Genomic DNA, 130,879 nt, shown 5'->3' on the forward strand with positions numbered 1-130,879 from the left:
TAAAGGTGGTATTAGAGTGTTGGATGTTTTTCAAGATAAAGACAATGCTGAATAATACTTCCCACCCACTCCACGAAGTGCTTACCAGTCACAGGAACACATTCAGTGATAGACTGACATTACACCCTCCAAAAAACTCCTCCATCCTCCAAGCTACTGGAATCCCTCCAGTAGCTTGTTGAACATTAATATATATGATAATGTATCTGACAGTTGAATTTAGAAGACATGTTCTTGCACAATAGTTCACATCCATTGAGGATCAGATAGTTTAAAGTGTCCAGTTTTATAAATATCTCTAAAATTTCATGGGGAATGTGAAGCCGTCTCAGACATCAGAATCCACCAGATTTTAGGGAACATATTTTTATTTCCAAAACAAAAAACGATGATCTTTCTAATTCTTTCACTGTCTAAATTTTGTTCTTTATGTTTATGTTGGTTTCATGGTTGGATACCTGCCTGTAAATCACATGTACAGATTGTTAACTCAAGCAAGCATCCCCGGATACCAAAGAGTTAACTGACTCACTTAAACGTCAAACCTTTGAAAAGTCAGCTGCTTTCTTTTGGATGAAGGTTTTTACTCAAAAAGTATAAAACAGCGTGGTATAGAAACACCTTTAACCTCCAAAGTCATCAATCAGATGTATAAAATCATACCTTTTATATTTTAGAGGACAGAGAAGAAATTTTTTATTTGATCGGCGTCTCGAGTGTGTGTTGGCTCCATGATGTATTATGCACCACCACAGCTGACTACCATCACCTTTGTGAACATGTAAACAGCTCGAACTAGCAGAGTTACAAGGAAGTATGTAAAGTAAAACAGTTGCGTGGAGTGGTCTGAGCAGGGTTGTAACCAGACCTGCAGGTACCACAAACGCAGTTGCACCTCATATAAATATCTGTTTAATGCATACAAAACTGCAAGGAGATCACTTTAGTTTAGGTCACATAAAACCAGGACAAACAGATTCAGGGATAGCTTCTTTCCCAGAGCTATCACCACAGTAAATAAGCACAAAACAATTAAACCTGCTTAACTATACTTGCCATTGTCACTATACTATGCTGCTATTCATACTATCATTATATTATGCTGCTATCCTGTATATATTGTACTTATTTATTGTCTGAGTACTACAGTTGTTTTATTGTACTTTTTATATTTTACATTTATATTTATTTTGCATTTTGCACCAAGGGAGTGGCACTCCAATTTCGTTGTACTTTGTACAATGACAATAAAGGCTATTCTATTCTAGTTAAACCCTGAACCCTAAAGACACAGCACATGTGCGATTGCAGGACTTTAAATGACTCCTTCGTCCTGTATTCCTTTTACGTTTCAATCATTGCATGGTAACAAATATATTAATTTTAAGTTTGTAAGTTTATTAAAAATGTTTCCTCAAAATTCTTCCACCCTTCAGCATCTTTATGAGCAATGACAGGAAATGTGTTGCTGGAGTTTTAAACTTTTAAATCACCACATGCAATTTTTGGATATATTTCTACCATTTTAAGGTAAATTTATTCATTTTCACAGATCATATCACGGTGTTTTGTAGCTGTTTCGAAATGGTAACAAAGCACCGACACTGAAACATAGAAATCATACTGGTGCTGCGGCTTACATGGCAGATGATGTTTCTTAATATAGTCTGCAGATCTTCAAGCCCCTGCAGCAGTGACTTTGCGTTGGTTGCCGTTTTGCCCCTCTACTTCTGAAATCAACCCTGTGTCCTCTGTGGCTATTAACCGCCGGTGTGATCGCGTCAGTACAGGAAATCTTGAAAACCAGAAGCTCATTAGCAGAACCACCTCCCACTGAAAATGTGATTATAAGCCAGCGCACCTGCTTCCATTTTCTTCAACCACTTAGCCTGAGACTTCCTGACTGTAAGCCCTACATAAGAAAGAGTAAATGAATGAATACATACTTAATTAGAAAATGGGGGGGGGGGGGAGAAATCCCTTTTTTTCTCCGATGGATATACTGGGCATGTTGCTATTTTTCATCTGCTGCACTTACTCGTAGCGGACAACAGCATATGTGTAATCAAAATATGAACGTCAAAATATGACATTGTTGCAGATTTTAGGGGGACAAATACTTGTGAAACATTCAAAGGGCTCGATATTTCACGTGTCGCAAAATTTTGTGCGCATTTTTTGCCTTTATTCAGTTGAGAAGCGGATCAGACAGGAAATGTGTAGAGGCTTCAACTGCAATAAATCTACACACTTCACAGGGTGAGCCAGAGCAACACATGCCTGAATGAAAACAGACACAAAACTGGGCTGGATAAAAGAAAAGACGCAAAGTGAAGGTCGGCGTCAAGAATGTTGATTGTCAGGTGGAAATTGGCTGGATAAACATCCAGAATTTAATAAAGAGTAAAGCAAGAGAAAAAGGAGACGTTTCAGTTATACATATAAGAAGAGCTCCAGAAAAAAAGCTGCCTATTGATGGAAAAGCTGATGAACTGTTTAAAAAAAAGGCCAAATGTTGATTCGATCTATAGGATTTGTAGCTGTTTTACAATGGGGAAAAAGTGATACTCATTATTTGGATTTATAGTGTACGGTGGGCACTTTTTTTTGGCAAGACAGATATTGCTATTATATGATCGCAGCTTTCATTTAGACACACGCTTTCATCATACATGCTCTGTTTGTTTGCAGCTGCTAAAACTGTTAATCTAACGATGAAAGCATGCCTATTTACCATTAAAAGTGTATGAAGAGCAGTTTAAATGTGACACTGTGTGACCCTCCCTCCTCTTAGAAACACTGACCTAACCGTTTTTTTGTTTTGTTCTTTTAATATTTCTATCTTTCAATACATCAGCCGCGCTACAAAGACTGGCAGTAAGTGACAGCTGGGGTTTTCATGCTTTGGAGCGAGTGTTTAAACAGACAGTGTTTGTAAACATTAATGCAAAACTGTCAAGAAAAAAAGGGTGGGGGGCTAGAGTCGAGCTCTTTCAGTATTTACAGAGATATACTGTACATATTTGCGTGACTTGTGCTTGAATAACAGATCTGGAGCTTTGATGTCTATTAAAACTGGAAGTGCTCAGTCATTTACATTTTTTAAATGTTGGGGGAGAAATTAATCGAAAGCATTTTTTTTCTTACAACCCTAAGTAGTCGATGTCGCTGTCAGATAAACGTGTTTTTAAAAGTACTAAATGGACTCGTCATCACTGTGCCTGCGTGTACAGAACTTACCCTCTTATAATGCATCGATCAGTCTGAAAACTCCCGTCTTCCAGGTTCTGCGTTAATGGCATAAATGGAAAATGTTTTTATTTACAGGAGTGTCACGGCACTGATCAAGAGAATTATTTTTTTTTTATAAACCTCGTTCCCTTGAAGTGCCGCTTGCTTCGGTAAAAGCTTCACAAATGAGGCATAAACTGCAGGTAACAACGGAGACAGGAAATGGCTTGTTAAAGGTTTTCCCATGCACGTCTTCAGCTATTCTCAGAAACACTGGATGCTGTTGTTTCTGACTTCTTCTGGCTCCTTGAAAGCTCTGAAGGTGTGAGGTATGTAGTCTGAAGAGGCCACACCTTTTTTAAAAAAAAAAGTGTGGGTCACTAGATTTTGCAAACCAGCAGCATGTCAGAGCAAGTTTGCTTTTAGGGTCTATATATAGAACAAAGGTGTTTGTGCAGAACAGAAATGATTCGCCCTGGAGTAAAGGTTAACTGTATGACCCCCACAGCATAAGACAGCCACTGGATCGCCTCACTGTAGGATTCACCACATCTTAATATACACTCAAAAGCTGCTTCATTAGGGTTAGGTTGTACCCTCTTTTTCCTTCAGAACCATAAATTCAACATACTAACATAACAGCATCACACAGTTGCTGCAGCTCTGTCAGCTGCACAGCCATGATGCCAATCACAATGCATGGAACGCCATCCTGCTGGAAGCAGGCATCAGAAGATCGGTACACCGTGGTTGTAACAGGATGGATATGGTCAGCAACTATACTCAGACAAGCTGTATATGGTGCTCAATTGGTACTATGGGGCCCAAAGTCTATCAAGAGAATATTCCTCACACTATTACACCACCAACTGAACTACTGATACAAGGCAAACTAGGCCTTCAAATCAAATAGGCATTTTCACCCAGAGAACTGGCGCTAACCATGATATTAACCATCTCCATAAACCTTAGAGATGGTTATGTTGGAAAATCCCTGCAAATCAGCAGATTCTGAAATACTCAGACCAGCATGTTTGGCACCAACAACCTACATTCAAAAGGCACTGACATCGTCTTTCTTCCCTATTCTTGGTTTGAACTTGAGCAGGTCGTCTGGACTATGTCTGCATGTCTAAACGCACTGAGTGGCAACCGTGTGATTATCTGATTAGATATTTGAGTTAACAAGCAGTTGAAGAGGTGTACGACATGGCCTCGCAGTATGTGACCTCACTGTGGGAGTCAAGCATTCAGGTTTTTCGTGTAATCGCTGTCTAAATACTGCATATATGTCTGGAAGAAAAGCAGACTCTGTAATGACTCTAGCGATGCCCAAAGAGCCAGCTGACACTGAAAGTAACTGATGGCCTTAGTTTATCTCTGGCAAATCAGCTTGAAGGATCGGTACACACTAATCGTGAAGTACGATGGATCTGGAAACTTTGTCATCAAGAAAGCAGTCCCCGGTCACCACAGCTTGAAAAATACTTGCACAATTCATCTCTGAGTCTGACAAATAGTTGGCAGTTGCACTGGGATATTTCAAAACTGGATCCATTCCTCCATGTTCCAGACCTGGGGAAGAAAATCCCTTTTTTTCTTGGCAGCAGTAAGTTTTAAACAGTCCTCCCAGCTCAGCTAATGTTGAACCACCTGCACTTTAAGTGAATGAGCTCATATTCCGCTGCCACTTCACAGCAGGTTTAAAAGGCATGTGAATTAAAATCTGAGGGTTATTTTTCTAAACCATGAACTACAGCAGTGTGTTCGCTCCATTCAGCACTTATTTATACAGTAATAACAAACACAGGGGTGTGAACTTGTGGAAACAAAAGAGCTCTAATCATAGAAACAATGAACAAAATTAGTCAGCTGTAATTTGGTTGCACTGAATCCTCTGACTGTTATTCTCCATGCAACTCTTTATCCTCTGTGTTTATAACATTAGATTTAACTAAAAAAATTTGCACAGAGTCTCAGAAAGCCTGGAATTCTACTTCCTGTTATCATATTGTTGCCATCTTTAGAAATTTGCCCATTAAATGTGGCTTATTTTGTAAAATTAAAAACTTCCCTCAGATGGTTTCGTCATGTTTCACTGACCCTTTAATTACAATTTTTAAATTTCACCTTTAATCCAAAAGCCAAAACAGACTGCAATTTGCATATAATTAAGTTCCTGTGTATTAATAATATTATCATAACATAAAATGATCAAATACACCACACTTGTTCTTGTTTAATGGCTGCTGCACAAGCCTTAAAAAAAAATAAGACCAAGAAGACAACAACATGATTTAACGGAGTTAGACATGACATTTTCTTGCTGCATAACAGCTTCACAGCTTCACAAAGCCAAAAAGATGTCACTTGTTGCTGCTAATCTTGAGATTCTCATAAGAGCTAATCAGGGCATCGGAGGCAAAAGGGCAAAACATAAAAACCTTTTTTACTTCAGTGCTGCTAAATTTGCACATCTGTTTCTGTGCTTCTTAGTCCTCCTCCCCACTCTTTCAGTTTGACTTCCATCCATCCATACTTTAACACTACTGTAGGTAACATAAACACACCGAGTCTCTTCTCAGACCACCATAGCGAGAGCAGCGCTGAGTAAATGTGTGTTTTTCTGCGTGAGCGTCTGTCTCAGTGTGTAATACTGCTGGGACATCTTTGGAGAAAAGCACAGTGTGTGTATTGATAGCATCTCTTTTTTTTCTTTTTTTTTTTGCTTTTCTTGGACCGAGAAGCATTTTGCTCTCCAGTCAAAATCTCATTTTGTCACCATTAAAATGAAAAATGTCAGAGGCAGATTGAACCACGCAGAACATGAGCTAGACCTTTTAGTTTAGCCAGGGGTGTTCCAGCTGAGCTCGATGTCAGAGAGAGTTGGTCTGAGTGCTGCAGACCATAGAAAAATCTATTTCAACTGTGTTTTAAAAATGTTAACAATTTTAGGCAGGACGAATATTTCCTTTTCTTTGTGTCTGAAAGTTTTGCAGTTTTATGGATTTCAACTGCTTAAAGCCTCTGAAAGCGTTTTACTGTGAGCAAAGGAGTCTAAGAGCACAATTTTCTTCCATCGTTGTCACGTTTTTCACTGCTCTTCTCATTAGTCTAAAGATACTGGGGAAAGGTGATGACATACTGCACGTTTGAGGAAATTTAAAAGGGAACCTATAATACTCATTTCCAGATCCATATTCTTGTTGTTGGACTCTACTAAAGCAGCTTTGCATGCCTCACAAAACCCTTTTTCGTCTTGCTGGGCTTGGTGCAGCCTCTCAGAAGAGCTTGTGAATGAGGCATGTTGTATAAAGTGCTCTGAGTGCTCAAGTAGATTAGAAAAGTACAATATGGGAACCAATACATTTACCATTTAAGAATATCTGACGTGCAAAAAAGGAAAATATAAAAGATTGAAATTGTTCTTCCTATTTAAGAAAGACCATACTGAAAATCATACTGTACGTGAATCGTGCTTACAAAATAATAAGACGGATGAATGGATGCATGAGTGGATGGATGAGGTCAAGTTCCTCTAGGACACATGCACATGCATTAGCTGCACAATACCTCCGCTCCTTAAACGAGGAAGAAAATAAATTAGTCTTTCCTGCTTTTCCTGCCCTTGCAGGGGGGAAAAAGAAAGAAACTCTGGCTAATACAGAAGACAAAATTTATTAGGTTTTTCAATAAAACCAGTTAAGCATGATTTATCTTTTGTCACTGAATGCATGGATGATCTGATAGTTAGTCACTTTATGAATGCAGACAGGCGTCTGAGGTTTTTATGGACATGTTTATATTTATAGTACATGTCCTTTGGGAAGCAGCCAGGCCATTATGAGCACTGTTTACTGATTTAAAAGAACTGATAAGTTGTTTTCAAACACCAGATTTAAAGTTCAACAGCTTATCAGGACCAACCAGCTACATCCAGACTGGTCTGAGCACAGAGGTAAGACACAGCTAACAAGCTTAGAATGACTGTGAGTGTCTGCTTTGATGTTCTACTTAAACTGATTAATCTCTTTATTGATTAATCAGTGGATTAATTGATTGTTTGTCTGCCGTTCAAAATCAAAAACCTATTGTTAGACCAAGAGGTGTCAATTATGAACTTTAATGTTCCTGGGAGGATCAAAGGTAGGAAGATCTGAACCACTTCAATATTGTAAAGTGGCTCCACGTGTTGAGGAACTCAAGATTTTTGCTTTACTAGGATACAAGTGATAGAAAAGCAGTAAATAATCACAGTTTAAGTTTACAAAGGGAAGAAGTCTGGCATTTTTAATGGAAAAAAATATTATTAATAATTAATTTTACTGTAAAATAGCTCAGTATTGTTACTTTCTGACCATTCATTAGTTTAAATACGAATATGAGTGAGAAATGACACGAAAGGTTCCACTGTGGGATTCATTTTTATGGATTTCACACCAATCTAAAGGAATGGATGCAGTTCCCATTGTTCCTTTGCTGTCCCAGATCTTTTTACTGAAATAAACTTATTCCGATGTGCAACGTCATGGGCAGGAAGGAGGTAACTCTTCAAACAACAAACAAACCCAAAACTGTTTAATCCGTCTCTACCTTTAATGGGTCGGTTCATGTCAGGGCAATGAAAGATTTAAACGGGAAGCTTTCGTTTTCAGTTTTTATACCCGGTTTGCAGCAGGGAGGATATCTCTGGCGCCCCTACCGTCTCCTTAGAGCGCATGCGGCTCCACACAGAGTGAAATCACGATGATCACACGTCCTCTCTCACAGCTCCCACAGACACATAACTGAACGTTTACAAGTCATTTCCTTCGGTGACTATCCAGCCCCTGTTTCTCGGTTTCAGTAAGGAACCGCTCGGTACAGCTTGACTCGCTGACGGCTCCGGCCCTCTTCCAGGCCGGTGTTTTGATTGGATTAGAGTCGGCTAGCCTTTGCCCTCTAACCTCGCTGATGTTTGCTTGCTGCTTCCTGCTCGCTCCGCTCCGCCTGATCGACTGACGAAGCCTGCCGAAGCCGCTCGGCGAAGCGCCCTGCACGGACACAGCAGACCGCTCACAGCCGAGAGGAGAGCCGAGCAGGGGGAGCCGCGAAGCGCACACACGGGCGGGCGGACGCAAAAACCAGGCAGCCATGCGGAGGAAATCAAGGATATTGTTGTGCTTTGCTGTGCTGTGGGTGCTGGGGATAGCCTACTACTTCTACTCGGGGACAGCGTTGAGTCGAAAGGTAGGATTTCCTTTCCTCGACTGCTTTTTTGTTGTCCGTGTGGAGGTTTTCTTCCAGGACAAAGCGAAGATGGAGCGCTGTGGTTCGGCGCTGTTGAGCCTCTTTTCTTCCTTTCTGGGGGCTCGGGGGGGTTGCGGCTGCACGATGCGGAGAGGAATTAGATTTTTTTTTAAAGAAAAAAATGGGGAAAAAGGCCTGCTTGTATCAGTGGCGAGGCATTGATTTGGTTGGAGATGAGTGTGGACAAGGGCAGTGGGTAGCGGGGCTGGCTGGCTCGCTCGCTCCCTGGCTTGTCGGCGTACACAGACCTCCCGCTGTGCCGGGGCTCGGAGCGCGTCTGCACCAGGCAGCCCAGCTTACCACTTCACGGTGCCGGTGCCGGCTGATGTGACAGCGGAATCAAGCATGCGGGGTGGGGGGGGGGGGGGGGGGTTGTAATTAATATAAGGCTGCTGGCCTGGCTCGCAGGGCCGGGGGAGGTGGAGGTACCGGTGGTGGTGGGGGTTAGCCTATAGAGCACGTCAGCACAAGCTGCTGCTGCTCCGATAACTAGGCAGAGATCAGGAAGTGTGCAGATTAACGCCGGGTTAAAGCTCTACGTGCACTGTGCTGTCAGGAGGAGATTTTCTTTTAAAGCGGCGTCTTTAAAACACATTTCTTCTTCTGATTTTAGACTTTGCCCCCAGTGCTTGCCCCCAGTGCTGCCTTGTTAAAACATTTTTACACTGAATTAAGCCGATGCAGCGCGGTCTATCAGCCCTGCGGTGAATCTCCAGAGATTTATCTTTATGTGGCTCATATTCTGTCCACCTCTTGCCTATCAGAGAGGGTTAAATATTAGAGTTTGGAGATGAAAGGAGATATTAAATATTCTGACTTTTCTAGTTTAAAAATCTTAAAAGTTCCTCAAAATTCTCTTTTTCACGTCCTGGTCCAGGAATGCTGTCCGGATAAAGTCACTAGATGCTGTGACAGTCCAAACTTCAGCACGTTAATCAATAATGAAAAATAATAATTAGTGGGAAACAAATATGGGAATTTGCTGCTTTCTCCTTTTCCTAACATATTATAAAATGTTTGAGTTCTTGACTTGGGCAACAGCATAAAGATATCACCTCTCCAACTGGCCAGCTCAGGTCTGGTGTTATGGATCGGAAGATTACTTGAGAAATGACCTGCCAGATTAATCAATAGAGAAGATAATTGGTATTGGTATTAATAGAAGCACCTCTCAATATAAGGCAGTGCAAATGAACCCAAACTGCCTCCTCCAAAATGACCACACAGTTGAACTGGCACACTTCTACACACACTTTGACAAAAACCTGAACATTATAACCTCCATTAGAGCAGCTATTAGACTAGATTTTCTATAATAACCTGAAGACATGTAGCTGTCTGTTCTACCGGACAATAAAGGTGAAACATCACAGCTGGTGGGGTGACTCTGTGCATGTTTAGGAGCCATGGATTTCAGTATCTGGCCCGTATATGCAAGCAGTACATAATCCAGGTTAAATAACCTCCAGGTGTTCATGAAGAGTAAGGCACGGCACAGCTAAACTTACACCTATCTTCTGAGATAGATGTGAGACACTGGGTTTTGCCTTGGGAGAGCACCTAGCGTGTGTGTGTGTACCTGTGTGCTAATGTAAGTCAGTGAATTCTGGTGTGTGTGTGTGTGTGTGTGTGTGTGTGTGTGTGTGTGTGTGTGTGTGTGAGAGTGAGTGAGGTGTGGTCTGCATGGGTGGTTGTGTGCACAGTACACTGCCTTTATTACCTCTCCAGGCTGTGTGTGTGAGTATATGTGTGTGAATGTCCTGTGTGTATCCCACCTTTCTCTTGTCTTGTCCTATCTGTCTCTCTGTGTTTGCTTTGCATCAGTCAACCCTAGCAGCACTTTTACTTTTCCATTAGGCTGATAGCTTTCCTCACTCTGTGTGTGTGTGTGTGTGTGTGTGTTTGTGTGTATTTGAAGTTCCTAGAGGGGTCAAAGTAACACTCCACAATAAGCAACTTTCACTGGCGTTGGGTTGCAGGTGGCATTAATATGGATGATGGCCTCCACCTGGTTGGTGCCTTTACACAGAGGGACATTTAATCTGGTTAAAACAAAAGCGGTGCTTCACAGGTGAAGTGTTGTTTTTCCATCGCATCTCCCCCCCCCCCCCCCCCCCCCCTCTGTCTGAGAAAGCGGATGCATTTAACGATCTCTCTCCCCCGCTTTGCTGTCATGGAATAAACTCCATAATAAATGGACTCGACGCTTCATCAAGACTCTCAAAAAATTGACTAAATTTCATGGATGTGCTTTTTGTAACCAACTGAATAACACATTCATAGATTTTACAGTTACCGGCCGGTGTGCAATAATTCCCCAAATCCACAGTTGGGTTTATTAGTGATTTTCGGGCACCGGTTTCAGTCCATTAATGGAGGAAAAGATGGAAAAATCAATTTTCCGCAGATGTAATCAATTATTTCAACTCGGGGCTCTCCTGATGTCAGCATTTGGCTTCACAAAAATGATACTGTAGAGAATTTATCCAAGTTAAACCTTAATATTGTTCATTAACTCTCTTTTTTTAAGATCAGGCTTAAAACTTTCCTTTTTGATAAAGCGTATAGTTAACGTTAGGTCAGGTGACTCTAAATCTTCCCTTAGTTACGCTGCAATAGGCCTAGGCTGCTGGAGCCTTCCCACAATGCAATGTTTCTTTTTCACTCTGTATGTTTATACACCACTTTGCATTTCCACAGTGTGTCTTTTGTCCTGTTGTCCTCCCCTCACCACCAATTGGTCTCGGCAGATGGCCGCCCCACCTTGGTTCTGCTGGAGGTTTCTCCCTGTCAAAAGGGAGTTCTTCCTCCCCACTGTCCCCAAGTGTTGCTGACGGGGGTGGTAATCGTCTGATGGTTGGGGTTTTCTCTTCGGGGGCAGTTCTATGTGTTAATTACTGTGTGATCATGTTTCATATGCAGTAACAATACATTAAATAGAAAGCTGGGACTCTCTTGCCTTCTGGGTCCTCGCTCTTTGTTGTGGTCATTTTTTTTTTTTTTTAGAGAAACACATTTGTCCCTCAAGTTTTTCCACATCTTTGTACATTGCCTCACATCTATTCTGATTTTTGTGAATGTCCCTTGGAATTTGCTGGTACTGTAAATATCTTTTCTTATATATGAGGGATTAATTGCTGTTCTCTACTAATCAATTCAAAAACTGTGGTGAAGAAGTATCCGGAAATGCACAGGAAGAATCGACAGTTTCTGGTGTGGTGCACGTGAGGTTAAGGCGCAGAGTTTCAGAGGGTTTTGCAGTTACAGTGTACCTATGGTGTAAATTTACCACAGAGCTGTAAATCCCCGGTTAAGGCTACTTTGCAATATGCAGAGGCTTGAGGTGACGTTTGTGGAGATTTGGTGACATTTAAATAAAATGAAATAAAATAAAAATAAAATAGAAGAATTGAACTGGGCTTTACAAATTTATACAAAAAAGTAGTTACATTATATGTACATCAATGGCACTTATCTTTTAGTTTCAAATATCATGCAGTACGCAGCTATCGTGACACCTCTAACTTGACATATCTCTTCAGTATTATAGCTTTAATCAGACTAGCATGCTGTAACCCGGAGCCAGCAGCTTCTCATGGTTAAATAAACAAAAGCTAGATGGACACATTGCTAATTAGCATATGATTTTAATGCATTTACCTAAGGCTATTATTCAGCCTATATTTGCTGAAAGGCTGTTTACACCAATACAAAACAGACCCTGTGTTAAACTGTGTATATAACTACAAAGTAGTGCCCCTGAAGGCTGCAGCTATCAAGCCTTCTCCTCATTTCTCCGCCATGGCCATAAAACACTTGTTCTGGTTGGTGTTTGAGTAGACTCATGCAGGGAGTGGCTAAACCTGTATGTCACCTCTTTGTGACATAAGAAGAGACTAATGGAGGTGGCAGCAAATTGCTAACAAGACCATGGATGTTTTCTTAGCTGTGATTTTGAAATTTGTAACTGCTCTTATTAATCAGGATCACATAATTTTTTTTTTGCATTTGAAGTGTGTTTAAAAACACATAAAATGCTTAATAATTATGATCAGAGAGCTCAAAGTGCTGATTGCAAAGTGTTGCCAATTAACCTGCAATCGCTTTATAAAATGTCACAGTGACTTCCTCGGTACCTGCTGGTGTTTCTTTGGGTCACGTTTTTAATTAAATTGAGATAAGGGCAGCCGGCAGATGTCGATGCAGTGTTGAGTGGTGCAGCGTGAGACTTCAGAGCAACCTTTCTAGCTCACAAAAACACAAGATATTTATATGCATCTCACCACCCCCTCTTATTTGTAACACATACTGCTTGCATCCAACAAGCTACACGTTATTGTGTTATTGGTGCTCACAAGCACCTTGAGGTGAATTCAGCATCCTGCCAGCATGAAGAGTAGGACTCGGACTATCATGGCAGCTAATTCAAATGCCCACTCTTGAATAATCTGAAAGACCACGTCTCTGCCAGAAGAATTAGTTCAGCTGGCTTCTTCAGCTCTATCATGATACTGTGGTGTAGATCAAAGCTCTTGGCAAATAGCATTTCCTCTATTATCAGCTGAAAAGTCCCGTATTTGGAAGAATGTGTCTCTTGTCGGCTCGTGTATGACAGTTTAAAGACTTTCTGAGCACAGCATCAGTGCCTGTAAGCTAATATCACGTTGTTGGAGGCAAAAATTAATGTGGCCATCTCTGACAAATTGTCTGCATTATTTGATAGAGCAAAAAAACAAAAACAAACAAACCCCCCCCCCTGAAATCTTACAGTTCCAATAGAAAAACCTTTGTTCCTGTTGTTTTTTGATCAAAGATATTGTGGTCTATCTTAGGGAACATTGATTTTTCTTTTAATATTCAGCCATTAGCGAGTCTGCTTGTATTGAGCCGAGTTGTTTGAAGGGAGAGAGGGAAATACTCGGTGTCATCACAGCTGATTATTATGTCTGAGGCACAGAGCAGAGGAAAAAAAGGGGGGCGTGCATGTGATTCAGGTGTGCACAAACTCCACTTCTATGCGTATGACGTCTTTGTTTTGCAGTGTGTAATCAACATGTCAGAAAAGTGTCAGCACTGAGGAGCTGACAGGAAGCTGCTACGTGCTACCCTCCCATGAACGTTGTACAACCTCATTTGTACTTCAAAAGTATTATCCTGTTATTTCTGGAAAAGTGTAGTAATTTGTGTTATCAGCCTCCTACAGTTGGAAATGAAAAAGAAATCTGCTTTTTCTGTGATAATAACTGTGAAATCTCTCTTCTCCTAGTTTGTAGCATAGCGGGTACTCTTTCCTTTTCCAATACTCACTACAGTATGTACTAAGGCAGGGAACCTCAGGAGTCTCCTAGCAGCTGGATGTGGTACAAACCCTCATATCTGCGAGTGCATTGTTGCACACAGGAGGATAATGTTGCAAACACGAGCCTGCTGCCTCACCAGGATACCCCATTAAAGTCTTCTCTGTTGGACAGACCTAAGAAGGTTTTTCTTCCTGCCAGCTCTCGAGGAGCCAGCTTCTTACCAAGTCTTGTTTTCCTGCTAATCAGTGGGGTGCGAGCAGAGCTAAATGGCTGATAGAGGAGGGTGGCACCGCACTGCAGGAAAAAGCAGCAAACGCAGGCTTTATTAAGGAAGTTATTATCTGTTGGAGAAAAGCTCCAGACAGACGGTAATTGGATTTATCAAAGAGTTGTTCTTAAGATGAAGTCTGTGACACGCACCTATCGAAACAGTTCAACCTGTGTGTCTTAAATTAGTGACAGAACAGGGGAAAAGCAGAAGAGGGACTGTGTGGGAGCAAATCACAAACACATGCTGTAAACAGTAATGCCAGATTCATTCATCCGCACATCGACACAGTTGCTATGGAGCTCGGTTTTTACCCAAAGGTGCATCGGGCCTTGAGATGTGCAGGTAGCCTTTTGGAAAGAGTTATTCCTCCAGCGAACCTAAATGAATTAGCTCAGCGGGGATTGCGGCTGACTGAAAGTTGCAGTCTCTGCTATCTGCAGCTGTAGGCGTTCAGCCTGTGCCTGTCTGTGCCTGTTTCAAACTTCGGCTTTATCAATGCGTCTGTCTCTCATCGAGGGTAGGCTTTGCTTCACTCGCTCTGAGCGCTTTGTTGTTTTTAAAGCGGGAAACGCTAGAAGAAAAAAATGGAGAAGAGGCAAATCACGCTTTCGGCGAGGGCGAAGATGGCGATGATGTTGGATCGCACTTGTGTTTTGTCTTCATATACAGATGAAAGACGCTGACCTCTGCTCCGCTGCGCACGAGCCCGCACCGTCTGCTGAAGACACAACACTGCATGCACACGTAAACAGACCAGCATCTGTAACATAAGATTTAGGGAAATCTGCGTGCACACACGCTGCGTCCCTCATAATAATGATAACGCGTTGGAGTTCCTGCTGCGTTATATAACTGCAATACAATCATCTAGCTTAAAGACCTGTGGCTTTGAAACCACTTGAGGCAGCTCGATATTTTTATAATGCCAAAATACAATGTAATTTCAGCCAGCGTGCAGATCTGTTATTGCTAACTAACTAAATGCAGTTCCATAGAGCAATCGATAAAAGGCTTAAATTAAGCCGGGAATCCCTGGGTACCGAATGCTTTTCAGATATACGGTTTTTGTTTGAAGTATTGAGCTCTCTTTTTAAATAATGATCACTTCTGACAGGTGCTCAAGTGATTCGGGGTGGAAATAGAAACACCAAAGAAGAAGTTGTGTCACTACTGTTTTTTTGTGGGTTTATTTTCCGAGGGAACAGTCAAATACAAACACTCTTTGAACCAAAGCAGTTTTAATGACGTTAAGCTTACACGTTTAGAGTCTCAGGAGAGAAAGTGTTGCTTTAGCAGAACACATCCACAGATACAAGGATGTGAAAATGTATTTGCCCCCTTCCTGATTTCTTAGTGTTGTTACTTTTTATGTGTATTTGTCACACTTACATGTTTCTGAGCAAACAAATGTCAATAGTGGTCAAAGATAACTTGAGTAAATACAGTGTATTTCAGTGCAGTTTTTAAATGATGATTTCATTTATTAAGGGGAAAAAGCTATCCATACCTACCTGTCCCAAGAGCGTTAGATTCACTCCCTGAGAGCTCATTGATGCATCCGAGAGGTCACAAACAGAACCCAGAATAACATTTAAAGAACTGCAGGCCTCACTCGCCACTGTTATGATCAGAGTTCACCATTGAACAATAAAGAGAGAGAGAGAGAGAGAGAACATAAAGGCTTGTCTTACATTTGCCCAAAAACACTTCAAACAAAATGAAGTTTGGTTGAGATGCTTTGGCGTGACCTTAAGCAGGCCGTTCATTCTCAAACCCTCCAGTGTGGCTGAATTAAAAGAATTCTGCAAAGAAGAGTGGGCCAAAATTCTCCACAGTGATGTAAAAAACTCGTTGCCAGTATTCACAAATGCTTGACTGCAGTCGTTGCTGCCAATGGTAGCACAATCGGTTATTAAGTTTAGGAGGCAATTATTTTTTCACACAGGGCCAGGGAGGTTTGCATATTTTCCCCCCTTAATAGATGAAATCATAATTTTAAAAACTGCATTTTATATTTACTTGGGTTTTCTTCATCTAATATGAAAATTAGTTGGATCTCAAACCTTTGAGCTGTGCAGTACACTCTGGTAGCATCTCACTGTGCTTGTAGGCAAATCTGAGTTTGCATTGCAACACGAGGATCCAGAAACTCTGGATCAACTCAAAAACAAAGATGATTTAGCTCCAGCATAGTTGTAGATAGTTATGCATTGATTGTACGGAGAGCTTTGTGGACTGTTACATGCATACTATATCTGTTTAGTGCCATCTGGGCCACATAAAAATATGTGGAACAACCAGTTTGTAGGCTACTTGGCGATCGTGGCTCAAGAGTTGGGAGTTCGAGCCCCGGCTTGGACAGTCTCGGTCGTCGTGTCCTTGGGCAAGACACTTCACCCGTTGCCTAATGGTGGTGGTCAGTGTCCGGCAGCCTCGCCTCTGTCAGTGCGCCCCAGGGTGGCTGTGGCTACAATGTAGCTTGCCATCACCAGTGTGTGAATGTGTGGATGACTGATTGTGTAAAGCGCTTTGGGGTCCTTAGGGACTAGAAAAGCGCTATACAAATACAGGCCATTTGTAATAGAGTAGAGCAAAGTTATAACACACAAAGAGCTGAGGTGAAACTCGGTGTACAAAAAAATGAAAACCGTCCACAGTAGCTACTCTCTGTGCTGTTCATGATGTTTTTAGGATCTCAGATGTTCTTTCACGCTTCACCCTCTGCTCTCACTGCCTTTCCTGTTCCGGCCCACTCTTCAACCAATCAGCATTTGACCCACGCATCCACACTGAGCTAAGTGCTTCTGGTTCTTTAAAGAACTGAACACAAGCACCCCTGTATTCCTTCACCCTGTGTAGCTAAGTACCTACACAAACAGACACCATGAATCCAGCATAACACATCAAATGTTTCCAGAAACACATTTCGGTGTGACCGTATGACACCACTGTGCGTCCTGAGTTTGAACCTGGGCCATTCTGGGTGGAGTTTGCACGCTCTTCTCAGGAAATCTGGTTTTTCTCTGTCCATTGAAAAAACACATTAGATTAATGTTCCCCATTTTGGAGCAGGAAAAATGTGATTTGAAGTTAAACTTCCCGTTTAAATAAACGGAAAACTACTTTTCTAATGAGGTGGAAAGTTTGTAAATAATAAGGTACTCAATTTGGGCCAGCAATGAAATTTAGGAACAGGCAGCCCTCTTCAAGCATTTGTCCAATCAGGTGAAACTGCCTGTTTGTGTGTGTAGATGATGGAGAGCACTTATAATCATCTGTTGTGATGCTATCTAGTGGCACGCCTGTGAAGTGTTGAATGATGGGAAACATCTTTGTTCAAAAATAGGCGGATACACCTGTCACGGCTGTTTTATCTTGCCTATTTATCCTTAAGTGATAAGTATAAAACATGCCACAGAAAGGCGTGAGCAGCTGGACTTTTAGTTGAGCCTCACTGAACCAGGTCCACTGTCTGTATTATTTTGCCACTTCTTAGAAGCTCCACCACCTGGAGTTACTAGACTGGAGTTTACATTAGCTTCCGCTCGTTAAACACAGTTAAAAAAAAAAAAAACTACGCCTCCCTTAGATAAATACTCAAAGTCTGACAAACACACAAAGCTCCCAACAGCTTTCTTTGGAAACTTCTCATAAACCTTTTGCAGCATTCACCACAGCAACAGTTGCTCTTTCTGTCAAAAAATAAATAAATAAATGCCCACGGCTGTGTTTATATTTATTTCTTACAGTACGCTACATTTACCGTCTGACAGTTTATTTGTGTGTCTGATTTCTGATTGTGTAATTCCACTCAAATATTTCCGAATCATATTGCTGAAGCATTCAGTAAGATTTCAACTTACCGATCGCTGCTGACTGCCAGTTATACATGGAGTCAAGTAAACTGTGGTTTTCATTTCCCAAAAGCCCCGAGCCAGCATAAATTATTATTTGAAGTTGCACATGTGCCGCGTGAGAATGGAAACTCCTGATAGGCGTAGCATTCGTAAAGAACGAGCTTAAATCCTTCCCAAAGGACAAAGAAAAGGGAGTGATTATGGAGAGATGGAAGAAGAAGACTGATGATACAAGTGGAAAAGCAGCTTTTATTTTATCCCACTCAGAAGGGGTTAGTCATGACGTGTAAACTCTGAAAGCCTGACTAAAGACTGCAGGGAACAGCCAGACAGCTGTGGTGATACAAGGAGAAAAAGTGATGGCCATCAAAAAAAGTGAAAAAGCTTTCTTAACAGCACTGCAGTGGCAAAGCAGTTTATATCTGTCGATTTAAAGTGGTTATTCGTCTGTTGGCAGATAGCTTCATTACAACCTGATCTGTGGTATAAGGTCTGTTTTCATCTTTTTGTATTGCCCCCCTCGGTGATTAGTAGGGTCCTGTGGTTCAGCACAACAGCATGTTGCATCTGCGTGTGTGCTCCAAAACTGGATTGTTTTCTCCTTATGATGATTTTCTTTTCGCTGGCAGACAACGAGCTTTTACGGAAAAGTTGAAAGGAATGAAGATATCCATTGTTCGGGGGACCAACTCTGAGACGAGAGCTTTTCAAAGAGCTGGTTTTTATTTGAACATCAAGAGAAAAGAGAGCAGCTCCCCCCCCCCCCTTACCCCCCCTCCTCTTTTATTCAGTATGTCACAGAGAGATTGAAGCTGTGTCACAACATTAAGTTGATGTTTTCAGGACCGCAAGTCTTTAATGTGTAATCTGGTTGTCTGGCTATGCTATCCAAACAGGCCTGATGTGGAGCTCAGACGATCATGCCATTTAGCCTTTGCCCATATTTTTGTGTCAGAGATATTCAAATATATTTTACAGGTATTACATAAATGGAAATGTAACAAAATGAAAAACCCTTTATGGCATTTTAGCTGCTGCACTGGACTGTAATAATGTTTTAATGATGCTCCGTGTTTATATTTTTGCATAAATTTGCAGAGTAAACGATCTGGACTCAGATCATCTGTAAGCTTTCTGATGTTTCTGTTTTAATGTTGCTGCTCTTTAACCCTGTTGAATTAAATGCCTTCCGTTCCTGGATTCAAACTGAGACGCTGCCCGAGCGAAGCGCGCTACCGTTTCTTTTTGATATGTTTAGTTTGACTTCTCAACCTGTAATTGCCTTTTTAAGAGTAAAGAACTTCCGTCTATGATCTTATCCGTAAATTCATTCATGTATGCATCTCTGACATATATAAAAATTGAAGGAAATAGAAGAAAAACTGCGTTCTTATCAGGGACGTGTGTGTCAGGTTTGTAGATTAGATTTTAGTTTTGGGGTTTGGGCTACTTTTATTGTAGCCATCCAGCTCTTCCTCATCTGTAAGCGTTTACAGTAGATGTGTGCGGTTTGAGGTCTGTCACATTTGGGCAACAGGATCCCGATGCTGCCATCGTTCCTCAGCCCCAAATGAGCTGCAGGCAACTTCTTCTTTTTTTTTTCTTTTTCAAATATTTGGGGAACATCTGGAAAACTAATATCACAGTTATTATAACAGTAAATTAATTTTGTTTAAAGACTGCTGACATGGAGATTAAAAATCCAATTTGATGCAAGAAATACTGTCTCCAATTAAGATCAGATGTTTTTTATGCCGTTAATTAATAATGATGCTAAAATGTATTATTGCCCAATGATGCATTGACCTCAGTGAAACACAGAGAAGCGGTGAGAGAGAGTCAGTGGATAGCTGTGGTTTATCGTGACGAGAGGCCTCATGGTGGGGTCAAAAGCGGGACTGACTATGCAGGGCCTCATTGGTGGGTGGGGCCATTGCAGGCCTGGAATGAAAAGTTTGTTTTTATTTACATTTTCTTCTTATTTATTTTTCCAAGTAATTATTGAGAAATAAACCATCTAAATAAATCAGTCCAGCGTCTGAACTTTGATCCCCAAAACTAGTGAAGGCTGTCTGATGGTACTTTCACCCCTTACGAACGATGCACAATGGTTTAGTCTACCTAGATGATGAGTCATGTAAGTGACTTTTAATGTGCATCTCATCATAAAGGGAAGACAGAAAGGCGACTGAGAGAAAGCAAACTGGGATGTCAGCTGCTAACAACTGCTTTCAAAAGCAAGAAGAGAAAACCACAATTGGCAGATTAAGAAGGGTTTAGCTACCATCAGTTGTTAAAGGATGTGAGCCAATGAGGATGTGGCACTTTATCTATCAAAATCAATAGCACAGCTTTACACTGTGACCCTGTTACAAGCATGACTCTTAATATCAGAAAAGTCAGAGAGTGAAGCAGCAAGTCACTCGCCCGATCATGTGACACGAGGTGAGCTGATATTACAGTAAATAAAAGTTAGTCCAAGCAGTCGTTTGTACTAGAAGATTAAAGTGAAATTATAGCAACACTAACATAAAGTTGCTTTAATCTTTTTTGCATATTGGACCAGTGAGGCTGTGGGCATTTTGAGGAAGCCGATGCAGTAAAAATAATGTAGGAAGTCACTTAAATGTCAATAATGATTTGGTTCTAATGAGACAGCCAACACGCCAGCATACCTGTGTACACTATAGCTGTCATTTTCAGGTATTACTAATCTATCTATTCATTTCCTGCTCCTTTCCTTGGGTTGGATTTCCGGAGGCAGCAGTCTTAGTAAGGAAACCCAGATCTCCCTTGCTCTGGGAACCTCCTCCAGCTCTTCCAGGGCGGGGACACTGAAGGATATCAAAGCCAGCCAAGAGATATAATCTCATGTGTGTTCTGGGCCTCTTCCCAGTAGGACAAGCCCAGACTCCATCATTCAGGAGATGCCCAAACCACCTCACCGTGCTCTTTTTGATGTGGAGGAGTAGCGGCTCTACTCTGAGTCTCTCTCCTCATTCTTTAAGTACTACCCCGAGCTCATTACCACAGAGTAAGAAAGTGACACTTTCACTTTCATGCTTGGATCTTTCTTTACGACTACAGATCGGTACGACACCCACATCGCTGCTGATCCTGCACAATTCTGTCTGTCAGTCTCCCGCTCCACTCTCCCCTCAGTCGTGAGCAAGACCTCCATGGAGGTTTCTGCACCTCATCTTAGACTCGGGAGTGCATACTCCACCCTTTTCTACCTGCAAACCATGGCCTCAGAATTTTAGGTGCTAACTGACACTTTACCACCCCAGTGAGAACCTGGAGATCACCATGTGACGGTGCCAAAAAGAACCACATCAAAAGCAGAGATCAGAAGTCATCAAAGAGGACACCAAGAACATTAGACTACAGTATATGATATCTGTAAGTTTTTGGTTCAGTAACATCCCAACAACACTAGAAAAATGGTCTTTTATCATAAACTTAATTCAATTAATGCATTTTAATAAACTCTTAACACATTATTTTCATTTATTATGGAATACACTGATGAGCTGGTTTACCTCTGATGTGCTGTAGCACCAAAAAGCCTGAAACCACATTAGGGTGCTAATGTCAATCCTGTATCCTTCACCCTTGTAGAAGTCTCTTTCTAGCAGTTAGTGAGCAAGAAGATGTGATTGAGTCTGATGGAAGTGAAAAGACGAAGGAAAATGAAGGATCTCCTGAGGGTGACGGGAAAGAAGACTTTTATTCAGTGCACTGTGTGAACACTTTGTTACGAGCTGCTCTAACAAACCTTGCAGGTTGTTGTATACAGATGTCAGCCCAATTATTTCTTCATTAAAAGAAAGAAAGAAAGAAGTGACCGAGACCCGGACGATACCTTGAAGAGCAGAGAGGCTCCTCCTGCGCTGAAACTGATTTTTGAAATGGACCGAGTGTCCAAATAATGTCTGGCCACCTGCCAAAGTGGTGGGTAGAGAGATTTTTTTTATAACAGAGCTTTGTAGGAGGTGTTAATTTCTCACTCTGCATCACATTATGGCCATTTAATAATCAACTGGCATTTGTTTTAGCTGTACTCACTTAAAATATTGTTCTCTTAAAAGTGCTCACGGTGCACTCTGGCCCTCAGATGTTGCATTAATTGATTTTTCTTGTTTTAATCTGCATTTTATTTATGCTTTTACTCTTTTACTGCTGTCTTCAGTTTTAGGGTCTTTACCTTTACACTGTAAAGCACATTGAGAGGCGACTGTGATTTGGTGCTATATGAAAAAAATTGAACTGAAAAGATATGTTTGAATGAATGAGGCTGTCTTTCGTGTTGCACACGAGGAAGGAAATACAGACACGACCGGTTTCCTAACTGTGGATGAGAATAGGGTGCAGCTGCTTGTGCAGCTTGCAGGTAGATTACAGCACTTTGTCAGAAGTGCTGCTGCTGCTGCTTCTCATCACCTCTCCACCCTCGTGGCCCTGTCTGAGAGGCTGAAGTGAACACACTGCTGAACAGAGACGCTTATAAAAAAGGTTCCGCTATAAAGTTCGCTGTGTTATTGGCCAATAGTAGAAGGTTGTAAAGTGTCTTTTTGCAGTATGTTGAAATGGGCTTCAGGAAGCAGAGGTGCTGACTCGGCTCTACCAGCTCCTTCTCACTGCTCTTAACCAGAATAACAGATGTTAACGACTGTCGGAAAGATTTTTCCTGCTGTCCAAAATTAAATTCCTGTATTTACATCATGTTAGAATCGAATACGTTCATACATAAAGAGTCTTAAAGCAGTTTTCGGGCGAAATGACAAGGGTGCGTTAGTAGATGTTTGTTTTTACGATGTATTACGCAATCTGATTTTTATTTTTTCTTTCATAAAATAATATTACCACTCATCCGTAGTCAAGTGTCTGTATCTGAGCTGGATAATCCAGGCTCCCAAAGTAAAACAGTGAAAAGGGAGCTCAAAAGTAGCAAGAATAGGAGTTATCCCTTTAAGTGGTTAAAAATCTGAAGTCTGAAAATCACATCATTTAAAAAATAAAAAGCCCACAGAGACAGCGGTGCTAGTCGGGTGTTTAAAAACAGACCGTACGGCATGCTCCTCTGGTGATGCATACCTTGGTCGGCGGTCCCGTAAAAATAGCTGCATTTAACATAACGCTGAAGTATGCCTCTGTTTTAACACAAACCCTCAATTTTAACACAAACTCTGTCCAAAGTTCATGCCAGCAGAGGTTTATATGTAACAGCTTCTCCCTCTAGTTCTGCTGACTTAGGACTGTGGAACCTGTGCCAATCGTAACTGTGTGTTCATGCGCAGTGATTCATGGTAGGAAATTCTTTGTTGCTGCAAATAAGCTGCTGTATCCGTCAGGTCCAGTCAGGAATATGAGCATTGCTGGAAAACATTGTAGTTGAGTGGCAAACACTAAACCTGAAGAATCCCCCCCCCCCTTTACAAAAGCAGACGCTTCAGCTTGGACTGAATACATTAAACTGTGTGTAATGTGCACAGTAGCATTACTGCCTAGTTCAAGGGTCATACTGTATCAAACAAGGCTAAGTTCGCATTGCTGCATTAATACGGTGCAATGTATAGAATGACACTGTAGTTCTTCAGCTCAGTGTCACACAGTATTCTCCAATCGTTATCTTTTTAATTGTGGTTCTCAGCTGAAGGACACTTTGCGTCATATCATGACATTTGAAGTTTTTAGCTTTAGCTTTTATGCCTTTTTCTTTTTTCCTTTTAATAAATTTTGTCCACCGTGAAGAAATCAGTTTTATCCTCTTTCAACTCTTGGTGCTCATTTTAAACTTGTTGAAATAATGAGCTCTGTACATTTTGTAATCCTGTGAAGCAGAAGCTCAGGCTTCAGACTCGTCTAAACGCTTTCTTTTTCTCCTCCTCTCTCTGCAGCATGGCATATAGAGGTGATATACTTATTAAGTTTTATAATAAGTGTTATATACTTAATAAGTATATCACCTCGGAACCTATTCATGCAGGTCTAATGACCAGTCAGTGACTCCCTGCTAACCTCTGCTCGTTAGGGAAGATTGTGAATTCCCTAAGTAACTGGGAAGTAATTGCTGGTACCCTTTTGCAACCAGTTTCATCCAGTGACAAACCAATGCCGGTCTCCAGCCCTGTGTGGCTGGGGTTGTGGAGTAAATTTCAATTTGATTGCCAGCAACCAATTGTCAACTAATCAGGGAATAAACATTTCTTCTTTGCGACTGGAGGTTTTCAGGGCGGTCACAGACTAGTCTGTGTGACTGAGATATCAGGCAAGAATGCAGGCCCAAAGGAGGATCGCCTTAATGGAGCTAAAATAGCTAGTTTTAGACAGTGGATAAACTCTGGGGCTCTACAAAAGCCCAGTAAAAGATAAATGAAGATTATTTTTAATTGAATTAATCAAACCTGCTCTACTAGAGTCCAGAATTTAAAAATATGATTGAATGTGGGCTTAAGTGATTGAAGTCATTCGCCGAATCCCACTCATGACTTTTTATATATTTATCTTAAAATTTTATGGGTGAAAATGAATTGAAACCAACCTGCCAAGCTAATTAATTTCAGCCATCAACAATGGATTTACTGTAAATCCTCCACAGTTGTCACGGAGGACTGAGGTGGCTAAAGGAGAGCCAGTAATCAGCAGATTGGTGGTTCAGTCCCTGTCTGCACCAGCTTCCGTGCCGAAGTGTCACTGAGAACTCCAAACTTCCCCCATGTATCGCTCTGTGTCACAGACAGTGTATGAATGTGTGTGTAAATGTGTCAGTGTGGATTGCAGCGTGAAGCTCCTCGAGTGGCGCAAAAGTCTAGACAAGCACTATTGTGATGCCAGCCCATTTACTGTTTATCAGTGTAAACTGACTCTGTGTGTGTGTGAGAAGGGTGAACTGTGCAGGCTGAGCAATAATGAGAAATACAGACAGAATTGTTCTTATCACAATTTAGAGGTAATTTGTAATACTTTCAGCAGTCAATGTTTCCTTTATCCTGTAAATTTGCAGGCTGAGCTTTGAAACATTCTCACAAAGGTGTGTGTGTGTGTGTGTGTGTGTGTGTGTGTGTGTGTGTGTGCGTGTGTGCGTGCGTGTTGTCCTGACTCGGGCCATATTTCACTTTCCCTCCAACAAGCCATATGGGAGTGTATTCATTTCCCTCGGCCTCTAACACCCTCCATTTCTCTCCTTCTCCATCATTTCTTTTCCCCTCAAGATTATTTGCTCTTTGTGATTCTGCGTTCTCACTCTTATCTGTCCGTACGCATGCTTTCTTTCTCGTGCCATTTGTTTTCGTTTTTTATTTATTTAGTTTGGTTGTTCTTTTGAAGTATGCCAGAATTTCAGTAAGTCACCCTGGGAGTCAATTAGACAGCACGATACAATGTTTCAAGCATGCAGAGACCCACCATAAGCAGGCTTGTGACCCACTTTGGGGCCTTAACCCAGAGCTTTGGAAACCACAGTAACAAAATACCCCGAGCTCTTGGGCCAGCAGGCATTGTGCCTCTCTGTGCGTTTCTGCCTTAAAAGGTAGGTTTGATTTATCTGTGCTTTCAGCTCAGTGGGGGTGGAGCAGACGTGATTATGTCAGACCCCATCAAGAGTGGCTAAGAATAGCTGAAGCCATCTCACACCTTAGCTTAGGTTTAAAATGGATTGTTTAATGCCATCTCACTCGCATGTTATGAAGCTCTGGAGTGTAATGTCATGTTTGAGACGAGGCCAAATGTGCTGTTAGAGCTGCAGGTAGCTGCCTGACGCCAAGCTCTGGGAAGCGGTTTGAATACTTGTTTTTCGGGTGGTGTCCTCGTTGAAGCTGCGTCTGCGTCATCCTCTTTCCATGGATACGTGGACTGTTTCCTTACAGCAGCATCCACCTTTTGTCCGTCAGCTTTGATTGCTCCCGATACACACGTCTCACCTGTCAGCTATTAACAACACGGCAGATGCGGAGTGAGTGACGTTCTCGAGGGCCAGAGTTCACCGTCCCACCCTGCCAGTGAATGATTCACTCACGGGCACGAGGATCTGCGGCCGTAAAGAGCCGGCAGCGAAGTCTGCGTGCGCAGATACTGTTAGCTGACTGATTAAAATGTATGAGCACAGCAAAATGGAATTATAGTTTCAAAACTCAAATGGAAGGATTGAGATAAATTGTGGCACCCGAGAATTTTTTTTTTTTACTCTGGCTTTCTATTGTTGGCAGATCACTGAGGTCTCACACAGCAGCACACTAGAAATGAAATTAAACTTGTTATTGCTCTGCTGTTGGATCTTGGTGTTGAAAGTAAAATGTCTGTACGCTCGCTGACACTGAATTATTTAACTTGTAGCTGAACTTAGACTGTCGACCCTTCCCGTGTAGATGCAGTACTGTTTTCTCCCACATCTTCATGGATTCTTGCTAGAAAGGAATGAATGAATAGCCTTTATTGAATGAATAGCCTTTATTGAATGAATAGCCTTTATTGTTATTGTACAAGGTACAACGAAATTGGAGTGCCACTCCCTTGGTGCAGAATGCAATAATAAATATAAATATAAAATATAAAAAGTACAATAAAACAACCGAAGTACTCAAACAATAATAAGTACGATATATACAGAATAGCAACATTCATGCTATAGTATGAATAGCAGCATAATATAGTGACAGTGGCAAGTATGATATAGTTAAGCAGGCTCAATTGTTTTGTGCTTATTTACTACGGTGATAGCTCTGGGAAAGAAGCTATCCCTGAATCTGTTTGTCCTGGTTTTATGTGACCTGTACCGTCGGCCTAACGGTAATAGTTCAAACAGTTGATTACTGGGGTGAGAGTAGTCCTTAATGATATTGCCAGCTCTGCTGAGGTACCGAGAGTTTGCAATGGCCTCCAGGCTGGGCAGAGAGCAGCCAGTGATCTTCTGGGCTGTGTTGATGACCCTCTGCAGTACTTTCCTGTCTGCAACTGAGCACCCTGCATACCATGTTGTTATGCCATACGTTAGGATGCTCTCTATGGTGGCTCTATAGAATGTCACCAGCAGCCTCTCCTCCAGGTTATTCCTCCTGAGCACTCTCAAAAAGTGAAGACGCTGCTGGGCCTTTTTTACCACCGCCGTGGTATTTGCAGTCCAGGAGAGCACAGCAAACAACATTACGTGGCCAAGTCCAGAATCCTCCCACGGTCTTCAACTTACCAGAGTTCTGAATAAAAGCTGGGCTAATTCATGTCATAATAAATCGATATATTTGCCACCATACAGCAATCTCTGCTGTGTAAACATGATTGGTGCATGTTTTTCAGTTTGGATCATCAATGCGGGTCACGGTAAAGTGTCTGGCTATGCAGATTGAAGTATGTTGCAAATACAGCCTACGTGCTCCAGCAAAGTGCTTCACAAGTCAACAGTGACCACAGTGATGATTGTATGTGCAGATCAAATGCTGATTGGCTGAAAAGTGGGTTTGCACAGGAACGAGAATGATAGAGGAGTTCACCATGAAGAGGGAGAAGCGCGAAAAATTCACCGAAGATAAAAAAAAGGGAGCAAAAGGAGGCACGAGGAGCTCAGTTCTCTCACTTCAGTACAAAGAAGTTCTTTGTCTGTTATGACTTTGGGCAGGAACTGAAAATAAGGACCAACAACAGCACAAACATAAAAGGGAAGCCATTTAAAAAGCCTGCAGGTTGTTTTTTAAATGCATTGCCTCCTGGTGAAACGAACAATAACAAACAACATGTTAGATGATGGTCTGCAAAGCTGCGTGTAGGCTCTGCTTCGAACCGACGCACAACCTTGCTGGCCTATTTAGGTCAAAGAGATGGGACAATTGACATCTCTGCAGTTAAGCAGGACTGCTGACTTCCTATGAGCCTGGCTGCAAGCGTGGCCTCGTCATAGGTCCCAAAGTTTTGTTTAGTCATGAAAGGTGATCGAGCCTTTGCAGGTTGTGCTCTGCGATGGTGAAACTCACAGATGGGCAAACTCTGTAGCCTGTTTAAGATTTCTTCTTAAAACCGATTTTTATTGTGTTTCTTTTCATGACATCTAATGTTTTTAATCTGCCTCTTGGTATTGTGTGTGCTGTTTTTAATTCCCTTTTAATATATTCAAATTTTTTAACTTTTTTTTTTGTAGCATTTAAGCTTTGTTTGGAAAAGTGCTACATGAATACAAATAAAGGAAAGGTAAAATGTGATGTAATGGGTGTGATCGGCTCATTTGGTGCGGTTGTTTCCCTTCAGTGACTTTTCTGCTTCCAACATTTTTCCAATCAACTGGAAGAGAGCGGATCAATCCAAAGAAAGAAGGAAAGAAAACTCCGCTGCCAACTAGTATTTTTGGGCCCAAAATTGCAGAGCAGCGCAGGCACACCACGCACACGCATAAATGCCGGCTAAGGCATCGACTGCTTGCGTAGGCGACTTTGTAGGATCTATAGAGCCAACACGGAAGAATAAATGAAGCTCGACAGGATTCTTTGAGTTCTATTTTATAATGTCTTTGCTGATGATCAGTTGATGGTGAAGTGGTTTTAGGGTTGTTGAGCAAAGCCTTGATTAGTTTTGTTGGTCATGCTGGGAGTTATTGTCGTAACTGGTTGGTTGTACTGTTAGATAGTCCATCCATTCGCTTCCACTTATCCTTTTCAGGGTCGCGGGGGGCGCTGGAGCCTATCCCAGCTGTCATAGGGCGAGAGGCGGGGTACACCCTGGACAGGTCGCCAGTCTGTCACAGGGCTAACACACAGGGACAGACAACCATTCGCACTCACATTCATTCGCACATTCACACCTAGTGACAATTTGGATTATCCAATTAACCTATCCCCACAAGCTGCATGTCTTTGGACGGTGGGAGGAAGCTGGAGTACCCGGAGGGAACCCACGCAAACACGGGGAGAACATGCAAACTCCACACAGAAAGATCCCGACCTGATGTTGGAATTGAACTCGGGACCTTCTTGCTGTGCGGCAACAGTGCTAACCACCGTGCTGCCCAAATATCAATTTATATGATCTTTAAAAAAGAAACAACTCAGCTCAAGGGCAGTTTTAAGCTGTTTAACCTATTTACACACATAAGAAGGGATGATGAGCACTCTTCCACGAGTCCTCCGGCAAATTTTCATAATAACTGAACCAAAGTGTGAACAATACACTCTCAAAGCAGAACAACCCCCATAAACCCCCACAGCAGGTCATATAAACGGTTTGATAAATGTCTGTAATAAGTCACAGTCCGGTTACTAAAACTATAGGTCATCACTCAAAATGAGACACATAAATGTCCTCGGGGAGAGCCGCACGATCAGAGCAGCAATTTGTTTCAAAGAAGGGAAAAAAAAAGTTTGTGTGTGTGCCAGAAAAAGCTACAGAACAAGAGCTGGGTGTGTAATTAGCCTTCATTAAAGGCCTTACATCTGTTCCCCTTCTGTAACTCCAGCCTGTTGAACTTGTCGGTACAGTTTTACGGTAACACAAGCCGGAGCTGTGTCACGATCCTGCCGCGTTTAGGACTTGCACAGAAACGTGACGTGCATACATCAAAGAGGTCACATCAGGGCTACATGTGTCAGTGACACAGATAGAAGAAGACATGTGTCACATTATACACGAAAACTAGAACAGACACATGGAACAGGGCGGCATGATTACACACTTTACGAGGAAGTTTCACCAACAATTTTACATTAGCTATGCCGAGGGTTTTACTGGTTAATGGCACAGATTTATAAACTCACCAGTTACTTTATTCAACAGTTACACCTGTTTGAGTACTTATAAATGGAAGCAAATCATACGGCAGCAATTTGGGTCAACACAACCTTCTGAAGTGTGATTTAAGTGTGGCTGTCGGTGGAAGATGGGCAAGTCTGAGTATTTTACTGACATTTTCCTCACAAAATCATCTATTAGATGAACTATAGCAGTTTACTGGGTCAAAATGCTTTATTGACGTCAGAGTAAAAGGGCAAGAGCAAAAAAGAGGCAAACAGATAACCGCTCATTACTAACAGACAACATGTCAAACCTTGAAGCAGATGGCCTACAAACCACAGAAGACCACACCAGGTTTCAGGAAACTGAGGCTACAGATATAGGAATAGTGTAATGCTGTCACGTCAATATGGGCTAAAATCAGAGGACTGTTCCCAGCACCAAGTTGAATCACGAAGAGTTTAGCATCACAGATGAGCGGAAGATGAAACAGATTCAAGTTGTGTTAATAGTCAAAAATCATACATCCAACAAGAGCTTTTAAGTCTTCTGCCTAAAAGGAGCATCTTAACTTCAATTAATACATCGATGTAAGAGAAAACCTGCTTTAAAAAGCTGATCACTGAGTATAGGATGTAATAGAACATACAGACGGTAAAGAGTAATGTGCACACCTCTATGCTCGCAGTAGATGTGGCAGCATAGCCTTATAGAGGGACCTGATGTTGCTTTACTTTGTCCTAAACTTGCACACTGAACAACATACACACACTCTTTATGTGCCGCTTTTTCTAACATCCATATGTAAGCCACATCCACAAAAAGCACACCTTTCCCTTCTGACTTTAAGCGCAAACTTTTCTCCTTGTATGGCAAAGGAAATATTTATAGACTTAAAGCTCCTTCTTGTTCCCTTACACACACACACACACACACACACACACACACACACACACACTCCTATGGTATGAGGTAACGTGCGATATCAGTTGCTATCAGCAACGTAAACCACGGATTGCTCGAACATACTTTGAGGATCTTAATTCTTCCAAAATTGTAAATTCTTCCAAAATTACTTTGACAGTAAAATTCTGCATTTTGTGCTGCAATATATCTTTAAAAAACACGCCAGGGGCTGCAGTTTTCACTGATTTCTCATAATGAACATGGTAATGAAGGGCAGATTTGCTTAACGCAATCTGAAACCCTTTTTGGTGGCAGTAATCACAGACCTCCACTGGTGGTAGAGTAGGAACAATCAATTACTGTTAGGAGGGAGAAGAAGAAGGAGGAGGAGGAGGGGTCATAAAAGACACGATGGAGGAAGAGGGGGGCGGTGAATGGAAAGAAAAGAGAGGAAACAAGTAGTTGATGAAAGAGTTACTACAAGTGAGCTGGGGATTTTAACATCCCCACCCGCTGCACCCAACCACTCTGACCTACTCCCCCCCCCCCCCCCCCCCCCCTGCTGAAACACACTCAGATGATTCAGCACTTCACTCCATCTCCCTCCCCGCCTCATCTTTCACCCTCACGCTTGACATTTCTCTCCTTCTCCTTCTCCCTCTCGCTGTCTTTGTTTTTTTTTTTTGCTTCCTGTCTTTCGGTGTCTCCAGCAGCACCTTCCCTTTTTTCTGAAAATTGAACCTGAACTCACCCATTATCGGGAGTCATTTGTTTCAACTCCTACCAACTAACAGCGGGGGGAATAAGCAGCTTTCACAACGCTGGATAATCACTGCCGCCATGTAGAAATGTGACATTTTGAAAAGATTTCATGGCTTGGAAGAGAACATTTTGTTTTCAGACTGGTGATTGTGTGTGTCTGTGTTTTATTTATTTAATTTTGGCGTTTTGCCTCTATTGTACAGCACAGAGAGAGCGAGGCAGAGGCAGCAAGGTGCTGAGAGAAGGGAGCAAAGGAAAACCAGAGAGGGCTCAAACCCGGGGCAGGTATTCTACACGTCGAGCCACAGAGCCACCTGAGTTTCTGCTTCTGGCCGTGTAATGTCATAAAGTCGAGGTTGTTATGACTTGAGTGCTGCTCGGTCAGCAGACAAAGGATAGATGGTGCAGGGATATAAACCACATGGTTGTACAGGATGCCGCGGTTTGTTTGCATCCCCAGCCTTTTGTTTTTCAGCCCCAGCTGCTTCTGTCAGTGAGTGTCAATCACCTCTCCAGCTTTCTTTTATGTCTTCTTTCTCACCTTATCTCGCTCTCACCTTTTTTTTATCCCACCCTTTTCATGTCCCGCTGTTATCCTGGACAGACGCACACAAGGTCCAGTCTCTGACCCCTCAAACACAATATAAAAAGACTGTGTGTGCGTGTGTGTCTTAAAAGATAAAAGGTACAACAGTAGATTTAAAGAACACCCAAAGTCAAAGAAAGTTGTCAAAGGACTCTTTGCAGTCCTGTTCAAACTAACGCCTGAGTTATCCATAAGCAGGAAATCTAATTAATTCATTTTTTGATTATTATTTTTTAAATTTAGGTGTAATGTATGATGTTACCAGAAACTCCTTTTAAACCTACATTGTAACCTTGCACCCAATCTCATGCACACAGTCCACATCGGGTCGACGCAGCCCGTCACAAGTTGAATGGCGTGGAAGGATGCAGTGAACAGTTGAGAGGGGTTTCCAGTTATGTTGGAAGTTAGGACGTAGATTTCCTACGAAGTGGAAATCAAGGTTCAGCACACCCTTACTGCTTCCGTAGGAACTAAAAGGCCACGGAGCCTTGTTGCTAGCTTTCTAGCCATACAATTTAAAAAAAGACTTCTTCAGCTGTATCGCCACGTGTCCAGAAGCTAAAGCTTGTCCAGAAATGGATCATGGAACAGGACAGTGATAACAGCACAGCGGGGACTCTAAAGAATCAAGATGTTTCAATGGCCCAGCTGAACTGCAGAGCTCTACGATATGGACCTTAAAAGAGCTGTATGTAAATGAATGCCCGCAAACCCACAGAGAACTGAAGCAACACCATTAAGAAGACATTTCAGCCCAGACACTGACACTGAGTGGACAGTTGCTTTTCCTATGAAGTGTTTCACAAACTGGCCTCACTGATTATTTTTTGGCTACATGTTCCCTTCCCGAGCGAGCTTCACGTGCCTACTTTTTGAAATCCTCCTCCAGAGCCGCCTCCTATATAAGATTTTAGTCATAGATGGATAGATAATGACTCTTTCGGTATATTGATTTCCATTAGTACCTCTGGCAACAGAAGTACGCAGCATACCTCAGAGACGCCTTGATCAGGTTTATGCATATTAAATATTTGATTATTGTCTGAGGTGCTAGCAGTCTATCATATACGGCACAGAAAAATCAATGAATCCTAGAAACAGAAATGTTTGGCACATGCGTTTTCACAATAAGTGTGACTATCAAATTGTTTCAGCTTTAGTGAAGAAAGACTTCACTTGTTTGGCACGGTCGGCAGGAGTTTCTTACTTTCCTCTCCAGGGTTTGTTGAGCTGCAGCTGTGGTAAATCGCAGCAGCAGGAAGCTTAAATGCTTAAAACTCGATTTTTTTCCCCTCGGGCAAAGATGTTCCACATGGTGGACATTTTCTCAGCACTGGAAGTGTGGTGGTAATTTGTTTTCTAATAAATGACAAACAGCGGGTGGTGCACAATTTTGTACCTTTCCAGTAAACACTCTTTTGTTAGAGCAACAGGTTTTCAGTAGACCGTGTGCGTACGGGCTCTTTTAATCCCTTCCTAGATGCTGTGGCATTAATGTGGGGAGTTTTCACCTGTTCTGAAATTTGCTTCTGGGCGGCAGAAGTGACCTGCCGTGGCTGCTGCTGAAAACTGAGGAGCTGATGAGAATTCTTTAGATTTTTTTTCTTTGTGTGTGTGTGTGTGTGTTTGTGTGAATGTGCATCTTTCCTTGCATGTTTGTGTGTGTGTGTGTGTGTGTGTGTGTGTGTGTGTAGGATGCAGATGGGGTTTTGGGAAGGAAGCCAGCAAACACAATTGGTCCATTGAGCTGTCTTCCCTGAGTCTCTCTCATTCTCTCTCATATGTAGACACACACAACCACGCGCACACACACCCTGGTGAGACTTGTCACAGTTTGCACTGAGCAGTCTGAATTCTGAGCCGACTGAAGTCAAAGAGGCTTCAGGGTTGTCTTGTGGTTTTTACAGAGAGCACTGCTGCTTTTTTTTTGTTTGTTTCTTTGTTGTTTTTTTTAACATATTATTCTGCCCACCCCGCTCTCTCCTTTCTCTTACAGAGCATTTTTTTTTATTCAGGTGACAAAAGTTAGGACATTATTACAGTTACAACAAAATGGGCTCACCCTGCGTTTGAAGTTAAGCAATCATTTCCTAGAGCCATGAATCAGCAGGGGTGTGTGTGTGTCTGTGTTTATGTGTGTGTGTGTGTGTGTGAGAGAGAGTGACACTTGTGATCCTTGTGTGCTGTTTTCGATAACTTTTTCCCTCAGTCATGCCTTATTAAACATCAGGGAGTCGGGCAGAGGGGAAGCAGAAGCACTTTTTTGGGGAATGAATTCAAGCTTCTCTCTGTTGGAGAACTGATTGAAAGTTTGGGTATATTCATACATCAGAAAACTAGTTTATTGATTTGCTTGGGGCAGCACGGTGGTTGCCTCACAGCAAGAAGGTCCCGAGTTCAATTCCACCATCAGGCCAGCAGGGTCTTTCTGTGTGGAGTTTGCATGTTCTCCTCCGTGGGTTCCCTCCAGCTTCCTCCCACAGTCCAAAGACATGCACTTTGTGGGGATAGGTTAATTGAAAAATCTAAATTGCCCATAGGTGTGAATGCGGGAGTGAATGTGCGAATGGTTTTCTGTCCCTGTGTGTTAGCCCTGCGACGGACTGGCGACCTGTCCAGGGTGTACCCCGCCTCTCGCCCTATGACAGCTGGGATAGGCTCCAGCACCCCCCACGACCCTGAAAAGGATAAGCGGAAGCGAATGGATGGATGATTTGCTTGGACTTGACAAGGCCGAGTTATGTGACAACTCACAGTAGTACAATAATGGGTGAATTATTAACAGGAAAAAGAAACAAAGTAACCAACATGGCCAAGATTACATTGATTAATGAGGTTCTGAATGTTCAATTAATTGCCCAGCCCTACTTTTCCCCTGTTTTTTTTTTTTTTTTTTTTATGTGCTTTTGTAATCAATCAAAGTGTCTACATATTTATTATTCATTGCCTAATTTCCTTATCTTATTAACAGCCTTGGATAGGGTATAATGCTGCAAGAAGGTGGAGATAAAGTGGCTAACTGCTACCAGGTGTCAGACCAATAAACCGCATGAAATGCTGTGTAATTACATAGTTATAGAAATAGATGAAACATTGAAAGACAAAGATGACTCCATCACACCCATCAGAAGGTTTTGTGTGAGACTCATTTAAGTAATAAATTGACACGATGTGAATTGTTCCAGTTTAAGCTAGCATGCCCCCAGCCTACTAGGACTATTTGTAGTGAGAAAAGATCAGTTTGGGGTGATATTTGAAAAATATTAGATTTTTTTTTTTTTTTTTTTTTTTTTTAAGGTATACAGCACAAAACAGTATACTGTGAGTACTGTTGCAGTGGTAGATGGTTAACCTGAACCTGGGCAATGTTTCAAATAATGAGGCCAGCCAGTGTGTGTGTGTGTGTGTGTGTGTGTGTGTGTGTGTTTATATAATAAAAAAGAATTATTTAGACCTGTGAATCATACAAAACTTCTCTAGTATGGAGCTGGAAATGAGCATAACTGTCTCTCTTAAAGCAGCTCCAGCAAGATTGTTTGTTTTGATAAAATCATTATTGTTCTAATCTGATTTTTGGATAGCAGACTATTTTCCTTTTAGCCTGACATCAGTAGAAAATTGGTCTGAGCACACACCTCCGCCTTGGGCCAACTTGCTCTCCATCAGTCACCCTGTGCAGCGTTATTCAGACAGCACAGTAGGTGAAGATCCGTTAATGCAGTGAGAGTAATTACTCTTAAATGACAGGACAGAGATCACACGGTCCACTCAGACTGGTGCGACTGAAAAGAGCTGGATAAACCTCCTGCTGACTGACTTTTGTGTCCTTTTAGCCCTCTCTAATGTCTCTTGATTTGCAGTTTGCTCTCTTTGTTGCTCTTATAAAGAGAGGATCAAGCATTTCTGCCAACAGTTGTGTGAAAGTTTAATCAGTGATGTGCAAATTGTTCTGCTGTGTTTCCCTTCAGCGCTATTTAGCACGAGCAGTTAGATAATTCAAAGCGTTTAGTGCTCAAGCGGAGTCTCAAATTAGTTTGGTGTGATGAAGACACCGATGATGATGAGGATGAGGCCTTTTTTTTCTTTGTGGTGCTGCAGCATCTTCAAGTGCAAACTAAAAGTAAAAATGTAGCGCTAATGACTGAGGGGAACGAAAGGAGAAAGAGAAGAGCAAAAAGTGGGAGATGAGATGAGGGCTCGTCGGTGGGGGTTGGTATATGTAGGGAAGAAATAAAAAGAGACAGGCAGAGATGACAGGGGAAGGTGCAGCATGACAAAGAGCTGCAGGGAGGCAGGTCGATGAGAACGGAGATGAGATGCATTAAAATAAAATGAAGTAAGGAGAAAGAGGAAAGAGGGGGTGTTCACAGGTGAAGAGTTCAGTCGTGTGCGTAATATGACAGTTTGATTTTAAAGTTTGTTGCTGCAGAGGCACAGAAACCTGAGCCTCAAAATCATTTTACTGGAAACAAAACTGCCCGCAAACGCCAGAAGCTTCCATCTGCATCCTCCCTCCTTATCGAACCTCGCTCTCCCCCTGTGTTTGTAATGATATTCCAGCTATGGCTGTTTTTTGTAAGACTTGTTTTGAGCAACAAGCTACTTTCACTGCTTTCATCTTTGATGTTGAACTGCTGCCAGAAGACACTGTGTGTTAGCGTGCATGCGTGAGGGGCCTGAGGATACAGAGTTGTGATTAAAGAGGGAAGAAACGCGACTTGTTAAGGATTCTTTCTTTTCCTGGATAAACGACTTGCAGCTCGAGCCGGAGAGGGCGGCATCGCTGCAGGGAGTCTGGGATTTTAACGTGGTCGCCGTGTGAGACGACTCATGTCTCAGATGGTGAGACATGCAGTCTCTCTGAGTCTCGTGTAGATGAAGATGTCGGAATTTTGTGACAAGCCATATTGATTTATTTGGGAGAGGAGGGATTGTACTGTAGACGAAGCTAAATTTGGTCACCCAACGTATTGTCTTCCAGAAAGCACAGCTCTTAATTTGGTTTTCATTGTCAATGTAACTCTTAAGAGGCCAGTTATAGTTCTAACTTTGGAGTATGCTTTAGTTCGCTTTAGTCAGAGCGTCATCAGATGGTGGGTACGAGGCTGTGTGCCTGGAGGAGACTGCGTGGACTAATCCATGGCATCTGTAGATGTCCATGTCTATGTACTGCATGTAATCCCACCCTTTATCATTCACTTCAGCACCAAAGGGAAACTCCAGGCCTGAAGTATTACTTATTCCACAAGCAAATCGACCCCTATAGATTACCATGTTAAAATGTATTGCATAAAACAGCATGGTGTGACAGAAAGGGAGGCAGATGATCGCTTTACACTTCATTTGGACTTTACAGAAAGACATTTTAATTGTGGACAAGTTGATGACTGTAACAGTGAAACTAAAAGGAGAAAATGTAATTAATGCAGATGAGGTGAAGAATAGAGTGCAGGCAGGGTGGAGTGGGTGGAGATGAGTGTCAGGGGGGATTTGTGACAGAAGGATATATGCAGGAGAGGGTAGTGAGACCTGCTATGGTTTGGAGAGAGCAGCACTGACAAAAAGGCGGGAGGTGGAGCTGGAGGTAGCAGATTTGTGCCCAGGGTGGTCAGTATTAGAAATGAGTTTATCAGAGGGACAGCTTGGACATGTGCAGAGGAGGGATAGTTGGAAACAGTGGACAAAGGATGGTGGATATAAATGCCGAGCTGGAGGAAAATAGGATGATGTAGTGACGGAGGACATGCTGGGGGTTGTGTGACAGAAGAGGCCACATCAGTATCCAGGTGGATTCACCTCAGTCAGCTCGGTTCATCAGCTGCTGCCAGTCCAGGTTTACACCCCCCTCCCCTACACAACACGCGCACACACATTTTGGTCCCAGTATGTTATTGCATAAATAGGAGAGACATCATTAGATGATGACTGACAGCTGTGGCAGCCAGTCTCTCCTGGCACTGCCCCCTGAACCCTCAGCTTCACCACCTGCACAGCAGCTGAGCCAAAATCAGACCCTGCTACCACAATCTTACTGAGAAAAGGGACACCGCATGCTTACGCCGTAGCCACCTCAGTAACAAGGCAGGCTCACCATCAAGCATTTCCTGTTTATCATCTATTGTGTTGTAAATGGGACAGTAATTTATAAAATAAACAGCATGCTGTGATAAATCAAGCTTAAAATTAACGACCGAAAGCATACATTTATCAGGACCGTGTTTACTTGCTTGTTACTTTAAGACAGAAGTAGGGTCATTTTCTCATAGACATACAATCACGCTTCTTTCTGGAAGCAGAGTAGTTGCCCCCTGCTGGTCACTAGCAAGAATGCATGTTTAAAGCTTCACTTAAAAGCTGGCTTTGCTTTTCAGACCCTGAATTGCGATGGCCATCTTTTATATACTGAAATTTGTTCTCATCCTTCTGAGAAGTATTATCTACTGGAGTAACCACAGAATGTAACCATGAAATTACACATATTATGTAACTGTGTCTCTAAAACTTTCGCGAAACATTTGGGAGTTCATGTCCAGTTCAAGTCTGGCGACGTATTAACATTTTATGCAGCTGATTCTTCCAGAAGTGTTCTTGTCTCATATGTGGTCCGGTTCAGTTATACTCTGTACTAGAGGCCACAGTGCATGGATGCTAACCTCGTCTAAACTCAGTAAGTTAGAAGCAGCTTGTAGGAGATTTAACTTGAGTTGCACGAGAGGAGGAAATATGATTCACAGGGTGATGTGAGGTACTTGTTTAAAAAGATGAAATTTCCATGTGCTGTGATGCGAGATGGGCAGAGACTGTTGTGACTTGTGCAAATCTTCTTTTTTTATGTTTATCTAACTAGACAGCCTGCATTTTATTTAAACTAATGGAAAAGTAAAGACACGTTAAAAACCAGCTCACAGACACTGAGGGAAACTAGTTTGATTCCCTCTGGAACAGGCAGAGCTACATGATATCTGGATTTTGCTTTGAGCCCCTTAAAGTGATATTTCTTCCACTCCTCAGGGAGGTTAAAGGTCAGGCTCAGCTGCTGAGTGCCCTGCCTGGAGCTGATTAGGATCAGCATCCTGCTTAAGGACACTTCGGCAAGACAGATGCAGCCTGTCACAGTCGTCCAGTTGAAGGACGTTTTGTTTAATCAGGAACAGCACATGCTGCTGTAAGCCATGCTCAAACTGTCACACATGGTCATGAGCTCCAGATAATGGCCGGATGACTAAGATTGCAGATAGAAACAGCCACAATGAATTTTCTTAGTAGGGAAGCTGGTATGGTTGGGTGATATGTGAGCATTTTCTAAATGGCCAAGTCCAACTGATAACAATTACCATGCGTTTACAGTTCAAGGTGTGCATCGGCAACTGGATTTAAAATTTACCTGTTTACAGATTTAAATTATCAAGGTGGCAAACCTCCATCCTTCCATTCACCCATCCAATTAACAGCTGGTCCATTTCAATCAACCCCAAAAGACAACCATAAATGTCCAGTGAACCAACCTTAGTAGCTTACAGCCTCCATACAAACTGAGTGAGGAACTTGAGCATCACCAGGGAGCTCGGAGTATATCTCCTGCTCGTTTGTGTCAAAAGCATCCAGTTCAGGTGGTGAAGCAGTCCAATCAAGACATCACCTGGGAGCCTTACCTTGGAGACTTTCTGGTCACGCCCAACTGGAGACCTTGCAGATCACAACTCATTGGAGGACTTCTATTTCAAAGGAGGAATAAAAGTGTACCTATAAAGATTGACTAAATGTTTACCCCACAAATGGAGCTAAAGTTGTTTCAATAATGGCAACTAAACCTGGGTGTGACGTGCAAATTCTGTGTCAGAATTCATCTGTTGAGAACTGAGAACACAGAAATAACGTGTTGGTGCATGGGGCTATCGAGTTCATAGTCGCGTGCGTGCAGCTGTAGCCATAGATCCCAACTGTAGCCAGAGTCATGAACTCTTCAGATAACTTCACAAGAAGTGATTTCTGTAAATATGTATTTGGATATATCGGCCATTCATGTGTCTCACCGCAGCGAAAGTACTGTGTGTACGTGTGTGTGTGTGTGTTGTTGACCTCTTGGCTGCTTTCCGAGTTAATCTATCCGTGGATGTGATCAGATTACTGTGGATTATACTGACTGAGGTTCCACCAAGACTGCATGACACACTCACATACACACTCGCAGACTTTCAGATGAGCGCACGATAACCAAACTGACACAGTAATGCATGTAAGCTCTGAGAACCGCACATAATAAATATGAGCTGACACTTGTTAAGACACACATGCACAGTTGGCCTGATCTGACGGAGGCTTAAAGTCCATCCCACTATTAGAAAAGCAGGTGTGATGGCTCTGGTGTACACAGGTAGATGCTTCAGTCTGCAGGTAACAAAAAGTATATAAAGTCATATTATTTCTTGAAGTTGGTGTCTGGCTATATTTTGATGTGAGAGGACTGCATGTTTGAGTTGATTGACACCCTGTGGTTATTTAGAAGCAGCGCTCTCGATTCCCTTCACACCAAAGAAAAGAAACTGCTGTTTTCGAACATGATATTGGTTTTGACAGTCTCAGTGTGTGTTCATTATATTGCTGACTTCAGTGCTTTGACATACAACGTGTTCTCGTCACGTTGTGAAAATGCTGCTCACGTCCCGCCAGGTGTCATTTCCTCGCCGCACCATCCAGCTGCCTGTCTCTCTGCGTTAAAGCCTGACATAAAAAATAAAAAGTAAAGAAAAAAACTCCACACACACTGACTTTTCTCAATCAATATGTTTTCTATATTGCTCAGTGTGTGGTAAGATGCTTAATCCTGCTCTTTATAAACCACCAGCAAAGCACAGAGATAAACCAACGCTGTTTGGTGGCTTAAAGCAAAAAGAACAAACCAATCACCGCAAAAGAAGAACAGAAAGAAATCTGAAGAAAGAATAGAAGACCAAACAAAAATGGGTTAAACCTCTTAGACACTTAAAGACATGTTAGCAGCAGCTTTGTGAAGAACAACAAAGGACACTATGACAAGCAGAAGGTGTTTTAAACATAAATGTAACATTATCCCGTCTCAGGAGACAGGAGTGTCGTGGATAGATATAGAGCTGGACACAAGCTGGCTTTACACCATGACTCATTCCTTTGTGTGTGTGTGTGTGTGTGTGTGTGTGTGTGTTTGCTTGTGTGTATAAAGTCCCTTTTTTGACTCTGTGTCATGACCATCTGTCCGATGGCAGAATAAGCAAACGGCTGCCCAAGTGACGCAATGCAAAACAGAAAAAGGAAGTGAGAGACACACACAAAGAAAGTGAAAGACAGACAGGAAGAGAGCTGCTCACAGGCCGGGACCAAAGAGTGAGAAATGAAAAATAGAAATCCACTCATAAGGTTTGTTGTTATCTTCTCATGAGCTAGATGACAAGATTAATATCTTTCTCACATCCGTCCAGTAAATGTGTATCTACAGCCAGGACTCACTTAGCTTAGATTAACAACTGGAAAATTGATCCCGGCCAAGAAAGGGTCTGGCTCTTGAAGCCACTTGAACATTGTTTTAAAATTCTAGTGGAGATCATCTGAACTTTTGAGGAAATGAGGAAGATTGTGCACACAAACAATATTTCCATTTGATGAAACATTGCAGCCATGACAGCATATGAGCTGTAATCATAGCCTGCATATAAAAAGTGGATGTAGCCACTGTGATGTCACCTTGGATGTCAGATTTGGATTCTTAATGTTGGTATTATTTATTGTTGATTAGCAATAGGCTCTACTAATAAAATAATAGAATTTCACTCATCAAAACTGAAGCACAGAAGTCTTGGACTGGTTCGTCCCCCGCTGCAAGCTGTCTTATTTGTCTGATACTTGCATGAAAAAGGAGATGCCAACAGGACAAACGTAGTCGACAGGTCCTGTTCAGTGACTGCAGGTAGCAGAGGTGAGGCCAAGGAGACAGTTACCGGACCAGCTGCCTGTGTCAGCACATCTCTCAAAGCAGCACCTAATTTTAGGCCTGGCCTGGCGTTTATATAGCACTTTTCCTGATCTTATTGACCCCCCGAACTGCTACAAGCTGACAGACTACAAGCCACATTTACCCACAGACTCACACAGCACTTCATCTGATTAAACTCCACGGCCAGTTTATACAGATCAGCCATAACATTTTAACCACCTGCCAAATGTTGTGTTGGTCCACCTTTTCCTCCAAAACACCTCTGACCCAATGGCGCATGAATTCCACTAGATCCCTGAAGGTGTGCTTTGGTATCTGCCACCAAGATGTCACCAACCGATCCTGTAAGCTCATCAGTTGTTAGGTGGGAGCTCCATGGATCGAAATTGTTTGTCTAACACTTTCCACAGATGCTCGATTGGATTGAAATCTAGAGGATTTGAAGCCCAGGTCAGCACCTCAAACTTATTACTGTGCTCCTCAAATCATTCCTGAAACATTTTTTCTTTGTGGCAGGTCGCATTATCCTGCTGAAAGAGGCCACAGCCATGAGGGAGTACTCTTTCTATCAAAGGATGTGCATGCATCGCAGCACTGCTTAGGTGGTACATGTCAAACTAATATCCACATGGATGGCAGGACACTGCCCAAAGCATTACACTGCCTCCGCCTGCTTGCCTTCTACTCATAGTGCATCCGGATGCCAGCTTCTCCCCAGATAAACAACACAGCTGGTCATCCACGTGATCTAAAAGAAAACGTGATTCATCAGACTAGGCCGTCTTTTTCCATCACTCTGTTGTCCAGTTCTGATGTTCACATGGCCCTTATTGGCACCTTCATGGGGCACCCTAACTGGCCTGCAGCTTTGCAGTCCCGCATGCAACAGGATGCACGGTTTATTCTGACACTTTTATTCAGAATATGCATTAACCTGTTTGGCTGTTTGAGCTACAGTAGCTCGTCTGTTGGATCGAACTACGTGGGTCAGCCTTGTGCAATCACGTGCATCAATGAGCCTTGGCTGCTCATGACCAGGTTCACCGCTGTTCACCTTCCTTGGACCACTTTTGTTAGATACTAACCATAAAGACCAGGAATACTCCACAAGAGCTGCAGTTTTGGAGATGCTCTGACCCAGTCGTCTAGCCAGCACAGTTTGACAGTTGTCAGACTCGCTCGAATAGATGGTGAGAGCAATCCAGTGAAGGCACAGAATGGTTCTAGCCAGGGTTCACATGAGGAGTCTTCATGCTGTGAGGCGTCAGTTTTAAACATTGTAGTGAGCCTTAACAAAATCCAAATGTGTTGTTGGGACAGAAAAGAAAATCACCCCTGTACAGTTGTTATGAAGGGGAAATTAGCTTTTGGAGCCTGCCTCGTGAAGCTATTAGAGGAACTGGAGTTCTTAGCACTTTGTGTTGGCTTTATTTTTTAGCCCCAGAGGTTGCAGCTTAGTTTGATGCTGTGGAAAAATCATTGAGATTCAATTAACAGTTAGAACAAACCACATGAACCCGACATCGAGGGGTTAACAGTTGCTCAACATCGTGTCTTTCTCTGTTTCCAAAAGCCCACAGTGCATCACTGAGGTTGATTTTATTTCCCTTTAAGTGGACATCATTCTAATCAGTCATTTTTTTGTGCTTTGAGGAGAGCCAAAGATGGGCTGAGGCCACTTTCACTAAGAGGTTTTCAAGCCGTTCATATGATGTGAGCTATAAAAATAGCTCGTCAACATCTGCTCCTTACTTACTCGTTTAAATCATGTCTCAATCAGCAATTTGTCATATTTATAGTAACCATTTGTTGATAAATCACACGCCTCGCTCCTTACAGCACTGCATTGTTCTCATTATCTCCTAACGTTTTCTATCTTGGTGTGATCTGTGATGGCGAGTACTTCCCATAAGTCACAGAGAAGTTTACACAGGAAGCACGTAGCTCAAATGTACCGGATTTATTTTCCCCCAACTTTATCTCCAATTCCCCTTTCTCTGGTTGACTCCTCTTTCATCTTCCAGCTATTATTTTAAGAGTATTTCTTGCCTTTTTGCTCACCTCCATCTCCAACTGTCTTCTTTGTTTGGAAAAAAAAAAAGACAAACGAATCCTTTTGGGGACAAAGAAAGAGAGAGCAAGATTGAGTTTGTTCAGACCTGCTGGGTATGTTGTGAGATGGCTAAAGAGGTTGCAGGGTCACAGATTTGGAGCGAGAAGATATCCGTGTGGAACAAGGAACCGCCTTCATTATTCAAATAAGCCAAGCTACACTCCTGATAGATCAGGGATGTCAGACTCCTTTTACATCGTAGGCCACATACAGCCCACCTCAGCCGTAAGTGGGCCAGGCCGGCGAAACTTCCTGTTGTGTCAGTGTGAAGACATTTCCACAGTGAATTGCTGAAAAAAGAAGAGATGTAACTAAAAACAGTTGGCCTCGTTGTGGAGTCTGTCCCTTTGTGGGTTCAATCTCGGTACCCTCTTCCCCTCTTTAGGTAAAAAAACATGCATTTTAGGTTAACTGGCACTTCTAAATCATTAAATTGAATGGTTGTCTCTCTCTCTCTGTGTAAGCCCTGTCCAGGGTGTTCACCTCATGACAGCTGTGATAGGCTCCGGCCCCTATGACCCAGAGTTGGATAAGCAGAAGAAAATAGATGTCCTCAGTTTTAGTCTTTCTCACTTTCCTCAGGTTTGTCAGCACAGCAGCCAGTCGGAGGCTTTGGTGCATATGTTGTATGTGAATAAGATCTTTTGTAATACCCCGCTACCCCACGGTATAGTAATAAAAAAGACTAACACAGAAACTCATAAAACCTAAACCTACATTTCCAGATACTAAAAGCTAAACTGAAGCAAGCGAATGGAGTTAAATTGAACTGAAACAAAAAACTTGAGATGAATTAAAAATGGAAACTAATGAGGAAAAAAATTGGAACTAATCACTCGAACAGACTCAGTATTATCAGCACCTGTACTTTCCCTGCTGTAGCAAAGAAACGTGTAAAAATGTCTCTAGTGCACGACATAGTGTTTAATGGTGTACTGTACAAGGGCCTCCTGCTTTACTGATGCGATTAAATATCAGTAGAATCTACGGGGTGTAGGTCACTTTACCTCCACAAATTGTAAAGGCGAGGAGAAGTGTTTATTAAAAATGAGGACTTCATTTAGAAGTTTTTTTCTTTTCTTTTTTTTTTTTTCAATTCGTGATATATAAAGTCCTCTGGTAAGGTTTATATCAGCTGTGTTAGGTTAGATCCCCTGCTTATTCAGTGTCTTTGTGCACTGGCCTCGGTCTGCTTTGCACATTTGATGTTGTGTATGATGCTGCTGCACATAAGCACAGATGCTTTAGATCAGAGGTAGGCAACTCCAGGCCTCGAGTGCCGGTGTCCTGCAGGTTTTAGATCGCACCCTGGGTTAACACACCTGAATCAAATGATTAGTTCATTACCAGGCCTCTGGAGAACTTCAAGAAATGCTGAGGAGTCATTTAGCCCTTTAAATCAGCTGCGATGGATCATGGATACATCTAAAACCTCCAGGACACCGGCACTCGAGGCCTGGAGTTGCCTACCCCTGCTTTAGATGGAGGTCTTTTCACAGCAGCGTTTCAGCATGTAACTGCTTCTGTAGTGGGTCTGCGTGGTGGACTGGGAGGCATCCAGACGTATAAAGAAACAGATGACAGTTTCCTGGTGGGGGTGGGCGTGCTGGGAGAGAGTGAAGATGTGACAGATGCGATCAAATTTGTCTTGACAGAGACAAAGAGACACCTTGGCTGATATGAATAATTGTCTTATAATCACGTTAAAGTGTTTGGTCTCACTTGAAAGACTTGAAAACACGAGTATGATCAGAGACTGCAAAGAATACAGATCATCAAAACTAATGAGAATTCAAGAAGGGGGGTTGTGTTCCTTTATAACAAGTATAATCTTAATTTGATCTCTTCTCAATCACTTATTATAATGAAAGGTGGCTTATTATTTGCTCATGACGCTGCCAGCATTTGAAGAGTTGATTGTAAAATGTCTGCAAGTTGTTTCCTTTTCAGAAAACTGCTTCACCAGGAAGAAGTCCTGCACCAATTTGTTGCTTTATTTTACCAGAAAATCAGCCCCCATGTTTTATTCTTACTCCTCAGAACCTGTCAGACTGTGTTTGCACAGGAAGTACACTGCCAGCTTTAGTCTTTATCCTACGCCGAACATTACTCTCTAACTGTGCACACACTCATCTGTCCTGAGCACTTATAGAAATTGATTTTATGTAGGATTTTTTTTTATATAGTTGTTGCAGGTGGTGGACGGTCTAATCGTATTGCAGTCACTGAGAAAAGGTTGTGGTTTCAGAACAGACTGAGACTCTGTCCACAGCAGATGATTTAAAAATCTGGCATACAGTTAAATGATGGGCAACAGTCACAGAAAACAACAGCAGTTGTTTTTGCTAACATTAATGCATAAAAAGCTGTGAAAATCCCTATTAGCCCTTCTGTCAGAGGTAGAAATTAACAGCTGAGCACGGTCTGCGGTGGTTTGTGACATCGTCGTTATTGCCTGTCCTGAAGGCATAAAGAAAACGGATCAATAACACATTTTGGAGAGGCTGAAGGTGAAATGCGGGCTACAGAGCAGATAAGAAAGCAGAATAATAGTATTTCTGAAGTCAAGGGCAGCAGCCTGGACCCAGAGTGAATGGTGCTAATTGTGTTCCCTGCCAGCGTATCGATCCGGTGGGTTTTAATTGTAACTTATGTGGACAAGAGGATGGATGGGTGGCTCGGTCATCTGTCCATTTGTACAAATGGTGTGGGCAAGACGATGACGGTGTTTCTCAGAAGGGCTCGGAAGATGACCTTACAGGGATAAAATGAATGAGTGAAATTATGGAATCATGAACAGAAGAGGATGAAAGGAACAGCCAAATTAGTGAGTGAAATAACGAACGAGTCGACCTCTGAATCGCTGCCAGCATTGATTTTAAATGGCTAACGGAGAGAAACTGACAGGCTGTGGATGATCACGGGAGTGTGCGTATTTTAACTGATGATGAAACCGCTCTAAAGCACATGTTGACTGGATAATTTATTGATTTTTAAGTGCTTTGACCGTTCAACATCTTTGACCAGTAGAGCCATGTTTGCTGGACATCCTGTTATCTAAATAGTGAATTTGATTTTATGAGGTTTTACTGAAAAAAGGAGTGCTAAAACTGGAGGTGCTTCTCAGGCTCCAGAAAAGTCTAAACGCTCGGTTTCAAACTGCTCTGTTTGATGTCAAAGGGGGGGAATATCCTTAATGTGCTCTCATGCGTACAGCTCTGCTCATACAGCCACCCACCTGCTGTTTAAACCTTTTTCTGAAGGAAAGCCAATCAGATCAAAGTTGGCTTATAAAGATAGAAGAGCTAAAATGTCCATCGAGGTCCAGTATAAGATAAATGGGGATCATTTACGAGCTGGGACTCACGCAGAGCTACTCTAGCGGCGTCCAAGACTTGAACTAGTGAAGCTAAAATGAGCTCTTTTCATTCTGCATGTTACGCTGCATTGTGAGGTCCCAGTTTGTCTTTCCTTGCACATTTCTCTCTGTAATCTTCACAGCGCTTCCAAATACAAACAAATCAGATGTTCATACACTCAACTCACTTCTGTTTGCCTTGCTTCAGGTTTGTTTGCTGTTTGTACTCAAGCTCACAGTGTGAGAACTGTGACTAACCGCCTTTCTCAATGTTTTCAGGATGACTGGGTGTCCAGGGACTTGTCCGGTAGGACCAAAGGTCACAACTCCGACGACAAAGCCCACGGCCCGGAGACACTGCCACCAGGTAGGAAACGTCCCCACACATCATATATCACAACCTCTCTGGCCCAGTTACACGGCTAAATGGGGACATTCAGAGAGCAAACCTCTGAGGTGCTACAACTTCAAAAGAGTCAATGCAACAGGCTGAGAAACATCTGTTTTTATTCCAGATGCTGTTTCTCCTTGTTAAAACCCACACGCCATATATCAGTTTTGGATGTAGCCAATGTGGCCTCAGCTATTGGGGGGTGGAGTCCTGCTTTCAAAGCACTGGATGACAGTATATTGTTGTTTTTGTTTTTTAAACCACACATTACAGAGGAGGAGTGGATCTGACTGTAAAAACTGTGGATGCTCACTCTTATACAGTAGTGACTTGTAAATTAGTGCAGCCAAAAGCAAGCTGTGGCTTACTGTCTGTATTTACTTAAAATGAGGCCATAATTTAAAAAAAATCATACATAATTAAGGTTTGATACGAGCAATTGAGATGACATACTTGTTAATAAAGTGTTTGCAAGGGTAATAAATCATGCAAGAAGTAGACTTCTTCTTATCTTTGCAAGCACACATTGTTAGAAAAAAAATCACATTTACTTAACTTGTCAGGCTTGGCAGCTTTTTCTATCTTTTATATACAGTTTATTGGTCACAATGCATCTTGACAGCCATTGGTTGTGTTGTCCTAATAACGCTTAATTTGTCCTGTGCAGACATGGGAATGGGGCTTCAGAGCTCTGGTAAGCTGTCTTCTTCTTAACTTCTTAAACTTGTAGCTAACGTAGTAGTACATTTGCAGTAGTGCTCCCGAGACCCGCTGTCCTGTAAAAGTAGTGTAGTAGTTCCCTTTAACTGGCAGGAACGATTCATGTCTGAGGCACACGTGTGTCAAATTGATCTTTTATTCTTGATCCTTCAGGATTTGTGGAGTTCACTTTCTCATTGCTTGCAGTTGTGACTGAACTCTAGGAAAAGGCACGACACAAATGCATACCAGCTGCAGAGCATGTGCACTGCAGTCACTGTAAACCACATTCATGTATCCAGAGAGTATTCCGCATCATGTTCCCACAACCGAAACCATTTCCTTTTTCAAAACGCAGTAACACAGCAGCATAGTTTGTTTTATTACCAGTAGAACATGAACATCCTTAGCCTTATCGTGTTTGAATAACCACAGCGAGGGAACCCAATGAAATACGCACATCTGTATGATTCCGACTTAAAAACAGGTTGGAGCCGATTGCCTGTCCAAAATAATTCAGGCAGCCAATTTCGATCTTCCCACAAACCAACTATGCGTCTCCACCCAAACTCTGAGAGACATTGTTTCAGTGTCCAGCAGCCAAGAGGAGAGCAGGAGGAGAATCTGATTTCTCATTCAGCACCCGTCGTCAGGCTGACTCAAAGGAGCAGAAGCAGCCAACGCCCCTCCTTCACAGGCCCGTGACCTGCGAACGCTGAACACACACTCTCTTATCTGATCCAGCAATGCTATCCAATTTGAATGTTGAAGTGAGGGCATTTCAATTTCAGGGTGACTTTACACTGAGCAATGACAGCGTATCACAACATCACCCAGAGCACACAAGGACACTTAAGAAGAGGGGAAAGTATTGAAAAAGCAAGAGAACAAGGAGATGGAGCCTAAGAGATACGTGGAAGAGTAAAAGATTTACTAATAAAAACAGAGTAAATGAGTAAGTCTTTGGGTTCGTCAACGATGGGTGCTGGTTATGTTTTGTTTTCTATCTAATCCTACTCAGACAGTCATTATAAAGTAAAAAAGGTGAGGCGATACCTCAGATCTTCATTTTAAAAAAAATAAAGCATAAAATATACTAAACTGTGTCACTCTGAGTATGTTAGAAATGTTTCATTGTTGCACTGACGCCTTGTTATTTTTCATGGTTGTTTTTAAGCGTTTTGTTATCGTTTTACCGTTTGAGCATGCCAAAAATATGTTTTATTCAAACAAGGGAAAAAAATGACTAAGATGGGGTGGGAGCAACAGCATGCTCCTTCCATTCAACACATCCAAATCCTCTGAAACAAGAAGAAAAAAATCTTTTTCAGAGAAGTCAAAACAAGCCTGCACTGGCCCTCTTCCAAATCCGAATCCTTTACAAAGTGAGGAAAAAACTCCTCAAAGCTCTCAGTATGTGTTCTTTCTAGTGAACGTTTGGCATCATTTGTCTTGTCTGGTACTAAACATTTATTTGCGCTCGCCGGCTACTTTGTCAGTACCAGGCTGATCCCTCTTTGCCTTCAGAAGTCCCTTAATTCCTCATAGCTTCGATTCGCCAAAGTGCTGGGAAATATTGCTGTATTCAAGTCTGCCACCAACAACCATCCCACATTCAGACTCACAGTGGGGTATATAATTATTTGATCCCCTGCTGAATTTGTAAGTTTGCTCACTTCCAGAGAAATGAACAATCTCTATTTTTTTTTTTTAATTGAAACAGATTAAAAAACCAAAATACCAGGAAAAAAAACACATTACACAAGTTAAAGTATTTAAACTCCTACAACCAGAATTCTGGCTCTTATAGATTAAGTACACCTGTCTACAAAATCAGTTTCAGTCCAACTTCTCCATCACCATGTGTGAGACTAAAGAGCTGTCAGATGATGTCGAGGGACAGGACTGTAGATGTGAATGAGGCTGGAACAGGCTACAACGTCATCAGTAAGAGGTTCAGTGAGAAGGTGACACCTGTGTGTGTGATTAGCCAAGATATGTGATGTGGGGTGGGGGTTCAATTCTTTGTGAGCAAACTTACAAATTCAGCAGGGGATCAAATAATTATTTCCCCAATCACCTTGACCATGTCAACATGCCTAAATTCATTGAACTGCAGCCATGTGATTTGCTGATTAGGTGGGCCTAATAAAGTGGCTGCTGAGTGTAGTTATTTAAAATAATGCTTTTATAGATTTTTGGCTACAACTTTAGCTGACGCCACTTTGCTTACTTTTTATATTTATGTTCTTGTGGATGCAAAGGAGTCGAAGCGGCTCAGAGTCCAGTGGAATTTCTTTCTGAACAAATTTTCTCACGCGTCACCTCGACCTCTTCCCAAAACGTTTTAGTCTTTGTGCCAGTGAAACAACAGAGTTGTTTCAGTCTGTGTGTTTAGCGCATATTTCTGTTATTATAGTGATTTAACTTGTCACAAGCTTTAGCCAACTGTGGTGTGTTAATCTCAGTCCCTGCAAGTGGAGCGATCCAATTCTCTGCTGCAATTTTAGTTTCTAAATCTGCTGAAAACGCGTTATAAAAATTCAGATTTGACGCCCTTCCATTTATCTACTTCTTTCTAGCTATTTGCTGAATAAGACGCAGACAGTGGCAGTGTTGGTCAGAGTATTCATTTATTTATAGATGAAGTGCCGTAGTGAATCGAGGTCTTGATAAATGACTCTGTGTGGGCGCATTTTCAGCAGTCGCAGTCCTATGAATCTACGGAGTGTTTTGTAGCACATGGGGAAGCAGCCTTTTCCCTACTTAAGCCTAAAATAGTAACACAGCTTCAGTAACGCCAAACTCAATAACTTGGGAATCTTTTAGCTTTTGCATATTAATCAACATCCTTCTCAGTGACTAAGTGGCAGGTTCGTGAATGCATCACTTGGTGCACGGGAGCAGTGGCACAGATTGGTGCTGCAGTCTGGAGTTCAGGCAGTGGGATCAGGATGCATCTTAATTGAAACGCATCTATTAAATACACATAGAGCACTGGTGCCCTCTGAGCTGTCTGCTAGGCAGTGAGGGCTCATGGTTCAGCACAGACTGGGGGAATGACACTGAGCTTGAATCATTTTTGGCAGTTAGCGTCACTTGGAAACGCGACGAGGGATTTCTACAAAATGCGGCAACAAACAAAAACAACAACCAGTCAGCCGCTGTGGGCTGAAACAGTTCAGCGACCGGGAGTCGGAGTGAGAGTGAAAGCTGTTCAAACAGCTATAATTTCAGCCAGGGGATCGCATCATTGACCAGTACTGCATGACAGAGACTGAGGCTGAGCGCACATGGATGTACCTGCCGAAGAGGCCTCGCGGTATCGCGAACACAGCAGAAAAACGGGGCAAACCCGAAGAGAGCGGAGCGTTAATCCGCTGAAGGAAGCGGAGTAATCAACCCCGGGTTTAACATTCATTTCACCACATCGCTTACTCGCTGCCACTAAATACAGATATCAGCAAGGACATCACACACTCTGACGCACGCGTCTCCGAGGCACCGTTACACAGTCGCGAGCGGATCATCGTCGCGAGTTTCGGCTAATTGACACGCGAACCACGTTCACGTGCTGCCACAGGAGACGCGCGCAGACGCACACGCGCTCTCTAACTTCTCTGCCATGCACGCGCTCACCTATGCTGGGAGATGGCGTAATCTCTCACTGCCACATGCTCGAGTCGTTAGCGTGGCAGCTGCACCCAGCTAATTAGTGGCGTTATTATTGGTGTGTGTCTGCGTCTCAATAGTCGAAGATAAACTGTGAAACTAAACGTGACGGCTTTCTCTGTTTATTCTGCAGTGTTTCAGTATTTTGGTCAAACAGACACGACACTAAAAATATTTTTTATTTATACTGATCTTATAAAATCATGTTTCTAAACTGCAACAAATTAACAAGTGCTCCCCCCCGCCTGACTGTCTGCGGTGCATATTAAATGTTTTTTTGTGTTTCCTGGCTTTACCAAAGTAGTCTCGCCCTGTCGCCTGAGTTGTCTCCCGCGTATTTTCGCATACAGGCGGCATAAATTTCATGTCAGCTTTCCTCAGTGCCATGTCGCTGCCTCGTCAAGCAGCAGCTTGAAGCAGCCAGGTTTCCTCGCTGTCAGTCGTGAAGGATTCTTGCATCAGCCAGGCTGCCTCCTACATTTCATATTCCCACTGATCTGTAATCCCATTCATTCGTCAGACGCATTCGCAGCCTTTGTTGAAGGTTTTAATATCGCGTTTGGTGGTGGCTTTTATTTTTGGATGTGCTGTATTTATTTAACGTGATTTCCCAAAAATTCACATGAGAAAATATTTCGTATTAAAACCTAGGTTCACCAGTTTTTTTTACCACCAGTGTTTTTAATATTTTTGGAGTGCATTTGAATATTTAATATACCATTTCTGTGGGTTTATAGCATCATATTATAGATAGTGCTTTTACAAAAAGATCTGAGGTTAGAATCAGAAAGCAAACCGGATTTAAATTTACCCAGTTTTACCTTTTGAAGGTTGTCTTCTCACGCACACACCTGCGCTCCTTTTAGGGTTGCTATCTTTAGGTTGCACCCTGGCAATACAAACATCAACTTCTCTTTCAAAATGACCCAAATGTCCTGTGAAGAATCTCTGCTTGTGATGAGAGCTGTGTCTCTGGCTATGACCGAGAGATCAAAGAGTAGTTTTCAGCTGAAGTAGGAGCGTGGACAGTCAGTGGCTTTTGCGCCAGACTGTCAACACAAAGTTCTGCTGTAATGTCCCGAGGCACATGAAGGGAAAACATTTGAGAGAAACGATCTGACCTGTGCTGCATGTTGCCTTTTGGCCACATCAAACCCAAAATTAAGTCACTGCTGGTGCACAAAAAGGTGACCTTGAAGGAAATGGCACCTTCAAATAAATGAGCCTGGTCAAGTGGTCACAGAACTGACTGGGAAGCAGTGTGTGCCTCGCATCTACTGTGGATATCTCTGGTTGGAGATGTGCCTAATGTGTGTGTGTGTGTGTGTCCATCCAGGTAAGGTGCGCTGGCAGGATTTTGACCAGGATCTGTATGTTGGAGCCACGGTGGTCCGGCCAGGTCAAGACCCCTACGCCAGAAACAAGTTCAACCAGGTGGAAAGCGACAAACTCCGAATGGACAGAGCTGTACCAGACACGAGACATGATCAGTACGTACCTGTGTCACTGCACACACACACAGCTAATATGTGAAACACAATAACATCCCTCTTAACTTCCGCTTTTTCATGGGTGATCGAAAGGGTTTTTTTTTTTTTGCAAATACATGCTGTCTTATCACATTCGTTGATTTGACTAATTGATCCCAGACTGGATAAGATCTCTCAGGAACTCTCGCTATTGTGGTTACAGTGGAAACCAGGAAGTAGCAGTGGAGCAGACACTGTCTGCCTTAGTGCTAAAATAAACCCACAGGCTGTAAAAGCTGCGTATTGTTCTGCTCGTTGTAACGGACTAAACAAAATCATAAAATGACTTCGTTTGGATTCTTTTATTAGAAGAATATTAGGTTTTAGTCAACTTGGATCTCAACAGGCCTTTTTTTTGGCAGTGAAAAGTCCATTAGTGTTGTATAAGTCTGGTTACATGTCCTAACTTCTGGCGCTACCCTTTTGTTAATAAAGACCAAATCGCTGGATTGTGTGAAAAAATGTCAGCAGAAAGACCTTACACCTAAAGAACAGGCACCGCTGACGTGTTGAAACTCTAAAGAGCAAGTTTTTACTTTTTCTAATACGGCAGCAGAAAAAGGGATTTATATATGCAGTATCCAACCCTGTTTCCAAAATATTTGGAACACCATTTCCTGGACTTGTAGAGATTTCTTTATCTTGGATATATCTCACATGGACTAAGCAATACTAACAAATAACTTCTTAAGAAGCAAGCATAAAAAAAGTCATGGTGAAAGTTTAAGTCTTCTATATTTGGTATGATATAGGGTTTAAATGATTAATACAAACATTCCATATCATGTATTTAAACTAAGATATTTATTAATGTATATTCTCATTCAATTTGATCCCTTTAAAAACATTTCAGTGAAGTTGTGACAGGGTGCAGCGTCATCTTGTCTTTAGAGACTTGGAGACTTAGAGCTTTTTATTGTCATTATGCAGTTTCTTGCACAGCGAAATTGGGTAGCTGAACCACAAAGGTGCTAAAGTAAGAAGAAGAGAAACCAATATACAACAAAGGCAGAAAATAAATAAATAATTAAATAAATAGAATAAAATAAAAAAACAGTGTATATGTATACATATGTGAGTGGAACTATATACATGGTGTATGTGTAGGAAACATTGAAACAGACTGGGACCAAAATAATTGCACATGAGCCAAAAATATTGCACAGAACATGGAAAGACTGAGATATTGCACATAGATGATCAACAGCAGTGTCAGGGTGGATGTGTTGGGGAAGTCTTTACACACTCTTAGTTTGCATTAACAGTTCTGACAGCCCACGGGAAGAAGCTGTTCTTTAGTCTGTTGGTTTTGCACCTGATGGATCTGAGCCTTTTTCCAGAGGGCAGGATGTTGAAGAGGTGGTGGTTAGGATGGAGGTGGTCCTTTATAATTGCCCTGGCTCTGGAGAGACATCTTGAGCTGGCAATTAAGTCCAGGGAGGGGAGTGGACAGCCGATCACCTTCTCTGCAGTTCACCACTGTAACCACTTTAAACACCACTGTAAGCATGTAAGAACCGAGGAACAAAATTAAATATGTTCCCAGCCTCTTTTGGTTTCTTATGGTTTTTAAATTTCATGATGCACCAAATGCTTTGAGCGAGTGAAAAACCGAGACTACGGGCTTTATCATGTGAACACTTACAGTGGAGCTGTGCCACTGCAGTACGCGCAGGTTGTGGTTTACCATGGTCTTGCTGAAACGAGCAAGTCAGCCCAGAAAATGATTTAATCTCCATGCCCACAGACGTTGCTCCAAAACAAGTCCCTTTTTCCATATCGTACAGAAAATAGCCTCCAGTTTTCCTCTCCGCCTCAGTTGCTCCTCCGATCGCTGTTTTATTTCTTTGCAAAGGGAGAGTTTAGAGTTGTTTTTATTAATGCAGAGAGAAACTGCATTCAGTGATTCTGATTCTTGCTCGAGTCCCCGAGGCCATGCAGATATTTCCACTACAGAATTGCTTGTTTTCATCCAGTGCTCCCTGAAGCCATGAAGGTCATAGGCATGACAAGTACCAAGCTTTTATTTTGCTCCATAGATAATTGCAATCTACCGTGGATAAGTTCTTCAAATTCTCGGTGGTTTTATTTTTCATAATCTTATAAAATTCTAAACACCCCTCCATACTTTGCTTGTGAAATACCTTGAAATATGTTGATATTATACTTTTTTTATGTTATTTATATAAAAAGAAGAGGATTCCAAACATGTTACTGACCTACTCCATAATAGTCTAAATGATTAGTCCAGCGGCCGTAGTTAAAGTAGTCACCTGGCCTTACTTATATGTTGGTCAAAATTAGACAGTTGGAGCCATTAGCCTACTAAAAAGAGCAAGGATGTGTCTCCTGTTGATCTGGTATCAATGTCTTTGTAATTTGTGAGCGTGCTGCAGCAATCATTGTGAAACATTTCCAGGAGGAAAAAATAGCCCAGTTGTTTTTGTTTCAGCCCAAGCACCTAGTTGTTTTCAACGCAGGATCAAAATGACTTGAATCTCTGATGCTTTTTTTTCCCCAGTAGAAATGAACAGGAATACAGCAACTATGCAAGTGTGACAGCCAATACTAATGGCACACCTTCACATGTGATCTTGTAAAACGTATCTGTTCTGGGTTTTTACCTCGAGGTTTGACAGAGTGGTTGTAGTTAAGTGACAGATGGAATAGAAAGTTTTCTCCATGCTTCTTCATGCCCTTATCGGCTCCCTCCTCCTCCTCCTCCTTCTGCTCTCTGTCTTGTCACTCTCCTCTCATGTAGTGCCCTATCACTCATGTTCCTTACTTTAAATTCGGTGCAGGATTTGTCTTTTTGGGCATGCTCGCACACACACATAGACGCATACACAGGCACACCCGTCATCTCATGGGATTTTTGCCTCACGGTATGATAAACCCAGTGTCAATCCCAGCTGCAGCAGAGCATTACTCCATGAGAGTGTGTGTCATCGCATCCTCTGTGTGTGTCAGTGTCACTATGTGCGCCATCGTATTTATTGTGTTCAAAATCGCTTTACTGACCAGTTCCAGCTCACAGCTTGGCTCACACATTCGGTGACGTGATTGTTTGTGTGTGTGGGCGTGTTTGTCTACACATGTAAGCATTCATACTTTAACCATTTTTTTTCTCTTTTTTTCCCTAATTTTTATGTCTTCCGGGGGTTTTGTCTTGTTTTTGTGCAGTTGCAGACATAAGCAGTGGAAGTCAGACCTGCCGGCCTCGAGCGTTGTCATCACCTTCCACAATGAGGCTCGCTCTGCTCTGCTGCGGACTGTGGTCAGGTAGGCGTGTATACTGAGCTTTGTGTACTTTTCTTTTCAATTTCTGAGGCAGATGTGCTGTATTTTTATACAATCTCACTCTGTTTAGTGTCCTGAAGAAAAGTCCACCTCACTTGGTCAAAGAGATCATTCTGGTTGATGACTACAGTGATAATCGTGAGTTGTGTGAACACACGCAAACAAAGCTAGCATCATCAGTGTGAAAATACAAATAAACATCACTGCTCTGTGTGTGTCTGTGTGTGTTCCAGCTGAGGATGGAGCGCTGCTGGGGAAAATTGAGAAAGTACGCGTGTTGAGAAATGACCGCAGAGAAGGTACTTTAGAAGAAAAAGGTTTTATCATAACTTTTATGCCCGAAAGAAATCTCAGTGCTGCTGCACACCATGTGGGATGAAAGTGTTCAGTCTGGCAGTAGGAATGTTGTTTTTAATCACACTTCTTTTCATAACTTCCCTCAGGCTTGATGCGATCAAGAGTTCGTGGTGCAGATGCTGCCACAGCACCAGTCCTCACCTTCCTGGACTCTCACTGTGAATGTAATGACCACTGGCTAGAGCCGCTGCTTGAAAGAGTGGCTGAGGTACGCGCACACACAGCGTACAACTTCGTATCTTAATATCATTATAATACATTTGAGCACATATCCCAGTGAACAAACAAGTGAAAAACAATAGTTAAGATACAAATTAGATAGGGGGGTTTTTCCTCTTAAAAACTGGCATTGAATTTTCGGTTTTATCAGTCAGGGCACGCTCTGAAGAAGATCTCGCCAGACAGTGAAATTGTTGCACTTTGGCCATCTTTCAAAGTGGCCATCTTTCAGCTTGAAATGAAAAGTGCCCTTTTAACTGAGTTATGTTTGCATATAGCCTTGTTTTTGATTCTAATTGGTTTAAAATCTAAAGCAAAATAATAAAACAAAAAGAAGCTACTTTCAACTACTTCCTTATTCTAAAGGGGTCACCATGATGTGTTGCGCTACAAGTTTGTACGCCTTGCCAACACAACCCAAAAGAAATTTGTTTCTCCTCCCGGGAAAGACACAAACTTTGTATCTTTTGCTTGTTGGGAGAATGTGTAAGCCACTACACTGTGGAGCCATTCCAAAGCAAAAGTGTGATATAAACAACTAATTCATAGTGAAAATGCCCAGAAAACCTGTTGAAATTTTAATTGGTTTCAGAGGGACAGAGTAAACCATTTAATAGACCAATAGAAGGAAACAAAGGCAGTCAGTTATGTCACTGTGCATTGATTGACACATGTAAACACTACACTGGATTCAGCCCAATTTCTTGTGGACTGACTTGTTATCTTTAGTCAGAGTGGTGGGGGGGTGGGGGGGATGTCTCCATAGTAGATATGTGGTGGTTTGATTCTTGGCTGCTCCAGTCTGCATGCCAAAGTATCACCGTGTAATTGTTAGACACTATTTAGTGTAGATAAAAGTGCTTGTATGAATGCATGTGAAAGAAGCATGTTGTTTAAAGTGCTTTGAGTGCTCAAATACAATCTATAATAATCAGTCCATTTACCATTGATAAGTGAAAAACAGTTCACATGTTGTGATTGTGCTCATAAATGGTTTAAATTATGATACCATAGTTTGATCTAAAAAGAAAACGGCCAACAAACTACAAAATGCTCATTAAAAACCACAAAAACGCTGGAAACAAAATAAATCTTTTAGGGGGAAAGTTTCCGAACACTCACAGTCACTTTATTATTAGGTACTCGTCTTACCTACAACTCATTGAAAATATCCATTTAGCCAATCACATGGCAGCAGCTCAGTGGATTTAGGTTTGTAGATACAGTCAAGACAACCTGCTAACTTTCAACGTTTGAATGTAGCGTGGTAGTTGATGCCAGGGGGAGTGGCCTAAGTATCTCATAAACTACTAATCTACTGGGATTTAACAACAGAGCCATCTCTAGGGTACAGTAACTCAAATAACCACTTGTAACAACCAAGATATGCAAAAAAGCATCTCTGAACACACAACACATTTTGCCTTAAAGCAGATGGGCTACAACAAACAAAAGACCGCACTGGGTGCCACTCCTGTCAGCTGAGAGCAGGAAACTGAGGCTACAGTTCAGACGGGCTCACTAAAATTGGAAAATAGAAGATTGGAAAAATGTTGCAACATTCAGATGTTGGAGTCAAAATCTGGTCAAAGGATGGATCCATTCTGCCTTGTATCAACAGTTTAGGCTGGTGGTAGTGTAATGGCAGAGCTTTGGACCTTTTACTACCAACTGAGCATTGTTTGGACACCATGGCTTGTCTAAGTATTGGTGCTGACCCCTTATGACCACAGTTCACAAGTGCTCAGTGGGCCTCAACAATCCCCAGATCTTTATTCAAATAGAGCAACTTTAGGATATATTGTGGAGATTTCCATCATGGAAATGCAGTTGAAAACAACTCTGTGATGCTGTCATGTCAGTATGGAATAAAATCTTTGAGCAATGTCCAGCACTCTGTCAAATCTGTGCCACAAGAAATTAAAGCAGCTCTGGGGACAAAAGTGGATCCATTCCCAAAATAGCAAGGTTGACCTGATAAAGTACCTAACCAGTGTATCCCAGTAAAATACACATAAAATTGATCCAATTCATGTTTTTTCCATCTAATCCTTTACACAGAGGCTGGGGTTGGCTACAAAGCAGCGCCTCTGAGCTTATAATCAGTCAGTGTCTTGTTAACATTCATGTGAGAAACAAGGAGCGCATGACTACATTTCATTCACACAGGAATGTTGGGATTGTTTTCATTATAAAAGTTCATTATCACAGCTAAACCTGACAGTGTGAGACATGCAGATCTTGATGGGTGACAATATCTTTTATCTTTTGGGGCTGGCAATTTGATTTTTATTTCCATTAAAGGAAAAACTTTATAGACCCAAACCGAGCTCTCTTACAGATACACAGTCTGGTGATATTTAGAGCAAAGCCTTTTTTTAAAATACAGACTTCAAAAAGGAGCTTCATGATTGACTGTAATCTTAATCTGAAATGGGACACTGTGTATAAAATTGAGGTTGTTCTTTAAAAATGTATCTGATTTGACTTAAAACAGTCTGATTCTGCATTTGATCCTCCCGAATGTGCTGTTTTGTTGTTCCCTCGTTAATAAATGCCTGGAGCCAAGTCTGAAACGCTGCGCTGTCAGAGTAATTCACTTTGTTTTTCTTTTGCTTTAGCTGCTTCTCTAAATAATGAATCCCACCATACACTGTGAAACCTTGTCTTATAAAAATGTCGCAGGCTCAAACAAATGAACTCCCCAATATCTGCAAGCTGTTTCTGTTTTCGTCATTCGGGCCGCTTGAGTAATCCTTTCTTCGAACTGCCGGGTGATGTGGCGCTGTGATTTTAAAGCTTGGGTTTGTTTTGGTGTTGGTAGGAAATGGCTGATTAACGTTCAGTTTTACGTCATAAACGTGGCAGTGAACTAAATATAGAACATAAAATAAGCTTGCAGATGGGAATATTTACTTACGCTCTAAAATTTTGCAAACACGTTAAGTGCTCTGAGTCCTTTGTAGTTCTGCATAATTTAGTCCTTTTTAATTAACTTGTAGTAAATATTTATTGATGATATTCCAAACCTGCATCAGTCCTTGAAGTGGCTTTGTTTAATTACTGTCTCCATGTTTCCTTCTCAGGATAAGACACGAGTAGTTTCTCCCATCATTGATGTCATCAACATGGACAACTTTCAATATGTCGGCGCCTCTGCCGATCTGAAAGGAGGTAAAGTACACAAAAGACACACTCGACTCCTGTGTAGTCTAGTCAGTCGAGCTTGACAGCGAGGCTTTGCATTTATTACGGTTTTAGAGGATTTGCTTTTTAATGCTTTTCATTTACAATGAATTGACGTTGTTATCTCACAGCCGCATTAAGACCAGGTGTTTTGCCATCCAGTGCTGTAGTTCATAAACTGTTCTCTCCAGGTATTTCTCATACTTAAGGCGAGGCCTCCTGAGGAACATGGTATATTTCAAACTGTTTCTCAGCACGAAATGTTCACTGAACAGTGCCTCCTCTTCAAAGTATTGCAGATATTATCTTATTATCTCACGAGGCAGCACACATGATCCCCCACTTGTTCATTGTAAATCTTTTAGACAGTTCCGTCTTTTATTCTGACATAGGCTGAATGGAACATCACGCCTACTTTGTACTGGAGAGCTGGTGGGTTAAAGACAGTTTAATGTCCAATCCAACTGATTTGGGCATATGCCTTCTTGAGTATAACTCCAGTAGATGATAACCAGAAAGGACATTAATGAATTCAAGTTAATTAAATAATTGGTGTCATATATGTGATTTTACGCATTAAATATCCTTTTTTGTCCATTGTGATGCTGATGGATATAGCTTACATACGGTGCAATGCACACTGGAAATGGAAGAGCTACTCATAGCTTAAACCCACCCCCACTCTTTTTTATATTAATAATTAATTAACGACTTCACATAACAAAAAATTTAATGTTCTGAATGTGAAACTGCCGTGCAGTCGCATTCTTAATTTGGCTGGATTAGCAAGTGTTGGCACTTGCATTGCAACATTTGTCTTTTTTGTGTGGGTCTGTGAGGTATATTAATGTAAAAGCCAAAGTGGTGTACTGGCTGTGCTGATTGCAGTGTATTGTAGAACAGATACATGCCAGTTACACTATTTTAACTCTCTCTGCTAACACTTAAACAGTTACAGCAGTTGCCTTTGAAGTCAGGCAACTGCTGATTTACCCAGTCATCTAATATGAACCTGCCAAATCCAATTATACAACCAGACTGCTACTTAATCCCAGCTAATGGTCGTAATTGTGCTGTGTTTTTTTGTCTGTGTGTTTATGCTGGCAGGCTTTGACTGGAATTTGGTGTTTAAATGGGACTACATGACTCTGGAGCAGAGACGAGCCAGACAAGGCAACCCGATCGCTCCTATAAAGTAAGACAAACATACTTTCAAAAGTTACAGGTTGTATCATATGCAACTAACAGGGTATTAATCTACTCAATTTTTACCAATACCTTCTCAATTTTCTTTCTTTTCTTTTTTTTCTGCCCCTCCAGGACACCAATGATAGCAGGTGGCCTGTTTGTCATGGATAAAGACTACTTTGAGCAGCTGGGAAAGTATGACATGATGATGGATGTATGGGGAGGGGAAAATCTCGGTGAGTGGTGCAATTTAGAAGCTCACGGTAGACTGAAGAAAATGTCTAATGGATGTCGCAAGAATAGAAAGTCTTGATCAGTGAAACAATCAAAAATTGCATAAAACACAGGTATTAAAAGTGGAAAGTCAAGTGAAGTTGCAGGCATGTCCTTGGTTTCCCGTTTTGTCTCCAGGCTTTTAAGGTTTTAATGACTGTTTTGAAAAATACACTCATTTGCTTTCTTGGTGCAAGTTTAATAGCACAGACCTATATGTCCATTGAGTATAATGATGTTATATCATTATGAAATGATAAATGTATAAAATGTTATAAACTTTTAATACAGAGACTAGAGCAGTATGTTTGCATTAAAGGGCATGTGCTGCATTGGTTTGAATCTTATCAAACCAAATGTGTGCATTTAAATGTTTTTGTCTTCTTTACACATTAAAGTTAGCCACGGTGTTCCACAGGGTTCCGTGTTGGGGCCGATCCTTTTTACTGTATACATGCTTCCCTTAGGTAATATTATTAGAACTGCACTCCATACACTTTCATTTCTATGCAGATGACACCCAGCTCTATTTCTCAATGAAACTCAGTGATGACAAATCAATTGAAGTCCCTTTTTTTTCTTTTCTTTTAAAGCTCATGCCGAGCGTTTTGCTGCTGTCATGATTCATTCAGTAGCGACTTTAAATAACGAAATAACCTTGCACTAAAACAGCCTGATTTATTTACTTTTTGTTTTTGTATTTTTATGTTTAAAAAGACTTGAAATTAGTAATTGAAGCCATAAACGCATCAAGAACGGGTTTACTGAGTCTGCTGATTCTATGCATCCAACAGGCAGTCAATTTTTTGCTGTTTTGTTGACGTTATGTTTGCACATCCTTATATGCCGGACAGTGATTTGACTAAACAAACAACGAAGGATTTTGTGAGCTTTGGATAGAGCTGGGTTTGCTGTTTCCCGTTGTTTGTACTCTCAATGATAAGCTACGTGATTACTGGCTGCATCGTTATACTTGACATGTAACTGTGATAATTGTATCAAACCTCTGATCTCATTCTCTGCAGAAAACCTAATACATGTCTCTCCAAAATGTTGAACTATATCTTTAAGACTTAAATGAGCTTGCAACTGTAATCTCTTTCCCTCATAAATGCTGCACCTTTGGCTCAGAAAACCACAAATTCCTGCCCAGTTATAAAATCTCCACTCCCCTGTGAGATCTGGTGCTAAAGCAGCAACGTGGATTTGCCTCACACTGTGATCAACTCATGAGATCATCTGGGTGCCCATGCCAACAACGAGATAATAGAAAATCCTTCAGTAATTTGGTTGTCATATCTAGGTAAAAGATGTCTTCCTTAGTACAGTTGATCTTAGGAAATTACAGTGGCAGTGTAATAATGTTTAGAGTCAGTGCAGAGTGTGCACAATAGAGCTCATTTGCAAACAGTACAATGATATAATAGCAGCTGTGTCTCCCTTTTGCTTTTGTCTGAATGCACTTGGGAAATCGGTAAGAATAAACAGCTGACGGAGTGATTCAGGCTCCTCTCGAGGCGGTCCAATGAATCAGAACTGGATTGACAGTTCAGACATTGCTGTGCTCATTTAAAGAACGCTCATTCAAATGCTGACAATGCTGGAGAGCAAATCGAACAATGTCAACACACTCCAAACATTCATGATATGCAGATGTGGATTAACTTAACTACTTTTTCTTGGCTAGTAATTACCTTACCTGTTTTTATTCATTTTTTCCGCCTGCGTGTATGTCTGTGTGTGTTTTTAGAGATCTCATTTCGTGTGTGGCAGTGTGGCGGCAGTCTGGAGATCATCCCCTGCAGCAGAGTTGGCCACGTCTTCAGAAAGCAGCATCCTTATACCTTCCCGGGTGGCAGTGGCACTGTGTTCGCAAGGTGACACACATGCAGACACACACATACAAGAGGGCTGAACACTCCTTAACCAGTCAGGTTGCACGCATCACATAGTTCATCAAAATTCCCCATGTTGCAGCCTGTGCATCTCCATAATGACACTACAGTTAATGCATTTGGGTTTATTTGGGGACTTTAGCTCAGAAGGTGAAGCCACACAGTTCTCTATTTGTCATATCCAAAAACACACCAAAGCTCCAATGCATTCTGAGGTTAGGCCCAGCCTTCCATATCATCAGTATGTGAATGGGTAATCAAATGCAAAGAGCTTTGGATAATAGCAGTACTTGAATTCATTCTATTTATTTATTATTATTGCTGCTGAGCATATATATAAAAACCTGTTTTCTCCTTACATAAAATATGGGAGGAAAATCTCTATTTAAGTAGTTTCACTGTAAATCACAAGAAATGTGGAGGCTATTTCTGATGGAGAGAGATGCAGTCTAAATGGACTGTCCTTTAGATATAATGCTTTTCTAGTCTTAATGACCACTCAAAGCACTTTTACAGTACAAGCCATATTGCTTTTATCGATCACGCACATGCATAGGGAGCAATTATGTTTACAGAATCTTGCCCAAGGGCACTTAAAACATGCAGACCGGAGAAGACGATGATTGAACCCCTGACCTTTCTGTCAAATGGTGACCTGCTCTAACACAACCCACTCTTCATTTCTAAGAGTCAGTTAAAGTTAGGAGACAGTTTGACTCAACATTTGACATTTCAAGACCAAATACTGAGGATGTTTATCCTGAGGTTCAAATTTCACTCACTAAATTTAATGTGGAAACAGCCTTTGAGAAAACATTCCCACCACAAGGTTCATTTACTGGATCCTCTGGGGCCTTTTTGTCTTGTCACGTGATTTTCATCAGCAGATGAGTTTGCTGTTTAGCTTGAAACTGAAGATTTTTGATTTACACTTTTCTGTGCAGCAGAACAACCGCACAGAAAAGGACTAGCTGAGCGTGTTCCAACTTTAACAGGGTTAGGAAGACTTTTTTGTTTGTTTGTTTGTTTGTTTGAAATCTGCAGTTCACTGACAGCTAATACAGTCAATCAGCTGATGTTTAAGTGACCTAGCAGTCTCAGAAAAACCTTGACATTTTATGATACTTTTTATCAATCGGGTGATCGTGGCTCAAGAGTTGGCAGTTCGTCTTGTAATTGGAAGGTTGCCGGTTCGAGCCCCGGCTCGGACAGTCTCGGTCGTTGTGTCCTTGGGCAAGACACTTCACCTACCGCCTACTGGTGGTGGCCAGAAGGGCCGATGGCGCAATATGGCAGCCTCGCTTCTGTCAGTCTGCCCCAGGGCAGCTGTGGCTACAACTGTAGCTTGCCTCCACCAGTGTGTGAATGTGTGTGTGAATGGGTGGATGACTGGGTGTGTAAAGCGCTTTGGGGTCCCTAGAGGGGACTAGTAAAAGTGCTATACAAATACAGGCCATTTACCATAGAAGCAGTTTAAGCTCTTCCTTTCCATTTTGATGATGGTTTTTCAATATTTATACTGAATTTTCTTTTTAAAGCACTTTGAATTTCTTATTACTTATTTGCTTAAAAGCAATATACTAACATATATTATAGCCTAATATACAGTTATAATGTTAGCTCCTCATATTTATAAGGTCAGGGTACCGTCAAATAGTCTCTGCAAGCCAAAGCTCAGATGTCCGTTTGCTCTCATCTCTGCCTTTTCAGACAGTTTTTTCTAATCTTGGCTCTCTGTGATAACAAAGAGAGGGCATATCAGTGCTATGCTCATCTCTGCCTGTGAGCACAACAGCTCCACCCACCTGCTGCTTAGACCCTTAAACGAGGAGGAATAGAGGTAAAAAGGCTTAATTCAGACAGCAGGTGACCTGAGGGGCTGCACCAAGACCTAGTGTGTAGGATAAAAGAGACTTCTCTTTGTGAGTTGTGTGAATTACTCCCCTGAGTCCTGGAGTAAAACTATGGAGCTGGAAATGAGCACAGATCATGAGTATAGGTCTCTTTTGGTTCATTATTTTCTGTGGCTGCGGTTTGTAAATTACCAAACAAGTTATTGAGTTTTACTAACGCTCTGAGAATTAAATCAGCGTTGAGTAATTAAAACAAAGTACCGTCAATTAAACAAGTTCATGAATATTTCCTTCAAAAATAAAAAAAATAAAAACTGTGAAGAAAATCTGTTTTTTCCATGTGCTGCCCTTTAGAGCTGTGATATATGCTGCACCATAAACATTGAACACGAGTAGTGGAGAATGTGATACATGGGCAGATATGGATCTGTCTCTTGAAACCATGAGTCACCACCCTTGGTAATGAGCCCAACAAACCTTCAGTGTCCCGATTGGTAAACATGTGGGAGGATAAACAAACAGATAACAAGGAGCTTGAAATGACTGTGGTTACTCTGGTATTGGCTGTGATTAATATTTTTAAAGGGGAGCAAGAAATAAAGAGCATGTCAGGGTGACATGTGGTGCCTATTCTGCAGTAGCTCCTATTTTTGAGTCGGGGCTATTAGTTGACTTCAGCCCGTCATTTCTTATCACTTAGTTACATACAAATACCTGAAGAGATTTAATTCATAGCTCGGTAGAACCCTTAGAGGGGAAAAAAACTGTGGATGTGGATGAAATTCAACATTAAACCAACATTTATTCAAACAGTGTCAAAGATTAGACACCACCTGTGGACTGCTAATGTTTTCATCAGTTTCATAACACTGAACACAGTCTCATATTAGTTGCACAACCCTTCCTAACAATCAAAGACATTACTTATTAATCAGTGGGTGCAGCGGAGTTCTCTATTACAGAGCAGAGCAGCTTCATCTGTGCTCTGAGGCAGCGCCTTGCCCTTCAGCCTGAATCAAGTCCCAGACAGCATCCCTGTGGCTGCTGTAGTGACTCTGGGGACCTCGGAGACGGCACCTGTTTTGTCTGCCTGGATGACATTGTAATTGTTCTTCAGGGAGCAGCATTTCACAGCAGAGTTATAATAGGCGTGTTGTGGCAGCAGCAGCTTGCTATGTGACAAAAAGCCCCTGTGGACCTAAATAAAGTTTGCTGTGTGTGGTGTCGGTATTTTTGGGATGCAGGTGCATGAGAGTAAAAAGACAAAGAGACTGCACATCAAAATAAACGCTTAAAATACCGTAATAATGATAGGGCATCTAGTGTCACCATGGTCGCTGGTAACCTTCAGATGTTAGAAGAGTTATTTTTCTTAAGGCTTCTCTTCCAGTAAGTGGAAGCCGAGTTTGGAAATGTCAGAAATATGTGAGCCTCACTAAGACAAAACCACTGCTCGCTATTTAAAACTGCGCAACTCGTGGGTTATAGAGAATTTCTGCAGAATATGAAAGGCTTCTGGCAAACACGTCATAACTTTTGCTTTTGACATCACATAATGAGGCACTTAGTTTCCCTATAATTTGGTCAAAGCATTTACACTTTAGGGATTCACAGGTAAACATAATGAAGCTGATTGTACTGCAGTTATGGCTATAATTAACCCTGCTAGCAGTTTTAACCCTATTTTTAAGTCTGAATTGTGAAATAATTGCCTGAAAATTCACAAAAATAGTAATTGGAGTGCTTGTTTAACTTTCTCACTATGTTATCCTACTTTATGAGACACTGCATGAACCAGAGGAGCATATCTGTTCCTAAGAAACTGGATTGCAAAAATAGTGTTTGTGCAATCCAGAAACAGTGAGGTCGATATAAACTGGTTCCAGTACTGGGGTTTGCAAACTGGGAGAGCAAGAGAAGCTACTAAGGTCTCACTGTTAACCCCCGTTGCTATGATCATCATTGCACTCTTTCTCTTGTTTTGATTCGGTCTAAGGAAGGACTGTTAGTATCATACTTTGAGCTGCTCTGGACTGCAAAGATTGAGTTGTATTTTATTGACTCCAGCCGACACGTAGTCTGTCAGAAGTCCGTTACATCACTCGAAAAATAAAAATCTGACAAATTGTCAAATGTCACACGTCAACACTTGGCAGCATGCACACGCTGTTGACCAACGGCTGCAATAACAGGGAAAATAAACACACACATTTGTACAGCCAGGATAACTGTGCCCTCTGATGGCTGTCGGGGGGTGTATGAGCAGGCAGTGAGTGTGTCACAACCACCAAACAGACACGTCCATTCAGGACTCGTGCAGTGTGCCACATACCTTTCTGTCTTTTTTTTTTTTTTTTTTTTTTTTTTTTTTAAATCCTCATCGACTCTCGGTCTTATCCTCACCCATTTTCTCCCTCGCCTTTGTGCATTTTCTTCTTCTCACCTATCCATCAGGAACACAAGGAGAGCAGCAGAGGTGTGGATGGACGAGTATAAAAACTTCTACTATGCCGCTGTCCCCTCAGCAAGAAATGTCCCCTATGGGAAGTAAGTACTATGAAGTATTAGCCCCGTGGGAGTTGAACATAATAATGGAGCTGGATCATAAAATTACAAAGGCAGCCACTTGAATGGACATAATAATTATAATTGTACTGCCAATTAGCAGAATGTAAGCCATAAAAGGTGTAATTTTTCCCTTTATACTTAAGTGAGGATGTTAATGTAGCTCAGAAGAGGACAAAAAGTCAGTGGCTGATTTACAATACTGGAAACGCTGCTGTTATTTATGCCCTAAAGGGATGACAATGCTCCTTAAAAAGGTTTGCGCAGGATTGTTTCAAGCATAGTGACAGCGTCAGTCATCAGCCATTAAAAAAATACCTACAGCTGCTGGATGGATTGACATTCATGTTCTTTAGGGGGTGGCACCTGCTGACTTTGTGATCCTCTTAGTTTTATGCCACCAGCAGGACAAAGTAAGTACTGTAAGTGTGTTAAGGAATGCTTTTCACCCTTATACTAGTTTCCTTCTGCTTTATGCCACACATCCAGAAGTCTACACAGCAATAAGCACTTTCGCATTCAACCAGAGTAGCTAGACAGCACTATATATGCTTATTATGTGACCTTGTGGGAACAGACTTGGCATCTCCCCTCTAGTGTCAGTCCAAACAGTTATATTTTCCCCAAAGGATCTAGACTCAGACATGCCCCGAGCCTCCACTCTCTCCCCTTACAAAGCGACTGACGAGGCGTATAATTTAAACATGAAACCACAGCTGATTCAACCCTTTAATTCTCTTCCTCCATCTCCTTCCTCTCCCTCAGTATCCAGAGTCGTTTGGAGATGAAGAAGAGATTAGACTGTAAGCCATTCAAATGGTACCTGGAGAATGTCTACCCTGAGCTGAGGTAAGAAAATGAGGGCAGTCTGTGCAATATGATGGAGCCACTGTTACACTGCATGACATGTAATGTTGTATAATCAAAACTAAATTGCATTTACCAAATTGTTAGGAGACCACTCCTCAGCCAGAAGTTTGAAATATGACTTTGTGCTAATGTGTGGCGGGATGTTTTATACACAAATGAGACTGCACTGACGCTAATGCCCAACCAGGAGTTATGATTCAAGGTCATTATTACATTTTCACAAGGTTCTCAGGTTCGCAATTAGTGGCTGATGTGAATGAGTCCACAAGTTCAGCAGAGAGCATCTCTGATTTAAATCTGACTGCTAGATTGCACCACTCCCAGCGTTTTTGCTTGCCTGAAGGTCAAGTTATGACCGCTGTCACAGACTCTGGTACTCCTCCAGGTTGTCAGATAGGCAAACCTTGAGCTTGAATGTAGTTTTAAGTAAGTACAAAGTTGCTTACATCTAAATCTGTTGAGCAGTGTTGGTGAGAAACAAAGATTTTTTTGAGGATTGCCAAAAAAAACCCCTTATTTTTAACACACCAGAAGCACCATCGCACACTGGCACAGTTCAAGTTGTTTGGATCAAATCTTCTCCATCACATGTCTCAGGATAATAAAGTAGAACTACTGCTGATAGGTTCACGGGCTTTCTGCATATCTGTGAAATGCACATGTGCAACTGGTCAGAGTGGGACTTTCAGAGAGCGTATTCAAATTTAGCATGAGCCTGGGGCATGGTGTGTCACTGCACAGTGAAACAATCTTTAAAAGCATAAAAACCACATTAAATCGCAGGCATACTTCTTGCTTTTATGTTTTCACAGGGGGAAGAACATTAAAATTGCACCTTTTTAATGCTTCTAATTTGAATAATTAACTTTTACAGAAACATTAAAGCCCCATTGTCCTGTTTTGTCAAAAGAAAATTGACTATTTTCCTCTCTTGCTGTATCTCGGCCTGTACACTTTCTTTGTTTGGCTTTTTAACAGCTTGAAAAACTGAATACACGCTTCACTAACACTTTTTCGTGTGTGTGTTCAGGGTCCCAGATCACCAGGACATTGCTTTCGGAGCCCTGCAGCAGGGAGGAAACTGTCTGGACACCTTGGGTCACTTTGCTGATGGTGTGGTCGGCGTCTATGAATGTCACAATGCAGGGGGAAACCAGGTAGCGTTACAGCGAGGGGACACCCAGGTCAGCTTGTAAAATCCTAACCTTAGAGACTCGTGAGTGGCAAGTGGTGTACATGTGGTGAAAGCACAGGGGGTATGATAAAGGATTTACGTATTTAAGGTCACAGTGTCATACTTAAAGTAAATGTATTGTAATCAAAAGGACAAAGATGTTTAAACACAGAGGTTGTTAAGACTAGAGTAGAGCAGATCTATTGAAACTTTAACTTAAATATAGAGTAGTGCATAACAGCATTTTAACATTGTTCTTAGAGGAAATGTACAGCTCTTAGAGTACCTTGAGGAGGACACACACTATATCTGTGTGCGTAAGTTTGTGGGAAGTGTTTCTGTCAGCAGTTTCTCAAATAGTTTAAATCCTGAAATAGAATGACAGGTGTAGAGAAGAAAACTGCTGTCGCTTCAAGTCAGCGATCGCTGGCTTTTTTTGGCTTTACGTGTCTTGTTTTTCCCTCGTGGATTTGCAGATCTTTACTGTTTCCAGTGTTGCTTCATAAATACAGCAAATACAGCTAAGAAACATATCTGGACAGCATTAACAACATGTTTTGAGGGGAAACATTTGGGTGGACACCAACAAGTCAGGACTCTTTGAGGGGCATTATCGCTCTCTCTCTCTCTCTCACAGTCATTGTAGTATTTTAGTTCTAAGGTTTGCATATCAGTACTTAATACAAATTATTTGCTGTTAGCGGGTCTTAAAATTGGATAAATACTCACGTGATTACCTGATCATCAGTAAGTGTAACCATCTATATAGAAGCTGTAGTTTGAGGTATCTGCTGGTCTGGAGCATTCATGCATGCATGTGTGTGTTAGCACAGTGTCATGGAGGCCGGACATCACCAATGATCTCAGAGAAACAGTTGTTGCTGCCCATCAACCTGGAAAGTCTTAGTCCATCGTTCTGCTCACAAGTGGAAAATATTCAGGACATGTACCAGTATTCCCAAGGTCAAACCGGGCAATGTTCATGGTAGTGCAACATCCTTTAGAAAATGAGACCGAAGAGGAGATGCTTTGCTGTAATTCACAGGGCCACATTTGGCAAACAGGAGACATGGTGCTTCATTATCCTCTTATATGAAAAACTTTAGAATTGGAAGAGGGTGTACTTGGTTTTTACTATTCATTTTTTAAAACTCTTATGAATATTTTTTTTTAAATTTCTACCAGGGGGAAAAAAACAAACAAAATTGTGAATGTAGTCTGTAACAGCTGCGGTGCTGGGAGGGCAAAATGAACAACCTTGGATTTTGGGGGGTTTAAAATGCAATCTTATCACCAAGCGGAAGTGGAAAACTGAAAAACTTGGTTATTGATTTTTAATCCCACATAATGAAAACTGCAAACAAGTCATTCGCAGTGATGTTATTCAATCCGTTCTAGCCATTCTCAAAGAGATTTGACACAACAGAAGTGAAGTACCACAAATAATGTCTCCATTTTATTCACACTCATACCAGGCAGTCTCTTTACTAAACTAACGGCCAATTATTATTGTTGTTATTATTATGGGTTTGTATACTTTCTAAAATGTATTTAAAATATACAGAGATTTTCTCAGCCACCAAGCTTTACCTGCTGGGTTTATTTAACGGCCTTAATGTGGCTTTAACATGGGCACTGTGTTCTCAGAGCAATCAGTCCTGCTTGTGAGATTTCAACAAGGAGCTCCAGTTTCTCTCTCTATCAAAAACATGCTAGCCCGATGCTGCCCGTGGTGCCCATTTTGCAAAATACATTTTTCTTATTTTTCCTGTGTAAATAAGAGGAAAACATGATCATTACTTGATCTAAAAGACATGTATTATTCGATAAAGCCTTGCTGAGAACATCCCAGCATGCTTTACGTGTACTAATATTTTACATGTATCCATTTTTATAAAGGAATGGGCCCTAACCAAGGATAAATCGGTAAAACATATGGACCTGTGTCTGACTGTGGTGGACAGAACAGCTGGTTCCCTCATCAAACTACAAGGCTGTAGAGAGAATGACAGCAGACAGGTAAACACACTGAAATCGAGGGCCTTTATTGTTGTTTATACCCCAAAAAAAGGTACAGCGTTCAATATTTGTGACATTGTGTTGTTTGTCGTCCAGAAATGGGAGCAGATCGAGTCCAACTCGAAGCTTCGTCACGTGGGCAGTAACCTCTGCCTGGACAGCCGCAGCGCCAGGATGGGCGGACTCACTGTGGAGGTCTGCAGCCCGAGCCTCACCCAGCAGTGGAAGTTCACTCTCAATTTACAATCGTAGGGGGCGCTCCAGATCCCCGGAAGACTTGGCATAGCGAAGAGAAACACCTACAGACTCCTGAGATGCGGCTAAAAAGATGAATAGACTCAAGAAGAAAGACAAACTCTTCCTCCTTCTCCTCCTTCCTCCTCCACAGAGGTACAGCCAGTCACGTGCGCACCCTTCTCTCACCCATCTCCCTAAACGATGAGCCACGCGTAATGAAGGGAGGGGCCGGGAGACCCAAATGGAGTTAACAGGAACCTGACTGCATGTGGTGGATGGATGGTGGCGATCACGAGGATAAAGGAGACGAAGAGGCTTTTGTTTCAAAAATACATACCTCAGTGTTTTCTCATTGATGGTTCCAGCTGCAAACGGCGAAATTGTTCTTCTCCTTTCTTTAATGCTGGTGGAAAGAGAATTTTTTGGTGTACTTGTTTTATTTTCTTATTCATATTTTTTATTTCTTGCCGTTAACTGTCCACAGAGACTTGCTTTTTTTCCTTCTTCTTCTTGGAAGCATCCTGTAATGGCAGATGGAGGCTTCAGGTTGTGGTTTCGGGGAGGTGTGGGTTGTTGAGTGATGTGAAGGGAGGAAATGGACTCGAGGCCTTGAGCTTTTCCTCTCGTTTATTCTCACTGGTTTACAGAGTCAACCGAGAGAAAAGAGGCAAAGAATGCAGTTTTTCTACAGACTCTTTCTTGGTGGAGGTGAAGACAATCTGGGAGGGTTTTCGCTGCTTTGCATGGGGTTTTTTTTCCCCCCTCAGAAGTGTTGTGAATGCCTCCCTGAAGATTTTCCTGTCTTTGGGCTGTAGTACTGGCTGCTGCAGCATCCAATACTTCCACAGAGAAAATACCCAGAGAATAAGTCACCAGTCTCTCTTTTTTTCCCCTTTTTCTTTTATTTTGGTTTACTTTCTAATCAAAAAATGGAACCAACTTTTAAAAGGATGTTTTGAGTTTCAGAAAGACCAGTGAAGTGATTAAAATGGTTTTCTTTACATACTCTCGCTGCTCTGTGCCTGCTCCCCGTGGAGCGGCTCAGTTTTAATCTTCTTTTTTTTTTCATTGTTTTTCCTGCACAGCTGCTTTCCTTTGCCTGTGTCTATATGTTGCCATTGTGGAACGTTTACTGTCTAACAATCACATCTAAACTGGATTCATGTTGCAGCTTGTTCTCCAGAGCCAACAGGTGTTGCCTGCTAATGTGGCATTTCTAATAACACAGTAATGAGATTACCAGTAATGTAGAGTTCGCATAGACGTGACTGAGATGATTGCTTCTCCTCTTCCAGCACTTTTACTATTGACAACAGCAAACTGTGCTTATTCCAGCCTGAGAGCAGATTTCATGCAAAAAGAAAAGTCTCGACAAGTAGTGAAGCAACTTCTGACTGCATGTATCGCTGACATGTTTCCAGCGTTGCACTGAGTCACAGTGATTTACATCAACATATTTTTTTTCCTCTAACTTTCCTGTTAGATGAGCCATCTGTTCTGGAGTTTAGAACTGCAGTAAACAAGGTTTTACTGTTTGTCCTCACTCTGTTTCTGCAAGAGGAGAGCAGATTTTTCTGATTGCACAAGCAGGACTGCGCAGCTTTTGCTGATGCAAAGTAGAAATAAGAATACTCTTTCTTTCTTTTTTTTCCCTGCCACACTACTATGCAGATCAACAATATCTTGGTGTCATGAAACGGTGCAGTTTTTGTTACCAGGCGGTGTTACTGATACGATTTGCAGTACATTTATCTGTTTCCGAGTCCATTAACTCTTGCCTTTTAAATAGTTTGTTTGTTATGTTTTGTTTCTAATCCCCTGTAGGCTTTCACATCACTTCCTCATCTTCACTGCTATGATCTCCTGTGCTGTTAGTCACTGATGAGTAATGACAGTGGAGTTTGGGAAAATTGCGCTTGATTAAATTTAGTGTGACTCATCACTTGGCGACCTCAAGGCAACTACAGGAACACAAAATATTTCTGAACAGATGTACAGTTTGGGTAAAGGAAAGCTGAAATCTCAAGTCATCTTTAAAGTCGTGCGCTCTCTGCTTTTCTCAGTCCTTCCCGCTCTCATGCACACTCTCATCCGAAACTGCTTTGGTTTTATTTTATTGAGCTGCCAACTGACAAAGACAGCTGGCCTCGGTTGCTTTGCTGTCTGATACTTTTTTTCTGTGTACCTGTTTGCCTTGTCTTATATGTTCATTTATGAGTGGGGTGAGTGGAGCTGAGAAGGTCAGCTGAAGCTGCAGCTGGTTTAAAAAGCCTATCCTGTGACTTGACAGGTTGCTGCATTGTGCTGCAGGGCAGGGGACCCACAACATGGCACGAGGCCAGAGAGAAACTCAGGCAAGGCCCTGCTTAGAAAAATTTGGTGTTGCCTTTGATGCTAAATCCAAAGGCCCAAATCTGATTTCATGATGATGTGTTACTTTAAACATGGAAAAGTTTGGTTTGGAAAATGCTTTCAGTGTCTTAAGTAAGCATGGTTGCAATACAGGAGAAGCATTAAGTGAAATTTAGGTTTGAACATCAGTTTTTCATTTCAGTGTGTGCTGTGAAATCAGACGCTTCAGTGGAGATTTTAAAGGCAAGTTACAGGAGAAAAAATCTTATTAAAAGTAGAAAAATATAAAAATGTTTAATTTAGATGTATTCTTGAAAGGGTGTAAATGGGAAGATCTGTCATAGGATACATGCAAAATCTGTCTCGCTTTAGATGTGTGCAAGTACACATTTTAGTAGTTAGTTCATTTAGTTTTTCATCGCCTTATCGTCTAGATTATTGCATAAATTGTGCAGCCGCTTGAGTAGTGGTGATATCTCAATCAGCATAGAATAAGTGAGGGTTTCCAACATGCTGAGGTTTTATTTAGTGGTTTTTAGCTCCCTCTATTGCCACACATGATCAGCTGCGAAACAAAAAAAGGAAGAGGGACTTGAGGTAGTTTCTGTCTTTGCTTTATAAGATCTCCATGTCAGTTTGCTACTCCGCAGAAGCCGACTGTGCTCACCTGAGTGACCATGTCAGTCCTGTCTGCAACAGTTCCCATGTTGTCTGAAGCCTTTCCTTTTTAAAGCTAGTCTTATACTTGTCATAAGGTTTGCTATTTTATTTCTTAATCTTTTTATGTTACACACAGAAGAAATGACTGTAGCACTTAAGTGCAGCGCCTCATTTCAAAAGGATGGTTAAATGTTTACATCTTTTGCACAACGTGCCAAATTTCCTTTTCCGAATTTTCTGTATGATGAAGAATAAGGGGTGAAAGTCTTTGGAAAACAGTCTCAGAGGACTTGTTCCGTGACAGGTTGCTTGCAGTGTGATGAGTATCTTCCCTCCAGTCTCAACTTGTAGAAGCCACTGTGGGCAGGACTGCTGTTATCTGCTGGTCTTGTGTCAGTTTTATGATAGAGAGGGGATTAAAAATGGTCGTTTGCGTGTTTCCATGTCTTAAAAACTTTAAAATGTTCTTTAAAATATCCATTAGAGGAGTAACAACTCCGAAACATAGCTCAACGAAAGTCATCCCCAGTATCATATCATGGTTCCATCTTTTCGTAGCGCGATTACCTGTTTGGAGCCATTTAATCAAAAGTTAAAGCGTGCTAGGCTGCATCACAATAATGCAGAACATTTTGTTTTGGTTGTGATCCAATTATGACCAAGTGATCTTGTGCGTATAAAAAAATAATTTTAGGTATGATGATGACGCACAAACCAAAAAATGCCTATTGAAATAAATTTACAAGGGAAAACATCGAGTAAGAAGAATATTACTGACAATCCTGCAGATGGTCATCTTCTTTAATAACATAAAAAGTGAGCATGAGTCAGTAAATAAGAGCATCCTACCCACTGAGCCACTAGACATTATTTATTTCGCTGTGGAGGGAAACAAGGGGTTATTTTCTAGAGTTAAACAAGAAAAGGAAGCTTGAAGCAAAATCTTTGTGTTCGTTCAGCTTTTCCTTTAAACGGAGAAAAGTTCAGTCACGACTTGTCAAAAACCTGCGACGTTTTCCCCCTATCGGCCCACCTCAAATCCCCTCATAGGATTAACAGGAGAAGGGCCTTCTCTCTAATAAGTGAAAAGCCCTGCTGAGACATCCAGCTCAGGACTGCTTAAGCTTCTCCGTCTTCTGCTACGAGCGGCTGTAAATGAGTCGGGGCACAATACGGGCAGATCATGCACAGCAGACAATACACTGTAAAAGTCTCATCAACTGGTAATGACAGATAATAACAGTAATCAATATGGGTGGGATATGGGGTGGGGTGTGAGCTGGTGGGTTAATGTGTTTTCTGAGAGGCATGTGGCTCTGTTGAATGGCTGGTATTCACATTACGAGGTGGCTGATGCAACCCGAGGGTTCACACATGTAAAAGTGTATATTTTTGTATATACCTACATCAGTGTGTGTACAGTATGTACATATATACACAGTGTACTCAGCTGCAGTTCCTAGTTTTGTTGTCAGACTGTACAGCGCTTCTAACTGTTCCCTGTTTTATAGATAATGCAGAAATTCAACTTTGAATGAGGAGAAATGATTAACTTAAATAAATACATTTATATATATAAACAAAAGGGTGTGACGTGTTTTGCCTTTTCATTTTTGCTGTTCAAGTTTTGACAGTCGACAACCCTTAATATGCACCATATGTACAGGGATAAAAAGGTTAAGTGTTGTTGAATCCATCTGTCAGCTGGAAGTAAATCCAGTTCTCTCAAGTTTTCCTTCATTGGTTGATCTTTTAGCGATTTGCAGTGTGGCAGCTGTGCATGAATTTTACATGTATTCTTAGGCTTTAATATTTAAAGAAGAAAAGTTTTCCATCCGTCAGTCAAGCATTGTAGCGCTCTGGCCGAGTGCATTAGTGTGAGTATTGTGCTACAAGGCAGCATATGAGTGACAAAGCAAAATCAATGCAAGACTTTTATAAATGAATGATTTGGCAGCACAATGTGACTCTAATAGATAATGACAGATAATCTACTCCCAGTCACTTTATTAGGTACACCTGTTCAACTGCTAGTTAATGCAAATATCTAATAAGCAAATCACATGACAGCGATTCAATGCATTTAGGGTGTATGGTCAAGATGATGCATCCTGCAACGATACAACTGAGCATCAGAGTGGGAACGACGGTGAACATCGCATGGTCTGGTCTTATGCAGAAAGGCATTTCTAAATGCACAACACGTTTACGCTTGAAGCAGATGGTCTACAGCAGCAGAAGACCACATCGGGTGCCACTTTTCTTGGCTAAGAACACAAAACTGAGGTCATAATTCACATATGCTAACCAAAACTGGACAATAGAAAACTGGAAAAACATCGTCTGGTCTGATGTCTCTTGATTTCTACCGTGACACTTTGAGCCCCTTAGTGTTAACTTTGACTATTGATTATGGGTCAAAGGATTTATTGACCACAGTTTACCATCTTCTGATGCCTGCTGTCATCAGGATTGAGTGCATCATAATTAGCACCGTGGCCATGCAGCTGACAAATATAGAAACGGGTTTCTTCAAGATGACAATCCAATACAACTCAATTCAATAGAGCACCTTTCAGATGTGTTGGAATCATGGGTGTGTAGCCAACAAATCTGCAGTTACTGTGTGATGCTATTATGCCACTATGGACCAAAATCTCAGAGGAATATTTCCAGCACCTTGCTAAATGCAACCAGATACTAGCAAGACTGACAAAAAAGTGTCTCGTGAGTGTATATTATGTACATTATTACATTGAATTTTAACAAAATGAAGACTTATATTTCTTCCATTAGTCTGCCCCAAGTCAGGTGTACAGCCTAAAAATATGACTGTATATTAGACTACTCAAGAAATTATGGGAACATTTTGAAAAGACATCAGATCTCAATGGGAAATAAGATGCTGGATACCTATACTGATATGGACTGAGTAATGTGTCAAGAATAAAGGAGTGCCACATTGTTTAATGGAAATTAAAATTATCAACTTACAAAGGACTGAATTCAAAGTCACCCCAAAAATCAAAGTGGAAAAAATGTTCCAGAAGGTTAATACATTTTGTTGCAGCAACTCAAAATAGTTCCCATTTGTTTGTATGGCCCCCATGTGCTTGTATGCATGCATGCTCTTAATGAGACGATAGATTGTCTGAAGGAAGGTCCAAGGATTTAGTCCTGATACCTAATCGCAGACAGGGAGCTGTTGCCAGGCCTGTCGAGGCCTGTGCGTCGCTCCATGGATGCGTTTCCCCAGACCAACGCTGACCCACCAACACTGATGATTAAAGATATTACAGGCAGCAACATTCCCCACAGCTTTTCCAGGCGCTTTCACGTCTCTCAAATGTGTTCAGAGCTCTCATCTGTGAAAAGCACAGGGTGCCAGTAGTGGACCTGCCAATTATGGTATTCTATGGTAAATGCCAGTCTGGCTCCATGATGTCAGGCAGGTCCCACTAGAGGATGCTGGGACTTCAGACCACCCTCATGAAGTCTGTTTCTGATTGTTTGGTCAGAGACATTCACACCAGTGGTCTGTTGGAGGTCATTTTGTAGCTCTGACAGTGCTCATCTTTAACTCTAGCAGATACCTATCCTTCTTATGGGTTGAGGACCACCTTCGGCCCTGTCCAGCTCTCCTGGAATCTTCTCCATACTTATGACAGTACTGGGAGACACAGCAAACCTTCTGGCCACGGCACGTATTAATGTGTCATCTTGGAGGAGTTGGACTATCTTTGCAACCTCTGTAGGGTCCAGGTATCGCCTCATGCTACCAAAAGTGACACTGAACCTAGCTAAATCCAAAACTAGTAGGGAAAAAAAAGTCAGAAAAGATGAGGATAAAAAAAAATGTTAGTGATTTTGCCTGTAAAATCAGCATGTTTATTTTTGTCTCATTGTTGCCCCTCAAAGTGCACCTGTTGTTAATTTCATTAACACTAAAGCAGCTGAAACTGATGAACAACCCCCTCTGCTACATAACTGACCTGATAAATATCCCAGAAGATGTTATACTCTGATTAAAAAGTGTTTCTTTAATTCTTTTGAGAGGTGTATATGGACTTACTGATCTATATAAGATAATGATGACAAATATCATAAGTATATCCAGACTGTGTTCATCCTAAACCTTTGAGATAAATATATTTTAGGCCCTATGTATATTTAGCACCACAAGAAGTCATTGACTTTGTGGTTTTCTTGGTGCTTCTCTTTTCTTTCTTCTCTTTCTTCTCACCCTCCAACAACTCGATGCAGATGGCTGCCTCTCCCTGAGCCTGGTTCTTCCTGTTAAACAGCAATCCTTCCTCCCAGCTTTTACCAAGAGGTTCCTTACAGGGGATCATCTGGTTTTTCTCAGTAATGTGTGTTTTCATTTACATCTCTTGCTTTGTGTCCTTGTCATGTTATACATTATTACATTATATATATTTTGGATGTGTAACCAGGTCTTGCTGAACCTTTGGAACGCCTGGGGCTGTGCTACATTGGACAGATTAGCAAGCTTCTTCTTTGGCTCTCGGAGGAGGCGGACGCACTTTTTGTCCTCTCCCTTATCTTCCCTGCTTATGTCCTTGTCTAGTCTCGTGGGTTTTTTTTGTATTTTCCCTGGAACATTCTCTCACAGTCTGTTCTCTAAAACCTAAAAGAGGAATTATGGATTGGATCAACTGGTCCCTAAATGTAATTGACACCCCTTTCTCAAAGAGAAGTTTGGGCTTGGGTGAGCCTGAGTGCTGAAGATATCTACCTATTCGGAACCATGGTAACAGGGATCTGGCTGATCGGAGCTGGCTTGGCCCTGACTTATCGAAGAATTAAGAAAGCGGAACCGGCTGTTCAAACCCCCACAAGGCTGCCCGCTGGGATTGGAACGATGGGAGAGGCGTGAGTTTCTCAAAATGGGCTCATTGAGTCAGCACGGATAAGATCTTGGAGAGGCTACGGCTGCTGTGAATACTCAGAATAAGATCTCTGACTGCAGACTGGATACATCTCGGAAGGGCTAGCCTGGAATAACATCTCTGGGCGCAAAATTGGATGACATCTCGGGGAGGCACACTGCCGTAAGTTCTCAGAAATCGGCTCCTTGAGCACAAGAAATGACAACATCACAGAACGCAAGTATGGCGAAGCTCGCGGCTCTCCAACGGGAGATTGAGAGACCAGTGTTGGACTGTAGAACTGCTTTGAAATTCATATGAGCTGTTCGCACTAAAGTAAAAAATAACATCACTTATGCGGATACCCCTTCGGCGCCAGCTGCAAGGCCGGAGCTGAACAAAACACCCTGATAATGACTGTGTTTAGTCTGTTCCTTCCCATTCCATGCAAGGCCACCTGGGTTGGCTGGAAGACTGTTTACTTAGACTGGCAGGGCGAAGGATACTGTCTCAGCTGAACTATGGACATGCACACACATACATATACTGATACTGATAAGCACTCACCGACGCATCACCCTCCCTACCCCGGATCCAACGCCACCTCCAGCGCTTACCTCCCCTCTGATGTGGACATCGGGTCAGCTGGAGGCGCAGTCGAAAGATTGCAGCGGTCCCAGATCAGATGTACACACTGGAACTCTTTCCCATGTTGCTTGTCTGTGTTTATTGTGCTATGGTGTGTTGATATCTGTGCATTCCAGTATTATCCTTTGTGTTACACATTTCGATGTTTTTTTCCTCGCTACCTAGCCTGACCTGTCTCCACAATGTGATGTTTGTGTATTGTATGTACGGTCGGCAAGGTCTGTCATCTCGGTTGTGGGCAAAAGACCTGCAACTGACAAATAAAGGCTATCTCATCTCATCTCTCATCATCAAGTTGTACATACGCACAGCTGACAAAATGCTGTTTTTCTTGAATCAGAGCACCATAAGACCACCAAAGCTTGCATGCTTGCACCCATTTAGCCTTCTTAAACTTAATGGACACTGACACCCCCAACTCTTCGAAAGTCTTCTGGCAGGATTTTGGAGCTGACCTTCCCAGATTTACTCTCATTCAAGCTTATTTAGTCTCTCACTTGACCACTGAGTTCCAGGTGTTGATGGGTTGCAGCCTTGCGTTTGTTTGCAATCAAATTTAGAATATTATTTATTTAAAGACAGTCCTTATTATACAAGTGTGCTGTTACCTTGCTGAAGACTGCTTGTTGTAACTCCCACTATTATAGTAACCTGATGCAGGCCCTCTGCATCTGTTCACATCTATGACTGCTTCCCTCCTGGAAATTTTTTTTTTTTTACAATTTTAGTAGTTATTAAGATGAAACAGGGTAAGAGTGCGCAAAAACTATTGAATAAGACCATAAAACAAACTTTTCCATATATAATCCCAGAAAGTTGATCGTGTTCATCTGGATGCAGTCTTTTCAGTGGGAGAAATGTTTCATCAGTAATTAGGGGTGGGGGAAAAAATCGATACTGTGTAGTATCGTGATATTTTGTTTGCTAATAATGTATCGATACAGGGACAGCAGAAATTGATATTTTGTTACAAACAATTTTTTCGTGGACTGGAACATGCTCTGACTTCAGAGCATGTTGATCAGCTCCTTTTTCTGAGCAAGAATCCTGACATTCCTTCACTGTCCAAATGTGTTTAACTTTTTTTTTGGCAGCAATAAACGTGAGTTTACTTATTTTAATTTAAGACATGTTTTATTTTAATTAAGTTTAAAACTTTTTTATTTAATGTAAAATTATATTTTGTTTTAATTTACTTTCAAATTCTTCAGTTGCTGAATGGGCTGCATAGTTTTCATAAATTGCATAGTTCAGAATAGCTATAATTGTACCAGATGGTTGCATTCAGTTAAGTTGGACTAGACTGTAATACAAACCATTCAGTTTGTCAACAATAAAACTGACTCAAATGAGAGAAAGACTGAGTGTGAGACTTTGATATTAGATAAAATGAATATTGATAAAGTTTCCTTTTATGTACAGAATTTGAATATCGTAAAATATTTTTAAAAATTGCAATAATATCATATCGTGCGTTAAGTATTGTGATAATATCGTATCGTGAGTTGTATGGTGATTCCCACCTCTATCAGTAATCCATGTGACTTCTTTAGTCTGGAGACACCGAATAAGTCATCATCCAGGATTTTCTTACCTGGATTATTGAGGTAGGATCAAGACATCATGACATCAAGCTGCACACCAAGAGTGAGCGAGACACCAATTCACTGATCCCTCTTGCCAGGTACTGAGAAGCCAGCTGAATGGTAGGAATAAGAACCAAGTCATTAATACATAAGGTCATCAGATACCCACCTGAAATAATAAGACGTCCACAGGAAGAGATAGATGCTACTGATGTCAAGACACAAAAACTCGTCACAATGCACAGAAGTTTCCACCTGAAGTCCAGTCCAGTATCCCGAGGCTCTAAGAGCAACAGAAAGAGGGAGGGCAAGGATTAATGCATGTCAATACAATCCAGGATGAAACATGACACATTTGCAAATAGATCAGGAAGATCTCCAAGAATGCTTCAAGCAGCTGAAGATGGATACTGATGAGGAACAGGAAGAGGAACAATCATGGACAATCACTCCCTTGTGTGGGATGTATTATCGACAGAGAGAGGAAGTGGCTGACATCAAGAAATCCTACCAGTGGCTTAAGAGGTCAACTTTAAGGACAGTACAGAAGTTCTGATCACGAGCTAAGGACCAGATCTACCACAGCTGACAGGACCCAAGATATGCAAACTGTGCAATGGTCCCCCTGGAGATTACACATAGCATCAAGATCCAAGCTGGGACAGCATACACTGAGAGGCACAATTTAGTGGCTGGGATAGTCAAAGCGCCTCGCCTCTGTCAGTGCGCCCCAGGGCAGCTGTGGCTATGTAGCTTGCCATCACCAGTGTGTGAATGGGTGAATGACTGAATGTAGTGTAAAGCGCTTTGGGGTCCTTAGGGACTAAGTAAAGCACTATACAAATACAGGTCATTTACCATAGTTTACAGGAACATCTGTGCCACATTTGGAATGAAAGTCCCCAAGTCCCAGTGGGAGACCTCACTAAAGGTGGTTGAGAACAGCAGGACTAAGATCCTGTGGGACTTCCAGTTCCAAACAGACAAGCAGCTGCTGGCCAACCAACCAGACATGTTGGTGGTTGACAAGGAGCAGAAGACCACAGATTGATGTGGCAGTTCCAGTGTACAGCAGCATCAGAAAGAAGGAGGACAGTAAAATAGAGAAGTACCAGGGGGTGAGGGAATAACTGGAGCAGATAGAAACATCAAAACAGGAAACATCACAGGAAAAAAGAAAGTAAAGAAAATGGCATTTCAAAGACACAGATATGAGTGAGGTGTATGAGACAATTTACAATAAGTTAGTGGGTAATATTCACTTGCTAAACTCCAATACATGCAATCGGAGTTGCATCAAATTATACTTTTCTTTTTTTCTTTAGATAAGGACTCATAATAAACTGCTCCATTCCTTTCTGGCATCTCATTTTTACAATTAAGCCTTCCCAACATTTCAGCATCCACATTTTCATTGTCAGAGTTTGAGATTCTTTCCAAAGCTTAAGGATTAGTGAGGTACAAGTACTAGATCCACTATCAATACTCTTATTACACACTTATTCAACTGTGCTAAAGGACCTCCATCTTCAAGGGGAGACATCTGTGGTGACGTTGGCAAATCAGACTTAAATCATTGGCCCATACAATCCAAATCATCGCTCTAAAAATGAAAAACTTTGGCGCGTTTCCATAATGCATGCACATAAGTCCATCTTTCTGTCCTACATTTTCAGCATGACACATCTTTAATTAAACCAATTTCATGTAATCTGAAAGGAGCGTAGTAATACCGATTAATGATTTTATCCTGAATAAATTTGCCCCTGGTATCCCTGACTAATTTTTTAAATATTGTTTTCCCATGACTCATTTTCAGATGCAGAGACAACATCTTTTTCCCAGGTCTTCTTTGGTTTGTTGCTTTATGTTACATTGCTGAACGTTTTTAAATAAGACAGTATGGTGTAAGTGCTTTTATGCAGTTTGATTTTTCTTCTTATACAATCTTTAATTCATAAGATATATTTTTAAATATTCAAACGTTTCACGACAGAAGTGCAGCCGCACTGTCCTTACCGTCGCCTCTCCAGCAGGGGGCGATGGCAGTCGCTCCGGACACATGGAGGGGCAGGGAGGAAGAAGGAGCTCAGACGGAGGCTGATTAAAGCGGTCAGCAGTCACAGGTGGTGGTCTGTGTAAGGGACCGGAGAATCGTTACAAAATATACCATGAAGAACGAAGGCATAGAAGGGACGGAGAGGTTTCTGAGCCCGGATAAAGGCAGGGGCCTGCGGGCGGTGAGGCACTTCGCGGTGGGGGAGCTGGTGTTCGCGTGTCCTGCCTACTCCTACGTGCTGACCGTGAATGAGAGGGGAGCGCACTGTGAGCACTGCTTCACCAGGTAAAACTGCACCTCACCTCACTCAAACAGCTGACAGAGCCCCCCTGTAACAGGTAGCTACGAGCAGGCGCCTTCCTCTGTGAAAAGGAGAACTGAGTGGAGCGGGTAACGTCCAGTTCACCGCCAGCTAACCTCATTACAGCTACGTTAGCAGTTAAACCCCTGTGCACCTACTCAGCTGATTAAAGTGGGTCAGTGAGACGAGCCAGCTCACCTGACAGATGCTGCAGTTTTTGTTTGTAGCACTGCGGAGTCAAGAGAGTAAAACACGAGTGGATTTTAAAACGATACAGTGCTTTTTAAGTACTGTGTATATACCCTATATAGTCTTAAATAGGTTATCAGTATTTACAGGTCGCATACTTGGTTAAAGGACCACTTGGTAAATTTGCAGCCCTATTGATGCCATAGTATAACGTGTCTGCTTGTCTTATACAACACGTGCTCTGGGCACAGACCTGTTAAAGATCCCCACTTGTACCGAGACCCCCAGAACGAACTACATAATGTTGTTTTTGTGTCTCCAGCTGTGCATGTAGCGGATGTCTGTATAATGTTGTGTGGCTTTATGGTAATTTGTGGTAATTTCCTCTCTCTACATGGGTGTATTGTGTCTCATAGTTATTATTTGTGTTTCTTAGACTTTTCTATTTAATTTAGATTTTCTGCACTATGTCTTGTCTTATTTTTTTTGTCTTCGTTTATATTTGTTGTTTTGCAACTTTTTGGGGATTAATTGTGGAGGGTGGGAGGGACTGTGTCCATGCACACACTTGACAAAGCGCTGCCTTTGTAATATCAGACTGCCAAAGCTAGCACGTGTAACCGTGTAGGCTGTTGAGTGGCCTACAGCATTCAGAGAGCATCATGTGTAGGAGTGTGTAGGCACACTTTATCAAAAACATGACAGGAAATTGGATTCAGTTTAAGTTTAAAATCCCTTCACAACACTTTATAGCATTGTATGAACTCACTCTCTGTGACACTCTTACTGACACACTTTCTTACACACACATGCGTCCTACCAAAGGAGCCATTAAAAGGTTTGTAGAGCATTGAAAGGTTAGGGTGCTAAATATAGGTGTCCTGTGTCCCAAAAGAGGAGGAGATGAGAAGTCAAGTCCAGGACAGGCGTGCACTGGAAGGCATGTACGCAAGTGTGTATATTTGCCCCCGTGTTGCACCTTGTGCCTTATCTGACATAATTAGTGAACTGAAAATGTTTGTAGACGCTCCTGAAAATTTAATCTGAAATTCATATCCAATGCATGTGACCCAGATGTGATTAAAATTAAACTCTAAACATCTTCATGTTCCCTATTATGTCCCAGACGATAACAAACTGTCACGGCCTTCTCGTTCAATATCAGGTTGAATTTTTATTATTGTCATTTTTTTTAAGAAGTTGAAGGCTGTCACTATAAAGTTTATTCCCGTATCCACCATCCAGGTGTGTCATGGTGTTTCTTCATGTAGTTTAAAAGAAAGTGTCCCTTTTACGTACAGCAGTATCTGAATGTATTGCATCTTTGTGTCATTACAGGAGAGAAGACCTTTTTAAGTGTGGTAAATGTAAGCAGGCCTACTACTGCAATGTTGACTGTCAGGTAAGATGATCATTTTGGTCTTTTTAATGGAGATTTTGAAGTCTTTTTGTAAGTTTCAAAAGTCAGCTAAAGGAACTGACTAGGACTAGGTGTCAGTTGGTACTTTATGTTCAAAAAAGTGCTCCTTTGCTAGCTTAACATTAGCATGCTCTCTTGTGCAGATGCCTGCAAAGAGCCAATAATGCATTAGCAGCATGATGCAGCTGTGTCTGTCCTGTAAGCAGTTTGCACTTTAACAGTGCTCTCTTATTCTTTAGTGCAATAAAATTAATGACTGTATCTCCACTCCAACATTTCCTTCCCTGCACATCAACTAACGTCAGTGCAGGACCAACAGAGGCTCCAGTTAGATGTTTTCTATTTGTCCCCAATGAAGAACCTTTGTAAGACAAGTAGCAACATAACTGCAGCTGTAATGTGATTGCTGAATTTAGTGTAGTAACACATTACATTACTGAGTTATTGTCAAATGTTCAGTTATTGACGATCTGTTTAGTTCTAGTGTGATGGTACAAATCAAACTCTGTACACTGCAGTAAAATACAGACAGAGACAGAATGGTGTTTGCCTCGGTCATTAATTTATCAGTGATTTACTCTTTGATGACAGAAATGTCCGTTTAATTCTCCTTGTCTTTGCTGTCTTAATTTTGCGTATCCTGTTGTTTTTCCTTTTATAACACTTACTCAGAAAAGGATAATTTACTACTTACTGTTTGTGTGTTTGCACAGAGAGGTGATTGGCCCATGCACAAGCTGGAGTGTGTAGCGATGTGTTCCTATGGGGAAAACTGGTGTCCATCAGAAACGGTCAGACTGGTGGCAAGAATCATCATGAAACAGGTGAAGTGACACAAAGAAGCAGGAGAAGTAATATTTCAGTATCCAGAGAGTACTCAGAGATGAACACTAAAATGAAAAAGGAAAAAAAATTATGAGAGATATAGATGTTTTCTACATATTACGACATAACAAAAATAAAGAGTTATGGTTAAGACGCCGTAATTACCATTTGGATGAATAACACAGCAAGAAGAGGAAGGAGCAACAAGCAATCCTTGAAATAAATATCTGAGTGAAATATGATCTGGGTCTTCACAATAATCTGACTTGACTCATCACTTTAATTTACATAGTTTTCCATGCGCAGTGTAATCGTACATGTAGTTTAGATTAAAATGAACAGTCGTTGTGCAGTGTTAACACGGCCTTCTTGTGTCGTAATTTGACCACAGCGTTTAAATGTAGGTCTTATCTTGGTTGATGACAATGCTCATGAACACTGCTGTCCCTGAGCTATGCTTGGAAGCTGCTGTATTACCATAAAGATATTTAATGTCTAAACTCAGCTGAACGTTTATACTAGAACTGTCTGCAGGTAATTTAATTCAGCATAAAGGGAAAATTAAGTTTAGTTTATATCGTTACATCATTATGCGATCGCTATGATTCAGGTTTTTTCATTAAACACTGTTGTTTTGCAGAGAGCCACAACAGAGCGAACACCCTCAGAAAGGCTGCTACTGCTTAAAGAGTTTGAAGCTCGTAAGTTAACGTGTGTGTTTGTGTGTGAGTGTGAATACATAAGCATACACTTTAGTTACACATTCATGCACTTTTAGTTACACTGTGTGTGTGTGTGCGCAATCTATCTATGTCTCTGCAGTTGTGGCAGTGGGTCTATTAATATCCTCAGCTGTAGCCTCCAGTCCTGGTTCTGTCGCTTTCATTCACTCCAAGTGTGCAAAGCACTGGGGATCTAAATCCCAAGCTTCTGGTTTCTGTAATTTCATGTTCTCTACCCTCCTTTAACAACTACTGCCACTGTGCCCTTGAGCAATGAACTGATCTATCATCACTGGGAAACTGTGATTATGCTGAGATGCACTTATCTGTTAATATAACTCAGTTTCAGCTCATAATTAAGAAATTAAACTCTGCTGAGCCTGTTTTTAAACAGCAAGATTTACAGGGCATGTTTGTTTCTGTTTTCTGCAGTTGTTCTAACTGCTTTACTAATGTGCAACTTTCAGGTTTTAATGAAGCTGAAAACACAGTGAAACGGGTCCCATTGGTCGTAATCTCACACATGCATGAGCTCTGGTTTCCCCGAAGTGCCAACAAACGGTTTTCTGTGCTCCATTTGGGATTATTATTTAGTCTGAACTGTTGTTTCCGGCTCAGATGTGTCACCACAGGATTGTTAGAGAATTAACCTTCATACCTGTCCCTCATGCGAACCAAACAAATGGTTGGCCAGCTGCTGCCTGCTGCTACTCGTCTGTGTCTGAGTGGGTTTGTGTGATTGGCAAAGACAGACGGCTCATAGTGGTGCTGTGTTTAACACTTATTAACACTGAGGTGTTCTCATCTGCTTACAGTTTGGAACCAGATTATTATTATTATTATTATTATTATTATTATTTGAATCATCAGTTTAATGAATATATTTCTTTATACTTGGAAAAAAAGATCAAATGTTTTGCAAGAGGTCCAGTGTAACTGAATGGTCAGACGTTATATTGATATTTACGTTTTGCTGACTTAAATATCAAACTTTAAGTCAGCTGCTTTTTCACTTTTTCCTGCCAATGAGAGACAACTCAGTAGTACATGTTTATTATTTACATGTTTGGTTCTCACTTTTAAATAAATGTGAATAAATGTAATTAAATAAATCTCAATAATGTTAAGCCCAATGTCTGGTCTGTTATATTGTCAGTTGCTTTTCATGTAATTATTAATTTTCTCACTTCTTACTCAGCCCTTTGTCCCTTTATTCTTTTTAATCTGATTCTCTTTGACAGATTTAGATAAGATGGACAGCGAAAAGGAGGAGATGAACCAGACAGACATAGCAGCGCTGCATCACTTCTACTCCCGACACATCAGTAACCTTCCTGATGAACAGGCTCTCACGGAGCTATTTGCACAGGTATCAACGAAGAAACACCAGAAGGCTGTTTGAGTTGTCAGTGAACCAATGGATCCAAAAACTAAAATCTCATGGCGGCGCCAATGCAGTGTTTACCTTTATCGCTGAGACTGCTACATCAGCAATTCCCTGCCCTCAGTCGGCATTATTTTCCATTATTTTTATGGTACTAAACATATTTCTGCATGACATCACTACACTGCACTGGTTTGCCTTTTTGACAGTCAACAGTGCAGAGAGACTGGAAACATGCAGCACAGCTGGTCTCAAATGGTGGAGATTCAGGTTACAGTTAGTGGTGTGCACTTTAACCTGGACACCCTGACGCATCGTTTCCAACCAAACAGATGCAGCTGCCCTGTTTCTTGGTTGCTTTGGTGAGCTTATACATAGAGCCACACTTAGTACTGATCATATAGATTGTGGTTGTTTTAAAACAGCAGAGACTTTAACAGTCATTTTAAATGAATTTGTACCTTGTTCGTATGGCAGCGCTTTTCCCAAACACCTGATAATCCGTACTTGAACACTAGCTTAAAATCAGTTGATTTCAAGCCTTCTCCCACTAAGAATCTTTATTTCATACTGTTTGGGGGTTAGGGGAACTTGGAACCATCTCTTCATCTTTCAGCCCTCCCTCCATTCTCAGTTGTCCTGGACTTGTAAGCATAAAGACATAAAGGAGTGCATGTTTGTTTTAACTAGGCTCTGTATCACACGCCCACTGATTCTTTGCCGTTTAACTCTGCAGCTTTGAGCGCTTAAATTTTATCTGTCTGGCAGTGGGCTGTCTCCCACCTCTTCAAGCTACATCAATGGAAACAACCTCTTTGGCCTGTTATCACACAGCTGCATTTAATCTCCACTACCAGAATGTCCTCCTCCTCACTGGAGTGGGTGGCACGGCACAGCCGAGGCTGATGCAAGTTGTGTTTTCATGTTGCTGAACCCTGCTTTTGTTTCTCTTCAGGTTAATTGTAATGGTTTTACCATAGAGGACGAGGAACTCTCACATCTGGGATCAGCTGTTTTTCCTGAGTAAGCAGCTAACATGTCGTCATCATTCCGCGCTCTGTGTGGACGTTTTAGGAGATTAAATTCAAAATAAATTCCTCTTTTCATTCCCCTGAATATGTCATCCCACTTTCTCAGTGACAGTTTTCCTCAGAGAGGTTTTTATATTTATAGAACAGTTTATTTATTTTGTCTGTTCATTTCATGCTATGTGACGTGTGTACAAGCAACTGTTTATGGTCATTTTACATATTACTACTTCATAGCTGACAACAATTCTACCAAGAGGTATCTGATCAGCCACTAAAATACCTTAAAAACTTGGAAAAGTGAGTAGTGCTCACACTAAATATTGATTTGGCTGCCCTCTTGAATATAGTTTACAAAAAATAAAAGTATTCATGGCAGAACTGCATGTGATACCCCACAGAGCTGTAGTACCAGTGTCACAAAGCTGCTAAATGTAGTGTTTTATCAGTGTCTTTTTAATTTTACAGCTTTTCTCTCACTTGTCTCTCTCACTCCTTCTTCCTTCCAGTGTAGCACTGATGAATCATAGCTGTAGTCCCAATGTCATAGTGACCTACAAAGGCACAGTAGCTGAGGTCAGAGCTGTTAAAGAGATAAACCCTGGAGAAGAGGCAAGTAAATACATTGTTTTGAAACCTTCAATTACAGAAGTGTAAAAGTCTCTTATTGTAGGTTGTTTTTGTCATGTCTCTCTCTGTAGATATTTAACAGCTACATAGACCTGCTCTACCCCACAGAGGACAGGAAGGAGAGGTTGCTGGATTCCTATTTTTTCACATGCCAGTGCACAGAGTGCACCTCCAGGTCTAAGGTACTGTGGGTTTATCTCTTAGGAGTGCATACATTTTTGATATCTTGAATGGGAGTCTGGTACCAACAAACAATTTAGTTAGTTTGAGGACTAAAACAGCAAGTACATTATCTGGGTCAGTTATTAGCTCTGTGTTGGGGAAATGCAGCAGGATCATTGTCCTCATTCTGCCAACCTGTGCTTCCTCCTCCCTTTGTTTCAAATGACACCTTACACTGTCAGAGATGTGGTGGCTGTGTCCCAGTTCCACATTATAAACTAGTGTACTGTATGGGTACTAATGCAGTCTTTTGTTTATATGTGTCAGTCTTCATAGCATGTTCTGTTTAGAATAGAAATGGTACTTAGCATGTGACAAGATGTTTTTGCATCATTTTGACTTCTGCACATTTTTACATTTGGAATGAAATCTGAAAGTTTCAGAAAAACTTAAATTTCTCCTCAGGTCTTTTCTGGTTTTACTGGAATTGCCTTTTAATAATATCCGACTGTAATTAGCTGACTTTATGCACTGCATTATGAAGCAGTGACTTAATGTTGTGCTCTAAAATCCAAGCAGAACTACTGGTTAATGCATACTGAGATATTTGTGTCTAATTTTGTTTCTTTCCCGGTGTAAGTAATGCTGTTGTCAGACAGTACAGCTGTTTATATTTGGTACTCTTATGTTTTAACATAGCTTACCCCAAAGACTGTCTTGTATAAGATGCAATGTTATAAAACTCTGTATTATTTTTTTCACTCTGTCTTTAGGACAAGGCAAAAATGGAGATCAGGAAGCTGAATCCTCCGCCAGAACCTGAGGAAATCCGATCCATGGTCCGTTATGCCAAAAATGTCATTGAAGAATTCAGGCGTGCCAAACACTACAAAAATATCCTTCTCTTATTATAATGTATTCTCGTCTTTCTCCTGATCTCTGACAGCTTTGCTGCCTCCTCTTCTTGCGCTGCCTTTTCTGTGTCATTATTTCTTGACTCTCTTGCACCCCCCAGTGAGCTGCTAGAAATGTGTGAGCTCAGCCTGGAGAAGATGGGAGCTATATTTGCAGACACAAATGTCTACATGCTGCACATGATGTATCAGGCCATGGGGGTGTGCCTGTACATGCAGGACTGGGATGGCGCTATGAGCTATGGAGAGAAGATCGTTCAACCATACAGGTAAATCAATCTGTTGGAAATTCAGGTCATAAAGACTAGATTAATTCAATCACTGTCTACAATGGTACATTATAATTTGTAACTGTATCAAAGTTGTTTTCGTCTTGCATAAAAAGAAGAAAAACTTGTTTTCATCTTGTAAGCCCTGCACTAAGAGTCTTGGAAATAAAGCAGACACTTTTTTCCTCTCTTTCTCTGATTGGATTTTACCAGTTGCTATGGGTCTTTGTTGATTTGTCACCTTAACCAAGTTATCCACTCCCATAACCACCTTTTATTCTTATAAAAGCTAGGTACATGTCATGACCTTTTGTTACTTTAAAGTGTGCAGACGTCTGGAGAAATTTAAGGGCTTTAAGACATAGTAGTCTATTTTAACCTTTCAAAACAATAAGTAAACTGTACCAAAAATGTGGATTTAACTTTTTTTTTTTTTTAACTTTTATCGTATACGATGATGTTTTCAGCTCATTTGGATGATTATGTTCTTTCTGCAGTGTTCACTATCCAGCGTATTCCCTGAATGTGGCGTCTATGTATCTGAAGCTAGGGCGTCTGTATTTGGGGCTCGAGAAGAAGACCCAAGGAGTCAAAGCTCTGAAGAAGGTGAATACATGTATAAATATTTGGTGTATTAAAAGATGAATTGCGTAAGCAGTTGGCTGCAAAAGCATTTGAAATGCAACAAGCGACCACGGAGAGACCAATGAGTGGACAGTTGTTCATTCTTTGTCCTGTTTTGTGTCTTATGAGCGTCTCTGCATGTACTAGAACTAAGTAAACCCCATGATTCATGATTCAGTGGTCTGTTGGGCAATGTTTAACAGTGGTAACCTGAAGTAAGGAATTTGAACCCACTCTGTTACAGTGTTGCTTGAGGTTTGTGGACATTTGTTTATGCACAGCTCTCTTAAGGTCCCTGCACAGCATTCCAGTTTGAGATTTGCTGCTGTGCTTGGAATCATTGTCCTGTTTCATGACGGTCTGATAGTAAGGCTTTGACTATTGGGCAGATGGTCTCACATATGACTCTAGAATATGTTGGTCACAGTCAACCGGAGACTGCAAGGTGCCCTGGTCCTCTAGCTTGTGGCTGCAAATAATCACCCTTTCTCCAACCATACTTGTTCATTTTATTTCTGAGTGTACTTCAGCATTTAACATGCTACCTGGGGTCTGTAGCATCTGAGCCATATAGCTCTTAGGTTTTTTTGACTTCTGGTGAATTTGAAAGGACTTCCACTCCTGGAAAGATCGCTCCAGACCAGTAAACTGCCAAAACGATTTGTTTTATCGAAGCAGCCACACTTGTTCATCATCAGTTAATCAAGTACAGTTGAGCAGCAGGACCTGGCTGCTACTTACCCTCTTAAATCTAGTGGAAGCAGTAAATGTTTTGATACATTGATTTTAACTTTGGTGTCTGAAGCTACGTCACTGTATTGACATTCAAATACTATTACATTCAACATTTGATCAGCTGTCAAGGCAAACGTGCATCTAATCTGTTTTTCTGTCCTCAGGCTCTCGCTGTCATGGAGGTGGCTCATGGAAAAGATCACCATTATGTAGCTGAAGTCAAACGTGAAATTGAGGAGCAGAAGTAAAAAAGAGGAGCTGAAGGAGCAAAAAGGGTAACAAGAGTCCGCAATGAGGGACCTCTCCAAAAGCAGCAACAACAAAATACACATCACAAATGCATGGCATGCATTGTTTACCTCTTCAGTTTTAAAATATTTTTGTTCACTCCGTTTCTTCTGCTTCTCTGTGAGCAGTCTTCACTCCTCAACTCATGGATGAGGACCACGTTTTGTATCTACAGCTGCCTACTTCCTGTCAGACCTGGATAAAAAAATGGAGACACATTGGGGTTACATTGTTTGAATGAGAGGAATACAGCATCTTATTTGTTTCTCATCCAAACTTCAACTACATTTAAAATGTTGGTTTTGGTTTCTTTTCATACATTGAATAAAAACAAAATCCCACCAGTGGGAAGATGAAAACATTTTTTTTATGCAGCCTTTCTTAAGATACAAAGCTTTTATGTGAACGGTCTATTTTCTGAAGCCCAATTTAATTTTTTGTCCTTTTCCTGGTGAGTCTGATTCATTCACTGTTTTGTGGACCTGTCAATTAACGGTTTCCTTTCCTTTTTCTTTGGCGGCAGTTATGGCTACACAGCGTCGCCCCGGGCAGTTGTTCATGATTTAAAATTTTGTACAAAAAAGTGAACAGTTGTTACTCACAGCTGATGCATTTTTAAATCCTCAGATATTCTGTCTTCTTTCGTTCATGTCTAAACTGTGAAAATGTGACCATGCATCGTGTACTCTGTAGCACCAGAGAGGAGAATGCAAAGAACTATTCCTTAATGAATAACAAGTATCTTTTGCTCGTTTAAAAGAAGCAGGAAGTGTTGCATGTTTGACTGTTCATGTTTTCTTTGTGTGTGGCTTTCTTTTCTTTTCTGTGTCTTCTACTGGGGCTTGTTGACCAAATAGGCCACAGGTTAAACTGGCAAGGAACCAGCTATTCAGTCTGTTCAGTGTATCATTAAATCGGGGTGCTGATATGTGACCAGTTTGCCTCTTAAGTCACAGTGAAGACATTGGTACTATGATCCTGGATCAGAGTCCCTTTGCTCTCAGGAATAAAAGGGGGCAGCACAGTAGCTTTTATTGCCTTTTTGTCAAGAGATGCATTATTAAACTTTGTTGGTATTTTCTTCTTCCAGACGCAGCATCGATGCAGAAATGACCTATACAGTTGTAGACAGGATGGTAATACACTAAGATAGCAGGGTGTATAGCTTTTACAGTAATAAAGTAGAGGGTGGCATCCTTAACTTTTACATTTTATTGTCAAGAATTGGTGTAATATTTCATTCAAAGAGAAGTGCATCTTTTAATCTAATTTGTGCACACTTGTAAGCTAATTCAAACCGTAGTTTAAAACCGATGGTAACTGTTCCACATTTTAGGAAGTGCTACCTTTAGCAAGAATGCGTGTCGTAAAAGCATCTGTGGGTCATTAAAACAGTAGTTGAAGTTTAAACCCCCAAATGGGAGCTGTTATAGATCACAAAACTGTAGTTCTGCTTTAGGGTTGACTAAAGTGTATAGAAATACTAGGTGGCTGTATTTAAGGTGTGTTGTTGGGAGGAAGACGTAAAAAAATAATTAATGCAAAGATTATCACCAGGGCCTTTGTTGCACTCAGATTTTGTATTGTTTTTGTGACACAATGATGTCAAATGGCAAAAATGTAAGCACATTTTATTTCATTTAAGCAGTGTCTGCAAGTGGACGCTTGGCCTTGCTGCCGTCTTCATTTTGCACTGCCAGAACCAATTCAGTTCTGTCGTTCTTTAAATGCATGTAGCTTCACTCTATCTTGTTTACTATGGAAACAGTTTAATGCTTAACATAAAGGTGGCAAATTGATAGTTGGAAATAAACCATTTTGAAAGTCATTTTTGTAGCAAGCTGCGCAAATGTGACTCTGTCACCTGCAAAAATGCATCTAAAAGGTGCCTGCCTTACAGTTTTGCCTTGGTAACCCAAAAACACAGTTTGAGCAATTTCACCTTCTTTATTTTTGTCTTACTGCTAAAAGAAAAACACAATGTAAAGATAGGTTACTGACCTGTGCAAACAAGCTTACAACCTATGTATCTAAACTTTCTATTGGCCAGAATTGAGCATTGTGTTTAATTTTGGTCAAAGACTCCGAAAATACCGTTATATATTTTGTGTTTTTACTCTGTCAGTAAAGATAAAACCTGTGGCACCAATGTTGAAACAGCATGTAAGCCAGGCAAAGGGTAATTGGAAGGCCACCTGCACACTGTTTTCTCTTCTTTCTGTAATGAACTGTTATCTTTATCAGGCATGAATATTATTCTATTGGAATGCATAATTGAAAAAAATCAAGCCTCTGGCTCTTTCTGTACCGTGTCAGTGGAAATCAATAAATGACAGTATCACACTTTGTTCTGTATTCTAACATTTTCTTCTGAATCTTTTTTTTTAAGCAGCACATCTAAAGCTACATGTCCTGGTTGCGTAAAGAAAGCAGATATGTTAACAGAAGGGACTAATCTGATTCATAGAACAGACGCTGGCCTGATTAAGTCTGTCTGTGGAAGCAGTAGTGATGCAAGTTAGACTAAAAACTTTTTTCCAGTAGAAATCTTTGTTGAATTTGTCTTTTATTTGAGGACTAGGCTAAAAACTTTACCTGGTATGAAGCTGTGGCATCTAGGTTAGGTTAGAAATACTGCTAGACATATTTCTTTTAGAATTTGCCTTTTTAAGTGACATGTTTAAAAAGATTTGGTTTAGAAACAACTGAACTGATACTTTTCAAGTCACAATATATATGACGAGTACCAGTCAGGTTTCAGAACCAACTACAGCACAGAAACGGCTCTTATGACCAGAAGATCAACAGTGATTGATCTGCAGGTCATCTTTGTTCACTGCTGCCTTCAACACTGCTCACCATGACATTTTAACTCAAAGGCTTTATTATTCAGCTGATTTTCATCACATCTATAGGATAATAGATTCTGTGTCTATGTTAGTAGTTTTAGATATACCGAAATTATTTAAACAGGTGTTCCTCAAGGGTCAGTACTTGGTCTATTACTCTTTAACCTTTACTTGTTCCTACATGGTACTGTCATAAATAATCATAATATATTCTGCCATTCTTATGGAGATGATACGTAGTTGTACTAAAATTTTCCTTTGATGATCTAACCCCTGTTCAAGCTAATAACCTGCACTGATAACATTAACTACTGTCTCAAAACCTTTTCAAACTGAATAGAGGTGAGATGAAAATGTTTGCTCTTATTTGTGAAAAATGTGTTCATATTTATCCCGTTCTCTAAAACACAGTGAGCAAGTCTGGAGTCTTGGAATTATTTTGGACAGTGATCTCAATTTTGATAATCAGATTAACAAGACCAGAACTGCTTTTTATCACTTATAAAATATATCTAAGGTTGGAAAATGAATTTGAGGAACAGGTCCATGCATTCATCTCAAGCAGGTTACACTACTGTAACACTTTATTTACAGCATAATCAGAATCATTTGTAGGACGACTTCATTTTGTTCAGAATGCAGCAAATTTCTACACAGAAGTAAAAACAAAAACGTGTTTCATGCTAAGAGATGTATTTCAGACACCAGTGGGACGTGCGCTTAGCGAGTATTTATAAACTCCTTCCACTTGGTGTCGCTGTGGACACGAAGAGTACCGAACCAATCCGCGTTCGTGGTGCAGCTGACGACGTAACAGACAGCCAATGGACATGGAGCTTCGCGGCTTGCCGTTTCCTCTGTTGAATTTTGAATTTTTCAACGAGAGCGACCCAAACAGTAGGAGAATTTGATAAAGGAGCATCGCGCCCAAAGTAAGTGCGGCCAGCCTGAGTCGTTACTGCTATGTGATTTATTTCAACTTCGAGTTAACTGGCTAATATACTAATATAGAATATAGAATCTGCACTAATCTTTAGCCCCTGTCTGGATAATTTACAGTTTAAATAAAAAATATATATCGATGTCATATTTGCTGAGAGCATGCTCTTCATAAAGCTAACGTTAAACAGAAACTGTAAGCTATGTTTTGATCATATCCAGCTTTTAAATAAATTGACTTCAAATACGTGTTTTGTGGTTGTATTCAGTAATTTAATTGGGCATTATTTACTACGTTAACTCGGTAAAGTAGCTTCTAGCTAGCTAATCTTTAATATTAAACTAAAACCTGCTCAGGTCAGATGATGGGCTGTAATTTTCTTTTCACCGGTATAACTATTAATACTCATTTCTTGTTATAAAATCTGAGGTTAACTTTACGTAGTTATAGCTACACGTAGTTGCGTTTAACTGTCAGCGTTGATAAGAAGACACAGCTTTGAAGGGACTTTAGCCTCATGTATTTTGTCTGCATAACAAAGCATGGTATGAATTTCTGTGGCACTACTAATGTTTAAAATGGACATTTAGCCTTTTTCGTGTCTAAACTGATGCTTTTTCTTCTTTGTATATTGCTGTTATTGTTATATGTACCGAAGGAAGATAAATATTAATTAGCAAACATTTGTTGATCTGATCATTGGTCACTGCCAGTAAATATTATTATTTGCTTATAGGTCAGTCAGCTAGGCCAGTATCAGTCCTTGATTCCCTAAAAATGTTTTTAAATTTTAAACTAGGTATATTTATCAGCTCGTCATCAATTCATTACTTTTATATAAATGGATATATGTTTTAGTAAGGTTAAGCCATGAGCTGGGCGGTGGAGGAGTGGAAGGATGGACTTCCAGGGAAAGCCCTGCAGAAGATCCAGGAGATGGAAGTCCAGCTGGATAAACTGAAGAAGGAGAAGACACAAAAGCAGTTTCAGTTGGACTCCTTAGAAGCTGCACTCCAAAAACAAAAGCAAAAGGTCAACATTTATCAGAAGTGCTTGAACAAATGTGTTTTGTGAGAAACAAACTGACACATCTATCTGAAAAGATACCCAATCAAAACATTTTAAATAAGCTTGAGAAATACTTCTCCTACTCATATGAGTCTATTTCTCCAGGTGGACAGTGAACGTACAGAGATGTCTGCTTTGAAGAGAGAAAACCAGTCTTTACTAGAGTCATGCGACTCTCTAGAGAAAGCTCGGCAAAAGGTTGTACATGATCTTGGAGTCAAAGAACAGCAGGTCAGTTTCTGATGAGAGGAAGAAGCATTTGATCACTGCAGGATAAACCTAGTTTCAGATCTAGATTAACATGTATTCAACAGTAAAGCTGAAAGGTGTTAGTTAATAGCCACTGTTCATCACATGTAATTACAGATGCTCATATTGAAGTGTGTTTTCCTGTTAGTGTGTCCTGCCCTTTTTATTTGTGAGCAAGTTATATCTGAAGATAAAACTTCAAACAACTTATGTTACGGAGGAATGATTTATTTTTCAGCTCGGGAGTACACATTTGCATAAATGATACTCAAGTGAAAAGCTCACAAGCCTGATATCCAACTTATGTTTTTGTCTAACTGAATTGTCTTCCTAAACGTAGGTGAGCTACCTGGAAGGTCAGCTTAACTCCTGCAGAAAAACCATTGAACGACTCGAACAGGAGCTCAAGAAGTAAGTTCAGTTATGCGTCTGTCTCTGTGCTGTTGTATGACTCAGAGTGACAAATTCAGTGATTTATCAAGACCTTGATGAGCACCTTATATCTGCTCAGGCACAAAAATGAACTGGATCGTTCCCAGCCTGCTGGCTCTTCCTCACTGTCATCATCCTCCTGTGAGCTGCAGACCTACGCCACTCCACAGAAGAGTTTTCAGACACCAGCATCGATCCCAGCCTACAGACAGCATGGTATTAAAATGTGTTTTTATCTTCAGGGAGTCTGCAATTCATTCTGTGTTCTTATTCATTTATTTAGTTATTTATAAGCAAGTAAACATTTGATTTACAGACTTATCTTTTCTCACTTTTCTTTTAATATACATTTCTGTGTTCAGGTGTAGGCTTATCGCAGTTATTTCTAGAGTGTCTCTGTCTCTAAAAATGTATATAGAATCATTTTTGCATTCCGACATCATTTTTTGGTAAGCTCCATCTGTTAAGGATTCACTGTTTTCTAAATGACTGAATAAGTTTACTTTGGATTTGAATTGTGTGTCTTCCATAGATAATAGACTAGAGGAGCTGCAGGAGAAATACAATCAAGAGGTAGAAGAAAGAAAAAGACTGGAAAGTGAACTCAAAGTCTTGCAGGTCAAAGTAAGTGCTATAAATAAATGTATTTTTATAATTATGAGCATTTATTTCTTAGTAGTTTTAATATTTCTCATCTTCTCTAGCTGTTGAATCAGTCTTCAGTCAGTGTAAACCACAAGGACATTGCTGCCCGACAAGCCGGGTCTTCCATTTTCCCATGGCAACAGCAGGATTCTGCCCATCGCCGCCAGTCTCAGGACATAATGGAAACACCTCTAAAGAGGCGAGGGACATCCCTTTGGGACGCCCATGAGGAGACGCCAATCAAACCCAGCCAGCGGATGAGCTCTTCCAGAGCAGCACCAAGTCCCAGTGGATCCTCTCAACAGATGGAGCAGCTAAAGACTTTGAACCAAGGTATTTTGTTATAAAGTATTTTTTTTAGTATGTTGGGTATTGTTCGGTGTTTAGTAACTTTTGCTTTACACTTCTTTTTTGTGGTTCTTTTAACAGAGCTGCGTGGCCATGTGTCAGAACTAGAGAGGAACTTAGCCAATCAGGAGAAGGAAATTCGTAACCAAGCGTCCAAACTGCAGGAACTTCAAATGCAGCTGAACCAGGCCCGCAAAGACTTCAGCGAGCGGGACAGAGACCTGACCAAGGCTAAACATGAGCTGAGTCAGGCCACAGACCGACACCAGCAGGTCGAGTCCAAGGTAGGCGACATTATTCTATTCTGCTTAGCAGTAAAGAGCACAAGTTAATCACTAGCAAAGTTGTCTAATGTCTTGAGTTGTTTTTAGTGTTCATCGGTTGAGCAGAAACTAAAACAAGTCACTGACGAGATGAGTTGCCAGAGGCACAATGCTGAAAGCTGCAGACGGGCACTGGAGCAGAAACTCAAGGACCAAGAGAGAGACAGTCAGAAGGTACAACAGTGGGAAATATTTTAGTCTTTTAAGATTTTTATTAATAATGAAGTTTTTAGAATTTGGTTTATGAATTGTGTTCGTACCTGTTATATTTTGTGTAGGAACTTGCCCAGCTGCAGAGTTCCCATCATGCTTTGGATCAACAGCTAAACCAGACCAGAACCAAGCTGACCCAAGAGATCCAACAGGCCAAAAAAGACCACAACATACTGCAGGCAGACATGGAGAAGGTAGATTTGTAACATCGCACCAGAAAAGCATTTCTACTTGGTGATTTTGTTGGACGAGGCTTAATTAAAATCTTTTTATAAGCGTGAGTCGTGTAAAATTAGTGCTCACTGACTTTGTGAATGTTGTGCATTTGATGAACTTCTGAAGATGCAACTTTAATTTTGTTTTTAGTTGTATTTTTAGTAGTCAGTTTTTAAGTTAACAAAAAGAGATGTGTAATGAAAAAAAACCCCACCACATCCTGAGTGTGTTTAGGCTTTCAGAGAGGAGCAAAAGTCACAACCCTAAAGAAAATGTATTTAATGTATCTTAATTGCCTTGACCTTAATTTGTATCACACTGCTCCTTTTTAGATGTGCTTCCAGAAGAAGCAGATGGAGAAGGAGATGGAGGAGCAGAAACAGAAGCTGCTGAGGTCAGAACAAAGCCTTCAGGCCTGTCAGACCAAAGAGCAGGACCTCCGCAAGAAAATGGAGGTGGGCTGAAATCCGTTTGCTGTAATTGTGAATTTGCAGTTCTGTTTTTAGTGCACTTCTGAACATTGTAGCCCATGGATTCATGTCATCCACTCATTTCTTCATCCCTCCAGGAGCTGCAGAAAGAGAAGAACAGTATGACTGTCCAGTTGGACCAGAGCAACAGGCGCCTCTCTCAGCTGGAAGAAGAGAAGAAGAGTTCAAACCAGAGCCTCAAACGTACCCAGGGACTGCTAGATGATCTCAAAGGTAAATTTGTTTTAGGAATGTCAGAAGTAGCGGTTAGTCTTGAGAATTAATCTGAGGTTATTTTAATCTTAAACTGATTTGTCTTTTGGATCTTTAGCTAAATCTGAAGGGCAGGCAGAGGAGCTGAAGAAACTTCAGTGTAAACTGGAGCAGCAGGCTCAGACTTCAGCACGGGAACAGGAAAACTTAAAGAAAACACTTTCTGATGCAGAGACCAGAAATGACAGGTAATCCTAATTTAATTTTCATAATCAGCATTGTGGAGTAGGAATAATAAATTTTGTTATTAATCCTTCTAAATGTTTAATTTCACTGTAGATCTCAGAATGAACTCCAGAAACAGAAACAAGAGTCAGAGAGGCTAAGCAACAGGGTGACGGTGCTAGAAAAGGAGAGCCAAGAGTTGAAATCCAACCTCTCTGCGAGTCAGAATGAATGTAAGGAACTGAAACGAGAACATCAAGCTCTGCTGGACTGGAAGAAGGAGAAGGAGAGCTTAATTAATGAAACTGAAGCTGTGCAAAAGGAGTTCGCAGACAAAATTACCAGCTTGGAGAGTAGTCTGGGCTCCCTAAACGAGGCTAATGATGAACTTCAGGTAAGGAGCAGTGGTTTCTAGACTCTTGTTTAAACTGAAAAGTAGAAAATTCGATTGCCTGGTGTCAGAATTAAGTTTTTTTTGCTGATATTCTGATAAATAGCTTTAATTAAACAAATTTTTAGTTAGTGTCAAAAATAACCACAATACAAAATCTACAGTAGCAGCAGCCTTGAAGTAGATTATCCCTCACCCTGAATACATTTTCTGGCATTACTGCAGAAGAAGCTCACGTGTGTAGAGGGAGAGAAGGCCAGTTTGTCTGCTCACATTGATTCCCTGAAGGGAGAACTCCTCAACAAGTGCACAGATCTGGAGGAGAAGGCGCATCAGTACAAGGAGCTTCAGTCTCAGTTCTCTGAGGCTGGACAGAAACATGCTAAAGACTTGGAGAACATAGGAGTGCAGGTGGCTCAGCTTGAAGCACAGGTGACTTCTAGTTATTTATTTTTTATAGTCTTTAAAATATTTATTTGAATTTCATTAGCAACCATTATTGGAATAAATCATGGACAAACATCCGACCCCTAATGAAAGCTGCTTCTTAGGCTCCATTTTTACGAGAATTGTTTTATAGGAAAGTAGGGATGGGTATTGATAAGATTTTCACGATTCCGATTCCATTTTCGATTCTGTTTAACGATTCGATTCTTTATCGATTCTCTTATCGATTCTTTTTAAAAAAGGAGAACACTAAGGTCTAATAGCTTAGAACTTTGTTTTATATCTTCTCTTTGAACAAGATAGAAATTTAGGAGTAACATGGCCTTACAAACCCAACAGTGAGATCTTAAGAGATCCACAGCCTACGGCTCTTCAATGGGGTGTCACAGGGTCCCCAGGAAAAAAAATTGTAAATGTAAAATAATAAAATAAATATTCTTCTGTAGCAATAACAAAGTATAACATAAATTATTCTGTAGCAATTACACAAGAATATCCAGTAATGTCCCTGCCTAAAATTAAACACATTCACTTACCGAAAATCATCTGCTGTGGCAAATGGGTGCAAACCTTTGACCACAAACTTAGTCACTGCTCGGTGACATTCGTCTATCCTAGCCTGAAAGGAGACGCTAACGGTAGACTGCAGTGAAAACTGCCAGCATCTGAGCCAGACTCTGTCTCTCTCATCATGGTCATCTAAATGCACAGTAATGGCAGGTTTTGTAATAAGGCAGATCGCGCTAACATAATATGCACTGTTAGTTGATTATTTACCTGCCGCATTAACGGGAGAGGACGTGCAAACGTTACCGCTGCTGCTGGGTTGAGATTCACGAGTCCGGAGCGGAATTAAAAACACGACATTCATTTAAGGTCATCGTGTGTTTTGTGAGCAAATGCTTTTGTATATTTGTAGTGTTTCCTCCCTTAAATGAAATATCTACTTTGCAAGTATTGCAAGTTGCCCTGTTGTCATCCATTCTCGTAAAGCAAAACCAAACTTTTGAGCGTTTGAGCCGCTTAGGCGCCGTGTTTCCTGCCAAGTAAATGACGCTCCGCAACGTGGTGACGTCATTCGGGGCGACTGGAATCGATAAGGGAATCGTTTGCAAAAATGGCAAACAATTCCAAGGAATTGAAACACTGGGAACCGGTTCTCAACAAGAACCGGTTTTCGATACCCATCCCTATAGGAAAGTGACATTTTGAAAGTGGTAATACAAAAATATAGCGTATCTCTCTCTTTTGTAATCCACTGATGTGCTGTGCACCGTGCTTCATATTTTCGTTCTGGTAACAACACAGCAAACCCATAAAGTTTTTTTATTAGTTTTTCTAATAAAAAAACTTTCTAATTATTAGTAATTTTAATAACTGTACTCGATATAAAGGAGTACATAAACTAGTAAAATCCATTGTCAGCACTTGCTGAATCTTTCTTAATACGATTTCATTTTTTTTAACAACTTAACTAGGTCAAAGATCTGGAGTTGCGTTTGCAGAAGGAAATCACTCGAGCCGAACTCGCTGAGAGGATAAACACTGACCTGCAGGATGAGCACAAGGCAACCTGTGATCTGGTCCGCTCCAAAGAGCACCTGGTACAGCTGGGGAGGGCTGAGATCAGCCAGCTGAGGGAAAGCCTTGCTCAGACAATTGCACAGCAGGAGGAGCAAAATGCCAGGTGGGATTTTTTTCGTGCAATATTGTTAAAAACTATGATCATTGAAATAAGGTAGAGCTGTGGAATGACACATTATGTCCTGTCCTAGTTTTGGTATAATATAGAAGAAAACACTGTGAGAAAGACAGCAACGAACGTCGTGGCATATTAACTTTCCAACACTGTTTTTAGAAGCAAGTTGCATGAAGACATGAAAACACTGTTTGACTCACACCTTCCATCTGCTCAGTTGTGATATGTACCATGCTACAGGTGGTCAGAGTGCAAAACACTGAGTCAGAGCTGCTTTTCTGGACAAGCTGTGTTGACACCATCTACCTGCATTTTTTTCAGCATTATGTCCTGAATATGTATATATTCATTAACGCCCATTCCATATGGAATGTCCAGTAACTGCTGACAATATCAGCTGAGCTTTGGTTTTAATGTCTATTCTCTGTCTTTGATTTGTAATTTCACGTAGGTTAGCAGAGGAGAAGGCAGACCTCCTAAAGCAGTGTGAAGAACGTGTTTCAGCAAAGGCTGAGGAGACTGAGCGCATCAAGCTGCAGTTAGAGGAGGCCCAGCAGGAGCTGCTGCTCACCAAAAACCAGGTCTGCTTTACTTGCTTTTTTTTAAGAGACTTCTATTTATTCTCAAACTTTTACTGCAATAAGTGAATAAAGTTGGGAAACAGAAAAGTGCAGGAGAATTAAACAGGAAAATAAGACTTCTCTAGAGTAAAATCTGACCTGTGCTAGTCTGCCTTTGGTTGCTTTTTGGGTTATTTTTATCTTGTCACTTTGGAAAGGACACTTTGCCATATCAACAGGCCTGAACTCAAACCACCGTCCAACTGGTGTCTGTATCCACTGTATGGACAGGAAGTAGTTGCGTGAAATCCAGTTATGAGGCTTTAGGTGATGCTATGATATATTTCTGCATATATTAAGATATTAAGTAGTTTTTGCTTTCCTACATTTAGTAGTACATTTAATCACAATAAAAACTGTTTGCTGAGCATTTGGTGTAATTGTGTTGTTACTGCTTTTTTAAATTAGTTGTCCTCCTCTTCTTCTTCCTCTTAGATCAGTTCCTTAGAGCAGTTCCTGAAGGTCCAGGAGCAACTGGGAGCAGAGCTGCAGAAACAAATTAAGACAATGACAGAGCAGGAAGAGGAACAAATTCGGATGTACAACAAAAAATCAGAAGAACTCAAACAATTAGAAATGGACCTCAGTGATCAGCAGAAACAAACAGAGGAGACGGAGAAGCAGCTCAGAGAAGCTGAAGTTCAGATATCGTCTGTGGAGAAACAAAAAGCTGAGCTGGAAAATGCAATTCAAGATTTGAAGAAAGAATCAGAGGTAAAATCTAAAAATCTTTGCTTTGTTGTCTGGTTAGTTATGGATATTTTAATTATGTTCATATTTAATTTATTTACTTGCCTATTATTTCTTACCAAATATAAATGAAACCTTCTTTTTAATTAAGATCATTCAGCACAATCAGACCGAGAAGATCAACAGCCTCCTGGAGCAGATTTCATCCTTAGAAGAAAAGGTGGATGTGAACAAAGATGCAGCGGAGAAGCTTCCAGTCTTGAAGAATGAACTGGATGTAGCCACTCAGTCCAACGCTGACCTTAAGAAGTCACTACAAGCTCTTGAGGAGAATCACTCCTCCACTATAGAAATTAAGTCTAACCTGGAGAGCACTCTGGCCGAGAAGATGAATCTTATCTCTGCTTTGGAGAATGAAGTAAAAGATCTCACAGAGAAGATGGGTAAAGAGTCAGAGCGTCATGCTTTGGAGATTGAAAACTTCCTCAAAAAAGAGAAGAGCCTTGACGAACAGCTCGAAGCCACAAAGAAATCAGTCAGTGCTGCCAAAGCAGAGTCGAGTTCACGTCGGGAGGAGATCCGGACCATGAAGGCGACCCTGTCTGCAGCGTCACGCGGCTTGGAAGAGAGAGACAGCACCATAAAAGATCTGAAGGAAAAGCTGAATAAAGCTGAGGCAGAACAGACCAAAACCTCAGAACTCCTGAAGGAGAAGGTGGTCGCCATGAATAAAATCAAGGTTGGTGCCAAATGTGTTTCTGTTTATGTTCTTGTTTATTACAATATTCTTAGACACAAAGAAAGTGTACTGTTGGATAGTGTAGCAAATTTTTTAGTTGCATCTTCTGAGTTATTAATTATCCCCCTCCAAACAATTAAGGTTCAGCTAGAGATGCTCCAGATGGACTTGGAGGACAACGAGACAGCCATGACCTCCTTTGACAGTCAGGTGGAGCAGCTTAAAGGAACTATAGAGTCACTGGAGGCCATGCTTGCTCAGAGCCAGACCCAGATGTCTGAAATGGAGGCCATGCTGGATGAGGGCAGAGCCCAGGTTGGATAATTGTTCTTCTCAAAAGTGCTTCACTCACACACAGTGTTTGCTGATTCGCTGTTGTCTTCTGTCTTTGTCATCAGCATGCTTTCACTAATCAGTGGCTCAATTTTCAGGTCTCTGTCTTGGAAGCCCGCTTAGATGAGGTCCAGTCGCAGAATTCTCTCTTGGAGTCAAAGTATGTCACAGCTAAGGAGGAGTTATTTGAGAGAACCTGTGAAATAACTCGTCTGGAAGAGGAAGCTATCCGACGTCACGAACTGGAAGAGAGTGTTGCTACATTAGAGGCTAAACTCAGTCAGATGACACAAGACAACGAAAAGCTGGAGACAACTCTCAGGGAAACCATTCAGGACAAAGAGAGCAGTCTAAATCAGCTTCTCCAGGAGAAAAACAACCTCGAGACTTCTCTGAAACAGCTAATGAACGACAAAGAGCAAGTCGAAGGTGAAATGGTGCACGTAAATGCAGAAAAGAAACTGCTCCAAGTCACTGTAGACGCACTGTCTGAGGAGAACAAAAAACTGCAGTCTAATATTGAACAGGTAACTGAGGAAAAGCAGCAAACAGAAGCCAAGATTAATGAAATCACTGCTCGGAAACATGAGGCTGAATCTGCCCTTAGTCAGCTCACTGAAGCAAAAGCCCAGTTAGATGATATCCTGAAAAAGACAAAAGAAGAAAATGTTCAACTTGCAGATGAAAAACGTGCATTAACTTCTGAGAAAAATGACCTGGTTACTAAATTGAATCAAGTAGTAGAGGAAAAGGTTCAGCTGGAATTGAGCTATAATCAACTCTCTGAAGAAAACATCAAACTACAGTCTAATGTGAATCAAATAACTGAGGAGAAGCTGCAGTTACAGGAACTCATAAAGGACAATGGAGATGGAGTTGCTTCTCTCAGAGAGGAGAACGAGTGCATCCAGCACTCCCTGCTGACCTCAGAACAAGAGCGCCAGAGACTGAAGGAGCAGCTTGAGCTGATGGAGGAGAGGACTGAGGCGACGAATAAAGAGCAGTATGTCTATATGATGTGTCTGCTTTGAAGTTTGTATTAGCTTTTGAACTGTGCTCTGCTATCTATATAATGGCTGAAATCACAGTGTGTTTTATTTTGTGTCACAGGAGCGAGCGGTTTACAGCAGAGCAGGCTGAACTGCACCAGAAGCTGGCGGGCTTGCAGAAGGAGCTGACTGTGTTTAAGCAACAGTATGAATCACTGCTGGAACAAGTGGGCCAGCAGCACAGCCTCATTCAGCAGCTGTCAGAATTCAAGAGCCCAGCAGACAGAAACAACATGGAGGAGGCAGAAACTGATGGTGAGTGAGGAAATGTTTTTATTTCCTTCATAAAAAAACAGATTTCCACTTTCCTTGAGTACATATATTTATATTTATCTGTTTAGTTTACCCAGCTGAAGCAGCAGCCGAGAGTCAGGTAGAACCAGCAGTTAATTCAAGCCTCTGCACCAGTTCGGAGTCCCTTCCAGTAGAGGAGGAACTTATGGTGTCTGAACCGACTGAATTTGCTGATGCTTTCAGGTGCAGTGAGTTTTATGCCGCCTTCTGTTTTGTGTTGACTGTTTGTATGCAATGAAAAACAAAGCTAACCTCCCCTCTGTCATGTTAGCGAGGCCAAGCTGGTCTTTAAGATGGACGCCACCGAGCAGGAGGTGACGCAGGAACAGTCAGAGGAGGATGGGGAGGCGTTTGTAGCAGATGTAGAGGAAACAAAGACGAATGAGGAGGCGGAGCTACTTCCTGAACAGGTTAAAACCACTGTAATAGTCACTGTAATAACCAAGTTATTACAATGACTTTTCCTTCAGTCGTGCATGTTGCATCATTAATATTTGCCTGGGGATTCTTTGTTAATATGTTGTATCGTTGTCTGTTGTATATTCAGATTGTTAGGAAAATTGTTAATTTCTTTGGGAATACACGAGGTTCATAATGGAGCGATGTTTTCATTATTTTTATTTATTTTGTACAGGTTTCTGAAGAAAGCTCCAACTCCAGAGATGTTCTTGTAGATGAGCCTGTAATCTATGACGTGTCTCCACAACCTTCCTCTTTCAGTGAGAAAAGAGACACAAAATCGTTTGGTGAGTAAATCAAATATCTAAAAACTGTTTTGTTTATTTATTATTTATTGTTTTGCATTGAGTTCATACTTCGTTTAGGTTTGTCCTTATTTGAATGCATTTTTCTTTTGTTTATGGAATAAAATAACAAATGCTTATTCAGCTTAGGCTGAATATAAATATTCAAATGGCATTCAGACACATCTGTCCATCAACAGAGTCATCCCTGGTAAATGATGAACTTGAACGTTACAAGGAAATGATCAGAAAACAAGACACGGAACTTGAGACTCTGCGCTCAGAGTTTGACCTGCTGAGCTCTGACCTGGAACTGAGAAAGGAGCTGACCTCTGAACTGGAAGTCCAGGTTCAAAACCTGGAGCAGAAAGTTCATGCTGCAGAGGAAGAAGCCCACAGTGCATCCTGTCAGCTGAAAATTGCTTTGGATTCAAAGAAAAATCTTTCTCATGAGGTAGGATGAAGATTTGTCAAATAATGGAACCAGTTTTTTGTGTTTCTTTTATGTTAATACCATGTGCTCATATTTAGCTGACCCAGCTGTCCGAGGAGAAGGAAACTTTAACTCTACAGCTACAAACCACTAAGTGCCAGCTGACTGATGTTATGGAGATGCTGGAAGGACTTGAGATGGCCAAAGGTTTCTTTTTCCCTTACTTTATATTAGAAAAATCACCACAACTCTCAGAAGTAAAGATACCCCTGAGAGTTTCCATTTAAGGTCATGCTATTAGATTAAAGGTTGTTTTTGCTTGGTTCTGTAGGTGGATGGGATGAGAAGTTTCTTCAGCAAGAGAGCGAGCTTAAGAGGGTTCGCTCGGAGAAAGCTAACCTGGAACAGCACATCCTGGGAATGGAGTCTGAACTGGAGACTATGCAGGCTGAGGGGGCCAGACTGAAGGGTGAGATGGAGACTCAGAGGAGGACTTTTTCAGGCATGGAGCAAAAGATAGAAACACTCATCACTGAGGTGAGCAAAGCCTACAAGCTAAAACAACACAATACTGTGTATTTAAAGGCCAAATTTATGTGAACCTTTTGGGGACCAAAAAAATAAAATAAGCTAAAACAGAATTTGCTCTCAAATCCCCTTCAGTTTCCCCTTGTGCAGAAATGTAGACCAAAGCTTTGGTCTATGTTCTGTTGTAAGCTTGTTGTCTTCTGTTGTTGTAAGCTTTCATCTTGCAGAATACCCAAAGGTACTTATAAATCTTATATCTGCAGACAGCTCAGCTGAGATCTGAACTGGTGTCTTGCACGGAAGAGCGAGATGAGTTGAGCCAATCCTTGAGCCAGTGGAGGGAGAAAGTTCACAGTCTGGAGAAAAATAATTGTGACACAAGAAACCTGATTTCCATCCTGGAGGATGACATCAGAGCAGGAAGGAAGGAGTATGAAGCCCTGCAAAGCAGCACAAACAAACTGAAGACAGAGAGGCAACAGGTACACATGGAAATTTCCACAGAAGGGGAGACTGGTTAGACATGGTTACGCCCCAGTTACGACTTTTGACTTATATGGATGCATCTAACAGTGACAAGACTTGTTTTAGCCAGCTGAATCAGATCGAAGCAATGATCACCTAATCCTCTCCTGTAGGTTTGAATAGATTCTCAGGTCTGATTTATGCTAGATCCTTATGAAACTTACGATAAGTTAAATTACTTTTCTTTTAAACAGATTATTTATGTTTGGGGGGGCATTTTTGTTGTGTTTTTTGTTTTTTCCTACTAAAACTTCATCTATTTTCCTTCACATGAAGCTGGTGGAGCAAGTTAAAGAGCTAGAGCAGACAATCTCCCAGCACTGTGGAGAAAGAGAGGAGCTGATTGGCCATCTTAACCAGATAAAGGAGGACCACAGTTCCTCCAGTCAAAACACAGAGTCCATGGCTGGAAAGATAAAGGTGAGGAGGAAGTGTATTATGAAGTATGTCACTGTATGTGGGAAGTGGAGTCAAAAGCATTTGGTCATAACTCCACTTGTTTTTTCCCCTCCTGATTCCCACCTCAGGCTTTAGAGGGAGAAGTGTTTCGCCTTTCCCAGTCTTTAGAGTCGTCTTTATTAGAGAAAGGAGAGATTGCCTCTCGCCTGAATTCCACCCAAGATGAGGTCCAGCAGATGAGAACTGGTATCGAAAAACTCCAAGTCCGCATTGAGTCGGATGAGAAGAAGAAAAAGAAGATGGGAGAGCTCCTTAAAGGTGACTCTTAACACTTTTGTTCCTGATGGAAAGAAAAGTGTAAATTATATAACCTCCACAGTTTTGTTATGTTTGGGTCTAAATGTGACTGTATCCTTGCAGCCGCCCAGAGAAAGTCTGACTCACTGCAAGATCGCATTGATTCCCTGGAGCGAGAGAAGGAAGATGTAGAGCAAAGTTTAGAAGAAGCAGTGCTGCAGGTATTTAGTCTCACAAACAGTCAAAAAAATATATGATTATATCTTACTAATGCTGACTTACATCCGATTCTGCTGCGCTTTCCCGCAGGCGGAAACGGCTAAAGCTGAGCTGGAGGAGGAAAGGAGAATGGTAACCTTGTATTAAGACTTTTTCCCTCTATCTGTGATGATTTTCTCTTCTAATTATAAAATGTGACTGCAATCCAAACAGACTGTTAATCTGCTTCTCCTGCCTTTGTCTTTCTTGCTTCAGGTGGAGGAAGAGAAAAAAGAGCTTAGTGCTAAAATCTCAGAACTCTCTACCACTCTGGAAAGTTTGAGATCTGAGAAAGAACACATGGAGAGACAGCTGGAAATAAAAAACAGAGAAATCGAGGAACTGAAGGCAGCTAAGGAGGAGCTGGAGAGAGGACTGGAGAAGGCAGAGGCAGAAAGAAAGGAGGAAGAGGAAAGACAGAAATGCAGATTAGAAGAACTGGAGAAAGAGATGAAAGGGGAAGCAGAGAGACAGATTAGAGTGTTGGATGACCTTCAAGCACAGCTGCAAGCCTCTCGGCAAAGAGAAATTTCACTTGAACAAAAGGGCACAGAAGGGGAAGCAGAGAAAGAGAGGATGCAGGCTCTCCTGGTGCAGTTAGAGGAGGAGAAAAAACATCTGCTGAGTTCACTACAGGAGTCACAGACAGAAGGAGAGAAGCTCCGCTCTCATGGAGAGGAGTGGGAGACAGAAAGAAACAGCCTGAGGACCCAAACTGAAGCTCTGGAAGAAGAAATACAAGAGCTTAAAACACTCATAAAAACTACTGGGGACAAGATGGAGGTTTTAGAAAAAGAGAAGGAGGAGGACAGAGATCAGAAGCAGGCCTTGGAAAGATCCGTCTCCTCTGTTATGGCAGAGAAAGAACAGATCGAGGGAGAAAATGGACGACTTGTACAGGAAAAAGAAGAACTGCGCACAGCTCTTTTATCATTAGAACAAGAGAGAGATCAGCTGCGCTCCTCTCTGTTATCTGTAGAAGATGAAAAGGAGAGATTAGATCAGGGGAGAAGTGCGTTAGCCAGCGAGAGAGAAGAGCTTCAGTCGAGTCTCTCCTTGTTAGATAAAGAGAAGCACGACTTGCAGCAAAAGCTCTCTTTCTTAAATCAAGAGAAGGAGAGAGAGAGGGAGGAAAAGCAAAAGATAGAAGCTGAAAAACAGGAACTGAAGTCTTCTGTGTCTTTGATGGAAGAAGAGAAAAAGAACCTGTCTTCAGCTCTGCTTTCACTGGAACAAGAGAAGGAGAAACTCGCTGAAGAGCACGAGCATCTTAAGACAGCAGTGACCTCTATGGAGAAGGAGCTGGAAACACACAAAGTGTCCGTCTCACAACTCAGTGAACAGGTATATGGAGAGAAATACCCAGATTTATTTAGGTCACAATAAAATGGAAGAAAAAAGGACTGGTAGTACTCACTCTATGTTCCTTGTTTAGAGGTTGAAACACTCTAAAATTAGGGGTGGGGCTCGATTAAAAGAATTAATCGAATTAATTAGAGGCTTTGTAATTAATTAATCACATTTAATCGCACAAGAAAATTTGCCCCAAAGCGCAAATTTTATTGTAATTTTAAAGGGTTTTTAATGGGAAACAGAATAAATAATAGACATGGACATGAATATTGTAAACTCAAGCTCTTTTAATTTATGGGGAAAAAAGCATTTAAACTGCATTTCACTGCAAAACTGAGAAAAAAAACCCATCCCTGGCCAAAATTTAGCAGACTTAAAAATAAAGTGTTATTTTTAGTACATTTTCAAAATGGTATTGTCTTTAAATAATAATATTAATTTCAACATAAAGTGCAGTTTCTCTTAACAAAACAGCACAGAAACATAAAAGCTTATTTGAACAGCTTTACCTTTTAAACTCTGAGTAATCTTAGAAAAATTACTTTGTACATTAGGCTAAAACAGTGTGATCATCCTCCAACATTTTAGTGCAAAAAAATTACAAACTTATTGGACTCACAATATGCTTATTAAATGTCCGTCTCTTTCAGCCAGTAACTTAGACAAACTAGCCTGTTCACACTTTCAGAGCTCAAGGCAGCTCTCTTTTTTGTTACTATGTGACCTGCAAGTAAGAACAGTCTGTCACATGGGACAGAAGTGGCAGGACTAATCAAATACATGCAGGACAGACAGCTGTGGGTGGGTCCCTGCTCGACTGGACCACCACTGCAGCGGGGAGTCTGTCTCGCTGATGGTGGATTCTGCTCTGTACAAACTCAGGGCTTCCTTATCTGAATCTGTAGCACATTTTCTATCTCCCTATCTTCTACCACTGATAGTGGTCTACAGTCCAAAGCAATCCATTTTGCGAGAGAATTTGTAAGTTTGTCCGATGTTGACTTACTAATTTTGGCCCTAAAGCCAGTCATTTCATCAAGTTTGGGCTGGCAACACCTTTTGTTGGTACTCGAACTGGTAGCGCTAACAGCTCCCACAGTTTTTGTGCCCGCTGCGACATGTTGTGCATTAAGATGGTACCATAACAGAAGAACTTCTTTTTGTACAGTTGGCACAAAACCATGCTTTTATCAAGGTATCTGTGGGTAGTCTATTGAAATGAGATTTGCCTCCAATCAATCCTAGCAACAGCTAGCTATGTGTATCAGTGTAATTGGTATACCAGGAAATTGTGCATTGACAAAAGTTCCCCTTTGCTTGGAATGCAAGTGTGATTAAATGCATTATTTTTGTTAATTAATTAATTGCAATTAACACGTTAAATTCTCACCCTTATCTAAAATACAACTCTCTGTCCAGACAGGTTTGCAATCACTCAAGCAGATGTCAGTTTTTAAATCTAAAAATATCCAGTATTGTATGAAAAAGATGAGCCAAAAATGTTTGGAACTGACATTTGTATGATAACACTGCATATGAAAATTTTTCTTCGCCTTAATCTCTCCGTCCCCTCCAGGTCTCGGAGCTAACATCGTGTGCAGCTCGTCTGACTAAAGACAAAAACTCTGCCCTGAGCAAGATGAGTCTTTGGATGAAGACCTGCAAACAGCTGGAGCAGGAGAAAGAAATGATGTTAAACGGCTCAGGTGTGCATCCATGTAACAGATTTACCTTTGTGTTTTCTGTTATGTGTTCAGGCTTTTATTGTCAGATAAAGGTTAAAGTTGTCCTTACATTGATCAAACCCTTAAAGTTAAATACAGTTTTTGATTTTATTATAGCAGTCCTTTTTATTCTTGTTTAATGGCTTGAATTTAACTCTTAACACTTTTTCCCTCATCTGTTTTGTGTGTATATGCAGATTAGTCGATGTCTCGAGGTGATGGATTGTTTCTTAAGTGTATGACCTATGAAACTCTGGCTGTTTGAATCTGTTTTTAAGTCTGTTGTTGGTAGGCTGTAGTTCAAAGGTGTAATTATCTGTGCTACTGACAGCCTTTTGCTTATATTAACGTAAATGCCAACAAGTTTTAAAGCTTGTTTTAATATTTGTTAAGGTTATCACAGTGAAGATTTCCCTTTCATGTTGCTTTCTTTTCTGACAGTTTTCATGAAGTGTTTTAATTTGTTTTGAATATGGGGTACATTTATGTTTCAGGGGCAGGGAAGAGCAGTGAGGAAGGGCAGACTGAGCTGACCCAGCTGAGGAAGGAGGCAGAGAAACTAAAGGAAGAAGTGGAAAACCTAAAGTCAGCCTTGGAGCAGAAGATGACAGAGGCTGAAGAAAGATTGATGGCGTCTCAAGAAAAAGACCAAGAGGTGAACAAACTTAGCGCTGCACTTGATGGAAAGAGAAAGGAATTAGAGGAGAAGGTTAAAGAGCTGGAGGAGATGAAGACTGAGTTGGAAGAAGTGAACAAACTTCTGGAGGAGAAAAGCAAAGAGGCAGATGAGAGCATGGAGAAATACTGCAGCCTGATGCTTGAGGTTCACAAACTGGAAAAGACCAACGAGGCACTGAAAACCCGACTGGAGCTGATTGGTGCTAGCCAAAACGCTAATGACAGCCACTCCAGCAACACCGAAAGCCACCAGCGTTCAGGGAGGAAGTCTTCCACCAGACATCAGGAAATAAAAATCGACAACAATACCGAAAACATTGCTCCTTCGACTACTCAGAGATCTCCCCCGGGCTCAGGGAAACGAGGTCACTGTGACATCAGCAATCGAGACAGCGCCCAGGAGGCCCTACACAATGTGACAAAGAGGATCAAAGCCAACGCCACAACCACACCCAAATCAAGACCTGAACAGGAAGATGAAGAGTTCAGACCAGAGGGACTTCCTGAGTTGGTACAGAGAGGTTAGTGGCCGAAAGTGTGCTCTGCTTTGTTACAGAGATCCTACAGCTTTATCCTTGTATTTAAATAGTTTGTGTGTGTGTGTGTGTGTGTGTGTGTGTGTGTGTGTGTGTGTGTGTGTGTGTGTGTCTTTCAATTAGCTGAGTAAGCACATGTGCAGTTACACAACAGAAACAAAAATCAGTATTCATGTATACATTTATTCTCTGTGCAGTGAAATAAAATCATTATTTGTTCCTTAGGTTTTGCTGATATTCCTCTGGGGGAGGCCAGTCCTTTCATCATCAGGAGAACCACAGTGAGGCGCTGCAGCCCTCGACTGGCTGCCAAACAAACTGCATCTGATGGCAAGGTGAGTAATTCAGGAATCTCTCTATTTTTTTACAGACACAGCACGGTGCTCTGTTTTTTGCTACTTGTTTCCTTTAGTTAGTTTCACAAGCCATACTCTCAATGGGCACTTTATTGTGTCTCTACTCTGGTATTGACGCCACATGGTATATTAATGCACTGTAAACAGGCGAAGTTGAATAATGTGATGAATAATGTGAAAAGTGTTCGTCACTGCAGCTTATTATCTGTAAGGAGCTTTAAGAACCTCTAATTGTCGGACATCAGCTGAACTTTTAGATACAGTGTGGATGTCACAGTTAATAAAGAACAAAATGTAATGATGGATTTAAAAAAAAAAAAAAAAAAAGCAAATTTAAACTTGGTGTGTCATTTCTACTGACATCATTGGCATCCAAGAAAGTGGACAGGGAGGCCAGAGTGGGAGAAACGAGAATCTTCCACCAAGGGTCATTATGTGTATAATTTAGGTTGCAGTGGCCCCTAATATGGCCACAGAATGTCCGGCCCCCCCTCGTCTCCTTCAAGTTGTTGTCACATCACGTCAGGTCAGTGAAGCAGCAGGAGATTAAAAGACTGTAAAGATTTCAGGTCAAATTGTTAAAAGCGAAAGGATTTCCCCTGCTTTACTGAGCCTCTGCTGTACACCACAGTATCAGAGTAACTGAAGTGTGACTCAAGGGTCATACCATATGAAATCAACTGAATCTGAATTAAGTTCCCACCCTTTATATATTTGGTATGTTTAATGAGTCCATGTCAAATTTTACCTTCATATTATGGAAATTTACTGAGTTATAGCCCCTTGAAGGAGTGGGATGACATTTGGTGCTTTTTTATTCAGAAATTTTTTTTCCCAGTACTTTCAGCTCATTACTGAAAAACACATTCAAGCTCTTTTAAAAAATGGAACCAGATCAATTTTACACCCATTCAAAGAGTAACCATTTGAAAACACATTTTCATTATAGCACAATTTCTTCTGTAACCACTATTATATCTGTTTGTATCGTGGGAAATAACATAGTTTTAAACGAATCTGCACACATTTTATATCAGCGACACAATAATAGAAGCATGCATTGTAATAAGTCACAATTTCTAAAAAAGTGCTTTTGCGGTAAAAGTACTTATCTATATGGTGATGCCACCATTGGGATAGGTGGCTGCTCAAAATAAGTTATAACATATAAAAGTCTTCTTTACGTTTTGATCCGTGTGTCTTCTAACATTGATTCCTTCTCTGTCAATAATTTTCAGTCTAATCACTTTTAACACACAAATGGGAGGCATGGAATCGTCCTGCAGCATAAATCCTACTTTCTGATTCACTTATTCACTCTTTCATCTGTCATGTACTTTTTTTTCCCCCTCAGGGTTTGGGGCCCATACCTCTGCAGAGTCCCTCAACAGACACTGCCAACAGGAAGTGTTCCCCGAGTTCTCGGAAGACACCAGAAAAACAACTAAGAGAACAAACGCAGCAAGGAGACAACTGTCACGTTCAGTAGATCAGCCTGGACTTGCACGTACACAGCCTTCCACTTAGAAACACACACATGTACATCACAAAATGTTAACGATCCATGTTTGTAAAGGTACACGGATCTTTAAAGACACGCTTATTTTAAAGGTATACTCCTTCCTAAAATGCACTTTTCCTTTTGGGTTCGCAGGGCTGTGAGTCACATTTACTGGTAAATGTTTTTCTGCCAGAACTTTATAACATTAAATTACTTCCTAGGTGTTGTTCTCTTCAGGTTGCTCAAGAAAACAAAGCACTAACTCCAGAAAGGTGTTGAGGCAGTTTAATATGTACACATGCACTGATTGTCTATGTAGAAATGTTCATGCCTGTCATATCTTCTTTCCTTTTTATCTTCCTAACAGTTTTCTCGTGGAACTTACTTATTTTCTTTTGTACTGTTCTTTATGTTTGTAGATAAATATTGTTTTATGACTTTTATTATTCTGAATGCTATATCTATAGTAAATGCACCTGTTTCATTGATCTGTCTTGTAAAAAGCTGAATGCCTATGGCAGCTAAGATTTTCTAGATTTTCTATTCTAAAATTAGAACAAATATGAAAACAGGTTTTTGACTCCTTTTCTTGCTTAATAATCTTTGTTTCTCTTTTCTAGACTTAGGTCTTATTGACCAGTGTAAATAGTTAGTAATGCATAAAGGCTTTTTTACTAAATCATTTTTACTGCTTGATTTGTGTGATCTCATGTGTCTTGTCTTTACAGCAGTTTTTCAATCAGTTAAGGGTAACATGACCAGAGTACACACAATACACTGTGCTACCACAGGGTGGAGAACCTGAACCAGTCACAAGGTAGGTCTGCAGGATGGTGAAGAATACCAGTCAGTGCAGGATGCCCCTCACTTTTTCTTTCTTTTCATTAGAATTTATCAAAGACAAAAATATACATTAAAAAAAGGAACATAAAATAAAACAACCTGTATGAACAAGAATAATCAAAAGTAAACAAATGGGTGTACCAACTAGTTAACATATACAGGATTACAGAGGTTTAAACAAATTCAGGTCGCCTTGAAAAAATATGCTTCCATTTATCCCAAATCCAATCAAATGTGTCATTGAAATCTGTTACAGAATGACATTTTTTCTATTTAAACAACCCATACACTGCCTCATGCCAGTCATTTAGTGATGGAATTTTAACACTTAGCCATTTCTTAGTGATAGTCTTTCAGGCAGCCAGACTCAAAATGCAATATAATGGCTTGGTCACTTTATCCACATTTACTGAGTATAAATATCCAAACAATAGTTCGTCCCAATTAAAGGGAAGTTTCATACTGAGAATAGTCTGTAACTCAGAATGAATCGAATCTCAAAAGGTGTTTATCAATGGACAGGACCAAAACAAGTGGAAGCGCTTTACTCCTTGGGCCCCACAGTTTCTCCAGCAGCTAGAGGAGTTAGAATAATGTTTTGTTTTGTGCAGGTGTAATAAAAAAATCTACAAAGACTCTTCCAGCCTAAACATCTCTAGCTCTATATTAGATCTAGAGATTCTCCACTGAAAAGCACATTGCTGATACCAAGTGTCATTTGAGATTACCATATTTGTTTCTTTCCCATTTTTGTTTAATGTAGATTGTATTCAAATTGTTAAGCTTTTGTAGACCCTTGTACAGTCTAGAAATCACTTTGAGATCCACATGGTATGCCATAACAAATCTATTCATAACAGGAAGAAATAAAAGATCTGTTCTCTTAAGTATCAGGAGTCAGTTTCTCAGGCAAGGACCGAAGCCACAAAACTGTAAATTATTTTAAAAGTGAGACACATTATTTTGCTCATTTGGACATGTATGGGCCCTTTAAACAATGTATAGCTTAACTCAGATGCAAATTTCAAAGCCTAATTAGAATAAGTAATTTACAGGGGACAACTGGAACACAAACTAATTTCCTAATGACAAAGTTTGGAAATGATCATGATATCGTGGTTTCTACAGCGTCTGCAGTGTTCAGGTGACTTCTGATTTCAGCCATAAATATACCAAATACTACTTACCAGGGTGAAATTGGATCATGACCAGTCCAACTGCTGCAAATTTAGACCACAGACAGTACAGAAGATGGACGTAGCAGTTCGGTTTTCCTTTTTTAATGGCCATCAGTGGGTGATAGTTATGATTGGAAAAAGTCTTCTGGGTAACAAATTTTCTGACAGTTAGCTGTGTGAATTTTGGTCATTCTGTGTTTCACAAAGGATTATGCATGTAATTTCACAGCCTGAACCTCTCCTTTGTTATCACATTGATTTCATAACACCAAGACAACATTGGCAAAAATGTTCAGGACTTTATAAACCAACCAATTGCCACGAGTAATCATTGCCTTTGTTACCTGGTGAAGTTCAGGCTCTGGCTGCAGGACTGGGGTTGGCATACACTCAACTTCAACATTAGTCTGAGTCTTTCGCTAGCTTTGTGGTACCGTGCTCTGTGTGAGCGTGTTTTAATTCAAACAAATCACAACAACAGTCGCTTCAAGGCTCTTTATAATAATACAAGGAGAACCTCAACAACCCCCTATGTGCAAGCACTTTGCCAAAAGTGGGAAGGAGAAGCTCCCTTAATCTTATCAGACTGAAGGAGGGCCATCTGCTGCAACCTTTTGGGGTAAAGGGAGGAAGACAGCCAAAGATTAATAATAACTAATGATTAACACCCTAATGGGGTGATATGGTACTATAGGGTTATTAAGATAAGATGAGGCCTGATTATTTAAGACCTTGTATGTGAGGAGCAGGAGAACTAATGTATCAGGAGCATAACGCAGTTGTTGTTGTTTTTTCTTGGATCCAATTTTACATTTTAATATCGCGCTCTTGTCCCTTTGTGCAATAAAAGTATTGTTCATATCTTCAATCTTCAGAAGGTGTTGACCACATCGTTTACCAGTGATTAATTCAATGGTAGCGCTGGGCAGGGTGGCTGCTGTGTTTGCTTTGGATTACTCCTCACCCCCCACCCGACCCTGTGGCTAGTCACGTGTTCCATAATGTTGTGCTGTGGACATTATGTGCTTTTTGTGCAGAGGAGTTTTTTTGTTTCCTGTTCTCATGCTGTCCTCCCAGGAGCCCAGCATGAATAGAGGTCTCTTTTTTTCCTCTTGTACTTTCCCATTGTAGTGTATATTTCAGTTTTTCTTTTTTTTCTGTAACGCTACCGATCTCCAACCTGTATCCCCATGTGATGTCTGTGTTGTGTGTGTAAGGTCAAGGGGGGGGGGGGGGGGGGGGGGGCTGCCATTTCACTGCAGGGCAACCTGCATGTGGCGAATAAACCATTGATTGATTGATTGATTGATTGAATGAAGCAAAACTGAAAAGTGCCTGAAAGCCCTGGGAACACCCCTGATCTTAATATTATTAATGGGTAGAGCACATTGTTGAGAGGGTCACTCAAGGATATTCTTGGATCAATTCCTTAACCAGGCTTTGACTTGTGTGGACATGTGGTTGGGATCATTGTCTTGCTTGAAGGCACAGTGATTAATTCAATTTGTGCACTGGTGTCACATTCTTCTTCAAAATGGCTTCATTAGGTCTCCATGTTCACAGAGGTAGTTGTGATGTGTTCTTTCCATATTTTTTTTACTCCTGCCATACCGAACAGATTTCAGTTATTTCGGTTCATTAAACAGAGTCAGAACTGTCCTTGAGGATTCATGGTAAAAACATGTTGAAGTATCTGTGTTGATATTTTATTTTCCTGACTTCTTCAGGCGCTCCTGTTGGTGAAACAACTGACAACCAGTACAGTAATTCTTTGGGATTTGAAGCTTTAGGACATATTAGAAAAGAAATGCTTTGAATCAATATTATTGATCTTCTCTTTAGAATTTAGTTTTTGAGGTATTGATGTTTATTTATTTATTTAGGACAGTGCATGTTAATGAACATAAATGTAAAAAAAAAATTACATGAATGTAAACATGCCAGATTATAGCCAAAGGCTAATTTCCATCTGTTGTCCTTAAACATAAAAAATAGACAATAATTCATAAAAAATCATCATTCATTCATAATAAAAACTCCATCACCAAACTTACACATACACACCATTCTGTTCCCAAATAAAACATTAAAACTATACAACTCATACATGATCACACACTTGATTTGTCCATAACCAGTTTTTAACCTTTGCTTTAAACAAATTGAATGTCGAGCATTCTCTAATGGGTTGAGGAAGACTGTTCCACAGATGGCCACCCTTAACAGAGAGGACGTTCTGCCCAAATGCTGTCCGTCTGTGGGGTATAAACAAGTCTCCTCGGATTGTAGCTCGAGTGGTCCTGTCTGAGCTTTCTTTATGCCTAATAAACTGCTTTAGTGGTGGTGGAGCAAGGGAGTGTAAGACTTTATATATTAAACACACTCTTTTAAGTTTCACTAAGTTATTGAAGTTCAGTAATTTATGTTTTTTTAACACATGACAGTGGTGGTGGGAAGTCGGTTTTTTGTCAAGTAGTTTTAAACTTCTTTTATAAATGTTTTCAATAGTTTTAAGTGTTGTTGGACAAGCAAGTGACCAGGACGTCAAACAATAGTCCATATGAGAGATGATCATTGAGTAAAAATAAGTTTTTGCAACATTCATATTTAAATTATTACGTATATGATTAAAATTTCGATTATTAAATTTAAGTACCTGGGACACTTTATTTATGTGACTCTTGAAGGATAATGTTGGGTCTAGAATGATCCCAAGATATTTAAATTCTGGAGCTAATTCAAGCTCTACTCCATCCAGGAATATGTTTGACTGCTTCAAGTTTAAGGGGCGTGTGTGGCGACCTTTTGACTTTTTGGTCCTCTAAGATCCTGTAAAGACACATTAAGAAAGGACACAAGAGGTATTCGTCAGTTCTCCTTGGAATACAGTGGAAGGAAGCAGAAGACGCCATTCATTGAGCATGCCATTTGTACATACATTTGTCTCATGATAGCAGCAGTTACAAGGACACTAGCAAAAGCAAAACTAGAGAAAAATCAGTCAGGAAGAATACTGACAGAGCAATGGTCTGTGGCCATCACCTACAAAACCATTTCCTTTGGGGGGGGGGGGGGGGGGCGCGGGGTTATACTGTATTCAAATCTGTGCATCAGATATGCCGTCATTTCTTATGATTCTCTTGCTCTTGAAAGGCACATTTGGCAGTTCTTATGAATCTGCACCTAGCATAACATCTGCAGTTTTGTGTTACCATTTTTGAGTTGCCAAAACTCTAGTGTACTGAGGTTATGCATGGTTATATATAACCATGTGATATAAACTTGTCAGGCTTTTTGGATATGTGACAATATAGGATGAAGTGAATAAGGGTCCAATCACAGGCTTAGGCACAAGTCAGTGACCCCAATTTTTCCATAGCAACCCACTTGTCGCTGGGTAAAATGTATATTCCACAACTGGTTGGCTAATAACTCCTTGTGACTGCTTTGGTTGGTTGTTGATCACTGATGATGCTGTGATCTTAGTTTGGACCTGTCTACAAGCACTGTACAACTACTCTCAAAGCTGTAGTGAAACGGGGGACTACAAAGTAAAAGTTGTATGTTTTGAAAAATAATAGCTGCATCACCCTTTCTCAAGTTTTTTTGTGGAGAACCATACAAACTCACCAGTTTTAGTGAGAGGTAGCAGCCTCCAGGAACCACTTCCAACGAGTTGGGGAATATACATTACGTGTATTACGTCTAATATGTCAGACAGCACAACACTATGGCTTCTCTCCCTTATCAGACAATATTTGAAGTATTCCTGCCAATACTTCAAATCAAACTCCGAGTCCTCTCTCATCATCATCGTTAGTGCCTTTCATGAGTCAGCATTATGGTAAAGGGACTGGCGCTTTTCTACTCTCACAGAAGTGCTTTGAAACATGCCACATTCAGCCATTCACATAAGCACTTTCTTCTGTGCTTTTTTAAGTGCTTTCTTGCTAACGTTCACACACATTCATCAGAGAGCAACTTGGGGTTAGAATCTTAAATATGGATATATGGCATCGAACCACCAACCTTCCAATCAGTAGATGACCGGCTCTACCTACTGAGTTACAGCCACCATTAGTTATACTCCCAATCATTCAGCACACTGGGTTTCCTTTTATTAAAGTTTTTAAGGGGAAAGACTGTACGAAGTACTGATTTTGAAAATTACTTTGTTCATAGTTCTCTGTACAGTTGCATATTATAGTAATAACACATGTATATGGAAAATTCCAGAGCACACCTGGACTTGCCTCGTGGCGTTTGGGAACTCCTTCATTCACCTGGTTAGTTCATTCATCTGTCTGCCTGGCAGCGGGTGAGGGAACAGTAGGGCATGCTGGGTTATGGGAACTGAGAGCAGATGACACAGTCACACATCTCAGAGCGGATACAGTCCTGCTCTGATGTCTCTGGCTGGAGCTGTTAGCGGAAGCTGCAGTGCCAGAACCAACTCTGGCCCAGGACACGGGAAGTGAGTAGATGGGTCCGCTGAGCTATGTTATCACTGGCACTCGGACTGGAGAGTGTGTGTTTGCTTATGCATGTGTGTGTGTGTCTGTCTGTAAAACTGACAGACTGACTGACCGTCGATCCCTCCGCTGTATGCATGATTTGTCCCATTCTTTACCCGGCAACACTGTGTAAGCAGCAGCTCTCAGAGGCAGAGGAGAATCACTGGCAGGAAGTGTCGCCTGGTGTGTATGAACAGGACAGAGAAGAAGAGTTTAACAGTCAGTGATTTAAAACTAAATTTTGTGTCTGAAGTGCTGAAATACAACCCAGTGAAGCAAAAAGCAAAGCAATTATTAATTAGCCCTCTTAGCTAATTATAGAAAATTGCTAACTGATTACTTGCAAATGAATGGTTCATTTGAAGAGTTCTAGTCAGAGTGCATCATAGCTCTTACCCTATCAGTGCACCAATCAGCATAGCATTCTCCACGTCTTCTTCACACTTTGACCCTACAGTCCAACTGACCTAGGCAGAATTGGGAGGCATTGCTGAACATTCCAGCAAGCACCTGATGGCCAACACCTGGAGAACCAGAAACTCAAAAAAAGATTCGGTTGCAGAACAAGCTGTTTAGCATTACCAGACATTTGGCAATTTTGACATGGACATAAATCTTCCATACAAATGTGCGGCCATTTAAGAGGAAAAAGATTTATTGCCAAGAAGCGCTGTTACAACAAAGAAATTGTCAACCAAACACAAATTTCTTAGCTTTTTGCGCTAAATTTATTATACTACAGAGATAAGAAGATATGTTTGGCATTAAACAAACTGCACTGCAGTGGTTTGAATCATATCTGATAAATTTAACTTTGTGCATGCTAATGTCGGGTCTTCTTCACAAACAAAAGTTAGTTCCACAGGGTTCTGTACTGGGACCAATACTTTTTATGTTCTAGATGCTTCCCTTTGGCAACATTAGAACACACTCTATACATTTTCATTGCTATGCAGATGATACCCAGTTTTACTTATCCATGAAACCAGATGATAAAAAAATCAACTAGTTAATGTAGCCACGTTTTATATACATAAAGATCTGGATGACTTCTAATATTCATATAGTTATGGCTGGATCAGATGATCCTGATCTATCCCTTTGTTGTACTGCAGTAGGATTAGAGTGCTGGGGATTTCCCATAATGCATAAGGTGTTTCTTGTTTAGATAGACAGACTTTTATTGTGCAGGAAACAGTGAACATAAGAGTGAAAATACTAATTTATTTTCACTCCCTGTGTGTTTGCAAACCACTTTGTGTTGCAATGGTTCAATGAAAGTCCAGACTTTGGCGGGACTCTGAAGAGTGCTGTGGTTAAACAAATGTCCTCTGTAAAGATGATTTTTAAAAAAAAATTATACATTTATATATGTAAAACCTGAGAGTGCGTGTATGACAACATTTTCATGCAGCCAGCCAGCCATGCATTTTATTATGTCATTTAGCCAGGACTCAGACACTTATAATCTATTCCAGTACAATGCTCACTTTCTCTCCAAGCCTGTAAACACCCACCACCTTTAAACTCCACAACCCCAGTTAAACAAACTTTATGTTCAAGGTTGAAGTTTCAAAAGAATTTTAAAAAAGCACCTGAGAGTTTCTCACAGGGTTACTAATACCCTACGTTTATGGCTGAAATGTATAGATCATTTTTCTTTTACTACTGGCATTGGTAGTGAGCTAAATGAAGCATATGTCCTGGTTCAGTGGTGGGAAAAGAAGCCACTGGAGCCAACCTATCTAAGTCTTCTAAAGACAGTAATACAGGAAATGAAAATAGATATAAAAGAGGAAAGCAAAGAAATAAAAATGAAGTCAAACTAATAAATGGCTTGATCATAAATGTCTTACATGTTTCCACTTAGGTTTTTCTTAGAGAGAACATTTGCACGTGTTGGCTTTCACTGAGGTGTCTCTGTGCTCCTCTTGGACGAGGATAATACGTTCACCTAGACACAGAGTGTGTGAGCTATTTTTAACAGCCACCATCACTGGGTCCCTTTTTTTTACAGCACCTTTCTAAGCAAAGAATTGCCTGTGCACGAGGACAGCTAAAAATGGAAACCATTAGAACAGAATTAACATAAAAGCCAGTGGATGCTCCGGATCATCTGACTTCTGTAGATTTAATGTTTTGAAGCACATTCAACGAAAGAATAAGGAACAACAATTATACTGGACCTACATGCTCTGTAGATATGTGTTGTATTTAACAATGACCCAAGGTTTTGTTGATTTCTTGAGAATTTAACTTTTACTCTCAAATGTAACACATGCAGAGGAACTACTTTTAAACAGATGGGGACAAATTAATTTTAGAATATGCATTTTCTTTTTTGATATGGCAAATTACAGCAATGGTTAATTAGTGGTTTCTTTGTTGCTACATAGTGCAGGATGGGTAGTTCGGTTTCTTTGATTTCTGAAGAATTTGGTCTCTGGTTTTATTTGGGGAGGGTGTTAGCTGCAGAGACATATTGTATAGGAAACTGACCAGCACAGTGTCTTTCTAAATGCAATGTGCTGATTAATGCAGATTTTACCTTCAACTTACAGTAGCATAAACAGTTTTGTTTTGTGTGTTTTCACGTGTAAGTTGACCTATAAAGCTACACCCTTTTTGAGCAGGATGTGACCTTTCCCAGTGTTCAACTGCCCAAAGGTCCATAGTGTAGGAGAGAAAGGGTTACTCACTGAGCATCAAATTCAGGTTGTATGTATGAAAAAACAAACAAACTTGAATGCATAGGCTTAATGTACTTTGCACCCTGCAGCTGTTTTCAGTTCTAAATTACTTTTACCTGATGATGTGCACACAACTACTGCGGGGGTGTCAAACGCAATTTCACTAAGGACCACACTGGGAAATGAACCTAGACATGTTTAGATTAATGACATGCTGTAATTTAATCTAAAAATAAAAACATCCTGAATAATACAGTTACATATAATCCCCATAAGGGGCTCGATAGGAATTCAGCCCCTTAGTCAAAGAAAAAAAAATCCTTAATATCGTCCTTGTGCACGTTTCTTAAAGTTTCACTCAGTCTGTTTCATAAGACTGAATACAAAAAATGAATGGTTGTGTTGGGAGAACAATGAAGATATTTTGCCATATAGTTTACGTCTTGTATACAGTTATTTGGCGCACATAAAAATGTGCACATGTGCAGAAAGATAAACAGAACCTGACATTTCCTCTTTACAGTTGCTTCATTTTGAGATTCAGCTTGTGCTTTTTCATGCAGCTGCATGGCACTTACTGACTCTGTTGCCCCAGTGGTGCATAATTGTATGAGACTGACTTATCAGATACATGGGCTTTTCTTTACACTTAAAATTGCCTGCGCAACCGGTCTGTTCTTGTGTTTTGTCTGAATGAATGAATGAAGGGTAATGCTGTAGGTGATGTCAGATGCCAGAGAACTGGTGTAAAGAAAGCGAATGGTACCTTAGAATTTAACAAATGTTTTTTCAAGCTTCAATTATACCAAACTGACAAATAACTAACCACATCTGCTTAATGCTCAGACAATCCACGAAGCGGTGCGGCTTCGTAGCTTACCAAAGTCGTACTAAAACATTTTTTGACAGATTTTTGTGCGCCATGTACAGCATAAAAGCGGTTAGAGGTCAGTAAGCACCAGTGTTGGGTAAGTTACTTTAAAATAGTAACTTAGTTACATTACTAGTTACTTCTATCAAAAGTAACTCAGTTACTTCAAGTTACTCGTTACTTTCAAAGTAACTAGTTACTAGGGAAAGTAACTTTGGTTTTACTCAGAATTCTCTTGTTAATGTGTTGCTTCCATAACTTTGCCAGTCTTCTAGCTTGCTTACTTGCCACAAGTGCACTGTGCCACCTACCAATAGAAAGGAAAAAATAATGTGCATATTTCCACGAGAGAAATCCCACGCCTGGACCGTCATTGACTGCTGCCATGATTCTAGCCTACGTCACAGTGTCATGTGCGCCTTTTACATCCAACACAAAAACTACAGTCGTGGTGCTTTCGATTGTACTCAGAACTCGGAAATTCTGCCTTCTGAATAGGAAGATGTAGGTAACACCAGACTGCAGATGAGCTGCATACAGGGCTGGACTGGGACAAAAAAATCGGCCCGGGGATTTTGACTAGAAACTAGCCCACCATTATAGGAAAAATCATAAAGCCTTTGAATGAAAGCAAACACTGTTGTGACAGTGATGTACACTGTTCTGATGGTATATATGTATCAATCTATCAATCCTTTGTTGTAAGATTCAGATAATTATTTTTTAAAAGCTAGACATTTTAAATGAGAATAAGAAAGAAAAGTATTTCTTTGTGCCCCCCTCTCCCTGTTAATGCCCTACTTGGCCCCCCTGGCAAAACTTTGCTAGATCCACCCCTGCACAGTTACCAGCTGTCAGCTACCTAAAAAAGGATCCTGGGGTTATCCGTCTCTCAGAAACAGTTCATAACTTCCCTTCAACTCATTCATGTCACCTAAGAGGTAAACCTGTTTCTCCATCACCTGTTCAGCTCTGATGATTCAGTAAGGACATCTCCCGGTTTCATCTTCATGTTTCCCTCTCACCAGATAACCAAACCGATATCATGACCAGCAGCTTTTTTGCAGCTGTGGCTCCAGCAAACATCAGCTGATACTAGAAATTAATATTAAATAAATTCTAACAACAGCTGATCAAGCTTAAACGTGCTGCTGTTGTTTAACGCGACATCGGCTGGTTTCCTCTTTCTGGCGCGAAGTGGGCGATAAACAAACAAGAGAGACGATCAGCTGATCGTTGATCAGTTTCATGATTGAAGTAGAAACGGGAGAGGGAGGGGGGAGAATGAAAGAAGAAGAGGCAGCTGTGCAGCAAAGACACAGAATAACTCCAGCTTTGTGCCTTTTTCATTGTAGCTGAATTACGGGACAAACTGTTCCTTTTCACCTCAATAAGAAACGCGTAATATTTTCTCTGAATACCAGACGGGACGGTTGGCAACTCTAACTTATGAACAAAATAAAGTTCAACATCATTAACTTCATAGCACCCACCCAGCTGTATAGAAACTCCGTCATGCTAGCTAGTACGCAGTACGGAAAAAGTCAGAATAACGAAAATAAACTCCACCTAAACTCGGTTTATATCTGACCCAGATAGACTGCAGGTCATAACTTCTTACCTGAAGTTCAGTTTACACTTGGACCGGCGGCCGCCTTGGGTCTCTTTTCCTTCTGCGTCCCCTTTCCCTCATCCACCTGCTGCCTCCACCACTTGCTAATGTTACTGAATCTGTGGAAGCTCCGCGATAGCCACCACACGAAGTAACGAGTAACGACCCTATCTAAATGCCAGTAACGACTAACGCGTTCCTGATTTTGGCATAATAACTAGTTACCGTGCTCGTTACCACAATAATAACGTAGTTACTGTAACGCGTTACTTAATAACGCGTTAGTCCCAACACTGGTAAGCACAACCTGAAGTCATACAAGGCGCACCGAAATATAAGGCACACTGTCGATTTTTGAGAAAATTAAGTGCGCCTTATAGTGTGGAAAAAAAAAAAAATATATATATATATGTACACATATATATTCACAGAATCGGCTAGAAAAGCTGAGCACCTTGAATTACACACTGGACAGAGTAATTGTTGAAAGTTGGTATATTTTCACTTCGTATGTCATACAAAAATCTTTGTCACATTCGAGATTAGCTCTACAGACATTTTCTTGTTATAACATTGTGTTCTTCCAGACTCATTAGTGTCGAGTAATTTCACCAGAGTTTAGAAAATACAGTCATCATCATAAAAAGATGAATATATCTAGAATTGAATAAAAACAATCTAAAGGTTAATTTATTTAAAAACACAAAAAAGGACAAAGCAAACAGATGAGGCAACATCAGATTACTACTTCCGTTCACTGTTAGTACCTAACCGCACAGATTTTAGGTTAGTACAGAAACAAAAACACATCTATAGAAAATTCAAAACATTTTCTTAATCTGTTCCACTAGCATGTCCAGTGGGTGTATAACCAAAGTCCTTACATAATCTCTAAAGACAATCCATATTATTTAGTAATACAA

At 41.0% G+C, this 130,879-nt stretch overlaps 3 protein-coding genes and 2 long non-coding RNA genes across 10 annotated transcripts; 4 read left to right on the forward strand and 1 right to left on the reverse strand.

Annotated features, from left to right (window-relative positions):
• The first annotated feature begins 7,931 nt into the window (after window positions 1–7,931).
• Window positions 7,932–76,785, forward strand: galnt2 (UDP-N-acetyl-alpha-D-galactosamine:polypeptide N-acetylgalactosaminyltransferase 2). 4 transcript variants are annotated; one of them, XM_085166904.1, is made up of 17 exons: window positions 7,932–8,460; window positions 47,632–47,719; window positions 48,411–48,437; window positions 53,451–53,604; window positions 56,827–56,925; window positions 57,014–57,081; window positions 57,177–57,242; window positions 57,387–57,508; window positions 60,606–60,693; window positions 61,813–61,900; window positions 62,026–62,129; window positions 63,917–64,043; window positions 68,369–68,461; window positions 69,245–69,328; window positions 70,380–70,533; window positions 72,423–72,542; window positions 72,639–76,785. In XM_085166904.1, exons 1-17 carry the CDS (start codon window positions 8,365–8,367, stop codon window positions 72,792–72,794), a joined length of 1,734 nt encoding a protein of 577 aa, XP_085023030.1. In that variant the 5' UTR covers window positions 7,932–8,364; the 3' UTR covers window positions 72,795–76,785. The 4 variants fall into 4 exon arrangements, with proteins under 4 accessions (XP_085023030.1, XP_085023047.1, XP_085023039.1 ...); XM_085166921.1 differs by having other exon boundaries at window positions 7,934–8,460; window positions 70,380–70,506; XM_085166913.1 differs by lacking the exon at window positions 48,411–48,437 and having other exon boundaries at window positions 7,935–8,460.
• On the forward strand, window positions 8,467–35,196 carry LOC146525831 (uncharacterized). The gene is made up of 2 exons (XR_014875164.1): window positions 8,467–21,533; window positions 21,573–35,196. It is a non-coding gene; the product is annotated as an uncharacterized LOC146525831 (long non-coding RNA).
• Window positions 74,414–85,024, reverse strand: LOC146525832 (uncharacterized). The gene is made up of 2 exons (XR_014875165.1): window positions 84,934–85,024; window positions 74,414–83,197 (listed from the first exon to the last, which is right to left on the reverse strand). It is a non-coding gene; the product is annotated as an uncharacterized LOC146525832 (long non-coding RNA).
• smyd2a (SET and MYND domain containing 2a) lies at window positions 84,964–96,810 on the forward strand. The gene is made up of 13 exons (XM_085166956.1): window positions 84,964–85,258; window positions 86,802–86,865; window positions 87,597–87,707; window positions 88,349–88,409; window positions 89,672–89,799; window positions 90,770–90,837; window positions 91,352–91,454; window positions 91,544–91,654; window positions 92,408–92,528; window positions 92,643–92,817; window positions 93,315–93,423; window positions 94,341–94,451; window positions 94,593–96,810. Exons 1-12 carry the CDS (start codon window positions 85,086–85,088, stop codon window positions 94,422–94,424), a joined length of 1,308 nt encoding a protein of 435 aa, XP_085023082.1. The 5' UTR covers window positions 84,964–85,085; the 3' UTR covers window positions 94,425–94,451; window positions 94,593–96,810.
• A 1,302-nt stretch (window positions 96,811–98,112) lies between these two features.
• Window positions 98,113–118,927, forward strand: cenpf (centromere protein F). Of its 3 annotated transcripts, XM_085166882.1 has the most exons (39): window positions 98,113–98,245; window positions 99,112–99,285; window positions 99,427–99,552; window positions 99,911–99,981; window positions 100,082–100,218; window positions 100,535–100,626; window positions 100,707–100,980; window positions 101,077–101,279; window positions 101,367–101,492; window positions 101,597–101,725; window positions 102,080–102,202; window positions 102,316–102,451; window positions 102,549–102,678; window positions 102,770–103,049; window positions 103,272–103,478; window positions 104,972–105,180; window positions 105,644–105,773; window positions 106,248–106,526; window positions 106,654–107,241; window positions 107,383–107,487; window positions 107,530–107,556; window positions 107,673–108,577; window positions 108,685–108,878; window positions 108,965–109,100; window positions 109,189–109,327; window positions 109,552–109,663; window positions 109,861–110,114; window positions 110,192–110,300; window positions 110,425–110,630; window positions 110,885–111,103; window positions 111,423–111,566; window positions 111,674–111,863; window positions 111,966–112,063; window positions 112,152–112,193; window positions 112,317–113,444; window positions 115,030–115,159; window positions 115,672–116,376; window positions 116,617–116,726; window positions 118,102–118,927. In XM_085166882.1, exons 2-39 carry the CDS (start codon window positions 99,124–99,126, stop codon window positions 118,234–118,236), a joined length of 8,490 nt encoding a protein of 2,829 aa, XP_085023008.1. In that variant the 5' UTR covers window positions 98,113–98,245; window positions 99,112–99,123; the 3' UTR covers window positions 118,237–118,927. The 3 variants fall into 3 exon arrangements, with proteins under 3 accessions (XP_085023008.1, XP_085022991.1, XP_085022999.1); XM_085166865.1 differs by having other exon boundaries at window positions 107,383–107,556; XM_085166873.1 differs by having other exon boundaries at window positions 98,145–98,245; window positions 99,116–99,285; window positions 107,383–107,556.
• Window positions 118,928–130,879: the final 11,952 nt, after the last annotated feature.

The sequence above is a fragment of the Neolamprologus multifasciatus genome, chromosome 1 (genome assembly GCF_963576455.1).
Source record: "Neolamprologus multifasciatus chromosome 1, fNeoMul1.2, whole genome shotgun sequence".
Lineage (NCBI taxonomy): Eukaryota > Metazoa > Chordata > Actinopteri > Cichliformes > Cichlidae > Neolamprologus > Neolamprologus multifasciatus.

What these genes read in the sequence shown, in the direction of transcription:
- galnt2 (XM_085166904.1), top strand. Translation starts at nt 8,365, where the DNA reads ATGCGGAGGAAATCAAGGATATTGTTGTGCTTTGCTGTGCTGTGGGTG. An exon ending in CCCGGAGACACTGCCACCAG is followed by an intron (nt 47,720 to 48,410) that starts GTAGGAAACGTC and finishes TGTCCTGTGCAG; the next exon opens with ACATGGGAATGGGGCTTCAG. An exon ending in CTCTGCCGATCTGAAAGGAG is followed by an intron (nt 60,694 to 61,812) that starts GTAAAGTACACA and finishes TTATGCTGGCAG; the next exon opens with GCTTTGACTGGAATTTGGTG.
- smyd2a (XM_085166956.1), top strand. Translation starts at nt 85,086, where the DNA reads ATGAAGAACGAAGGCATAGAAGGGACGGAGAGGTTTCTGAGCCCGGAT. An exon ending in AGTGCACCTCCAGGTCTAAG is followed by an intron (nt 91,655 to 92,407) that starts GTACTGTGGGTT and finishes CTCTGTCTTTAG; the next exon opens with GACAAGGCAAAAATGGAGAT. An exon ending in GAGTCAAAGCTCTGAAGAAG is followed by an intron (nt 93,424 to 94,340) that starts GTGAATACATGT and finishes TTCTGTCCTCAG; the next exon opens with GCTCTCGCTGTCATGGAGGT.
- cenpf (XM_085166865.1), top strand. Translation starts at nt 99,124, where the DNA reads ATGAGCTGGGCGGTGGAGGAGTGGAAGGATGGACTTCCAGGGAAAGCC. An exon ending in ACTGCTAGATGATCTCAAAG is followed by an intron (nt 102,452 to 102,548) that starts GTAAATTTGTTT and finishes TTGGATCTTTAG; the next exon opens with CTAAATCTGAAGGGCAGGCA. An exon ending in ATTTGAAGAAAGAATCAGAG is followed by an intron (nt 106,527 to 106,653) that starts GTAAAATCTAAA and finishes TTTTTAATTAAG; the next exon opens with ATCATTCAGCACAATCAGAC.